This window comes from Mixophyes fleayi, chromosome 2 (assembly GCF_038048845.1).
Source record: "Mixophyes fleayi isolate aMixFle1 chromosome 2, aMixFle1.hap1, whole genome shotgun sequence".
Taxonomy (NCBI): domain Eukaryota; kingdom Metazoa; phylum Chordata; class Amphibia; order Anura; family Limnodynastidae; genus Mixophyes; species Mixophyes fleayi.
The window spans coordinates 361,813,401-361,957,579 of NC_134403.1; the positions used below are offsets into that span (position 1 = coordinate 361,813,401).

The following is a 144,179-nucleotide window of genomic DNA, read 5'->3' on the forward strand; positions in this document are numbered from 1 at the left end:
ACTCATAATATTTCATGAATTAACTAGGGGGTTAGAATTTCTTCCTGTAATTAATCTCCTCTAAGCAGCCAGCCAGCCTTAATACATGGAAGATCAAACATTGCATAATTCTTTCTCTAGCAAGTAAGGCATCCCTCAGAAGTAAATGGACACAGTGTTACAATAATAATTATCGCTGTAATAATAATGCCGAGTAGTTTTTAAGCCTTCCATAAGCTATTGTGATATCAGTGAACACCTCATCTGGTACATTCTACGTCTCATTCACCTATGGTTGCCCTCACAGGTATCATGTTATAGGCTGGTCACTGCTGTGTAGCTTGATCTTTCTGTTGTTTCAGAGTGTATAGTGTTTCCCTATTCTTAGGGCAGATTATATGTTCCTTTATTTAGAATCTGTTACACATTAACAGCTCAATCGCAACCGTTTAAGTGTTCACAGTTGATGGAATTTTCTCTCTTAAAGGACATCTGTACCCTCTTGATTGTAAACACAGACAAAGTCCGTTGGGCTGGTGACGCACAGCGTTTGGTGCCAGCGGTGAGACTGAACATATGAACGCTGAGAGTAACACCAATATTCTGCGAGTACACTATGGGCAGCACTGATTGCCCTTAACCATATTTGTGTCACAGGGATTCCGCGTTCACAGGGCCTACGATGTGCAAGCAAAACACTGACTTTGACTCCCATAGATTGTAAGCTTATTACCTCTCTGTCTGATTGTTTTACCCAGTATTGTCTATTACTGTGTTTGTTTCCAATTGTCAAGTGCTATGGAATTTGCTTGCACTATACGACTCATTGCTGATCATGATGATGCTGATGAAGATAAGTGCACAATATACTTAAATGTCATTAGCCTTAATCTATGTAAAGAATGCAAAACTCCTCTCTTTCCAAGTGTTTTCTGAACTCCCTTACTATTTGTCTCCAAGTCTCTTATGTTTTCTGAAATCAGTGCAGGCTCCTGTGTTGTGAGGTTCTGTTGTAATGAGAAGACGGGACACGAAGCATCAACTAATCGTTATAGAAATCTTAAAACAACTGGTGGCAACTGTAACTATCTTTCATCGTTCATCTTTACTTAACCTCCTCCCACTTATGGTTTTGAGGTAGCTGTCACTTTCATGTTGCACGGTCACTCTTGTAGTCATCCTTCAGCTTGGAATTACTCTGTGTAACACAGTGTTTTTCTTTAGTATCGTGGTCACTAATGGAGGCAGTACCAGGACATTTGTTCCCCATGTTCGGCGGCAGCTGCTGGAAACAGTACCAAGATACTTGTTCCCAATATTCAGCAGCAGCAGCTGGACGCAGTACCACGACACTTGCTCCCCATGTTCGGCGGCAGCTGCTGAAGGCGGTACCAGGACACTTGATAGGCTCAACAGGTAAGTGAATAATTCTGCGCTCTTGTATCACTCAGATAGACAGACACAAAAAAATAAAAAGTACTAAAAAATACTTAAATACTTAAATTCGGATGTTTTGAAACACGCTGATTCTTCTTTTGATCTCCAAAGGTACCATGTATAAAAGAAAATATGGAGAATAATAGTGCAATTCTATATAACACAATGATCTCTTATAAAATAATCACAAATAAGAGTCCATCGAATAAAACAAATCATTTCTTCATTCTTCCAATTAAACTTCCACCAACCGACTATGTGTCCAGGTGCACATAGATGTTATTGTGCCAGTCACCACTCCACATGGTAAAGGCCCCCTATGAGGCCCTACTTACAAACTACTTTCTTTATAAATAGATTCTATTCTTTCATGATATCACAGCAAGTTGACCGTCAGACCACCAAACGATAAACAGCAAGAAGAAAGCATCTAAGGCGGTACGCATAAAACTTTAATGATATGTAAAAACACAGTACATAGGTACTCCTACCGGAACAAAGGGAACAGTGAGCATATAGGATAGATGTTAATCGCCGCGGAGTCAATGCTAGAATCCCTCAGAGATGATAGTCACGAACAGGCAGGAGTCCTTCCGATGGAGAAACAGACTTTTCCAACGCGTTTCTACCCTTCAATATGGATCTTTTTACAAGGTAGTGTGTCATCTCATTAGCGATCTCCATATAAAGTCACTGATGATCACATGATGATGTATCCATACTGAACATTATATGGTTTTAACTCCACCACATGAAGTGAAACAATATAAAATAATGATAAAAATCCATTGTTCGAAACACAAAAAAAAAAAAATATTACCAGGACACTTGTTCCCCATGTTCACAGGTAGCTGCTGAAAGCATTACCAGGACACTTGTTCCCCATGTTCAGCGGCAGCTGCTTTAAGCAGACATGAGACTCTTGTCACTTGTTCTCCATGTTCGGCGGGAGCTGCTGGAAGCAGTACCAGGACACTTGTTCCCCATTTTCGATGGCAGCTGCTGGAAGTAGACCCAGGACACTTGTCACTTGTTCCCCATGTTCGGTGGGAGCTGCTGGAAGCAGTACCAGGACACTTGTTCCCCATTTTCGATGGCAGCTGCTGGAAGCAGACCCAGGACACTTGTCACTTGTTCCCCATGTTCGGCAGGAGCTGCTGGAAGCATTACCAGAACACTTGTTCCCCATGTTCGGCAGCAGCTGCTGGAAGCAGACCCAGGACACTTGTTCCCCATGTTCGGCAGCAGCTGCTGGAAGCAGTACCAGGATACTTGTTCTCCATGTTCACTGGTAGCTGCTACCATCAAGGAGTCAATGCAGATCACCAAAGGAGGAACAGTGATTGCAACAACACTGTCCTTGGTGTGATGGCTCCTCTGAACTACCACGGTATTACCCACCGCCTTCACGCATTTTTAATTGTTTTGTATATGTGCAAAGATGATTAAGTAGGGGATAGGGCACAGGGCTGATCTAAAGTACAGCCATTACTAAGTACATGCCACAATGTGTAGTTTAAGGGGTTGATGCAGAGTAGGTCATATCTCCACCCATATGACAACTGTAAACATCTCGAGATGCCTCTACCTCAGCAGCACATGCGTCTGGCTTACAACAAGTCAAAGTCATCAAAAATTTGTACCTGTTATATAGTGTCAGGCGCCATCCCCGCTTCCTTCCTCCAGTGCAGGGATGGCCGCCTGATAGTCTCGGCCAGGGGCGCCTGGTTGCTAAGCAACAGGTGCGGCGTCCCCAGCCATCCTCAGCCTGCTGGGCACAGGTGCTCTGACGCGTCCCGTTGCTAGGCACCGCCCTCTCTGCGCTCCTATCACCTTCCTCTTGCCCCTATTTAAACCACACTCTGGCGCCATTAGGGTACCAGAGTATCAGTGTTCACTTAGTAGTTCCTGCCGATAAGCTTCCATTTGTGTTACCTACCTGTTGTGACCCGGCTTCCTTGACCTTTCTCCTTCTGCTGTTTCTTCCTGTTGTGACCCGGCTTGCTGACTATTCCTTCTCTGGTTGTCCTGTCCTGTTACCGCGTTTTGGCTCGTCCGACTACTCTCTGGATTTACCTTTGGCTCTGTGTGCTCTGTTTGGCTCTGATCCGGACCGTTTGACTCCTCTACTACTGCACCGGCAACTGTCCAGTGGGGCCGCGACCTGCGTGCCCTGCGCAGCTAAGTCCAAACCCCCTTGCGGGGGTCCCTTAGGCTCCGCACCCGCTGCTTCAGTGGCGTCAATACTGGTTAGTAGTTCCCATGTCTCCATACTCCAGCCAAGCCTGACACTGAGGCTGACATATAGTAGGCAATAGATACGCTCCTCACAACAGGCGTGTTTTTGCATAACCAATAACCACGCACAACCTCTCCATGCACAGGCGGGTGTAAGTGCCAGACTTGTGCAACTCTGCATAGGCCCACAAAGAAGCTCTTTATTAATTCATCTATATATATAGGCTCTGTTACAATTAATCCTGCCCTCATAGGCACTTATCTTGATTTTAAATACAAATTATCTATCTAGAACAAAAATAATCTACGTTTTCTTTTCCCATTTAATCTTTGTGTTTACGATAAAATAATGATTACTCTTAGCATAGTGATTGTTCAACTATTAACCATTTCCTCAGTCCTTATTCTCTTTGGTGTTTTAAAAATTGTGTTCCTCACATAAATATTCTTAAAATGATAGTTAATGACTGAAAGGCTTCACACAGCTTGCTTTCAAGGTCACTCATGTTTATATCACTCAAACACTTACATCCCACAGCACTTCCTTGCATTGGCCATGGTACTGTGGAGGAAGTTCTATTTTGGTTCCTTACTTGTGTTCTTGTATCTGTCATGCAACAAAACTCGATCCTAGCCCAACTTTTAGTCTTAAATATTTAATATACTCCTTTCTAACCTAATTATCTGAGCACCAAATCATCAAACTTTTAAAATATTCCAAAATGTCTCGGCTACAACACCTAAACAACAAAAAAAGATTAATATGCGCACCTCATTTGTGTGAGAAAAACAGACCTATTAAGAGAAATGAGAATTTCTGTTTGTGCCATAAATCTAAGTTATTGTTATGAAAAGTCCTCTGTGGGTATTTCACCATAAAGTTAACTATATAGGAGATGATAGCAGAAAGTGTTCAAACACTGTCACGTTGAGCTAACTGGGGGTAACATAACGTCTTGTAATAATTCTTGTAATAATAACAGAGCGATGAGGGCTTTTTATACAGCTAACTCCAGCATTTTGTGTCAACAGAATAAATGTGAACTAATAATGCATTTTTATTGCACTAGGCTCATGGCACCAGAATGTTTTATTTTGACTCTAAAATACAGTGTATACTATTAATCACTGTCAGAAAATAATGAATCACGGGAGACTGTTATCTAGTGGGTACCTGCAATAAGAGATTATGTAGGAATTAAGGCTACGGAGAGTAGAAGGTAGGGTTTGCCGCTAACATCCTATGACATGACTCAGGTAAAGTCAAAGACACTCTTCTTAATATATAAATCATGACACTCATGCACTCTGACAATGCAGTGGTATGGCCACAGCAGTTTTGTTAAACAAAACAACATTAATATAACTGTGCATATAATTGTAAATCTAATTGTCCTTTAAGTTGTGAAGGTGTTATCCAACGGTATAAAACCAGCACCTGATGAACCAATAGGCCTACTAGGCTGCAGCCTAGAGTGAATGGTTTTTGGGGGAACAAGCAGCTAGATCCTACCTGCTGTTGCACAGAAGGGCCTGGCTGCGGTTATCTCCGGCCCATGCGCACGAGGAATATACCACCCCGTGTGCACTTGAGCAGAGCCACTGAAAGGGGGGAGGGCGGGTATTAATTACCCGGCCCGGGCCCTCACTGCCCGTTTTTGTGGGCAGTGAGGGCTTTTCAGCTTTTGTTTTGTGAGAGGAGGGGCTCGGGGGGGGGGGGGGGGGGGACAGGGCTCCGCCCCTTCGTTGGTGGGTGGAGCATGGAAGCAAAAAAATTAATGAAAAAAAAACATATACTCACGCGATTGCGGCGCCTGCATGCCTCCTCCTTCCTCTCTGCTGTGTTTACCAAGAATGTCGGGCGTGGTGTCATCAAGTCACGCCCGACATTCAGTGAGGAGCGGCGCAAAGAGGACCCAGAGAGAAGCAAGAAGAGAGAAGACAGGATAAAATAAAAGAGAAGAGAAGAGATGAAAGAAGCTAATACAAAGGTAAGTAAAAGAACAGAGGCAAAGGGCAGAAAGCACAAAAGCACAGTGTGAGGAAAAACGGGGGGGAGAGAGGTACAGTATGATGAAAAAGGGAGAGAGAGAGGCACAATATGATGAAAAAGGGGGGAAGAGAGGCACAGTATGATGAAAAAAGGAGGGAGAGGCACAGTATGATGAAAAAGGGGGGGAGAGAAGCACAGTATGATGACAAAGGGGAGGGGGAGGCACAGTATGATGAAAGAGGGGGGGCACAGTATAATGAAAAAGGGGCAAGAGAGGCACAGTATGATGAAAAAGGGGGGAAGAGAGGCACAGTATGATAAAAAGGAGGGAGAGAGGCACAGTATGATGACAAAGGGGAGGGGGAGGCACAGTATGATGAAAAAGGGGGGGCACAGTATAATGAAAAAGGGGCAAGAGAGGCACAGTATGATGAAAAAGGGGGGAAGAGAGGCACAGTATGATAAAAAGGGGGGAGAGAGGCACAGTATGATGAAAAAGGGGGGGAACACAGTATGAGGAAAAAGGAGGGGAAGAAAGACACAGTATGATGAAAAAAAGGTGGCAGCAGAAAGGCACTGAGGGATGAAGGAGGGGGGCAGGATGGCACAGTGATGGAGAGGGAGGGCAGGATGGCAGAATAATGGAGAGGGGGGCAGGATGGCACAGTGTTGGAAAGGGGGGGCAGGATGGCACAGTGATGGAGAGGGAGGGCAGGATGGCACAGTGATGGGGGGCAGCATGGCACAGTGATGAAAGAGAGGGGAGGCAGGATGGCACAGTGATAAAGGAGAGGGGAGGCAGGAGGACACAGTGTGATGAAGTCAGGGGGGGAGCTGCATGACACAGTGTGATGATGGGGGCCAGGTGAAGGGGGGAAAAGCAGCATGGAAGGCACAGTGTGATCATAAGGGGGTACAACATGGGGAAGGGGCACAGTAATGTGTGTGTGATGGCACAGGGTGCTTGTGCCGGTGTGTGTGTGTGTGTGTGTGTGTGTGTGTGTGTGTGTGATGGCACAGGGGGCTTGTCGCAATGTAATGTGAGGTAGGTGGTGGCTAATTAATGGGTGCAATTTTGTTTGTGGGGGTGATGGTGGGGCAATTTAATAGTGGGGACTATTAATTTAAGATGGGTTGGTTTGGGGGCTACTGAATGTGGGGGTGAGTTTGAGGAGAATGAGGTCTCTTTATTAAATGTGATTATGAATTATTTAATGGCAGTGATGGTTGCGGGAAATAGGTATATTTATGAAATGTAAATACTATTAATTTATTGCTGGGGCTGTTTGGAGGAAGGGAAATAGGTTTATTTATTAAATGTGAATACGATTATTTTAATGTTGGGGCTGGAGGAAGGCCTAATTATTAATTATGGGTGCTATTGATTTAACGCCGGGGCAGGCTGTAATTTTCTAAATGTACCCATTTTTTTTCTCCAAATAGGGCCCCCAACATTCCAGGATCCAGACAAGCCACAACTAAAGAAACCTGCAGCCACAGATGGTGAAAGTGACAAGAACAGGTAGGAGAGAGCAGGACAGTCTGTGAAATGTTGTGATTCTAGTGGGCCAATCACAATTTTTGGTGACCTTTCAATGGTCTACACAACAATGCAGGGTTTTTTCTGTAGGAGGGTGGTCTGGCCACACCCAATGATGCACAGCCACACCCCCAATTGTATGAACACACCCACTAGCAAATATTTTTTACATTCTCAACTATAAGGGTGGTCCCATGAAGTTGTTGTACCGGGGTCCTGAATTCCTTTTGGCAGCCCTATGGCTTGGAAGGGGAGGAGCCTCTTGCATCACATGAGCTGTGCGGAGTATGGGATCCACTGGGTGGAATGTCATATCCTCACTAGTCGCCTTTCCAGTGCGTCTTTGAAGTGGTGATTGCAACAAAGGGCTACTGAAGATACGCTAACAAGTTTGCCTGGGTGCTGGAAGGAGAAGGAATAAGAGGGGCAGATATGCAATTAGATTTATTCTGAATAGAGAGAGGATATATGGAGCAGATCATATTTAAGGACATTTAAAATTAGTACGAATGTTGCTCTTACATAATGAAAAAAAATGAATATCATATCACAATCAATATGTTACCAGCTGGACTGATCTAGGGCACAATACAGGCATTGCAAAGTCCCCTGTTGGTGGGGGGAATGGGGTGAAGGAAAATGAATTTTAAATTAACGACAAGTCTATTTTTGCCTATCGCATATTTGCCTGGCATGGAAGGCAAAGGGGGTGCTATGACCATATTAGTCTAGGGAGGCCAGAACCCTTAATCAGGCCTTGCATAAAACAAAATATCTGTGTAAAACACATACTTGATGGCAACCACCACCAGTATGGACCAAGCTTAATAAGTAACCACACACTAGGGACCGAATCATAGAGGTAACCTTGCTCTGAGAAACATTACTTGATCATCACAGGTAGCAGTCATGAATTACGACCACAACTACAAACCAGCACTCTAGAACTCATATTTACATTCTAATACCATATGACATGCCCATGTCATCAGAACAGCTTACTATACAGGCCATAAAAGCTGGCAGTGGTGCCCACAAAGCTAGAGCATGCCTAATGACTGCAAACCAAGCAGCATAGTTTCCGATAACGTAAAACCTGCCATGCATCTCACCACCAACTCTAGCATACATATAAAAACAACAAAGAAAGGAAATATCTCAGACTAAACCAGTTGGACTACTTTATCTCTCTTTTGTGCAACCTGTGACATTAACCTCCATAACAATCCCTTACAAAAAGAACAATCACCAAACATACCATGCCACAGGTCTGCAGGAACCCAGCTATGTATCAGTATGCAAATCAAAAAGGTTCAACCTCATCTATTAGGACGCAGATGGAGAGGCAGCTAAAATAAAAAATACACTCCTTTAATAAAACAAATAAACTAAGTCATAGGCAAAACTGAATTATACAGCAGAAACCAAACATATCATGTATGTGCACCATTTAATAATTGTTAGATGTCAGCACATCTACTCCAGGTTTCCCTTGACCTTGCAGATATAATGCTCTATTCATTTAACCTCTGTCTGTTTGTAGTTTATGATACTCATGGAAGCCTCTCAGGGAGTCTGTTCTGAATATATTAAATCACTGCATGACAGGAATATAAAAGTACAGTGGCGACAAATGTAAACTGCACTCTAGAGATATCTTCAGACACCTCAGTATGGAAAGTCAGAATATAAACAGATTAATTCAGATCCGCTATCTGAAAAGGAGGTAGAGGCTGATTTACTGTAATAGCAGTATACTATAGCAAGCAGATAGCTATTTACCTCTAGCGTAACTTAAAAAGTGAATGTCATGGTGCATAAATTTTAATCTTAAATGCATAGGCATGACTTTGCAGATCTTATTTTTGCCAGGCAACAACGATGAATGGGATGTCTGAGAACACAGAATTGCATTCCCTGATACCTAGGCATCATAAAAAGACTGCTCTTCTAGTCACTGAACAGCCCAGATTGGGGGGTAAATATATCAAACTGAGAGTTTTCTGGCGGGTTTGAAAAACCAATCAGATTCTAGCTATCATTTATTTAGTACATTCTACAAAATAATAGCTAGAATCTGATTGGTTGCTATAGGCAACATCTCCACTTTTCGCCGGAAAACTCTCAGCTTGATACATTTACCCCTGGATGTCCTTTGCTCACTGGGAAGCATGGTAGCCCTTTGGGCACTGTACATCATAGATTGGCAGGTTCTCTAGGCACTGAATAGCAATAATTGGTTAAACTCTGAGTAGTGGGCAGCATGGTACACTTTTGGGCACTGTCCAGCATGGATTGGCAAGTCCTCTAGGCAATGAGCAGCAAAGACGGCTTGAAGTCGGTATACTGGGAAGCATGGTAGACTTTTGGGCACTGTCCAGCATGGATTGGCAAGTGCTCTAGGCACTGAGCAGCAAGTAAGGCTTGAAGTCAGAGCACTAGGAAGCATGGTAGAATTTTGGGCACTGTCCTGCATGGATTGGCAGGTTCTCTAGGCACTGAGCAGCAATAACAGCTTTGAAGTCGGAGCACTGGAAAGAATGGTCGAATTTTGGGCACTGTCCAGCATGGATTGGCAAGTCCTCTAGGCACTGAGCAGCAAAGACGACTTCAAGTCGGAGCACTGGGAAGCATGATAGTTTTTTGAGCACTGTCCAGCATGGATTGGCATGTCCTCTAGGCACTGAGCAGCAAAGACGGCTTGTAGTCGGAGCACTGGGAAGCATGGTAGACTTTTGGGCACTGTCCAGCATGGATTGGCATGTCCTCTAGGCACTGAGCAACAAAGACGGCTTGAATTTGGAGCACTGGGAAGCATAATAGTTTTTTGAGTACTGTCCAGCATGGTTTGACAAGTCCTCTAGGCACTGAGCAGCAAGACGACTTGAAGTCGGAGCACTGGAAAGCATGATAGTCTTTTGAGCACTGTCCAGCATGAATTGGCAAGTCCTCTAGGAACTGAGCAGCAAGTCGGAGCACTAGGAAGCATTATAGACCTCTGGGCACTGTCCAGCATGAATTGGCATGTCCTCTAGGCACTGAGCAGCAAAGACGGCTTGTAGTCGGAGCACTGGGAAGCACAGTGATTCTTTGCTCAGCATGTATTGGAAAGTTCTTTAGGCAATGAAGGATCTTCCAATCCATACTGCCCAAAGAATCACCATTCGACCTAGACTGTTTAAACTCTGGTTTCTGGGCTGTATGGAATAAGCTGATATGGTGCTGTTGCTGGGATAAATGGGAGCAGGGTCCCATAGTCCTGGTGGATAAAACAAAGGGGCATTCCTAAGGTTGGGGTTCATTTTCCTGCCTCTGGTGCTATGGGATACTGCTGGAATCTGTACAATGTGGTTGGGGTCTGTGCTCTTTCACTGGTCATAGATGCTATTAAACTAGAATGCAGAAAGTAACCTACAACATATTTTATTTTGCTTTTATTATTATATATTGATTAACACAAACACTTTATATATGCTGCATAAACCATAGACCAGTACATAGAATTACATTATTTTATAAATGTTGGTTTATAGCCTTAAATAATTTTGAATTAGTAAAGGCATTTCACTGGTGTCAGCTCTTCATATATTTAATGAGGAACATCTCAAAATACATATTATATGCAACAATCTGAAATATAGGTGCATCAATTCTTACAACAGAAGATTCAGATATGCCTCAAAACATCACTGCAAGCCATAAATTCTTTCTTTATTTTAAAATAAACCCTATGCCTTCTAAACAACAGCTGCATTTTAATGTAAATGCCTTCAGTGTTTTTCTGAAAGTATATAACTGGAATATGGCATTAAATTAAGTGACTGCAGTATATGTCAAAAATGTACCTTGGAACTCCATCTAACTTAATAATCTTCCCAAAATTCCATTTAAAGGTAAAGTAACACTTAAAGTAAGATATAACTCCTGTACATTTTTAATAACTGTTATTCATTCTGAGAAATTTAAACCTGCTTCCCAATTTGAAAATGAAGACACTTTAGCTCAGCTTGTGACTGATTTACAGAATTATTTTACGATATTCAAAAAATACACAAATCAATTTGTCGATCCACCAGTTAATACAACAATCGTACTGCAAGGGCCTGTTCAGCTATTTTTCTGCACCCCAAAGTCATCTATTTGACAAATGTGAACTAAAGTTAGGACAGGAATATCAGTTTTTGCTGTTTAAATTTACACTTACTTTGATTTTACATTTCATAGACCCAAATTTGATTATATTAAAAGAACAATTTTTCCAGCACGGGGCTAGATTTACTAAACTGCGGGTTTGAAAAAGTGGTGATGTTGCCTATAGAATCCGATGGAGTTTGTATGTTCTCCCCGTGTTTGCGTGGGTTTCCTCTGGATGCTCCGGTTTCCTCCCACACTCCAAAAACATACTAGTAGGTTAATTGACTGCTATTAAATTGACCTTAGTCTCTGTTCGTCTGTGTATGTTAGGGAATTTAGACTGTAAGCTCCAATGGGGCAGAGAATGATGTGAATGAGTTCTCTGTACAGCGCTGCGGAATTAGTGGCGCTATATAAATAGCTAATAATTATATCAAATTCAAATTTAACCAAACAATCTTGAGCAGTTTCCAAAGAAGAAAGACCAGCTCTAAGTAAAGTTTTCCCACACACATTGTAGCATACCTGTACATAAACCACTACAACACAAAGTTGTCTCTCGCAGCTCTTCTGTACTTTCGGTTGACCTGATTTCCTCTATAAGAAAATTAAATCTACAGAAGAATGTGCAGCCTGTAAAAAGTCCATCTATATCTCCTCCAGAAAGCTCAGTAGAGCTCTACTGTTGACCAGGTTGAGTAGCTACGGTTTGGATGACAGCGTTGAAGGGATTCCTCAGTATAGCATGCCCCCACTATTGAGCAGACGGGACCTCATGAGGCAATACTTGCTGGAGGTTTTGATATATTCATTTTCATTATAATATGAGGTTTTGAGAATGAGTATTACGCTAATGGTTCTGGGAGAATTAGGGACAGGACAGAGTCAGACAGACTTTGAAGAGAGAGTCTTTAAGACGTGCAACTCTATCTTTTTTTAGTAGTGTTATTTTTGGAAGAAGGCATCTCTCCTCAGATTGTAGCAAAACTTTAATGGGGTATTGAGAACAACAAAATTTGTGCAGGGAGTTTGAGTGAATGATATAGTTTGTAGGCTGTACATTGATCTGTTCACTTCATTTTCTTGAAGAGGAATTCAGCTCTACTTAGAGTACAGCAGATCTGTGAGGACATAATGAGAGACAACTTTTGGCTTGTTCCCAGGTGCTGGCTACCATATTCTTTTTCCCAATGGCGTCTTCCCCTTCAAGAGAATGTGCCAAGACTGCTTTTTTCACACAGCCAGCCATAAAGAAATCCAGAAATGATTATCATATAAGTATATACAGATCACATATCGGCTTACTCCTTCAAACGCATTTCATCTGGAGCGACTTCGTCAGGAGGGGCCTCCTCACGAAGTCGCTACAGACGAAACGCGTAGAGGGATTGGATGTGGATCAATGTGTGTGTGAACTGCTCTGTGTTTGAAGGAGTAAGTCGATGTGTAATCTTCATATGCTTTTATGATTATCATTTTTGGTACGTGTAATACTTGTTTTATGAATAAATATTTTTATCTTCGATAATACACTATGGAAGCACCCCCATCTGTTTAATGTTTTAGTAAATTAATAATAATAATAATAATAATAATAATAATAATAATAATAACCCTTGGGTGCTCCCCTGTTGGTCTGGGCACCGGTGAATTCCCCTGTTTGCTTCTTTACCCAGTCTAGCATGGGCATATAATATACCATCCCTCTATGCTATCTTGCCTGGTGCATTCCAATCAATGTATTCTGTATCAGAACATAAGAGCAATACAAGTAAATCCATCTTAGTAGTCACTATTGCAAGCTGCAACAACACTAAAATAGTACTTATGAGATGACAGAGTTTCCTCTTAAGATGCTTAATGATAGCAGGAGAACTCATTTACATAGAGATTCAAAACAACTGTTTTATTATGTTTTTGTTCTCGGCCCCTGGTTAGTTTGATTTTCCTATCACATACAGTGTAGGAAAGTAAATGAATCCTCTGCTCTGGCACTTACTGCCAGTTTCTTCACCAGTAAAGCTTACAAAATGCAAAGCCTTAAGGTTAGGTTTCCTTCCTTACTGAGTTTCCAAAGATCTAAGGATCAACAAATCTGCAGGAGAACTTATATAATTAATGGCAATTTGCACTAAAAGGCAATGTCAACATGTTCCTGCACTCCCTAGAATAACACTGCTCTTGAATATCACGTAATGCCATCTACATGAAATTTTATAACTACATTAACATTTTACAGGTTGAAACTTTAAATCCAGTGGTACTTAAATATTTTAGAGAACAGGCAACTAAATGCTGGTGACCTTCAAAAACCTGAATTCGTTGCCTTTTTAAAGTTTGTTCTAAAAAATAGAACAAAGGACTAAAGAAACATATAGACCAATTATAACACCTGGATTTGGTGTATGTATTCTATTTAACCACAATTTTGTTTCACTTGTTTATCAACTTAGGAGTTGGGGCTCACACAGGAAATAGAGAGAAAGATTATACAACTATAAGTTAATTACACATGGAAGAAACAACTGTAACCAATAGCAACTATATCAGATAAATACTTGAAATTAATGCAAAAGTGATCACCACGCTTCAAACAACCCACAACAGCAGCCCAGTTTCGTTTATCCCTCAACCGCAATCTTAAATTCAGTCTGTTCTTCAACTGGGCCGAGCTGTAGAAAGACATTCCCTGGCCAAGCTACTTTTTCGAAATTGGTCCTGGTGCAGTTGTTGGGACGACCACAAAGAGTATCACAGTGCCAGGCCAAGCTGTTAATTCTCACATAGTTCGCTATAAGGACTCACTCTCTATTAGCCACTATTAAGGTCAATGGAAACATTAACAGGCAAAGTTGTAGAAAGAGACTCCGGGCAAAGCTGTAGCTGTTACAGTGCCGTTCCTATGGAGAGCCAATGTGGGTACATCAGCATGTATCATGTGTCCTGCCAAGCTGTTGGCTATGAAATCCCTCATGATAGCTGGTCTTGAAATTCAGATTCATCATAATTACCATCATCATCAATTTATTTATATAGCGACCACTAATTCCGCAGCGCTGTACAGAGAACTCACTCACATCAGTCACTGCCCCATTGGAGCTCACAGTCTAAATTTCCTAACATACACACACAGAGACTGAGAGACTAAGGGCAACTTAATAGCAGCCAATTAACCTATTAATATGTTTTTGGAGTGTAGGAGGAAACTAGAGCACCCAGAGGAAACCCACGGAAACATGGGGAGAACATATAAACTCCACACAGATGGTCAGGAATCAAACTCATGACCCCAGCGCTGTGAGGCAGAAGTGCTAACCACTAAGCCACCATGCTGCCCATAAGGTTTGACTCCTAATTCAGGTCGATTGGATGCAATTGACGTGTTCTTCCACCGTGTTTACTTAACTTATTGTGTCTTGTAACTTTATTGATACTTGTGTAACTAATAGTGTGTTAACCCTTTCAGTATTACTGTGGTCTATAATTTCACTACCATAGTCATGCCCCTCCCACTTCCCATAATGTCCAGGAAAGTATTCTATGAACAAGTGGTGCAACCATGGAGCAGCATACAAAGAGTTAAGCGAGTGTGACAAGAGTTATACCTTCTGAATTTTGAATTAGGCAGCAAAAAAAAAAAACCTGAAAAGAAACTATTAAATAGCGGACTGGAGAAAAATGTTGAAACAATGCAATCCTTTGAATGGCTTCGCTGGCATTGACTTATGAAGAGCGCATTGATGTAGGGTGTGAGAGGAGCCAAAAAGCCTCATCAATTTCACATGCATCAAATCCGCTCTGGAGAAAATCCATTGCAGGAGTACTACAGCTCAATTTCGAAATGAAAACATAGTCTGCTGTACAGCAATACTGAGAGTGCTGAACAAGCGGCATTGTGTACAGTAAGTTGTGATTAAATGAAAGGTTGAGAGTGGAGACCTTGGAACTAGGATTTGCTTAGTCTATAAATTGTACCGTAGCTGCAAGAGTAACGTGCAGGTGTTATATAGCTGAGCATTTATTGTTTCTGCTGTGTCTTTGTTTCCTACCTCGTATCCACCTCCGGTTCTTGTACATATATTTTATTGACATTTATATAGAAAAAAGTAACAAACATTATTTATTACTGATACATTCTTTTATTATCGTCATAGCTATATATATATATATATGAAATGCCACCGGAGGTGTGAAGGTGTGAGTCAGGCCCCTTCTGACATAAGCATCATGGCTACAGGTGCGTGGTGGGGTCATTGGCGGGATCTGAGTGTTTAAAAGTCTGTGACTCCATCTCCGGGTTCCCAACATGAACATGGATACAACTGGTCACAGGATTTATTGATTACATGAATGGAGAAGCAATTGAACATCACATAACTTATACATATGTATATATCTACGTATCCCACAACCTTACCTTACTTTACCTTCCAACAATATCTAATTACTGATAATTAGATTGAGTATATGGAGGCCCGGGGGTCAGTAAGCAGCCATCATGAGCTGCTCCTAAGCCGCTATATATCTGCTCAAGAGGTTAACCACAACATCAGCCACCTTCATCCCACGTTCTTGGGGAGGACCTTCACCATACCACCAGCATCTCTTACCAACCAAAGGGTAACCCACATAAACCAGGATCCTCCAGGACTCCGACTCATAATGCAGTGACATATAACTCCACATGAGCTAACTTTACCCTACCCTAGGCTAGTCCAAATGGGCAGTCTCTATACAACTATCGTCTGATTGCTCCAGTCTGCTTATACTTAAACCCTGATCCTTGATGTTCCAGAGCTTTCATTGGAGTGGAGTCTACAGTGAAGCAGAGCTGCAGTAGAGACTCCCCGACTCTCCGACCAGCCCCTGAAGAGACGTAGCTCCCGAGCCGAGAGCTGCTCTCCAGCCTGTGAGACGAAGAGGTGATTACTACAGCGGTGTGTTATAATAAAACATGTTACATGACTAGAAACTAACTTTCTGGAAATATAAAGTTTGTAGGATTGTATTTACGTAAAACTACCCATTTGTTTGTTCAATTTCAAGATGCCCTTCACACGTTTATTTCATCTCTGGTAATAGTACACCGCTACATCTGCTGTGTCAGCTTCACTCTTGTTAAACCAGTATTTTGCATTCCCTACTGTAAAATATAAGGATATCAGAAGTCACCAAGGCATTTTGTGACAATATACAGGACAGAGAACAGGGCAGAAATACAGGGCACACTTATATTTCAAGGTAGGGGTGTATTCATTCTTAGAATACTTAAGAAGTTGCTGACAAAGAGACTAAACATTTACCGTAGGTATTATTATTATGGTTTTATGAAATTACATTTTGATATACTTTGTATTTACTTATGTATCTGCCTTTATTAAATAAATTAAGTTATTGCCGAGCTACACTGTATGAGAGATTTTTCTCAGGTGACAGCTTGGGTATGGGGGTATGGTGGGGAGCAAGGTGGGGATTACACGTCTCATGATCATCATTAGGTATAGTGTTGGACTGGGACATGAAGGGTCCTCTATGGGACTGCAGTGGTCAGGGTAGGGCTGGCAAATTTTAGCCCAGGGGGCAAGACTCGACTCGTGAAAAAATGGGTAGCCCAGTGATCTAGCCCAAGGTAGGTCTCTATGAGACTGGTCCAGTGGGCAGATGCTCCCCTACCCCCCAGCCTAGCCTGCCCCTGGCAGTGGTAAGGGCATATTATGCAAAGCTTGGCTCACACACGTAATCCCTCTCTCATACACACTGACTCAAGCTACCTTACCTACATTGCACTGGTGTCAGAGTCCAAGGAAGGCCCCTGCAATGGGAAGATCTAGCTGCCCTGTCTGACGTTGAGCCTTACCGAGACTGAGTGAGTGTGTGCTGTGTCCTGATAGTTATACTAAGTGCCAGTGCGGTGTAGTCTGTAACTGTGGCGCTGGTGACAGGAGTGGTCAGAGGTTGGGGGCCCCTGGCAAAGGCCACACTCCCCACAGTAAGGGGCAGAGCAATGAATTAAACAAAACACAGGTACGTTCAGGGGCTATGGAATTGCAATCAGTTCCAGTAAGAAAACTCCTAATTGAGCTGCTGTATATCGTAAGTACTGCACATTTGGTAAAATCCAAAATGAATAATATAAATAAATTAGTGCTAAAGGAGAACTTACAGATATAAAAAAAAATATTCAATACTATTACTTTTCACAGTGTCGGAAACAGCATAGTATCATTGAACTATGTATGTAATATTTATTTTCTCTAAAAAAACAAAAATAAAAAGGTCTACAGTCATAGCCAAAAGTTTTGAGAATGACACAAATATTATTTTTCACTAAGTCTGCTGCCTCAGTTTTTATGATGGCAATTTGCATATACTCCAGAATGTCATGAAGAGTGATCAGATGATTTGCAATTAATTTCAAAGTCCCTCTTCGCCATGAACTTTATCCCAAAAACAACGTTTCCACTGCATTTCAGCCCTGCCACAAAAGGACCAGCTGACATCAAGTCAGTGATTCTCTCATTATCACAGGTGAGATGTCATGCTGATTGAGTTAGAATAACAGACTAGAAGCTTTAAAAGGAGGGTGGTGCTTTAAATCATTGTTCTTCCTCTGTTAACCATGGTTATCTGCAAGGAAATGCATGCATTCATCATTGTTTTGCACAAAAAGGGCTTCACAGGCAAGGATTTTGCTGCTAGTGAGATTTCACCTAAATCATCAAGAACTTCAAGGAGAGAGGTTGAATAGTTGTGAAGAAGGCTTCAGGGTGCCCAAAAACAACCAGCAAGCGCCAGGACCATCTCCTAAAGTTGATTCAGCTGCGGGATCGGGGCACTACCGGTGCAGAGCTTGCTCAGGAATGGCAGCAGGCAGGTGTGAGTGCATCTGCATGCACAGTGAGGTGAAGACTTTTGGAGGATGGCCTGGTGTCAAGAAGGCCAGCAAAGAAGCCACTTCTCTCCAGGAAAAACATCAGGGACAGACTGATATTCTGCAAAAGGTACAGGGATTGGACTGCTAAGGACTGGGGTAAAGTCATTTTCTCTGATAAATCCCCTTTCAGATTGTTTGGGGCATCTGGAAAAACGCTTGTCCAGAGAAGGAAAGGTGAGCGCTACCATCAGTCCTGTGTCATGCCAACAGTAAAGCATCCTGAGACCATTCATGTGTGGGGTTACTTCTCAGCCAAGGGAGCAATTTTGCCTAAGAACACAGCCATCAATAAAGAATGGTACTAAACATCCTCCAAGAGCAACTTCATCCAACCATCCAACACAGTTGGATGGTTGTTAACAAATACTATGCCTTTTCCAGCATGATGGAGCTCCTTGCCATAAGGCAAAAGGGATAACTAAGTGTCTCGCGGATCAAAACATCAAAATTTTGGGACCAAGGCCAGGAAACTCCCCAGACCTTAATCCCATTGAGAACTTGTGGTCAATCCTCAAGAGGCAGGTGGACAAACAAAAACACATTCCGACAAATTGCAGGCATTGATTAGGCAATAATAGGCGGCCACCAGTCAGTATGTGACCCAGAAGTTGATTGACAGCATGCCAGGGCGAATTGCAGAGGTCTTCAAAAAAAAAAAAGGGTCAACACTGCAAATATTGATTGTTTGCATAAACTTAATGTAATTGCCAATAAAAGCCTTTGAAACTCATGAAATGCTTATAATTTTACTTCAGTATACCATAGCAACATCTGACAAAAAGGTCTAAAAACGCTGAAGCAGCAAACTTTGTGAAAACCAATACTTGTGTCATTCTCAAAATTTTTGGCCATGACTGTTCATATTTCATTTACATCTATAAGAAATATATATAATTTAATATACACTATATTGACAATATATCTTTCAAGTAAAAGCAAATATTCCAGATGATATAACGATATAAATCTTAATGACTTAGGGCCTGATTCATTAAGGATCTTGAATGAAGAGGATTCTTATTTCAGTCTCCTGGACAAAACCATGTTACAATGCAAGGGGTGCAAATGAGTGTTCTGTTTTTCACATGTTAAATACTGACTGTTTTTTCATGTAACACACAAATATCAACTTTAAATTTCAGTGTACAAATAAGCTATCAAGTATTTGTGTGTTACATGAAAAAACAGTCAGTATTTAACTTATGTGAAAAACAGAACACTCATTTGCACCCCTTCCATTGTAACATGGTTTTGTCCAGGAGACTGAAATAAGGATCATGTTCATTTAAGATCCTTAATGAAGCAGGCCCTTAGTGATCAGTTAATGGCAATATAAACAGACTTACCAGTATAAATATGTACATTGTCAAAATACTCAAAACTCCGTATTGATATCTGCCATAGTACAGCATTAACATGCATACTTCAGGAACTCAATTCCTGTTGTATATAGGTCTCAAATATAAGCCACATTTCATGTTAGTGGCAAAGCAATTACATATGTTTGAGACTCGTATACAATTAATTGAAATATATATATATATATATATATATATATATACATACATTTTTAAATTGTATATTTTTATAGATGTGTATGAAATATGTAGATGTTTTTGAGGTTTTTTTATTACAATATAAATAGAACATTGTTCACTAAGATAGTTCCTCTGCTGTTTCTGACATTGTGGAAAGTAATAGTGTTTAGCAGAACAAAAGATAAGTAATTATGCTGTGTGAATCTTTAAATAAAGTAATTACTATCAGGTATTCCCTCATCTCACCTCATTGTAACACCTGCAGGACACATTCAATCATTTAAACATAATGAGCCTGATTCATTAAGGAAAGTAAGTAAAAAAAACTAGTAAGTTTTCTCCTGGACAAAACCATGGTACAATGCAAGGGGTGCAAATTAGTTCATTATTTGGCACATAAGTTAAGTACTGCCTGTTTTTCATGTAGCACACAAATACTTGAGTTTTATGTGTACACTCAAATTTAAGGTTGATCTAGGACATGCCCCAGCTCAACTATAAATCTGTATCAACATTTGAAAATTACATCCCCCTCCAATGCAACATGGCTACTCATTTTTTTGGCTTTGCTTTCCTTAATGAATCAGGCTCAATCTGTCTGCTGCCAGAAGCCTTTCAGATACACAAACACACAGACACACACACACTTACTCATACTTGCCAACTTTTTGCAAGTGTATTGTGGGAGAGGGACGTGACTGGAGGGCGGGAGGGGACGGGGCGCTACAAACGCGTCATTTTGGCCACACCCCCACGACAAAAACACCATTTTGTCGTGGGCAGTGGAGCCAAAATGACGCGATTCACGGTGAAACGCGTCATTTAGGCTAGGCAGTTGCGGGAGATTTGCCTGCTCTCCCTGGAGTCCGTGAGACCGACCCGAATTTCGGGAGTCTCCTGCCCATTCCGAGAGAGTTGGCAAGTATGCACACTTACTTACACACACAGACACACATTCACTTACACACATTAACCTCTACCTGTCTCCAGCTTCTTTCTTCTGTGGCTTGGGACGGTGTGGGTAGGGGGCGTGTCTATGCTCTGACTGGCTGAGTGACTGAAGTCAATCAGCCCACTGGAGCACAGCATTGGTTGCTGAGAGGTTCGTGCCTAAACAGAATCTCCTCAGTACTAGAGGCATGTTGCTCCTCCACTTGGCACAGGCCCTCAGTGCACGATTAGCCCTGCCCCCTCCATAAAGGGAGCGGGGCCATCTGGCGTGGAGGCCCACCGGGGAATTCCTCGATACCCTGTTGGGCCAGTCTAACCCTGATTAGGTATATTGTGGATGGTGTAACCTCTGGCTACAGTAAATAAGATGGAGCAGTAGGGAATGAAGATGTCCTGCTAGAAAAGCAGCTGTAATTTATCTTGTTATCTTTGTCTCTCTATGTCAGGGGTTAGCAAACTTTTTCTTTCAGTGCGCTAAGTAAAATCTAGTCCATCCCAGGTGTGCCAGTTGTGCAATAAACTATAATACCATGCTTTAATCCAGTGTTGGCTAACCTGTGACACTCCAGGTGTTGCGAAACTACAAGTCCCAGCATGCTTTGCCAATATATAGCAGCTTATTGCTGGAAGGGTATGCTGGGACTTGTAGTTTTACAACACCTGGAGTGGTTAGCCAACACTGCTCTAATCTCTTATGTGACTTTTATGCGTGGCTGGGCCAAAGCATTCAGCATTAATATAAATACTTGAGTAGTCGTATCAGCGGCAGAAGCTATATACCAACTTCTGCAACAAGATGCAGGACTCCAGGTAGCTGGAATGCCAGAAGAAAAGCTCAGGCTCATATGGCTGTAAGTAGCAGGGCAGTATTGCTTATAATCAGTGGTGGGATTCAAATAAATTAACAACCAGTTCTCTGCCCTAATGATCATTTTGAGTATACAAAAAGATATACCGAAAGATAGTTTAATATTTCATGCATTTAATACTCTTCACACTGTACCATGCTGCTTTTACCACTTCACACTGTGCCATGCTGCTTTTACCCCATACTTGCCAACTCTCCCGGAACGTCCGGGAGACTCCCGCATTTTGCGTGAGTCTCCCGGACTCCCGAGAGAGTGTGGCAATCTTCCTGATCTGCCCAGAAGTGGGCAGAATACGGTTCAAACTCCGCGATTCACCGGGAATTTTCGACGCGATTTTCGGGGCCCCGCCCCCTACACGCCTCTCTCCTACTAGCAGCTCCTGGAAAAAAAAATGAAATGTTGGCAAGTATGTTTTACCCCCCTTCATCACACTGTGCCATGCTGCTTTTACCCCCCTTCACACTGTGCCATACTGCTTTTACCCCCCTTCACACTGTGCCATGCTGCTTTTACCCCCCTTCAAACGGTGCCATGCTGCTTTTACCCCCCTTCACACTGTGCCATGCTGCTTTTGCCCCGTCACACTGTGCCATGCTGCTTTTACCCCCCTTCACACTGTGCCATGCTGATTTTACCCCCCTTCACACTGTGCCATGCTGCTTTTACCCCCCTTCATCACACTGTGCCATGCTGCTTTTACCCTCCTTCACACTGTGCCATGCTGCTTTTACCCCCCTTCATCACACTGTGCCATGCTGCTTTTACCCCCTTCACACTGTGCCATGCTGCTTTTACCCCCCTTCATCACACTGTGCCATGCTGCTTTTACCCACCATCACGCTGTGCCATGCTGCTTTTGCCCCGTCACACTGTGCCATGCTGCTTTTACCCCCTTCACACTGTGCCATGCTGCTTTTACCCCCCTTCATCACACTGTGCCATGCTGCTTTTACCCCCCTTCACACTGTGCCATGCTGCTTTTGCCCCGTTACACTGTGCCATGCTGCTTTTACCCCCGTCACACTGCGCCATGCTGCTTTTAACCCCCTTAACACTGTGCCATGCTGCTTTTACCCCCCTTCACCACACTGTGCCATGCTGCTTTTACCCCCCTTCACACTGTGCCATGCTGCTTTTACCCTCCTTAACACTGTGCCATGCTGCTTTTACCCCCCTTCACCACACTGTGCCATGCTGCTTTTACCCCCCTTCACACTGTGCCATGCTACTTTTACCCCCCTTCACACGGTGCCATTGTGGTGGTCGAGTACTGATGGGATTTCCTTCCCTTACCTTGTCTTCCAGACACGAGTCAGGTTCTTTTCTGTTCGGATATCCGGTGGTCAGGAGATAAATACTTCAATGAAAGGGACAAGGATTGGTCAAATAACTTGGGTTTATTAAGAATGTGGTAAGGATAATTTTGGTAAGACACCGCGCCACTGACCCCTTCAGCTCAATGGTAATGGCAAAATAATTGTTTGATCAACATAGAGCACAATAGCATTTAACATATAATATACACTTGGTGAGTATAAGGCACAATAGCGATAACATCTTCAATATCAATAAATCAATTTTTAGGTAAATCACTTAACATTAACATTCATCTAAAACATTTAGTGCACCAATATTATCCCTGGTAACGTTACCATATTTTACACTCAGTCCTGGGCTGACTTGTGCACAGGAATTTTGTAGTACATTAAATCTGTCAGCATGGAGGAAAGCAAGTGGAGGAATCTGTGACAAAGGTGATTTGCAGACCTAATGTACTTTCAACTAGAGTTCCTTCATATGATCGACTTTCAGCAGTAATACCTCTTATCTCTCTCAGCCTGTTCCTGAGGTAGTGAGCAGCTACATGGAAAGATTCAACTCAAAATTCTTATCTCTCGGTCTGTCTTCTTGTCACTCATAAACCTCATCTCTCTCCCTCAGAAGTCAGTGGCGCACACAGGGGGGGTTTCTGAGTCTCTAGAAACCCCCCCTGCGCTAAGTGGCCACTGTCCTATACAGCAGCCGCGGCGCTGTCAAAGAAGCGTCCGCGGCGGTGCTGTATTGTATACAGCACCGCCGCAGACGCTTCTTAGACAGCGCCGTGGCTGCTGTTTAGGACAGCGCTGGCGAAACTGAGCTGCTGCTTTTATCCCCTTCACACTGTGCCATGCTGCTTTTACCCCCCTTCATCACACTGTGCCATGCTGCTTTTACCCCCCTTTACACTGTGCCATGCTGCTTTTGCCCCGTCCCACTGTGCCATGCTGTTTTACCCCCCGTCACACTGTGCCATGCTGCTTTTACCTCCCTTCACACTGTGCCATGCTGCTATTGCCCCCCCTTCCCACTGTGCCATGTTACTTTTACCCCCCTTCACACTGTGCCATGCTTATTTTACTCCCCCTTCACACTGTGCCATGCTACTTTTACCCCCCTTCACACTGTGCCATGCTGTTTTTACCCCCCCTCACACTGTGCCATGCTGCTTTTACCCCCCCCCCTCACACTGTGCCACGCTTATTTTATTTTACTCCCTTATTTTATTTTACTCCCATTTCACATTTTACCATGCTGTTTTTACCCCCTTCAAACTGTGCCATGCTGCTTTTACCCCCCTCACACTGTGCCATGCTGCTTTTACCCCCCTCACACCGTGCCATGCTGCTTTTACCCCCCTCACACCGTGCCATGCTGCTTTTACCCCCTCACACTGTGCCATGCTGCTTTTGCTCCTCCTTGCTTCCGTTCCTTCACTTACCTTTTCTATCGGCTTCTTACTTTTCTTTTCTTCTCTTCTTGTCTTCTGTCTTCTTGCTTGTTGGCTCCTCTCTGCGCCGCTCCTAACTGATTGTCGGGCGTGATGACGTCACACCTGACATTCAGCGCGAAGAGAGTAGGGAGGAGGAGGGCCGACGCCGCGAACAGACGAGTATTTTTTTTTTTTTAAAGTACCCTGGTCCACCCACCAAATAAGAGGGTGGAGTCTGGAGCAACCAGTTCGCCAAACTCACCTTAAAATTAGGTATCGGTTCTGGCGAACCGGCTGAATTCCACCACTGCGTATAATGACTTGTAGGATAAGTACTAGGAAGACATGAAGCAATTATTATGCACAACCCAAATATAGATGAGTCAGTTATTAGTTACGATGATGGTGTATGACAGTGTAGGATTCTTTATTGACTTATTTAATAAATTCCTCCACTCAGTTTCCTATAACGATGGTCATGGTGACGGTCACTGGCGACATCAGTTACTGGAGTTACGTGACATGAACTCGCTGCTGTCACCAAGCAGGAACCCCCAAATGAGGTAATTACGCTGCAAAGCAATACAAACAAACCTGGAGGAGGGCGGTTATGAGCGACATCCCCCCCTCGAGGTTCTCATGGTACATGCGCAAACACATCCCTTTGACGTTAGGCTGGCGGACCATTGGAAACAGATCCGCGTGCCACGCCTGCCACACGTGCCGAGGGTTGCCGACCCCTTGCTTTATGGTATAGATGAGGTATGTCCTATGTATGCTCTTGTTATCAAAATAAGACTATATTTTCTACTTATCTATAAATATTTTTGTATTGGCCTCATGTCTATATTCATTAAAATGTTTTGCTAACCCTTCAAATTTGGTCTTTTTCTTTGTCCAACAATGTAGGTTTTCTAACCATGGACTTTTTTTGCTAGAAGGAATTGTTGTTTGGTCAGTTTGTCGGAGTTATGTCAGCTCTGAGTGGTTTTCAGTAATGGTCAATGTGGAAGGAGTTATGGTTTACAGATTAAAACGTGAAGGTGGCGTATAGTCAGGACAATGAATTCAAGAGAGAATATAAAGTGAATCTGTAGCCAATATACAACTACAGCTTAAACAGATATCAGAACAGACAGTATACAACTAAATATGTGTTAGTCTTACAGCCATGTAGTTTTCCTAAATTCACCATTAAACGTTTCTTCATGAAGTTATCCATCTTCTGGGCAGCTATAAATATTGATCAGTATTAATGAGAGTGAACATCCCAAGAACCATCTGGAGCATTCTCGCTGTGCTCCTAAGAAACATCTTCAAGTTGTTGGAAGTCTTGTTCCATAAATGATCACATGCGATTAGCATCATACATAGGCAAATCGAGGGGGTTTCCTAGTGCCTGGAAACCCCCCTACAAGCCTGGTTCACTGTATAATTGAGGTGGCTGGACCCTGCTCCCGCTTCACATGGCTCTGCTTGAAAAGGGAGAGCTGCGTGCACCTTACAGTAGTGCACACAGCATTGGCCATGTATATTATGGGGATAGGAAGAGTTGGAGAGCAGCCAAGCACTGTCTAAAATTATAGCGACGCCCTCCATCATTCTGGTCACGCCCACTGGCGGCGTGGTGTGCAAACCCCCCTCTACAAATCCTGCGTTTGCCCCTTATCAAAATTATTTTTAAAATGAGCATTAGCAAAGTACAGCTCATATTGGTAGCAATACAAAGCAGATCACATTCTGGTGGCCAGTATGCAAAACAGGCCCCTTTCCAGAGATCCCTTCCTGGTGACTACTATATGATACAGATTTCATACTATTATGCAATACCTAGTTTTTCAGGTGGCTAGTGTATAATACAGACCTTTTATTCATTTTATTCTGCTAGCTACCATAGAATGCAGAGCCCAATGTTGGTAATTTGCAATACAATGTGCATTATATTAAAATACAATGCTACCCACTTCCTGGTGTCTAATACACATACAGAGCATATACTCTGGTGACTAGTTTACAATACAGACCCCTTGCTGATTGGTAGTGTGCAATACAGTAATTTACTAACAACAGTACATTTTATTTTGTGTTCACTGTATTTTATTATTTGTAAATTAACCTATTTGTCAAACAAGCACAGACATATATGCAAGTTTCCACTGATTTTGGGAACTGCCAGTGGGCATGGCTATAATTTTAGATAGCGCTTGGCTGCTCTCCAACTCTTCCTATCCCCATAATATACCTGGTCAATGCTGCGTGGACTACTGTTAGGTGCACGCAGCTCTCCCTTTTCAAGCAGAGCCGTGTGAAGTGGGGGCAGGGCTTAGCCACCTCAATTATACAGTGCCCCAGGCTTGGAGGGGGTTTCCAGGCATTAGGAAACCCCACCTCGGTTTGCCTATGGTGATGTAGTTAAGATAAAGGTGGAAAATAGAATAGAATATCAGAATGCCATTAAATAGCACATGTTATGAGAATAGGTTATAAAAAATATAGAATGAGAGGATAATATGTGTTTGCGGAGGAAAACTCAGGAGAGAGCATTTAATTCAGTGCTCTCTATGTAGACCGCTTGACTTGGCTTCCAGCTCCTGGTGTCACCATGCATTATGCCCTCTCCCAGACTGGCTTTCTCTGTACCTCATACTTCATAGCTCTCCTGCTGTGAGGACTGGAGGAAACCAGCCAATGAGAGCATCGCACATGAAAATTGCGCTATATTAAATGCTTTGTCATGGATGAACATAGTCCCAAAGCAATCACATTTCTTGCATTGACGGTAGCGCTTAAAACCACTGCTGCTGCGATGGGCCTGTACTCCAGCAGTGTCAATGATTATGATACTGCTGGCTTATGCATATATACCTGCTCACATGGGAGTAGAGCTTGAAAACAAACTCAATTTTCTGGCCAAGAAAATACATGTTAAAATATTGTATCATTTCATGCACAGTTGTGCTATATTAACAGGTCACATTTGAAGTAATATGATGTAATTACACCATGGCTATGCAATAAATGCTCTAGGTTATTTTAAGGTTTATAAAGGAAAATCTTTTTCTATGAAAGTATATTCCCGAATGAAGTGTGGATGTGTCATTACATGTTCCACAAATAGACTTTACCCTAAGGACAATGTCTGGATTCTGCAAATGACACTGTTATACTGTTAGGACTTCATACTGCTAAATAATATGTGCTATAGTCTTCAATACTCTCTCTACTGGGCACTTCAGAAATGAGATAGTAATTGCACATTAAACATTGATGGTAGGCATTGCATTGTAGATATTCTTTTCATTGCCTTGCAGTGGTAAAGTACTGTACAATAAAAAGTGTTGTATTCATTAAAACCATTACAGCAACTCTGTGCTAAGGTGCAAGTATTAAGTGTTTCTCAATTATTGGTCGTATCAATGTTTTGGCTTAACTTATTCTGCAAAGGCCCCTACATCTCAACATTTCAAATGAAACAAGTGGGATGTACTAACGTTTGACAACACCAAATTAGTTTGGAAAGAACCTGACATGACTACTGTGTGCTGTACAGCATGGGATAGCCTATTAATCATGGACAGCGGTGGAACAAGTACTTCCACTGTCCTTCTATAGCTATCACCATCTCAGGATGGCGATAGCAGACTGTGAAAAAAATGCTTTATTAGTTATATAAAGCATTGATTCATTAATGTAATATATATATATATTTTTCTATTTTTTATTTTTTTATGGAAAGTGGACCTGAAAGGCAAAATTCAGGCATCCAGTTCCATTGCGTGAATCGGCAAGGTGATTCATACATGCACGTCATAGGTTCCCCCACTGGCCTGGCAAAGCAGTAAGTTGAGCCTTAACGCCGCCAACCTGTATTGTCGAGGAGCTGAGAATAGCTCGGTTGTCCCAGGAAAAATGTATTAATGAATATGAGAGAGAGAGATTTTATATCACTGCGATATGTGGCGATAGAAAATTTTTCATAACGCAGCTATTTGAATCATTAGGGGGAAGAGGGTCTGTCTATTGCTTCCTGTCTATCACCATCCCCTTCCTCACATCATGACTCTGCCCCTAACAAATGCAGTCCTACCTTAACTAACATAATCCCACAAGTGGACGGGTCACTGGCTCCTACAAGATCAACACACCCATCTCTTGAAATACTCTGTGCTGCTGGAAGCATTACAATGATCTGATCGGTTATAGGTTCTAACTCCACCCACTTTAATACTGACACATGATCGAGCAGGAGATGAAGATTGGTCACAAAAAGGTTCTGTGCCCAAGCCGAGCGCACGCTCATCACGGGGCAATCAGGACTAATACAGGGCCCGTAAGCTTTTCTATGGGCATGGTCACCATAGCTAACGATTGCCCTGCTCATGTCCTATATCTCTTATGGTGCTCCTCAAGTTAGAGATTTTTTTTCAGTGAATTATTAAGGATCTCTGTAGATGCAGTGACAAACTTATAATAATAATATAACAATACATGAACAAGTATAACAAGATCAACATATTCAAGACTATTCACTTTAAGGAAGCAAGACTAAGTATATGACTTTTTAAAAATGTACAGTTACCACCAACTCAATGACGGATCTCCCTCTGCTGCCAGGGGTGCAGGCGCTACAAGACCAAAATGTAAAGGGTGAGCAGCAATTCCTGTCCAGCAGGGACTGATGTGAGTGAGTTCTCTGTACAGCGCTGCGGAATTAGTGGCGCTATATAAATAAATGGTGCTGATGATGATGATGTACAATGAAGCCCTGCTTGTGGGTATCACTGTGCCTGTGTGAAGGCTCGGGGTCATATCGGTGGCCTTTGGAGGGTGGAGTGCCATCATCGGACCCTCTGCCAGATTTTGCTATGGAAGCCAATAACGCTGGGTTCCACCCATGCACCAACCTATTATATAGTTGCCGACTACACAGTGGATTCAGCCATATTGTGGACTGAACCAATATTTACCCTATAAATTAACTAGGAAGCAGAGCAGGCTTAAGATCCTATGGGGCTCTAGGACAGATGCTGGTTTAGGGCCCTAAGCTCGTTTGCAATACATTTCGGTAACAATCGCATTTATTTAGACAAACCGGCACAGACGGCGAATCTTGAATTTGCTGCACATGCGCCGTACTCGTACATGCTCTGGAGCGCCCCCTGTCTGCTAGAGAGCCATTGCTGAGCCTCCTCTATCTATCTCATGGTAGACAGACAGAGCTGCTCCATTATGGCCAGTTCAGTGGATCTTTTTTGGAGGTGTGTGTGCCTTCCTAAGTGAAATATGTGACAATGGGGCCATCCCCCCACAGACTATGATAGTCATACCCAGATACTGACATAGCCATCAGACTCCCAGTAAATCCACTCCAAGCTTTCTTTCAATGTGTTCGGCTGAGGTCCTTGGATGTTTGTGGTTTGTTGAAAATTGTGAATGAATTCCATTAATAGAAACACTGAATTAGCTCCTGAATGACTATGGAGGGGAGTGGGGGGGGGGGGGGGGGGGTGAAATGGATAATTCTATGGTAGGAGGGAGGGGGGTATACTAAGGGGGACACGTGGGTAGTGGAGAGGATTACATGTGGATAATAAGGATAAAAGTGTGTGGCAATAATGTGCTAATCACCAGATAGATATAAGTTGTTATTAATTCCCAATTATATCTCCCTGGAAGAAAATAAATCACCCTATAAATGTAATATATCTACTTACTTACCCACCCCTTATATTGCTCATCATTATAGACACAATCATCTTAAAATCCTAGCACAATTCTTGGATCCTCAAAGAAGTCCTAATTAACATACGAAAACAAATCTAGTTTTAATTAAAACATAGTAACAATTAGGTTTGGAAGAAGTCAGCTCACAAATAAAATAACGCTGTAAAACGACAGGTATCACCATCAGCACCTGCAACAGGCACCTGTGAGTTACTAGAGCTACAGATATCACCAGGAGATACCTGACTGCTTTCCAGCTATCATTTATTTAGTACAGTGGCTGGCAGTGATCTAAGTGGGAATTTAGAAGCGCTAGCATGGAAATTCAAAGAAAAGATCCGGGGGCCTGGGGGCTAATCAGGCCCAGAGTGAGGAACATTTACCAAAGGGGCTTTGTCCTAAAATGTTCTATTTCACTCTTTGGGCTAGATTTACTAAGCTGCGGGTTTGAGAAAGTGGGGATGTTGCGTATAGCAACCAATCAGATTCTAGCTGTCATTTTGTAGAAAGCACTAGATAAATTAAAGCTAGAACCTGATTGGTTGCTATAGGCAACATCCCCACTCTTTCAAACCCGCAGCTTAGTAAATCTAGCTCTTTGTGTGCTTTTTGCACCACATTGCAAGATCCGAGCTGCAGCAGCCGCACTTCATGAAATGTCGCAGCCTTAATACAGAAAACGTTTTGGGATGACAGCTGTAGGAGGCTGCTGTATAAAAGTCTCTGAAGGTGACTGCCACTCAACGAGACAGATTTGTGATGTCTTTGTGTACTCTCACCTCATTTAGTGCTCGACTTGTCATTTTCTGTTAATATATCTCATTATGAGACAAGTTAAAATGACATTTAGTTGTGCTCTATTCATTCATTTAACAACATTCATTAATATACCTAACTAATTCCAAATCACTGTAACAGAGAAAATATTATCTTCAAATTGTATTTTTGAAGCATTGATTACAGGGTATTATTCTATCATTTTTTCTTCTCGCACAAAATATTTTTTTAAAAAAAATCACTTTTTAAGAAAATACTTTTTAGGAAATGGGAAACTTTAAACTTTTATATATCAAAAGAAGTTAACCCTGCACAGTAAAGAAAAAATAAATAAAAGTAAAAACCAAAACATCCAGTAATGGGGCTGTTGTCAGGTATGAGGGAGACCTAGGGCTAGATTTACTAAACTGCGGGTTTGAAAAAGTACATTCTACAAAATGACAGCTAGAATCTGATTGGTTGCTATAGGCAACATCTCCACTTTTTCAAACCCGCAGTTTAGTAAATATACCCCCAATGCTCTCAGTCACCCTATCCTGTACACAAGCATGACAAAAAATATTAACGTTTAATTAAAACAAAGTAAAAGTAATAGGAAACAGCTGTTTATGATTGTTGGAGATTGTTGGACTGTTTGCGCTTGTGAGTAAACAGTCCGTGGTGGTGGTTGCTGCCTGACGGAGGGTTCCGGGGTTCTAGTCCTGCGTGGTTAGATCTGTTGGAGGTTTTCGTGGCTCAATGCTTGTGTGGGTGTTGTGGGCTTGGAACAACTGGGTAGAGGGTTCTGGGGTGTGTGCTCACCTGTTCAGATACCTGATAGATATACAGAATGCTGGTGAACCTCTTTTTGGAGTATCATTTGGGTTCTGTTGGGGGTGTGCAAGTTTAGTTGGGTGTTGCTTGTAGGGTTCTTTGGGGAGAACATGGCTGTTGCTGATCTGTGGAGAGAAGAGGGGGAGAAGGGGATAACCTTTGTTGATGTCTGTGATAAATGGTATTTATTATCCTTGTTTTAGGGATGAATGGATCTGTTTATGATTGTTACCTGGAGATTTTTTTTAACACAACAGTGTCAAGCTGAAGACGTACTAGAAATTTTGACCTTTCCAATGCGACCACAAGTCAAAAATTGTATATGTCCTGTCACCCAGTTAATGCAGAGTTCGCAACCTTTTTGTATCGCCTATTGTGAAAATTATTATATTTATCACATCATCATCATTTATTTATATAGCGCCACTGATTCCGCAGCGCTGTACAGAGAACTCACTCACATCAGTCCCTGCCCCATTGGAGCTTACAGTCTAAATTCCATAACACACACACACATACACAGGTCAATTTGATATCAGCTAATTAACCTACTATTATGTTTTTGGAGAGTGGGAGGAAACTGGAGCACCAGGAGGAAACCCACGCAAGCATGGGGAGAACATACAAACTCTAGACATGGTCGGGGATCGAACTTATGACCCCAGTACTGTGAGGCAGAAGTGCTAACCACTGAGCCACCGTTATGCCCCTGAACCTGCTAAAGTTTGTACATTTCTCTAAGCACCCCAAATATATATACATGCTTTGAATTTTGATTTGAATATATTTTATTCATTACTGAATTAGTTTGAATTTAATTTATCTTGTGGAAGTACCCTTTAATCTATCTGATGGTATGTGTATGCGCTACAAACACTGCATTTTCAACCTAGCTTATTCTAATCCTGTCCACTTCAAAACTGGTTACACATAGACATAAAGAATACAGTTCTGACCCTAGTCAAATTAACTTATAAAAAGGAACATAAAGAGCTGTAGGAGTTTTTTAGAGGAAGGGGGCATTTAGGGAATAGTCATCACAACATGGTAATATTTGACCTAAGCTCAATAAAACTTTTTTTGTAAGGGAGATTCTAAAAAAATAATTTTAGAATCCAAAGCTTAATCAGCTCAGAGAAGCACTGAAGCTTGAAGAATGGGAAAGCAATTTCTTAAATAAAAGCACTGAGACTAAATGGGGAAGGTTAAAATTATTTTAAATACTGATGTTAGTTCATACTGTATGACACCATCATTTCTAGGAATTAAATGCAACCAGTGCGGTTATATAAGAAATTATTGTAGGTGATAAGGGTGAAAAAGAGCATTTAAAATGCTGGAACTAGAATGGACTGAGAATGCAAAGAATGTAAGTAACGGAATCAAGTCAGCAAAGACTACAGCTGAAAAAGGGATTACAAGATGGCAAATATAATATCATAATGTTTTTCAAGTATATAAAGAGCAATAAAAGTAAGAGTTACAATACTGAGCCACTAAATGAGAGAGAGAGAGAGAGAGAGAGAGAGAGAGTGAGTATGCATCAAAATTTAAGGAAGATAAAGGAGCTGGACCAGATTGTATCCATCCCTGTGTTATGGCAATATTAGACAAGGTAATAACTCCCTAGAACCACGCCCCGAGGTCTTAGAGCAGTCAGCTTTCCAAGGAACGCAATGGGTCTCAGTCATTAAGGAGAGCAAAACAAAAAAAAGGAGTAACTTTGCACCTGGGCAAAACCATGTTGCATTGGAGGGCGGGGGGTAAATTTAAAATGTGGGGACAGATTTATAGTTGGGGTAGGGCATGTCCTAGATCAACTTTAAAATTCAGTCTAAAAATAAAGTTATCAAGCGTTTGTGTGCCACATGAAAAAACAGCCAGTATTTAACTTATGTGCAAAATAATAAACTAATTTGCACCCCTTGCATTGTAACATGGTTTGTCCCAGAGAACATTTACTCATTTTTATTTTGCTCTACCTTTCTTAATGACTCAGGATCTATATGTTCCAAATGACTCTGTTGTCCAAAGGTTTTAACTCGCGGTAGTACAGGCTTATTAAGTCAATATATCGCTGAAGATGGAGGTCGGGGTATGGAAGGAGGCAATAGATGGTAAGAGAGAACAGGTAACAGTCAGCAGGGTGGAGGAGCAGCAAGATTCAGTCCAATACAAATCCAAAAGTCCAGGTGGGCAGAGATCAATATCAGAGTCTGTAGTCAAGCTGAGGGAAGGGCTGGCTGGGATCAATAGAAATACCGATAATACAGGCCGAGGTCAGGGCAAGAAGAGGTTAATAGCAAATCTAGAAAACAAGCAGAGGTCAGGATCAGGAAAAAGCAACGAAAGTCATAAAATGGTCCGTATCAAAACAGAAGGTCTATTCAGAAAGAGCATCCACAGCCCACTAGCACAAGACTGAACTATCGCCAGTAGAAAATGAGACACTGGTAGGCAGCTACTACCGCCCAGCAACCGGCTAGACGCCGGAAGCCGAAATAGAAGTTGCTTGTTGCCATTACTGATTCCTATTGGTTAAGAGTAGCGACATCCACCACTACTACTATTAACAGTGTTCAGTAACTGATTGAACACTATTTATTATTCTCTCCAAACCAGGACAATGCCACAATATTGATGGAAAGCAGCTGGGATAGAAATATTGATTCTGGAGGATGTGATTCTGAAGCATATCGTATAAAATGATTTGATAATACAGTGTCATCGTTGTTTCACAAATGTCTGGTCATTGCTAACAATCTTGTAAATAAGATGCAAGTACTGGATCTAATGGTAACAGTATGTACATGGGTAGAGAGCTGGTTAAAGAATGGAGACAATAGGCACTTATAAACTAAAAATATTTAGTCTAGGCTGAAATTATTAATGGGGCACCAGTGGGACCAGTATTGGGTCCTGTCCTTGTTTTTAATGTAGATAAATATAAGGTTATTCACCTAGGCCATGGTAATAAGCAGTGCTGGCGCTGCCACTAGGTGACCTATGCTGATCTAGGGCGCCAAGGTTTAGGGGCACCTAAACATGTGAAGCTGCAGGCTGCTGCCCATCTCAATCGGTGATGGACTGAGAGTGTGGGAGTAGGGCTATGATGCCACTGCCCTGTGCCACACTCCCAGTCTTACACAGAGGAGCAGAAGATGCCCTTCAGCACCTCACTCCCCCACTAACAAGGTAACATCATAGCTGCCTACTCTCCCGGAATGTCCAGGAGGCTCCCGAATTTCTAGAAGATCCCCTGAACTCCCGAGAGAGCAGAGAAACCTCCCACATTTGCCCAATTCTCTAGTGAAGTGGGTGGGGGGTGAGAGTTAACGACGAGATTCACAGTAAATCGTGTCATCCTGGCCCCTCTGTTATAGGCTGAAAATTGCAGTGTTGAGAAGCAGGGGGTGGGGGGACGTTATTTAATGACGTTATTCACGCACACCCTCCCTCTCCCGACTCAGCAACGGGATCTCCCCTCCAGGATCTCCAAGATCGAAGATGTTGGCAAATATAGGTAACACGGGGGAAGGGTTGTTGAGTGGGGGTGCCCAGAGCGCTTCCACTAGCCCTAGTGATAACAAATTAAGCTTGTAATTCTCCTTGAGATAAACTGAGATGGGAAAGGACTTAGAAACACTAGTTGACAGAAAGCTGAGTGCACAGTGCCAGGCAGTGGCTGCAAAGGCAAATAAATACTGTGATGAATAAAATGGAATTTGGACACCTGACTGTAAGAAGAAAATAGGAAAACTCAAGAGGGTTTAGAGGTCGACAACGTCATAAATAAATGTCATTGAAGAGTCAAATTATAAAAAGGAGTCTAAAAAGCAAAGCTTGTGTACTCGGTATTGACCTTGAATATATTTACATGTACAGTATTTGTTAGGTCCTCTATAAGGCACATTTTTTGCAAACATTTTTGTAATCTTTTCATACCAAGGACTATACAGAAGGCAAGGGATCGTCAGTTGCGAATGGAAGAAAGTAGGTTTCGTTATCAACATATGAAGTGGCACTATACTATAAGGACGGACAAGCTGTGGAATTCCTTAATACATAAGGTGATGATGGAAAATTCAGAATATATAAATGGATTTTCTTGAAATAAATGGTGTCTGTAACTATAATTTGAGAGTACATTATGGGGTGGATGATCCATGGCGTTTAACCGAATACCATTTATCGGGACAGGGAGGAATATATTTTCCCCTATGAGGTTAAATTGGCAGCGGTCACATTGGGGGTTTGATCTACGATTAGAATTACTCAAATGTTGAATTTCCAGCCTCACTATGTACTTATGCAGCATAGCAGCTTGAGGTTCTATTCTATAAGAGCTCTTAACCATGATCTCTTCAAATACCAATCATAAAGCAGACCTTTATCACAAAAATGAATGTTACAAATGACAGTATTATTTTTAATTATATATATTTAGTCAATTCACTGGAGATCATTTGCGAAAGATGGTGCGAAAGATACATAAGGAGCTGCCCATGGATGCAATTATATGATAAGCAGAGAGCACAGCAAAGCTGTGAGGTATTCAGCGGAAGCAAAAATGCATATTTCTACCAGATGATATGCAAACATGACTAAAAAGCTTGGAAGAAAGATACATTGATGGCATCAAATGAATGTTGCAGCAAGACATGGATAAACTAGCAAACTAAAGTTATCTGAAAGTAGACATCCCAACCAAAAACAATTCAAACCGTGGCATTCTGAAATGGGGGGTGTGGTCAGCAGCACGAAGGCGCCTAAAGAAGCTGGTAGGTGTTATGGCTGACAGGGAGTCAGCCGAGGTCAGAGGGTAATAGCAGACAGCAGAGTGAAGTCCAGGCAAGGTGCGGGGGACAGCAGCAGGCAACGTATCCAGAGAACAAACCAAGGTCAGAGGTCCCAGGCAATCCAACGGGGTCCAGAAACAAGCCAGGGGTCATACACGGGAAATCAGGTCTAGCAAAACAGCAGAGGAGCGGAAACAGGAACAGGGAGCCTAGCTACACTGAGGGCTAGATTTACTAAGCTGCGGGTTTGAAAAAGTGGGGATGTTGCCTATAGCAACCAATCAGATTTTAGCTATCATTTTGTAGAAGGTACTAAATAAATGATAACTAGAATCTGATTGGTTGCTATAGGCAACATCCCCACTTTTTCAAACCCGCAGCTTAGTAAATCTAGCCCTGAGAGCTATAACTGGCAGTGAGGCTCTGTCCTCACTGCCTTAAGTAGTGAGGGGAACTAATAGGAGCAGAGTACCAGCAAGCCCCCTCCCTAATCCAAGGTCACAACCCATGTAAAGACATAATATTCAATTCTACACATTATGACTTCATTTAGTAAATAACCATACAATACTATGTATGTGTTGTGGTACTGCAGATAATGCTAGGTTTAAATGTAATTTCTTCTGCACGCATGCGCCCGGCTGAAAGACAGCTGGCTGGGCGCTGCGGCAGGGGAGCCAGAGCGTCCCAGTTATTGCCCAGGCAACCGGGACGTGGAGGGCGGAAGTGACGTCCCGGTCGTCATGGAGACGGCTGGGACGCCTGACGCAACTGGAAGCGAGCCGTGGTGGCCCGTCGGAGAGCCACGGCTTGTAACAGTAGGGAGATCACTTGGGGACCCAAGTCTTAAAAACAGGTTTACCTCGCTTGTAAGGAGGGGGGCATCTTGCTGGGGACCCAGAACAGGAGGGGAGGAGTTCCCAGGCTTCCCCGGCGTTTGGGAAGAGGGTTTGTGGAAGAGCCGCGTGGGCTAGAGTTATAGCCTGGGGGTAGAGCCCCTATTAGGAAAGCCCCATATACAGATGCCCCGGCGAGAAGATGACGGGCAGCAGATACCGCACAGACACAATGAATGAAAGCTCCTGAGAGGGCCAGAGCCAGAGGGGCATCCCCATCTTCAGGGGTACCCCTGAAAAAGCGCACCGGGAGCGAGGTGGAGAGGGAAATGTTCTCAAAGGCAAGCCACCAGATTGGGGTGAGTGTGTGACAGTTGCCACAGGAGAATATTTCGAAGAAAAGGGGGGGGGAGCCCCATTAATTAAAAGTATCAGCACCCTGGAAAAGGGTTCATAGCCGGATGCCATTTGTGACTTAGAAATATTGAGACCTTTAGCAGGGGGATGTATTGATGTACGACAGCACGGTTGGACCCTGCAGTTAGGGGAGTGCTATGAGAGTCTGTAAGTGTTCCCTGAAAAGTAGCTGCCAGCCAGAGTGATGGAGGAGGTCCTTGTGTATTTGGGATTACAGTCTGTACAGAAGCAGGTAGTGTGGCCCCTTGGAAAGTACCCCCATAACGTGAGCGGGGGTGGCGGAATGAAGGCAGCTTAGGTAAAAGTTGTAGAGGAGGGTTCCTGGTCTAGTGGATATATTCCCTGGATATTGAGATGAGAGAAGAGTGCAAGAACCTCTGATCCAGGCCAACTCCCAGTCTGTATTAACTCTGACTGTTTGCTGTGGAACAACTCCACCCACAACACTGGGCATGTGACCTGCCAGTATTGTTTTATGTCTACTAAGTCGTATCACTTGCACCAGCTACAGGTCTACGGTGTTTACAATCAGGAGCAACTGTAAAAATGTATTTTATGCCCAGTAGACATTAATAACATCCTGTATATCATGGAGAGAAAAAGCAAGCAAAAAATAACCTTTTTTCAATTTTTTTTTAATGTCTGTAATGACCATATTATTAACAGGTGACAATAATCGAATAGATTTTTTTTCTGTTGGTTTTTTTGTGACTTGATATTCCACATATATATTTGAGCAGAACGGTTCTAGACCTGTATTCATCCGTAGACGTATCTTTATATCCGCTCCTTGCTGAATTTAGACGTCCAATGTACGTGCGTTTAAAAAAAAAAGTCATTTTTTTCCTTTGTTAATGAATAAGGCTCATCCTTTCCGGCTCACTAGAACATAAATGACCGTCCCTATCGTTGTTTATTCCATTTACATCTTCTGATCTTTTCAATTGCTACCTTGTTTAAGAATATCTCAACAGATCTAAGCTTTATGGCCACATGGCATTCTTTCATTGTCATAGCATTGAGGCAGATGATTCATAACAATATTATTTATTGTGGAAACATCAGCTTGGGAGTTTCAGTCAGTGTTTCCAGAGCCTTTTAAAAATACGTTCGAGTTTACACAATAACATTTCTGTAACAACTGACAAAGGCATACTCTGCCCTGCAACAGTCCCGATGCTAACGTGAACATGCAATTTCCCACTTTGACGCTAGGTGTCTCTTTAGACTTTTAGTTAAAATGAACTAACACTAAACGGTTGCAAACTGCAGGACTCTTATTGGCTCCCTGGGATAGTGATGCCACTAAGAAGTCCCTTTTAAGAGAAAAAGCTTAGTACATTAAACAGCTCTGTCTGCACGTCCCTCGGTGTAAAAGGAAGTGGAGACCTAAGGACTGTCATCTCAAAGAAATCATGAGCGAGGTAAGTCTCTACTTGTCTTATAGCAAAGATTATCTGCATCCTCCTAAAATGCAATAACTGTTACTGAAGTCAGCAGCACTGAACATCTGCAGAAGCTGTAGTATATAGTCTGGTGTCAGAAACTAATTGTACAGGCAATTACCTATGTTCAAGTGGCTTAATATAAGTAAATTAAAGAAGGATCTTATAGTTTATATCTACAGTGTAAAGTCAGCACAGCTAGGTCAATTCAAGTTATTGAGTACATATATATATATATATATATATATATATATATATATATATAAATATATGGTAGTTTTGTACATGGTGGAAGGAGATGTATTCCCATAATAGAGAGTTTTACGTTAATTATTGAAGCTAGTAGTTGTAACAGCGATTGCCAGGGCCGTAACTAGGGCTGTGCGATAGGGGCGACCGCCCAGGGCGCAACGCTGAAGGGGGGCGCAATTTAGGAATATTTTAGGTTAATTTGGTTAAAATTGAGGGCTAGGGGGGCGGCATTTGTCTTTCTCGCCCAGGGCACTAGAATTCTAAGTTACGGCTCTGGCGATTGCAGTCAGTTGTACAAACCGCGTTGTCTCTTATGGAGCTATATAGGTTTATTGTAAATAAGCACGCTCTCAGTTTCTGGGACTTGTTGAAAATCTCATCTGCATTTATAGAATGTCCTTAGAACCTAGTGGTATCTTTGCAGTTCTTCTCTCTGTTTCTGAATTGAGTTGCAGGGCTGGTTTACCATTCTGTAGCACAGTATGTCAAGAAACACCACTAACCACAAGGCTTAAATGTTTTATAATTATTGATATGTAATTTACAGGTAACAAGTCTATCGATGTATGCAATGCGGAGTTCAGCATATGTATATTTAATCATTCCACAGGGGCTAGTGAAAATGAATTACTTTCTGTTCTGCTGCGAATACACCCCTGGGGTCAGGCTGTATACATACATTAAAACATATTATCCAATAAGACATATTACTTACGTGACAACTATTCACGGTTTTATCAAACTTGCGGGAAACAAAATGCTCATTACTAAAGAAAATAAATGTTGCTTTAACCTTAGGGACCAAAATTATAGGTCAGTAACTCTTAATAAAAAAAAAAACAGACCATAAAAAAACAGACCATAAAACTATGAAGTATATAAAACAACAAAACAGATCGTTAAAATCTAATCATAATTTAAAGCGTGTGTTGTTGAATTGATAATATACATCTCAACATGTGTAAAAATATCATTGGTATAATTGGGCTATTGTACTTTACACAGTTACATGTAAAAAATTATAATAGTGCAAAGAATGGGGAGATATTATCACTGAGGCTACAAAAGATTCCAAAAGATTTTTTTTACACTCCTGTGAAAAGTGGATAATAGGGAGATATATAAGATGTTATATATTTCTCGGGATACAACTGAGACGGATATTTATATACAACTACATTTTCATTCAGATGCTTTCATGAATTTGAAGCTTCTCTCTCCCAATAGTTCATAGCACTCGCATACAGTAAGGATTTCCTATACAAATCATGTTTTGAATCTAGAAATTGCTGTATTCAAATCAATGCCAGCTATTTGCATACATTTCAATTAATGTCTGAGTTCTTCTGAACTCTTGAATGCAATTTACATAACATTTTCCATACCGACGCTATCAATCAACGAAGCAGAAAGCACTTGCCCCTTTCCCAATTGTGCGTTTTATTTTCCCACTAAACAACAACAATATGACAGAATGATGTATGGACACTTCAAACACCCAAATGAAAGTTTTAGAGGTATTTACGGCATCCTAATTAACACTCCCTAGTAGTTTGCGCTGAGCTCTGCATTAACAAAACCATTTTTGCTTTAACACTGACGTGTCAATATTTACCAACCGTTCACTGGTTTGATTGATTTAAGATACCCGGGAACTTATACCAAATACAACAATTCTTAGATACTTCTTTCAAGTTATTGCCGATTAACAGTAGTCAAAATGTTTTGCCACCTAAAAATATTGAATTCATTTTTGGTGTATAATGCCGTAAACATTACAGTGCCACACAAAAAGTTGGACTTAGGTAACTCAGTGAACTTGTCCTCAAGATATATCCTTTCTATATTACTAAAAGCAGAAATGTATTAAGTGTGGAATTATAGTTCTATGCAAACAGACTTCTGTAACAACCAATCATGGAATTGCTGAGGAATGGTAAAATATATTGTAGGTCATTTATTTATAAAGGCCAAAACGGCAACTCCTCAGTACAAATACAGCTTTTCATCAAGGGTGTGCCTCAATTGGTGGGGGTGCCTAGGCTTGTGAAGCAAGATCGCTATGTTTGCAGGGGAGCAGAAGATAGCACAGGTAGAGGGGAGGATTTGGGAGAAGTGATGGCAGAAGTACAAAAATGAGACTTAATTTTGCTGAGCAAGATTATTTTAATGCTGGTCTGGCCGAGATAGATAAAGTAACTGGCAGCGCATAAGTCAGAATAGTGAAGTGGATACATTATAAATACAAAAGGCAGCTGGAATTCATCACATATCTACATAGAACGGTGGTGGGCAACAGGCGCCAAACCTGCGTCCACCCCCCAGTCGGCCTCTCCAGATCTTATTTTTCGATTTAGCAGAGAATAACGCAGATCGGGGGCCGCCGACTTCCGCATCACGTGACGCTGCATAACGGAGGAGGAGAGAACGCCGTGTGCTCTTACTCCTTCCTCCGCGCGGCCCTTTGTCTTCCAGAGTTGCCCATCACTGACATAGTAGAATATACTATAATCTGATTGGTTGTTATGGGCAACACTTCCCCTTTCTTTTTAGAAGGTTTAGTAAATCATCTCCTTAAACTGTTTTTATTATGTGTCATTTTTGTGTGTGAAGCTTTTCGTTGCGCTGCTCAGAGTACCCCTAAAATTTTTTTTTCCTCCGTTTGGATAACGAAAACAAGATGCTGTTTGTACTTGCTAAACTGGTGAGCAAGGGTTTTGAGAAGTCTTTTATTAAGTTAAAGTTTATTTTAAAATTGTGTGGGATATTATCATGACTAATTTGGTATTATTATTATTATTATTATTATTATTATTATTATTATTACTATTATTCCTGTGCCTTATGCTTCGACCACTGCATTGACACAACTGTCCCTCCAGATGCCCCAGTCTTGTTAACTACCCCAACCCCCATAGGCCAGGCCAAGGCTTGCACTAGGGCTGATTGATGATTTGGGTCGAGTCATTAAGGAGAGCAAAGCAAAAAAAGGAGTAACTATCAAGTATTTGTTGCTACAAGAAGAAGCAGCCAGTATTTTGCTTGCGTGCAAAATAATAAAGTAATTTTCACACCTTGCATTGTAACATGGTTTGTCCTGGAGCAAATTTGCTCCTTTTTTTGCTTTGAGTGCCGGAATGAAGCAGGCCCTCGGAATACTGCGCAATTTAAAATTATTGATTTTTATTTTAAACCGAATTCAGCTCCTTTTGTGAAAGCAAAATGTGCATGCGTTGTACAGAGACCCCCTGAAAATGTGCCCTCGTCACCCATCTCATTACAATAATCTCTCTCCATAAAATGAAGCCTTGTTTCTGCCCTGCTCCCCAAATGAGGTGCACCTGAATGCCTACTCTGCAATTCACCAAGAGCGTCTTCACCCCACCCAACTACTGCCCCCCATACCCTCCACTCCACCAAACTCCTGCCCCCCCATTCCCTTTACTCCACCCAACTCCTGCCCCTCCATTCCCTTCACTCCACGCAACTCCGCCCCCCCATTCCTTCGCTCCACCCTACTCCCGCCCCCTCATTTCCTTCACTCCACCCAACTCCTGCCCCCATTCCCTTCACTTCACCCAACTCCTGCCCCCATGTCCTTCACTGCACCCAACTCCTGCCCCCCATGTCCTTCACTGCACCCAACTCCTGCTCCCATGTCCTTCACTCCACCCAACTGTTGCTCCCATGTCCTTCACTTCACCCAACTCCGACCCCCCATGCCCTTCACTTCACCCAACTCCTGCCCCCCATGTCCTTCACTTCACCCAACTCCTGCCCCCCATGTCCTTCACTTCACCCAACTCCTGCCCCATGTCCTTCACTTCACCCAATTACTGTCCCCCATTTCCCTTCACTCCACCCAACTCCTGCACCCCATGCCCTTCAATCCTCCCAACTCCTGCCCCCATGTCCTTCACTCCACCCAACTCCTGCCCTCCATGTCCTTCACTTCACCAACTCCTGCCTCCCATGTCCTTCACTTCACCCAACTCCTGCCCCATGTCCTTCTCTCCACCCATTTCCTGCCCCCCCATTCCCTTCACTCCACCCAACTCCTGCCCCCCATGTCTTTCACTTCACCCAACTCCTGCCTCCCCATGCCCTTCACTTCACCCAACTCCTGCCCCCCATGTCCTTTACTCCACCCAACTACTGCCCCCCATGTACTTCACTTCATCCAACTCGTGCCCCCCATGTCCTTCACTCCACCCAACTTCTGCCCCCATGCACTTCACTTCACCCAACTCCTGCCCCCCATGTCCTTCACTCCACCCAACTCCTGCCCCCCATGCCCTTCACTTCACCCAATTCTTGCCCCCCATGCCCTTCACTTCACTCAACTTCACCCCCCATGCCTCTACAAACTTTTGCCCAAACACAAAGGTGGCCATCTTGCTCTGTAAACCTGTGTGCATATTTTGTTGTAGATCATCTGTTTTGCATGTAAATGACCTCCATTGTGCGTCAGGATGAGTTTAATCTAGTAATGCTACAACGTCTTGAATAATGTACATGTAGACTACCAAATATTAATAGTTTCACAGGCCATCTCCACTTCTAGCAATGTGAGAGGAAGAACTTACAATGTATCTTATCCTCACTTAAATACACTGTGCTACCTTGCACATTGCTGAATAGTTTATTGACAGTGCACCTATAACAATTGTTCATATATATTGTAAATAATTATCTACTGTTTTACGGTAACGTGGAATGTCTGTGATACTACTGAATTTTGGGGAGTCTCCTGGACTACCAGAAGAGCAAGACTTCGTTCCTTATCGCGCCCACTTTACTATTGAAGTGGGTGGATACGGGGTGTGATCGCTGATACAGGCGCTAAAACAGATAAAGATATCATATAAATACCAAAGCAGTGTATCTAGCTGCCGTACAGGGATATTGTTACTTCCCCAAATATTCAAAACAAAAATTAAATTTAATTAAAACAGAGCTTGGAAAACCTGGTTCCTAGAGCACAGATAGCGATAAAGGAACAATGATTTTAACAGGCAGATTTCACTTGTAAATAGGAATTAGTTATATATCAGTACATTAAATACACACTTATTGACCTAAGAACACCAATAAAACATACAAGAAATGATTAGATATCATATCACATTTATAAAGCAGATTCCCTCAATCAGGCTGGTGTCTTGTTATCGGATATTTGCAAGTTGTGTGAAACAGAGATAGCTCTTATAAAGATTTATAAATATTGTAGGACATTCTAATCACCTGGAAAGTTCAAAACAATTATTTTGTTCGGCAGTAAGTTATCCCAACCTTAGGAGGACAATTACCCACATTGTGGACTGTTGCAAAGTCCTCTCCTTTTTATTCTTTAGGGAATATTCGCCGTGTAGAAGAGTCCTCTTGTTAAAATGCAATCGGAATCATTGGCCTCCTGTTTCCAAATGTTGTTTAACAGGAATCCAGACTTAGCAGACACTAATCCCGCAGATCACAAATTAATAGTTTATCCATCACCCTCTGCACAGACACCGATAAGCTCGATATTCAGGAGACAAAGTCACTGCTGACGCGTTTCGTTCACTGTAATAGCAGTACCATGGGGCTTTACGAAAAGAAATTCAAGATATTATATTAAACTTAATCACATTTTCCGTGCACTTACCAATTATGGCAACAACTTATGTTCAAAAATAAAATGTTCAAGATAATCCTGTATTTAATGAATACTTTTTGACAGATATAATTATACTGGTTTATTACATGCAAAAATCAGTAGTAAAGTTCTTATACCAATTATATATTTAGCTATCATATTTTGTGCACCTAACTGGCACACACTTAATCTACCCAAGGAGTATGTTAATTCCATTTATTTCTAGTCAGTTCCATCTTTTTCTAACAAAAATACTATTCAGATAAGAAACAAAATCAAGTGCCAAATCATGACACTTGTCCCAAATAATGGCCATAGAGTACAAGGAATGGCCGCGTATGGGCCTCCACATATTAGTTCTTCCTCAAATTTGCCCATATACAACGTTGCAAAGCTAGGGCCAAACATAGTTCCCATTGATGTCCACAACACCTATACATAAAATGTGCCACATCCTGTTTAACAAAAGATTGTACTGCATCAATTCCAGCTAGTTGTGGGCTATACGTATATAGAGCTTCAACGTCCAGAGTCAAGAAGCTGTAGAAAGAACTCCAGTGTATCTTGGCCACTTAATCTACAATGCACATGGTGTCTTGGACATTGGATCTCAGACTTACAATGTGACCTTATAGAATCTAATCAACAAAAGAAGAAAAGTTAAAAGTTATTGACCCAGTCCCAGAGATAACGGGGCTATCAGACAGTGATTTATGGGTTTTGAGGAAAGTGTTAAAAGTTGGGAGTGACAGCAGGGCCGGTGCTAGGGTCCACGGCGCCCTAGGCATTTTTTAAAAAGCGGCGCCCCCCCCCCCCCCCGCAAAAATCGCCGCCCTCCTCCCTCCTCTCCTTACCTTGTCTCACCACCGACGCCTCTCTGCTCCGTCTCCTCCCCTCCACTCACTGACACTAGTAAGTGGAGGGGAGGAGACGGAGCAGAGAGGCGGCAGTGGTGACAAAATAGCCTCTTCCCCCCCCCTCCCCGTCCATCTGAATGCTGTGCGGCGGCCGTGACAGGTATGGTCAACGGTCGCCGCACAGTTTTAAAGTATTTTAAAATTCTGTGGCGCCCTCCAGAGCCCGGCGCCCTAGGCAAGTGCCTAACCTTGCCTAATGGGAGCGCCGGGCCTGAGTGACAGGAGTGACAGTGATATCCTTCCTTGCATATTACCTTATCCAATAACACCAGCCTGGTTTGTGCTTTTTGAATGTGATACATTTAATAGTTACTTGTAATGTTCTGTCTGTGTTCTTGGGTCAATAAATGTGCTATTAATGAAGTTTAGCCAATTTCTATTTTTAAGTGAACTCTGTGCCTGTTAAAATCATTGCACTTTGAAAAAAAGCTGCATCTTAGAGAAAATCTGCTCAGCTCCAAAGACTTCAGTGGTTCAAATCAGGACACAAGCTTACATATTGTATGAAATCTTTTACCAACTCTCTAATAGCTTCACATTTTAGTAGTAAATGGTGATAATTATAAATGTCTTTGCTGTGCAGTGAGATTTCTGCACTAATAAATCCAAAGAGAGAGATGGAAAATTGTGTAAATGTAGTTGCATCAAATTCTGTATCTATTGCAATCTAAGTCTTTTAATTAGTAAAACACCTAGACCCATCTAAAAGGCACCCCCCCCCCACTCACTTCTTACCTTGTGTGGAGTGACAACAGGTGGCATCTTCTCTATTTCTGAATGTGGCACTGGGTTGTGACATCATTGCCCTCAGTCGCAATCCTTGCCCACTTCCAAAATGGAGGAGCAGCAGCCTAACGGGTTGGTTAGTAGCTGTCGGCTGCTGCCTCTCTGAATCAGCTGCCGACACTCTGTGTGGGGTCGCCACAGTGAAAATAAAGACACTGAATAATTGGCATTATGCCACTGATTGATTTTTTAGGTGCCCACAAAACCCTGGTGCCATAGGCAATCACCTAGGTTCAATAATCTACGCCTTCGCTTGCTTCTATGTACTGGTGAGACTGCTGCCGAAAGGAGTGGTTGGAGTTCCTGTCCTGGTTTTAAGAATTTGGTAGAGGTTACTTTGCACAACGTGGTGATATTTGTGCATTTCCTTGCCGTGTTGGTTGTTTGTGGAATTGAGGTGTGTCTATCTGGAGTACAGAGGGGGTTCTTTGATCTGGCTAAAGAGACGAAAGATGGTGGAGGAGGGAGATAGGGAATAGAGGGGGTGTTTACATTTTGTGATGTCGCTCCCGTCCCTTGGTACACTAATGGTACTTCGTAGGAGGGGGTATCTAATATGAGATAAAGGAGGTTAGTAGTTTAGGATATTTATAGGACTGTGAATAGGTTGGGAGATTGCTCTTAGAAGAGCGGTGGGTGTTAGCTTTTTTTGTGTTTATAGATTAAATGTTTGTAGATAATTTGGGGTCTATAGCACTTTCCTATAAGTGGGGTGTTTATAGCAATCGGAGGTCACTACAGTGTAGCAGTGTTTAAAGCTTAGTTTTGGTTACTTGGGGAAAAATGTATTATAGTTTCTGTCCAGTAGGGGGTGGTGTTGTGGTGGTAAGTACCGGAGCAGGTATGAATGTAGATAGCTAGCTCTTAGAAGGGTCTTTGTGTTTGTATATGGAAGAGCAGAAGCGGTGGGTTAAGTTTGGGGTGAGTCTTCTTGCAGCAGTTTTCAGGAAACGAGTACCCAGGGAGTGGACGTTGGTCTGGCTTCCCGGTGTTCTGAGGGTGCTGGAAAGTGGTAACCAACGCGTTTCTTCCTGGTTATAGGACTTTGTCAGGTTTACCTAGTGGTAGCGCAGGCCCTGTTTGTAAAGTTACAAAGAATCAAGAGTAGGAAATTGTTATGATAACAAAGTGTAAATGTGCAGTTACCTACAGCAATTAATATGCAATTAGTCTTTATTAATCTAATGCATGATAGACAATATGTGTCATTTATGCAGGATAAGCAGACAAGCTGTACATTCATTGTGTTCCTATAGCTGAGTGAGCACAATGCTAATTTTCTGGTTTGGTAGACACCACTTGTGTATGGCAAAAAGGTAAAAATGTCACTGCAAGTCCCGGCCGCCTCCTATCGCTGTTGGACCGCAGTTATCATTTACTGCTCAGATTAGTTCCATTTATGTCACATGATGAGAGTAAGGGGACATCAGGACGTTCTTTATAGATGTGTCATTATCCAACATTTATATGTTTTTATTACAATGGTAGTTGTGCACCTAAAATAGCGCTTTCCACATAAGATGCCCCTGAGAGGCACAGAAGGAGCCCCATGGACACTGTAGTCCGACACACAATCTCCGCCGCTCTGGAGGAACAAGTATTGTAAAATGTTGGTTTTGCGATATAAAGTAAGACCCTCAGGCTTTAGCCTATGGACAGTAATAGGCAGCTATATTTCCTGGATGACTGCATAGGTTATATTATCCCAATGGGACCAGTTTTCCACCAGTTGGTGAGATAAATTCACAGCTTTATATGAGCTGTCCCTTAGTTTTATTTCAGTTGCAGTTACTTCTGGTTTCCTCAGAAACTGCAGGTTGTATATCTCAGTGTAATTATATCATCAGACAAGGTTGTTGTCTTTATTGTCCTGTTATACAACACAGCGCGGCTGCCCTCTGGTCCGTTGAATACTATTGTATTGGAAGCACCGTTAGGTCTTATCTCAGGAGTGCTGTGCAGTGTTAGGGGTGCTGTGCAGTGTTAGAAGGGGTGCTGTGCAGTCTAACAAGGAGTGCTCTGCAGTGTTAGAAGGAGTGCTCTGCAATGTTAGAAGGAGTGCTGTGCAATGTTAGAAGGAGTGCTGTGCAGTATCAGAAGGAGTGCTGTGCAGTGTTAGAAGGAGTGCTGTGCAGTGTAACAAGGAGTGCTGTGCAGAGTTAGAAGGAGTGCTGTGCAGAGTTAGAAGGTGTGCTGTGCAGTGTTAGAAGGAGTGCTGTGCAGTGTTAGAAGGGGTGCTGTGCAGAGTTAGAAGGAGTGTTGTGCAGTGTTAGAAGGAGTTTTGTGCAGTGTTAGAAGGGGTGCTGTGCAGAGTTAGAAGGAGTGCTGTGCAGTGTTAGAAGGGGTGCTGTGCAGAGTTAGGAGGAGTGCTGTGCAGAGTTAGAAGGGGTGCTGTACATTGTTAGAAGGAGTGCTGTGCAGCATTGGAAGTAGTGCTGTGCAGTGTTAGAAGGAGTGCTGTGCAGCGTTAGAAGGAGTGCTGTGCAGCGTTAGAAGGAGTGCTTTGCAGCGTTAGAAGGAGTGCTGTGCAGCGTTAGAAGTAGTGCTGTGCAATGTTAGAAGGAGTGCTGTGCAGTATCAGAAGGAGTGCTGTGCAGTGTTAGAAGGAGTGCTGTGCAGTGTTAGAAGGAGTGCTGTGCAATGTTAGCAGGAGTGCTATGCAGTATTAGAAGGAGTGCTGTGCAGTATTAAAAGGAGTGCTGTCCAGTTTGAGAAGGAGTGCTGTGCAGTGTTAGAATGCATATTAATGTAGACAGTAGGAGAATGTAGTGAAATGTGTGGGGTTTATGGTCTGTCAGGATATGCCTTCTTTAGACTGATTACATTCCCAGTCTCCTTCTTGCCCTGATTTCATCAACAGCCAAGAGTGGGGTTGGAACTTGGTATAGCACCCATGAGGGGGCAGAGCTCAGCAGCACCCATGAGGGGGCAGAGCTCAGAGCAGCACCTATGAGGGGACAAAGCTCAGAGCAGCACCCACGAGGGGGCAGAGCTCAGAGCAGCACCCACAAGGGAGCAGAGCTCAGAGGAGCACCCATGAGGGAGCAGAGCTCAGAGCAGCACCCACAAGGGAGCAGAGCTCAGAGAAGCACCCATGAGAGAGCAGAGCTCAGAGCAGCACCCACGAGGGGGCAGAGCTCAGAGCAGCACCTATGAGAGGGCAGAGATCAGAGCAGCAACGCAGCACCCAGGAAGTTACTCCTTTGCAGAGCAGGTGCTGTCTGGGTGGGTATCTAGTAAGACAGTTTGCCCCTATGATAAAAAAATGCACATGTCTATCTCATATTTGGGTTTTGTTCCATTTCATATGCATTCAGCAATGTCTCCTCTGTTACATTTCAGGTATATTACTATAGATAGCTGAAAAGCACATTATGGATAAATTCAAGTACAAGCTATAACAATGTGCCAAGAGAGCAATCAGCATTAAAGACACAAGAGTCGGGTAAAAACTATAGTCGGCAGCGTGAAACATGGGAATGTCATGTATGCAAGAAACTTTGTCACCTAACGTAATGGTCAACTGGCAAGTGTCACAAAACTTACCTGCCCCACACTCCTGTGCTGCTGATTCCCTCTGCCTCTGTGTAGAGGTCAGCACCCTGGTCACATGATCGTGGCTGGGAGGCGACATATTCAAACCATATAAAGTTCACTCTGACATTGCAGTTGTGTCAGAGCAACAGGTATTCATACTCACACTGACCCCCTCTTATGCTGTATTGTTGCAGACCTTGGCTTTCCTTGTGATTCCTCCTTGGATAGTGTTTCTGCCTGTTAACCCCTCATGTACCAGTCCTTGCTTGTTTTGACCACTCTCTCTCGGATCTTGTTCTGCACTACTGCCTGTGTACCAGATCTGGCTTGTTATTGGACTTCCCTTCTGCATACTGATTTTGTACCTTGCTACCGCCAGTGTACCAGTCCTCGGCTAGCTGACCTGCTTTAGGACTTCCGTTTGTCTTTGCTGTGTTACTCCTAGTGGCTGAACAGAGGGCCGCGACCTGCATGTTCCTGACTGCAAAGTCCATTCTGCCTTGCAGCGTTTTTTGGTGAAGACCAGGGGACCCGTTAGACTCTGCGTCTCTGTTTGACCACCGCTAAACCAGGCCAACACGTTTATCCACCATCCCAGGACTCTCTTCCTGAGACAATCGGTACACCAAGTTTGTAAAGCTAGAATTAATCAGCAGGGGAAGCAAAATAATCAACAAAAAAACAATAGTGTTGTAAAAGGAGAAGATAATACTTCTGTTATAAGACTGCCTTTAATACCATTGTTTGAGCATCAGAGCATGCCATAGGACTAATAAAAGTTTCTTCTTAAACCTTGACCAAATTAAGACAAAAATAATTACTGTAGCAATTGGACAATATACAGTATGAAGGAAAATGAGAAGCTGCCCCTGTATCCCTACACTGCAAAGAAAGATACCAGTAAAGAATATACTATATGTAGCTTGTCTTTAGAGCAACCTGTTGTCAGTGAAGAAAGCCACAAACCAAGACAATATTGTGACCTTCAACGATAACAGCTCCATCATCACAAATGGAAGTCACACTTCTGCAGATGGAAAAATCCCTGAAGAATTCTACCAGCTAAAGTGCAAAAAGGCCAGAAAAGAGCAACACATGATCTCTATCCAAATGTGGAGTTGACCTCTAGGATGTTGGACCCCCGAGGCAAAGGAAGTAAGCTAAAAAGCAGCTCGTTAATGGTATCAGGATTGATCAGTGCAGCCAGATGATGAAATGGACTAACTGCTTGAAAGGGGAAATAACAAGGAAAGCTTTCCCAAAATCCAGCAGTAGCAGAACTAAACATCCTCTGGAGTTGATTCACGTGGGACAGTGTGGACCAGAGAACATTGGGAACCCAGAAAGAAAGAAGTATTTTCTTATGTTCATCAAAGATCATTCAAGACATGCAATGCAAGGATGACGTACAGAAGATAATTGAAGTATATCTTGTTCATGTAAGCACCAACGATAGTACATGTAAATACTGAGACCGAATACACAAGTGGTAAGATACTAGCCATCTTGAAAAAAACATAATTGTGTTCCAGACTACAGCAATATAAAAAAGAATAGACATGTATAGCAGAGAGAATGTGTGCTCTCTCTGAAAGCAGGCTAAGTATGCTGTTTGACAGAGATACACTATATGGACAAAAGTATCCCGACCATTGACCATTACACCAACAGGGACTGTAATGACATTGTATTCAAATACATATACTTTAATATGGAGTTGGTCTTCCTTTTGCAGTGATAACAGCTTCTACTCTTCTTGGAAGGTTTTCCACAAGATGTTGGGAGTGTTTCTGTGGGAATTTGTGCCCATTCTTTCTGTAGAGTATTTATGAGGTCAGGCACTGATGTTGGATGAGAAGATCTGGCTCGCAATCTCCGTTCCAAAGGTGTTCGATGGGGTTGAGGTCAGGGCTCTGTGCAGGCCAATTAATCTTCCACACCAAACTCATGAAACCATGTCATTGTAGTTCATGTTTTGTTCACTGAGGCACAGTCATGTCGGAAAAGAAACTGTTGACACAAAGTTGGAAGCATAGCATTGTCCAAAATAACTTGGTATGCTGAAGCATTAAGTTTGTCCTTAACTGGAGATAAGGGGCCTAGCCCAAACCGTGAAAAACAGCCCCATACCAGTATCTTTCCTCCACCAAACTTCACAATTGGCATAATGCAGTCAGGCAGGTAACGTTCTCCTGGCATCCACCAATCCCAGATTCGACTCATCTGACTGCCAAACAGAGAAGCGTGATTCATCACTCCACAGAACACATTTCCACTGCTCCACAGTGTCTGTGTGCTTTACATCACTCCATCCGACGCTTGGCATTGGTGTAGGTGATGTGAGGCTTGCATGCAGCTGTTTGGCCATTGAAACCCATTCCATTAAGTTCTGGCCGCACAGTTTCTGTGCTTACATTAATGCCAGTGGAAGTTCGGAACTCTTCAGCTATGAAATCAGCAGAGCGTTGACGACCTTTACGCACCATGAGCCATAGCTCTCGTTGACCCCGCTCTGTGATTTACGTGGTCTTCCGCTAGTGGCTGAGTTGCTGTTGTTCCTAACCGCTTCCACTTTCTAATAATATCACTTACAGTTGACCAGTTGTGAAATTTCATCCCAGCAGGGATAAAATTTCACGAACCTTATTGCAATGGTGGCATCGTATCACAGTACTACGCTTGGAGTCGCTGAGCTCTTCAGAACCACCTATTTTGTATCACAAATGTTTGCAAATGGAGATTGCATGGCTAGGTGCTTGTTGTTATACACCTCTGGCAACGGGTCTGATTGAAACACCTCAATTCTATAATTAACAAGTGTCAAATACTTTTGTCCATATAGTGTATGTCATGAGAGGCTGTTGTCACCAACACTGTTTATCCAGCAAGGCTACAGAGAAAATCACATTCGAATAGTAGAACAACAGGAAGTCCGAGCCACAGCATATGGTAAAATTCGGAACAAGGCCTATTTATGTGTTCAAAAAGAAAAAGGAGTGAGTTTATACAAAGTAAGACATCCTGGTAGACCACAGCAAGAGCCACAAAGGACACAAACAAGATAACAATTAGCAGAAGCAATGTCATTAAAGAAGACTCCGTCACTTAAATTTCATGAAATTTCACAAGCAGTTCAGCCTGAGCAACAAGCTCAAATAGGAACACAGGGAAGTGACATTTAGATCAAACTATGAGATGCAGCTAACAAACAAGGAGTGACAGTAGTACCACCTCCAGTTTCAGTTGCAAGACCCACAAGACGGGATAACAGCATTCCAGCCAAACCCTTCTTTGTACATAGCTGGAAAAGCACCACAAATTGTGCAAGAGTTGAAAGAGACTCAAAAACTACCTATTCATGAAAAACATAAGCAGATACAATTCAATTTCTCAACCAGCTACAGACTTGTGAACTCACAAATTTAACGGAACATTATTTCTTTCTAGACCCTTAGGGGATTGGGACCTTTCTCCTTCACATATCCCAGGTTCCCCTTTGCTGCCTACATTGGGAAGCGCAAGTCTCCCATATTTTTGTTGTTATCAATAAAAGTTAGCCTGTGTAGCATACATAATAAGTGGTCAGTCTATAACTAGCTAAGAAGTTGAATACATTAAATATGTTTAAAATTTTTGGATGCTTCACATATATTCACTGTAGTTCACTGTTATTTTTGCTGGCAGTTGTGTTTTTCAAACCTTTTATGTTGTGCATTAAACACATTCGTCTCGCCCTGTGAATGTTCTAATGTTCTGCTTGTCTACAGGTTGTTCAACCCTGTGTATGTACTAATACTCTTAAGCTGGGTACACACTTCTGAAAATTACTTTAGATGCAATTTCTGTAACGATTTTACCAAGTCCCGATGATCATGCAGGTTCATGTGTACACACCTACACGATAAACATTAACGTTTGTTCCATAAATTCACCCAGATCTGCAGCCTGTGGTTTTATTACAACACATCAACTCCCCAAAATCTCCCCACCTGCGGACTCTCAGACATTCACGTGTTTGTCTCGACATTTACTTGCTGAATCCTGACAATTCTCTTTAAAGATCATCATCATCATTTATTTATATAGCGCCGCTGATTCCGCAGCGCTGTACAGAGAACTCACTCACATCAGTCCCTGCTCCATTGGAGCTTACAGTCTAAATTCCCTAACATACACACACAGACAGACAGACAGAGACTAGGGTCAATTTTGATAGCAATCAATTAACCTACCAGTATGTTTTTGGAGTGTGGGAGGAAACCGTAGCACCCGGAGGAAACCCACGCAAACACGGGGAGAAAATACAAGCTCCACACAGATAAGGCCATGGTCGGAAATTGAACTTATGACCCCAGCGCTGTGAGGCAGAAGTGCTAACCACTTAGCCACTGTTCATCCACTCAAGGTTCATTGGGGCTTTTGGAGTTAGCCTCAGTCCACCCCCCACCTCCCTCTCCTTCACCCTCATTATTCCTTTCTACACGGGTATATACCTAAATCGCCCACACATTCACATACTTCTTAAAGGCCATTATAATTCTTTATCTGCTGTATTGAAAATGTCTACTGCACCTTGGTCTATTACGATCTTATTTTTTTATTTTTTTATGCTTACCTAAGGCCTGTTACTTTTCGTATTGATGTATTTGATAATTAAAATAAAGTATTTAAAGAAATAAATACAAATACACTAAACTCATACATTGAGAGGGATTCTCCTAAAACCCTTTCTACAAACTGTACACTTGCTCACAACACATCAAAGAACAGAAGGACAGGTACAATTCTTAATATATATCCTTATTCTGCTCATATTGTCAGCCCAAATACTTTATTATTTATACTTTTTCTTGTAGAATAGGCCAGTTCAGAGATTTATAAAGGATGAGAAATCTTTGGTATATCTACATTAATTTGTATCTCAGTTTGCCTGTATATTGCATTACAGTAGACACCCATCTGACTTTACGGGCTGACTGCATTTAGTTAATAGGTTGGACGTGTCGCGACAAGAAGACAACGGGTGTTTTGTAGGATTCTCATTAACTTTTTATTTTTTTCAACCATATGGGTAAACAAGCCTCAGCGTGTAATCAATATGATGTTTTTAATGTTGGATAATAAAATATTGAAAATGAATTGCTATAAAAACTGTTGTGATTTTCTAACATAAAAGAGAACCATAAAACTTAGACGTGAAAGAATTAGTTATTTTCTTAAAAGGTTCTGGCTGCCCAATTGACTTCCTCACTGTAATAATAGCTCCTAAAACTGACAAAACATTAAAGACTTCTGAAACGTCAACATTCTCTATGCTGTTCTTGAAGCTACACAATCTATAGTCTTAGCAAGCTGTAGCTCTCCAAGTTCTGTGGAACTACAGGTCCAAGCATGTCTTCTGAGCCAGAAGTTGGCGGAACATACTCGGTCTATTGTAGTTCCACAACAGCCTGACAACCAGAAGCTATCCTGAGTCTGGTCTGTAGGATTAACTGTTGACAGTGACATATATGTTCATGTATATCCATACAATAAAGGAGGGTACGGAGTACTGAGAAGTTCCTGGCTGCAGACTTTTCTCAGGGACTCTAATGCACCTATATATAAACATGTCAAAATAATTCTCTGTCCTCTGAATGATATATAGAGTCCTACTTGTGGCTACTTAGATTCAACAAAAACGTAATAGCTCTAGATGAATGGAAGATGACGACATACAAGCACTGCGCTGTTTTTCTAAGGCTTCATACATACGGGTGTCATTTTAGAAACAGTCTTTGATGCTGATAGTGCATGAATTTTGTCATTACCTGCAGTGTTCAGATGCATTAACTGTGGCTAAAATACAATGGAGTTCCATGGCAACGCTCATGGTCATATTTGTTGACACGTGATCAGTCTGTACGTACCTCCAGAGTCTGCCCTACTAGCTCTTTACTGAATCGGAGAAGAGGCTATTTATTAGGACTATGGGGTTTATTTATTAAGACTCCTATATTCTACAGCATTTTGATCGCTGCTTATCACCGCAATCAAAAATATTTTTGGGGAATATTTAAGAGCGATGCTCCCTGGCAAGAGCCGGCACTGGAGCTGGAAGCCTGGACTTGGGCATCCAGTTCCAGATTCTCTAAAGATAAATTAATACTAGAAACAAAGTTGTAAAAAAATGCAATAAACTTTGTTTTTTTATTCCATTGCTGCCCCCGGCTAACGCCATCCTGAGATGGCAAACAGAGGACATCGGTGGTACTTGTTCTGACACTGTTGACACTATTCTTAGTAAATATGTTTCCCCGTCGTATGCGTTGACCACCGTTGGCTTTGGTGAATAGGGAGAAGCCCTACATTATCGAAGGCCTTAGGGCTTAACTCCCCTTAATAAATAGGACTTTGCAGTGTTATCTGCAGTAATAGCTTCACTTTTTATGCAGCCATATTCCTCCTCATTAACTGCACTCCCAACCCCGATTCCACCCTTAAAGTCATAGGCAGTAGTAATTGTCATTTGTGTTTGGACATGGGCGTGAGGTCCATTTCTGAGCATGCGCAGAGCTTTGTCATGCAAGGTACGGCACACAAACTGACTTACATGAATCAGGCCAGTAGTCCACAACTCCATTGAAATGAATGTTCCATTGAAATGAATGGTCCATTGGAACGAATGGGCTATTGACGTAAATGGAACAAATACTGCTGGTATGACAATTCATGTAAGCCTCTACAATGCACTCCCACAAAATTGAATGGACATTTTCAAGAGTGGTCAATGGGTATGGACTCATAGTATAGATTGAGTTTTGTTTTATATGCTTTGTACTTGCATTACAAATATGGTGGTTAAGATGTAGAACTCCTTATCATGTGAGATGGCGAACGGTAATTAATTAGAATATTTTACAAACGGATTGTATGCCTTTCTTACAAGAAATGGTTATTATAATTAGTAGAGGACATTACATCTGCTGCACACTTTGCAAATCCCTACACTAGCCCCCTTTGTCCTCGAGAAACAAATTCAAATGACTCACCCTTACCTACAAAGACAGCAACACTACCCCTGCATATATCTCAAATCTCATATTAAAATACTCTTCCTCCCGCCCTCTTAGATCTACCTCTGACCTGGGCCTTGTCTCCTCTCTGGTAACCACCTCTCACTCCATCTACAAGACTTCTCCCGTGCTGCTCCCCACTTATGAAATTCCCTACCGCGCTCAATCAGACTTTACCACAGCCTTCAAATCTTTAGACGCTCTTTGAAAACCCATCTCTTCTTTTAGAGGTGACCTTATCCTCGATAACACTATTCACACAAATACACCCTCACAACTATCCCTCACTCGCTCCTCTTGTTACAGCTGTGCCCTCTTCCACTTAGAATGTAAGCTCTCTAATGAGCAGGGTCCTTCATACCCTTTGTTTTCATGTCTGCAATTATTTTGTCTGCCTTGTATGTCCCTGTTTTATACATGTCCTGTTTTTCCTATTGTACCGCGCTGCGGAGCACTGTGGCGCCTTACAAATCTACGATAATAATAATAGTAATAATGATGAAACCCTTCATTCTAGGAAGAGAGCGATAGCACCGGCAGCTGTACAATGGGCCTTTCATTACAACTGTAAAACTTAACAACTTTTGTGTAGAATTGTGTCTGTGTGTAAACAAATCAAACTTTTTTATTTCAAGAAACGACAGAATAGTGTGTTCCAGCTCGCCTTAATTATTCAAAAGTACAATGATACCAAATTGCCTAACAGCATGGATTTCGGCGAGATCTATCACAACTGGAGAAACGTCGTCTAAAAGAAAGACAACTTCATATTAAAATTACAAGTACACTCTCCTGCTGTTAGTAAATTGTCGTTCTCACAGGCAGACACAGACCATATAACAGAATGTGACAGATATAAAACAGCGAGGTCCTGAATGCTAAACAATGGCTGCTTGCAGACCGTGGTTGCTAACGTTTTAAAATAGTTTCCAGTTCCTCTGCCGCTGAGCTCTGCATCTAGGCACTTATTGCGTGGCGCTCTCTCCCATCATTCGTGCCATTTCCTCAGTTACATTAGAACGTGTGTTTCAGGGCAGTTTAAAAACTCCTCTACAGTAAATATCAAAGTATAAAGCCCAGAAAATAAGAATGGTCGAAAAGAATTGCATCTGAGAGGAAGAAAGTAACCCTTTACTATGCAATAATTCAATATTAAAAATAGGGACCAAAGTTAGCAAATAGGGACAGCTGGCAACTATAAGAGAAATAAGTAGCCGATCCTACAGTTTATCGTAAAGCTGCACTACCACCTAGGAAAGTAGTTCCCCAAGGTAGCCCCGCCTACTAGCCGCGGCCGCATGGACTGCCCCACGTGGCCATTTTTTACTGGGGCTCTTCCAGTTCTGTATTAAAGAATCAATAAATCAATAATGCTCACCATCTTTAAATGCCAGAGGAGGGGTGGGGGGTTCAGACGGACTAATCTAGTGGTTCCAAAAATGTGCGCCTAGGCTCCCTGGGGTGCCTTGAAGATGTCACAGATGTGCCTTGGCCAGGTACTTGGTAATTATTTTGGCTTAGGGGTGCCTTCAAAAATTTTTGGAGACCTTAATTGAAAAAGATTGGAATCCACTGGATCGTTTGTGATTGGTTCTCCTGCTCACTTGCTTAAAAAGCAAAATCGTTTTTTGTCCCTGGCTATAAGAGAAACGGATGAGTTCCAGGACAAATGGCAGCACGGAGCAGCCCTCAGGGCTCCGCCTGGGGGAAGGGGCTACCTAGAAAATAGTCTCATAGGTGGTAATAAAGCTTTAATGAAGTTTATAGCCTGTGTTATCTTGATGGAGCGTTCAGATACTGGCTGCTGGGTGTTCAGTGCATTTACTGTTATTTAGATTATTGTCGTTATTGTGTCCTCAACCAATATTCATGGGGATGTATTCAAAAAATATATAACTATTTAAGTGCTTCTAATAAGATAAATTACAGTTATTTTTAATGTTGCACAGAATAAATGGCAGGGGAAATGACACTCACATCATGTATGTTTTAATGATTGACGATTGTTTTAATGATTTTCTCTAGAAGTGAGGGGCTATCAATGAAACTTTTTGACCTCAGTGGCTATTTAGTGGAGGGTGTATTATACAAAATAAGTGTATAATCAGAGAGTTCTGATGTCATTCCTTTCTTGGCAAACTAGAAATGGTGCGGTCTACTACTAACACTGTTAAACAATTATCATGAGACATCTTCATGTTCTCACTCAGGAAATTGTGACAATGTGACACTGAGGGGGGATTTCAATTGGCTGCGTTACTCGTGTATTGCGGCCCGCTCTCTATTACTGATAGTACTGTAATTTTAACAGAGATTTCTTCTTGCGTTACTTTCACGAGTAAAGCGGCCAATTGAATTCCCCCTGATAGGCATGTCTGCGTTTATCTGACGTCCCGGCAGACCCAAATTTGTTAAGGTCCAGACTTAGGGCGACTGGTTTGCAAGGTCGGCCCTCTGCTCCCTTTGCACATTTGTTGTTTGTTTCTTTTTTGTTTTATATATTAATAATGTATTATCTGTGTATTGTAAACGCTTGGACATGGTTAGAGAGAGCTGAATGATGTACCTTTTATTTTATACAGACCCATACGCAGGCCCGGCGCTCCCATTAGGCAAGGTTAGGCACTTGCCTAGGGCGCCGGGCTCTGGAGGGCGCCACAGAATGGTAAATGACTTTAAAACTGTGCGGCGACCGCTGACCATACCTGTCACGGCCGCCGCACAGCATTCAGATACACGGGGAGGGGGGAAGAGGCTATTGCTCACCACCGCCGCCTCTCTGCTCCGTCTCCTCCCCTCCACTCACTTGTGTCAGTGAGTGGAGGGGAGGAGACGGAGCAGAGAGGCGGCGGTGGTGAGACAAGGTAAAGAAAGACGGAGTGAGGGTGGAGGAGGGAGGAGGGCGCCGATTTTTGCGGGGGGGGGGGTGCCGATTTTGTAAAAATGCCTAGGGCGCCATGGACCCTAGCACCGGCCCTGCCCATACGGTAATGGTAGGGTACATGGACAATTAGGATGATGGAGGAGGTGAAAGAGTGACTCAGAAATTGTAACCCTAGGGGGTATATTTACTAATCTGCGGGTTTGAAAAAGTGGAGATGTTGCCTATAGCAGCCAATCAGATTCTAGCTTTCATTTATTTATTACTTTCTACAAAATGACAGCTAGAATCTGATTGGTTGCTATTAGGCAACATCTCCACTTTGCACTCAATTTCTCCATTCCCAATGCTAGGTCTATATCTTTTTATTATTGTCTAATATGTATTATAGCAATGTCATCTACAAGTAAACAGAGTACGTTGTAAAATGTTTTTAATACAGTTCTAGACCAGTTTATGGCATTAACCTTATCTTGCCACGAAGCAATAAATAAAAGTAATCTTGTATACGTGTTTTCTTTTTCAAAGATGTTTTCAAACTGCGTTAAATCACCCTATTAAACATTAATATGCCTCTAAGCCGTACACAAATGAAGCTTCCTCCTACACAGAAACAAACCTGTTTATCCTTTTATAATGTTACCCCCATGGACATCTCCTGCTTCTGCAGTGCTGTTAATTGGTAGCATCTCTTCTTACAGCTAGAAACAGCCACTAGGAGAATGCACAGACTCCCACTCCCCGTACAGCAGTCTGAGGATTCCTTCTGCAGATCTAATATATAAACTGCCAATCACACAATGCAGGCATCCCACAGTGCTATAAAAAGTACATGTTTCCTTTTGCAATAACAAAGATTATTTTTTTTAATCAGCGTAGGGTGTGTGTCCTATTCAGGCCCCTCCTGTATGGGAGTGGCTTCTGCAAAGTTAATACTGAGTACAGATGCTCAAACATTTCCCTGACCGATATGTTGACATTTTAAAATTTGATGGAATTTGTTCTTTTTTGTTTTACAATGCGTGAACCAACTTAAACATCTGAGCTTAAATCGATACATGTTAACACAGGAATGTTTGCAGTTCAAAAAATTTATTGTTTAAAATCATTACCTAAATAGTCTTTTAAAAATAAAAATATTTTAAAACACTCATTTTAACGTGAACCGCCAATGTGAATCATGGATGATTGCCCATTGTACCGTGAATGTTTGCGCCCATCATATCAGTCAAATTCGATCGAATTTTGAAATTGTTCCAAATTTTTGAGCATCCCTAGTTCTGAGTAGTTTGATCCTGTTATATGTATATGGAGTCAGAAGGAGAACCAGTGTGTTTTGGGACTGTGGGAGGAGAAGCATGCAGCATACAAACTGCGCACAGATGGCAACTTAATTTACTTAACTGAATCGGGGGGGGGGCTGGTAAATTTTAGCCCGGGGGGCAAGACTTAACTCAGCAGCAGCCTCAGGAACATTTTAAAGGAAAATAAATACAGGTGGTAGCTGTCTGTTCAAATGAACAAGGAATTTTCTTGTAATCACTTGGAGTATTAGGCTTTCAAGCATATACTATACTTGCCAACCTTTAGGTTCTGTCCCCCCGTTTATCCCCGAGGGGAGATCCTGTTACTGTAATGCGGGGGAGTGGGGGAAATGCGTCATCATTAGGCCTCGCCCCCCGCTGCTCAAACCCCCCGATACGTGGGAGAATACAGCCGGGAGTGGGGCTAGGATGATGCAATCTGCTGTGAATCGCATCGTTAGGCCGAGCCCCTATCCACTTCTCGAGAGAAGTCAGCGGATGTGGAAAGTAACACTGCTCTCGGCAGTCCAGGAGAGTCTCTCAACATTCCCGGAGAGTAGACAACTATGGTATATACTAATAAGTGATCAATAGGGGATCCAGAGTGAATACTACATACTTGCCAACTCTCCCTGAAATAGGGGTGATCTCCCTCACTCCCTGAAGAGTCTGGCATTCTCCCTGATGCTGAGCCAGTACAAGACGTGGTTGGCTTCACCATCTGTGGCATGATGACAGAAATTGTGTCCTATGTCCATGTATTGATGCCTATGGATGTGGCCATTTTCATGCAGACCAAGATTTAATCAAAGACTGAGAGGTAAGACAACATGACTTCAGTAATGGAGACAGAAATGTAAAAGACACTTCAGTCTCTAGAGATTCATTAGCTGCTTTTCTTTAACGATTAGTTGCCTACTCTCCCGGAATGTCCGGGAGACTCACGCATTTCTGGGAGACCTCCCGGGAGAACAGGGCAACCGCCCGGTTCTCGCCCTCACAATAGATAAGAGGTGGGGGGATGGGGTGGGGGCCGGAGCTTAATGATGCAAATATTGTGTCATCTTAGCCCATAAATCAATCGTCAAGCCCAACCCCCGCACACCCACCTCCCCCAGGATCTTCCTGAAGCCAACGAGAAAAAGGTGTCAAGTATGGGATAATATAGCATGAAGAATGTTTCTATAGGGTGTTCAGAAACAAAAATTATTTGGAATGCAGGCCCGAGGTAGCTGTAATTGAAATGAACTTGTGAGCTCTTTCCACGCAAATATTTTAACAACACTTTTTGCATGATAAAGATTGTGTGAGACCAATTCTTCATACTTCCGCTTACTAGGAACTAGTGATATCACCGAGTCATGCATTCTCATTGGTTCAGGCCAGGCCCGCCCCCACTGCCTGCAGGTGACGGATATAAATCCTGGGATCATTGCATACGGGACAAAGCTGCTACCGTAATAAGGCCAAGGAAACAAAACTGTGTAATTAAAGTAACTTCTAATGCAATTATAGCTTTATCAATCTGTCATTTCGATGGTTCATCCATCATCACTGTTTATTACTGCAGTGGGCCGGTAAGATGTTTTTCTTACAATGATTGGTCATGTTATGTTACTTTATAATCTTCATCAATCAAACCCTCATTCTGTTTTCCATACTACTGCTTCTTCTAATGATTCATGAAGATTAATTTAACAACCTTTTTTTTGTTTTTAATCTAGAGACAAAGTTCTGGAGCAACAAGTGCAAAGGACAAGAAATCATCTGGGAATGGTAAGATTTTGCTTTGTTTGCTGCCAGCTATTTTGTTGCTTGATAACAGAAAGATCTGTATTGCAGCCTTCAGCACATGGTGTTTAATAAACTGTCAGGTTATAAAGGGATGTGCCGTATATCTGTCGCAGGATCTTCCCTCGGTGGCGCACTGAAGGTTAAGGCCGGGGTTGGGGCATTTGCACATACCCCAGGCTGCAGACAACCCCTAGTGACTGAAATCAAAACTATTCTCAAAATCTGGTTGTGTTAAGGACAAAGTAGTGACAGCTGCCTTGTCTATGTAAATGGAAGCAGGGGTAAACACTCTAAAAGTACTCTAAACTGCATTCACGAAGCTGCAGGAACGCAGGTCCGCAACACAATTTACATTTTGTGAGGTCATGAGATTATTATACAATCAACGATGCAAGTTGCACTTACTTACAACTATCCCAAATTAACAGAGATTATATTGGGTTTCCATGGGAATTTTTTGGGAGCCTCAGGGGCAAGCTGTTGCCCACCAGTGGCATAGCTAGTGGTCATGTGATGTTTGAAGGTATGGGGGAGGGGAGTGATTCAATTAGGATCCCTAGTTGCATTGTTGTTGCCTCACATGATTTATGTCGTGGAAATTGTAGGCAATTACGGTACTGATCTGGTGAAAAAATATGTTTAAGTCCTCTCATTTATGCTTGCACCCCAAGGAGGTGTGAGCAAAGATTTGTGAATTAAGCATATTTTATCACGCAATCAGTACTGCAAAAATAACGTGCAACGCAACTACTTATTAGATCATCCCCATTGTATCCTATGTCTTTATAGAGTGATAAAAATGTATTATGCTTAAGTGGTCAGGTCATGTTGGGGTTGTAGTGTCCTATGTCTGTATACAGTGTAATAGAATTCTATTATGATCATGTCCAGTGGTCAGGTCATGTTGGTGGTGTAGTGTCCTATGTCTGTATAGAGTGTAATAGAATTGTATTATGATCATGTCCAGTGGTCAGGTCATGTTGGTGGTGTAGTGTGCTATGTCTGTATAGAGTGTAATAGAATTGTATTATGATCATGTCCAGTGATCAGGTCATGTTGGGGGTGTAGTGTCCTATGTCTGTATAGAGTGTAATAGAATTGTATTATGATCATGTCCAGTGATCAGGTCATGTTGGGGGTGTAGTGTCCTATGTCTGTATAGTGTAATAGAATTGTATTATGATCATGTCCAGTGGTCAGGTCATGTTGGTGGTGTAGTGTCCTATGTCTGTATAGAGTGTAATAGAATTGTATTATGATCATGTCCAGTGGTCAGGTCATTTTGGAGGTGTAGTGTCCTATGTCTGTATACAGTGTAATAGAATTGTATTATGATCATGTCCAGTGGTCAAGTCATGTTGGGGGTGTAGTGTCCTATGTCTGTATACAGTGTAATAGAATTGTATTATGATCATGTCCAGTGGTCAGGTCATGTTGGGGGTGTAGTGTCCTATGTCTGTATAGAGTGTAATAGAATTGTATTATGATCATGTCCAGTGGTCAGGTCATGTTGGGGGTGTAGTGTCCTATGTCTGTATAGAGTGTAATAGAATTGTATTATGATCATGTCCAGTGGTCAAGTCATGTTGGGGGTGTAGTGTCCTATGTCTGTATACAGTGTAATAGAATTGTATTATGATCATGTCCAGTGGTCAGGTCATGTTGGGGGTGTAGTGTCCTATGTCTGTATAGAGTGTAATAGAATTGTATTATGATCATGTCCAGTGGTCAGGTCATGTTGGGGGTGTAGTGTCCTATGTCTGTATAGAGTGTAATAGAATTGTATTATGATCATGTCCAGTGGTCAGGTCATGTTGGAGATGTAGTGTCCTATGTCTGTACAGTGTAATAGAATTGTATTATGATCATGTCCAGTGGTCAGGTCATGTTGGGGGTGTAGTGTCCTATGTCTGTATACAGTGTAATAGAATTGTATTATGATCATGTCCAGTGGTCAGGTTATCTTGGGGGTGTAGTGTCCTATGTCTGTATAGAGTGTAATAGAATTGTATTATGATCATGTCCAGTGGTCAGGTCATGTTGGGGTGTAATGTCCTATGTCTGTATAGAGTGTAATAGAATTGTATTATGATCATGTCCAGTGGTCAGGTCATCTTGGGGGTGTAGTGTCCTATGTCTGTATAGAGTGTAATAGAATTGTATTATGATCATGTCCAGTGGTCAGGTCATGTTGGAGGTGCAGTGTCCTATGTCTGTATAGAGTGTAATAGAATTGTATTATGATCATGTCCAGTAGTCAGGTCATGTTGGGGGTGTAGTGTCCTATGTCTGTATACAGTGTAATAGAATTGTATTATGATCATGTCCAGTAGTCAGGTCATCTTGGGGGTGTAGTTTCCTATTTCTGTATAGATAGAGTGTAATATAATTTTTATTACGATTGTGTCCAGTGGTCACAAAAATGTACATTGTACACATTGTAAAAGAGGTCCCCTCCTGTCATTACTGTGTTGTAAGAGGAGGTTATACAAATTTTAATACAGAATAGTGCTAATGTCACTAGTTGGGTTTTGGAATAGTTGGTGATCTCCTGGACTCCAGATGGAGCAATCACCGAGAAGCTGGGCTAGACGGAGAAGCTGTGGGCAGGACCCGCATAATGATGGCTTTGTATCATCACACTCTGGTAAGCAGACCGCCGTAACGGAGCTCCACCTCTCCTGGAGAGGAGGACTGAAAAGTTGGCAGATATACATTTTAATAAGAGCAGACCTTGGAGGAAAGTAGACCTGGAGGATAGAAATAGGGAGTGTTTATACACCCTATTAACATTCTGCACCTAGGGCAATCATAAAGTGCATGAAACATGATTCTGCCTCAAAATAACTGGCTAACATTAGGCTCTACCATGGGGGAGTTAGGTTTGGTGGGTACTGCAGAAATCATACATTTCAAAGTGGATTTCATAGTGGATTGTTTATATTACTCTAGTAACATAAGTGTAGACCAGTAAAAGGCACTATGACCTGCAAGGCATGCTTGGATGTACAGTTCAAAAACAACTAGAGAGTCACAGTCGGCTTAAGTCAGATGTATAATGAGTAATAAGATGGCATTTAACTGAGATAATTTACATTAGCACAACTGTTTTGCAAAATATTTACTGTGTTCCACATTTGGTCACAAAATGTTGTGCATTTTGCTGGCAGAATTTGCCTTAAGTGTTTCCAGACATAGCCCAACCGCACCACACAACAAAATGAACTGGCCATCACTGTACCAGTTCTATTTGTAGATTATAAATAGGTATACTGTGAATTTGCAAAAAAAAAAAAAATGCGGAACATCATCCTACAGTAGCTTCTTCCCCCCCTATTCACACTTTAGTAGGTGTCACCACTTCCCTTACACAGATTGAGCTGGAGCACCACATGAAGGGAAGACAATCTATCAGTGTGCAAACTAGAAGCATCCCAGGCATTCCGTGTTCTAGAACAGGAAGTGCTTACTGAATGCAGCACCTAATTGGATGGCCACGCCTCCTGACCAATCAGATGCTACATTCACTACACACCTCCAGCCCTGGCAGATTGAATTTCTTGCACAGGCTCCCAGCCACTCGGAGAGCCCCTATTCTGGATGTTAAACTCCACACCCCTGCAACTGCAATCAGGTAACAGTGTGGATGCCACAGGGACGACAAAGAGGATAGCCCCTTTAAACATTCTCAATCGTCTTTTACACTTTTATACATCATATGAATGAGGCTACCTGCCTGGTATAACACACAACTACAGAAATTCTTTGCAGTTAGATCATCTCACCAGCAGTGTCTTTAGAGCGTTTTTATTGTAAAACAATATGAAGGTCATATAGGATATGTACAGCCCTTTAAAACATATAATTGCTGAATCAGACAAGCTGCCAAGAGTTGGATCAACCAGGGAAGACAGAGAGCTCGACCTGGCTCCGTTCCCAGGTAGCTGTTGCAGGAATCGATGCAAGACAATGCTGCTGCTGGAGTTAGTAATCTTGTGGAGTCGATAGTTAAATAATTATGGATTTGGCAGGGTTGGAGGAGATACACTGGTTCTATGGGGTACGTGTTCGGAGAGTAAAGCACAGACCTGCTGGGCACAATTAATATTTCTCCTATGGTTCTTTTCAGCCAGCATGATTCCTAATGATGAAACATTTTATTGTGCCATTATGTACACATGAAAACTGATATTTGTAATGGTTTTCAGCATCTGGTTATGGTTCAGAGTAAGAGTGAAAAACTTAATTAGAAATGTCTTTATAAGAGTTTTATTTATTTCTATATAGGAAGTATCATCTTTTACTTAAATATTTTGCAGGCCATTAAATGGATCCAATTTTAAATTAGTTACAGATCCTCAAAGAGTTAAAAAAAAACCTAACATTTGAAGTCCTCACTTTGTTCTGCTGGGATTGTGCTTTGTACTTTTTTTGCAGGTCTTTGTCTATGTTTCAGAGGTCAGGATGCCTAACCTTCGTTCCTGAGCATTTTCATATTGCTCACTTGGATAATTCTCTATTACAGGGATAGTTCTGGGGACGACCATTCCCAAGGACACATCTTATGTACCCAGTATTGTCCACGGATATTAGAGATAGTTGGCAACTGTGTACTGGTATCTTACTGTAAATATAGTTAGTCACATCTATATTTGGTTAATGTTTTAAATCTCCAATAAAATCCTTCATTTTATATTTATTTTACTATGCAGTAGAAAACAACAGGCTACCTGGAAACCGCAGTATATTGATTCTCTCTGATCTCAGACATATAGTGCATTGTGCAGAACATCTAGAACTTGCAGGCAATCAGTAGCTGGCTGAGAAGGGCCCACTGGTCTGTTTGCTTCTTGTTGTATATTTCTCAAGAGCTTATTGATTGGAATTGGAATTTCTTGTATTTAATGGCAAATTCCACCCTATAACATTTTCTTTTTCCCATGATAAGATGGAATTATGATCACTTGGTTTGCACAGTTTCGGCTCACATAGGAACGTTGGCTGTAAATTTTGCACACGCAAGGCCTGAATTATTAAGGCAAACACGACAGATGTAAATTGCGTTTTTAATTCAACAAGGATAGGATCTGAAGAACTGTCTTTGTTGAATAGGGGTCTAGGTCCGCTCTGCTCTGACAGGCAATACACTGCAAGATACGTCCAATACATATGTGGAATATTCAGTCCTAGCAGAATGCACACAAAAAAATTAAGTATTCAATTGATTTCACCTGTTAATAATATAGGGCCTGATTCATTAAGGAACTTAGGCAAAAATTTGAATAAGTTTTCTTACTTAAGTTTTCTGGACAAAACCATGTTGGAATGCAAGGGGTGTAAATGAGTTGATTATTTTGCACATAAGGAAAATACTGACTGTTTTTTCATGCAGCACACAAATATCAACTTTAAATTTCTGTGTACAAATTAGCTATCAAGTATTTGTGTGCTACATGAAAATACAGCCAGTATTTAACTTATGTGCAAAACTATAAACTAATTTGCATCCCTTGCATTGCACCATGGTTTTGTCCAGAAAACTTAAGTAAGAAAACTTACTCAGATTCTTGCCTAAATTCCTTAATGAATCAGGCCCATAGTCATTAATGATATAACATGAAAGCAAAAGTTTTTTTTTTCATTTCCCCCCCATAAAATACATTTTTTTAGGATGTTATTAATGTGTACTGTACATAAAATGCATTTTTTCAGTTGCTCTTAATTGCAAACACATGTTCTAGCTGTATACCCAGCTGTCATCACTCAGCACTTACACCTGTCCTGTAGCTGGTGTAAGTGATACAACAGAAAAACACGTACCAGAGAGATGCCCAATGCTTGAGTTGACCGCTGCTGCGTGCCCTAGAGCTTGGCACGCGCAGGGGCGGGCTGGCCCGGGGGGCAGGGGGGCAACGTCCCCTCGGGCCGGGGGGTCAGACGGCTATTAGGGTCGGGGGTAGGCCGGCCGGCCTATGTTCAAATGCAAAAAACATAGTTTTCCCTATGACGCGGCCGCATCCCCTGTCATATGATGCGGCCGCCTGTGTGTCCCCCGGCCATCCCTCTCCCAGCCCGCGCCTGGGCACGCCCTTACTGTACATTGCCTGTGGGCATACGCCCAGTCAGCACATATCGACATTTATGTTCCTTAATGAATCAGGCCCACAATATTTAAAAGAAAAAGATTACAAAATAAGTTTGTGAACTTGTTTTTTTTATTGTGGCAGCTGTGTTATTATTAATGTACGCCTGTCAAACGCAAATGTTTAAATAATCAGCAATAGTTATCATATTAAGTGGAGAGGATACATTTACTGTGTAATAGTCCATTTAACTCATAGTGAACTGATAAGTATTTGAAATATTTGAATTTGTGTGCACAGAAAATAATGTGAACACAGATAGATTTCAGGTGAACCTGAAAATTATATATTTTTTTCATAAACAAGGAGTTGTATTTGTAAATTAAGCCCTGTCCTTTTTTTTTTGTTTGTTAGATACACTCTCTTGTGGAGTATAGCTAATGGTACCTTTAAAATATTACACACCTATCGCCATCATCATCATCACCATTTATTTATATAGCGCCACTGATTCCGCAGCGCTGTACAGAGAACTCACTCACATCAGTCCCTGCTCCATATGAGCTTACAGTCTAAATTCCCTAACACACACACAGACAGAGAGAGAGAGAGAGAGAGAGAGACTATGGTCAATTTTTTGATAGCAGCCAATTAACCTACTAGTATGTTTTTTGAGTGTGGGAGGAAACTGGAGCACCCGGAGGAAACCCACGCAAACACGGGGAGAACATACAAACTCCCATGTCATATCAGTGTATTCCACAGTACAAATAGCTTTTCACACTATGGACTTCGCAACCGGTGATCTGGGCAGGTTGTAATATCTCCTGGAACTATACATTGTACCGAGATTCAGTAGTTAAATATCAGAATATCAGCTTCAGTGTTTTTATGGCCTGATATAAATTCAAATACTGTAGATCTTTTCCCTCTACAGTTTTCCTTTTGTGTATCGAGTTACTTATACAAGCAGTGTTTGTTTAATGCTCGTGTATTGAATGTGGAGATATATTTTATACTTCCATGTAAAACTATTCAAATGCCAATGAACAGCTGTTAGGAAAGTGAGAACTGGATGCATTATATTTGTTTATAGGAGCATTGTGGGTCATGGACATCTGTACTGTAAATTCTTCACTAAATCCCACATACTAAAGTATAAGTAAACAGTACTTTGTGACAGTATACACTGTGTAGACTGAAAACAGAAATAAGTAAATTAATTTGGATTTATATATATTACTTTGCAAAGTTTTCTTGCAGATGGATATTTAGATATATAAAGTAAATATAGAGACTCAAAGATCTTCAATCAAATGTGAGGTTTAATTCACTGAAGTGTCAAGCTGTGTGAGCTAAAATGTCGGTCAGCTAATGACCTTTCCTGACCCTGAAGAAGGTCACCAGCTGACCGACACAGCTTGACACTTTTGTGAATTAAACCTCACTTTTGATTAAAGACCTTTGAGTGTCTTTAGTTACTTTTTCTTATTTACAACTTTTTTGGGATTCTGCAAAAGACCTCTTCCTTACGTGAGTGCCTCTGATTACTAAGGGAACAGTTAGCCGTGCAAATTTAGATTAAGGATATATTTAATTACTGCCCATGGGTGATGGCCATTTTTTATGGGGATATTTCAGGTTTGTTTTTTTCTTCAATTCAAAGACATAAGATAAAGAAAGAAGATAGAAGAAAAGAAGATTGTAATTCCTATTTGGAGTACGACAGATCAGGAAAGAAGAGAATAAAATGTAACAGAATGTGTGCCTCTGCTAGGAAAAATGATTTGTCTTGAGGTCCATCTTATCGTCAGCAAACTGAAGGTATAATCAGTTCCTACTGGTGTCAATCCACCACTAGACGCTCGCCTACTGTGAGTGCCAAATGCACAATTATTGTAGTGGTTGCGTGGCCAACACCAGGCTCCTTCACCAGACTTGAATTATAGGCTTATGTTTCATCTGTAGATCACGGTATTACAGCAGATAATAGGCATTGTGCAGGATCTTATAGGACGAGTGGTGTTTATTGCTCAATAGTAGCTATTAAAAGAGCTGCTACACATCACTGGGAGGTAGTGATAATACACATCCAGATGGAATACAAGAATGAACCCCCCAACATATAGAGCTAAAACAGTTCCCACCCCTGTCATAAATTCAAATAAGCACTTGAAATACTAGAACAATCCTATTAGATGATTCGAGCAGGGTGAGAGTGGTAGGCTGCACTGAGTCAACCAATCAGGACTAGATTTGACTTGGTCAATGGATAAGGACATTATGTTCATGTGGTGGGTAGTCATGAGGACAGACCTCATCATAACAATGTTACACATGGTTACAGTCAGGCGCTAGCTCTGGGCATAGGGAACAATGGGAATTAAACTGGGAATTATACACAATTTACAATAATCTGTGGTTCCCAAATAACGTCATGATTGATCATTGTAACGGTTTCCACAGGGTGAGTATACTTAGGCAGGGGGATTACCTGGAAGGCACTCAATCAGAGGAATGCGGTTATCAAGGTGACGCCTTCCCCCTACCTGGGCTCAAACTTTATGCTTAATTATCATGAGACTTTCTGTCTTACAGTGTTACACAAACATGCTGTGGTCACCCATACTCAGTACCTTAATACACTTTCTGACTTTACACTTACATACACCAGGCACATTGGGCCGATAATAGAAGTACATTTATAGAATAAGTTATTTTTTCACAGTTTAGTGTGGGGGGAGGTGGATGCAGCACATACTATTTTATCTTATATTCAATAAAGTGCTGGATAAAGTTTTTGGTGCCTCATTTATTTATTTAAATTTGAAAAAAAAATGTGTGAGTGTTTTTACAGTTTTAGTATAAGGGGTGGGGGTCTTAGGGACCACTGGGGTAGCCAAGGTCACAATCTTTTACCTGAACCCCCACAGCCCATTGTGGTCAGAAAGAGCCAGAACACATATCATCTCAGGGCTGTTAGCCTTTGGGAGGGGGGCTTATCTGTTTTTGCAATCATAGCAGGGGGTCCCCATTCTAATGGTTTCCCTTATATAGTAGGAATCAGTCCAGACTGGGAATAGTTGACGGGAGACACTGTCCATTTTTAAATGTTGTACTTTTATTGCATGGCGCTGTACATGCAGAATGCCAGAACAGAAATGGAACTTGACGACTCTGCCAAACTGTCTGTCTGCCACATTGTTTTACACTTTGTGAGAATGTTTCTGACAATGCTCATTTATATTTCATAAACCTACTTTCAGTAGGCAACGTCCAGGAGAGGGGCGTGACTAATGGGCGGGATTGGGCGGGGCGCATCAAATCGTGTAATTTTGGCCCCACCCCTATGAGTAAAATGACGTTTTGTCATGGGGGGCTGGGCCAAAATGAAGCGATTCTCGGTGAATCGCATCATTTTAACAAGGGAATTCCGGGATGCGGGAGAAATGCCAGCTCTCGCAGGAGACCGGGAGACTTACCCGAATTTCAGGAGTCTCCCGGACTTTCCGGGAGAGTTGGCAAGGATGATATATTTCAACCAGAACGTTTCGCTGCGGGAAGTGTAAAATACATGTATGTGCTTTATTTACCATTTTTTGTGAAGTTGCAGAACTCTAGTGATGGATATTAAATAGCATTCTCCGTAATAAAATCATCACATATACCATGTTTTTTTATGCCATTTTCGACGGCGATAGGGGTTTTTTCCTAGTTTTGTCAGGGTTACTGCCGGGGATAACACTGCTAAAGCCTATTTAAGTATCTCTGTATACTTGTGCTGTTATTGGCATTTCAGGATTGAGATAACAAATGAAATCATTACAAAAATGTTTTATTATTTAAATAAAAGTACATTTTTTTAGTGTGAAAACAGTTTTTTAATATATCTATTTTTTGTTTAAATAATAAAATTGTAATCTGGGCTTTCAGTTCACTGCATCTATGTCTGACATTGGTTGGCAGCAGTGTTACAGTATAACTCTCATGGCAAAGCTCCACTAGCCCCCAAGTCATAATCATACGTCCGTGTCCCAAATGCCAAAGTAAATCTTGCAGGTCGCGGAAAACAAGGCGTATTCCTTGCTTGGAGTTTATTCTGCTCCACTGTTGCAGAAGAGAAAATAATTCTGTTTAATGCTACTTGAGCCACAAAAGCCTCCCAGTATCCTGGAAAAAGCTGCCTATTACCCAACCTTCATTCATGCCCAGTACCATAGTGTAATATATGCATTAGCGCAACTTATGGTCATACACTCAACAGAGACATCAGGGAGACATTTGTGACATACAAGCAAAAAGAAGGGTGTGGCCAAGCAAATATGGGTGTGGTTTGTTGGTTGTGGGCATTGGAATGTATGAAAAAGTATTTGAAAGGGCTACAAGTCGCATACACTACAGCCCCATGGTCACATGACATGGTGATGTCATGGTGTCACATGACTTGGTGATCTCATGGTGAAAGATTCATCATCATCATCAGCAGCTATTTATATAGCGCCACATCAGTTGAGGGCAGGGAAATGACAGGAGGCAATTAAGTGTCAGAATGGTTTTCTGTTGCACTCCTTTTTCACTCTATAAACAAAAAGCAAAAAAACACTCTGATCTTGGTGCTGTATCTGATTTTATAGGGACTTTTTTATTTAAAGTAATAAAGAAACAATGTTTAAAAAAAATGGTCCGCTCACCCGCCCTCTCAAATCCTCATCGAACCCCAGTGCTAGACAGCCTGAGCTGGTTTCCGCTATAATATTCTGAATGATCGCACGGTGGCTCAGTGGTTAGCACTTCTGCCTCACAGCACTGGGGTCATGAGTTTGATTCCCGACCATGGCCTTATCTGTGTGGAGTTTGTATGTTCTCCCCGTAGGTTTCCTCTGGGTGCTCCGGTTTCCTCCCACACTCGAAAAACATACTGGTAGGCTAATTGGCTGCTATTAAATTGACCCTAGTCTCTCTCTGTCTGTGTGTGTGTATGTTAGGGAATTTAGACTGTAAGCTCCTATGGGACAGGGACTGATGTGAATGAGTTCTCTGTACAGCGCTGCGGAATTAGTGGTGCTATATAAATAACTGATGATGATCAGATTACTGTCACAACTCTTCAGCCCACTGGATAGCCCATAACAACAGCTAATTTAAATAAATCCTAATACATTATAGAAGAAGGCGGTACAAGACAGTGAGGGATGGGCCCAGTTTATTGCTGAATTTTCCTCAAGAATGCTGTGTATGGTACATTAGGCTGTACAAGTAATGTCAGTTTTTTATAAACTGCTTAACAAGTAGGTATTAAAGCTGAACGTCTGAAACATTTGCGAGCACTTTATGTGCACACTAACACATAAAATGTGTCGGAAGTGGTACTCTAGCAAACCAAGGAATTTCTAACTCAAATATAGAAGGAATCACATTAATCATGCAGAATAAACACGGCTTTTTCCATTTGAACTCTCTGCAAACACAAAGTGTTTGGACTGTCTTCAGCCCCAGATCTGGCTTGGTGATTCCATTACAGCTCTGACATAACTAGCACTGACATCAAATATCAGGGTCTCCAGAGTCCGCTGCTTCTTCTTGAGGCAGTCTCTGACTTGACCCCCTGTGGAAGAGGCAATTCGCCAGCCATTAAACTGAGAGCTTTGCTGAATGTCATTGTTTGCCTTAGAAACGTCTCCTCTATAGTCTTGTCTTCAGCGGAAAACTAAACATATAATAAAATAGACCTATCTGTGACACAGATATTGGTAACTGTATGTTATTTATGTTTCAATATGTTTTGTGAACTGAAAATGTGTAAAATGTCAGATAAAGGTAGCGGTACTGTGGAAAATTGCTAGTTTGCAAAACTGAATATAATAAGGTAACTAAACAAAGGCACATTGGTGTTTTGAAATCAGAAAATTAGGCATTGTCTGGTGCTGGGTGACCCTGGTGTGGCTGGTGGGATGTGATGTATATAGTACAGACAGCATTACTTATATATAATACAGAGATATACCTCCCAACTATAGGATTTTTCTATTTGGCTGGGAGCGGATTGCGAAGTGTTGCGCCCCCCCCCCCCCCTGTCCATTCTAGTCACCAAAAAACACCCCTTTAATGATGCACAGGTATGCGTGACATTGAAAGGGCGCTCTTCAGTGACACAGATCTATCAAATGTCCTGGAACAGCGGCAAAAGATCTGATCCATGGGGCAGTCTCTTCTAATCGGCACTGTCCCACATAAATCAGGATAGATAGGAAGTATACAGAGACATATATTTGGGATGTATACAGACAGCATTCCGGCTACTTATACATAATAAAACATTCATGCCCATTTTTAAGAATTCTCCCCCAGGAGACCCGGAGGAGAAGTCATGTGACATGGGGTAGGAGGAGGGCATAGTGACATTTTGCGTCACCATAGCCCCACCCCCACTATAAAAAGCCGAAATTCACTGCATTAATTACTCTATTAAGCCCCGCCCCCTCCATTCATTGCCGTGAATTTTGCCAAATTTTAGGAGTCTTGCCTACACTTCCGGACTCCCCGAAATTCGGGAGCCTCCCGGGAATTCCGGGAGAGTAGGCAGGTATATAATAAAATAAATGAAATGAAACTGAAAAGGAATCAATTGTATTATGGGCCCCCATCCATCTGTTTAAACTGAATGGACAGGGGCGTAATTAAGCAATTAGCGTATTATATGCAGCGCTCTGTGCATTACAGCCTCATCTTCTTTTAATACCTTCCTTCTGCATCACGAAACGTTTGCTAATATTGTCGGCAAAACATGTGACGGACTCTTTGGGACATCTGCTGTAGAAGGAGAGGAGAGACAATGAACTGAAGTTTGCATCATCGGTATTTAGAAGTCTAGCAATGTACGGCTGTGTATGTAGCTCTGTAAGACCAAAGGGGCTATTTATGAAGCTGCGATGAGCCAAAGAGACGGAGAAAACAGCTGTCTGGACGGCTTTCCCAGCTGTTCTCTCAATTCCTCAGGAGAAATCAGAGATTCCATTATTTTATCCTGATAACTGCAGTCCCCATAGACCTCGATGGGGTCTGCCATCTGACCGAATTTAAAAAGCCTTAAAAAATGAACATAATCTCAAAACAGTCCATCGCCCCCAGAGAAGCCGGTCTGGATCCCTCGCGAGGTCCCGTTACTATACCCATTGTGGGCCTTAGTCACACATGTACAATAGCTCCAGAGGGTCACTTCCTCCTTGTGCTGACAGTGCCAGGCTGCCAGTGAAAGGGTTCTTGCTCTCGTTTTTGTAGGGGGAATTTCTCCAGGGTTTGTCATTGAGCTCTGGCATGGTAGATAGCAGTATTAGTACATTTAGATACAGAATGAGAGTTACTTCTGCCCACCAGCCACCACTGGTAAATAGACCCCTAAGGCTCTGTACACAAGAATCATTTTAATCTTCAATTTCCTCTGTTCTGTTTTTGATACAAAAAGTAGTTTCTCACAGAGACGAAGTTAGATACTTACAGAGAAGAAGTTAGATACTCATAGAGAAGTTAGATACTTATAGAAAATAAGTTAAATACTCACAGAGAAGAAGTTAGATGCTCATAGAGAAGAAGTTCGATACAGAGAAGAAGTTAGATACTCACAGAGAAGAAGTTAGATACTCGTAGAGAAGTTAGATACTCATAGAAAAGAAGTTACTCACAGAGAAGAAGTTAGATACTCGCAAAGAAGAAGTTAGATACTCATAGAAAAGAAGTTACTCACAGAAAAGAAGTTAGATACTCGCAAAGAAGAAGTTAGATACTCATAGAGAAGAAGTTAGATACTCGCAGAGAAGTTAGATACTCGCAGAGAAGAAGTTAGATACTCACAGAGAAGAAGTTAGATACTCGCAAAGAAGAAGTTAGATACTCGCAGAGAAGTTAGATACTCGCAGAGAAGAAGTTAGATACTCACAGAGAAGAAGTTAGATACTCGCAGAGAAGTTAGATACTCGCAGAGAAGAAGTTAGATACTCACAGAGAAGAAGTTAGATACTCATAGAAAAGAAGTTAGATACAGAGAAGAAGTTAGATACTCGCAGAGAAGAAGTTAGATACTCGCAAAGAAGAAGTTAGATACTCGCAGAGAAGAAGTTAGATACTCACAGAGAAGAAGTTAGAAGCTCACAGAGATGAAGTTAGATACTTACAGAGAAGAAGTTAGATACTCATAGAGAAGTTAGATACTTATAGAAAATAAGTTAAATACTCACACAGAAGAAGTTAGATGCTCATAGAGAAGAAGTTCGATACAGAGAAGAAGTTAGATACTCATAGAGAAGAAGTTAGATACTCAGAATAGAAGTTACTCACAGAGAAGTTAGATACTTGCAGAGAAGAAGTTAGATACTCGCAAAGAAGTTAGATACTCATAGAGAAGAAGTTAGATACTCACAGAGACGTTAGATACTCACAGAGAAGTTAGATACTTGCAGAGAAGAAGTTAGATACTCACAGAGAAGAAGTTAGATACTCGCAGAGAAGAAGTTAGATACTCGCAAAGAAGAAGTTAGATAATCATAGAGAAGAAGTTAGATACTCACAGAGAAGAAGTTAGATACTCGCAGAGAAGAAGTTGGGTACTCACAGAGAAGAAGTTAGATACTCCCACAGAAGTTAGATACTCGCAGAGAAGAAGTTAGATACTCACAGAGAAGGTAGATACTCATAGAAAAGAAGTTAGATACTCACAGAGAAGAAGTTAGATACTCGCAGAGAAGAAGTTAGATACTCGCAAAGAAGAAGTTGGATACTCATAGAGAAGAAGTTAGATACTCACAAAGAAGAAGTTAGATACTCGCAGAGAAGTTAGATACTCACAGAGAAGAAATTAGATACTCATAGAAAAGAAGTTAGATACTCACAGAGAAGTTAGATACTCGCAGAGAAGAAGTTAGATACTCACAGAGAAGTTGGATACTCATAGAGAAGAAGTTAGATACTCACAGAGAAGAAGTTGGATACTCATAGAGAAGAAGTTAGATACTCACAGAGAAGAAGTTGGATACTCATAGAGAAGAAGTTAGATACTCACAGAGAAGTTAGATACTCACAGAGAAGAAGTTGGATACTCATAGAGAAGAACTTAGATACTTGCAGAGAAGTTAGATACTTATAGAGAAGAAGTTAGTTACACACAGAGATTAGTGATCTGTGTAATTAGGCACCAACACAGTGCACACAGCCATCTTACCAGAATGGTTGATCTGAGAAAGGATATGTACTATACTATACTTCTCCATCTAATACATTTGTTCTTTTATAATTGGAGAACAAGCTGCTGTTAAAGCTTTGCCAGTTTTATAACAATCATCTCCCTACATCCAGCAGGGTTGTGCAGGTGACTTACCTGGCTCCTTTCTCAAGCCCTCGCTCTTATGGAAATGTTTATAGTTGCCTGTAGCAATTCCCAATTCAACACTTACACTGTTAAATATTTACATAGAGAGCGCTATGAGATGGAGTTTTTGAGCCTAATGCAAAATGTTTATGTGGAGATGTAAATCTTGTAATACAGAAATGACACATGGAGCTGTAATAATACCCAGACAAGTTTCTGCAGGTTCTACAATAAGCTGAGAAACACAGAGTTATATTCAACTTCGCTGCTGCGTTACCGCTGCTGGCGCCGCACTGCGCTCATCTCTTCTGGTACCGCTTGTGTGGTTCCATCAGACAGCAATGTTGTCAGTGAACCTCCTGTGGGGACTTCCCATTAAAGCGCAGGGATTGTTTGCAGGAAGGGTCATTGACAACACTGCTGTTATTTGGGAACATCTTGGTAACAGAGAATACCCAGATACTAACCGGGGTCCGGCCACAGCAGTATAATTCCGCACTGAATCCAAGTATAAGTCGTACTTATCAACTTGATAAGTCACCTTCCTTCCGGGAAATCCCAGACAGGAGATGAATTCGCGTTATTTTGCTGTGGAGGGCGGGGCCAAAAATGACACAATTTGTGGGGCCACTCCCTCCACAGCAAATGTGTCATTTTGTCGCGGAGCAGGGACAAAACGACGCAAATTGCTTCACTATGAAGTGGGCAAGATGTGAGAGAATCGCCTGCTCTGCTGGGAGACCTACCCGAAATTCCAGAGTCCGGAGACAGGAGAGTCAGCAAGCATGGTATAAGTTTGTATTTTATCCTCTTTCGGGTGTCTTTTAACATTTCACATAACAGTTGTTTATTCAGGGGTATATGTATCACTAAAGGTCAGTGAATAGATCCAGTATTGGTTCTGGTTATTTAGACTGTGGCATGTTCAGGGTACCCCAATTAATTTGTGAAATCACAAAGAATGTATGTAAAGTTCATCATAAAAAAAAAACAAAGCATCACATGAAAGCAGAGTTCACTAAACTCTTTCACCCAGTACTGCCTGCTACAGATAGCAAATCATTGTGCAGCGTTTTGGGTCATGTGATAATAGTGATATTTATTCAACAAAACTACCTAAAATCTACAGTGAGTTATTGAACCTTAAAAGCTGGAGTATAGTACATACTTGCCAACTCTCCCGGAATGTACGGGAGACGCCCGCATTTTGCGAGAGTCTCACGGAGAGTGTGGCAATCTCCCGGATCTGCCCACTTCACTAGGAAGTGCCCACACGGGGGGGGGGGGGGGGGTTTCTGGAGACTCAGAAACCCCCCCTGCATACGCCACTGTAAGGGGCGCCCCTTTATGAGTATGTTTGTCAGACTCACATGATGTCCCTGAGGAAAGTACTATACTGAAACGTTGGAATGGATTAAATACACCCTTTTCATACAAACTACAATTTGTCTTAACTCCTTGAGTGCCGCCTCACCTAGAATCTGTTTATTGTACTACCCATACAATTGAAGTACCGAGGAAGGCAACAGGGTAATGTACACATGTTATTTAAGAGTGTCAAGCACCTGGATACTATATATATATATATATATATATATATTTTGTGGCAAGCCAACTCATGGAAAATGCATTCTCCCATTCTTCCTGTATGGTTGTTGCCGTTTCCCTAGATGTGCGGACAAAGATCAAATACATGTTACAATTGGGGGATCCTATCTTTGGCTCATCCTCTGTTACTTGATAGCCTCATAGCCGGCTAATCTCTTTGTCGGCTGAGCTATCGCCGGCTATTACACAGCGGTAGCCTTTCATAGATGCCGTATATGCTGCTAATAGGGCATCTATGATAGGGCAGATAGGGCATCTAAGATAGGGCATTTATGAGTTTAATAAATAGAGCCCTTCCTGACACATGGCAGAGTATATACATTTCAGTCCAGGCTTAGTGGTAACTCACTAACAACCTGAATGCAGAATTTGCCTAATTCTCATCTTCCACCGCATCCACCTTTGTAATTCTGCATTTGATTAGAAAAGCGACATTTTCAAAGCTGTTCTGCAAATTCTTCACTTTTTTCATATTTGTCTGCAAAAGTTTGCATTTTTCATCAGCTTAAGTGCTCCCCGTCCTACCCCAACCACACCAGACGGCAGACTGAAGGGACGGTCATCCTCCTAACCCTACTCATCGGCTGTGAAGTCTGCGATATGCAAATCTACAAACACAGTATGGATGGTACTTTGTGGAATGGTGGGACTCAGAAATAGAACTTCGCACCTCGGTGAAACTACTTGTCCCAACACAGACACCTTAAAAAACATTAAAACGTAGGAATAGATATAGGTTTCTGTTAGTGCAGGAGCACTTTCACTCCATCTTCTGTGCGTTTCCATAGAAACCATGCTTTACCCGGTGGTCCAGGAGGATACAGGAAGTGGGGTAGTAGCGCAAATCCTGTTCGATTTGTGCTACTGAGCATGCCCAGGGCTCCGTAACCGGAAGTTCGGCTTTCTGCATCGCGCGCAGGGTCGTATTAAAGAAATGGAGGCCCATGGGCTAAGGAGCTCTCCATTCACCCGCGAGCCCCCTGCCCCCCGCCCCCAGAATGCTTACCTGCCTCTGCTCCTCTGTCACTCCCTGTAGTGCTTCCGCGGCGCGCAGTAATCTCCTTACTGAGGAGATCTCGTGAGAGAGACACTTACGAGATCTCCTCAGTAAGGAGATTACTGCGTGACTTGGAAGCACTACAATGAGAGCAGGCAGCTAACAGCATAACATTTGCTGTTGGATACCTGCCATTTCTAAGCTGATAGTCGGAGTCGGGGGCACCCCCAACCCGATGAATGCCGACAGGCCCCCTAGATGCCCGAGGTTCTGAGCTCTAGCCTATGTAGACCTCAGACAGTCAAAACTATAGAAGCTGCGTGACACAAATAATATAAAGACCGCAAAGTGTCCTAAAGAGTGACCGGAGGCTCCATCTGTCCCTACAGAAAGAACAGTGGAGTCTGCCACAACATAAACTGCACGACTGTGAAATGTATAGCAAACCTGACTGCATCTGTATATCTATACGTATGAGGGCACCTACAAGCACATTACAAGACTGCATCTGTGTATCTATATGTATGAGGGCACCTACAAGCACATTACAAGACTGCATCTGTGTATCTATATGTATGAGGGCACCTACAAGCACATTACAAGACTGCATCTGTGTATCTATATGTATGAGGGCACCTACAAGCACATTACAAGACTGCATCTGTGTATCTATATGTATGAGTGCACCTACAGGCACATTACAAGACTACATCTGTATATCTATATGTATGAGGGCACCTACAAGCACATTACAAGACTGCATCTACATACCAGCATACATACAGTGTGTACTGCATAGAATCTGTTTTGCCTGATTGCTGCAACTGTTGTTACTGCTGAATACTGCTGTAGTACAAGCAACTGTGAGTCTGATAAGGGATAATAAGGCATATCGCCAAATATTATTAAATACTGATTACGTGGGATCATGGGAGATGTGTATAGATGACAAGTTATCATTGCACACTTGGAACAATGTGTTTGAGTCCCGATGGAAGGTTTCTAGATGCACTAATAGTGGTGACATTAACCTTTTCAGGGTGTGCAAGTGTCTGCCAGATTCCTCGTCTATGTAATCAAAAGTCAGAATATATGTGGTCCCAAACTCCTGGGAATAAGTTTACAATTTGCTCAACAGACTGACAGGTAGAGAATTGCGACTAGATTCCCTCACTGCACCGCTAACATCTCCATGTTGATTGGTCTCTCTTACTCCCTTTCTCGACCCGATATTTTCAACATTTAAACAAATTGTTTGCAAAAAAAAAAACCTCTGGGCCAAATCTAAAGTTCCAAATGTTGTTATCTTCATTTTCTCGGTTCATTTAAAGATTTAATTTTACTTACTCAATAACTGAATGGCAATGATGTTTCACTGTAATTTAGCAGAATAAATGACCATAGGCATCAGGAAATGACTTCATTTATAAATAAAACAACACAAGTACAAATAGTTTGTTCGCCAAGTTAATTGCAAGGAACAAATCAATATATTATGCCGCACAGAAGGAATTGTTTCATTAAAATATATATATTTATTTCTTTTAAGAGCCGACTTTCGTTCTCATTATGACAGTCTTTAATAATCATCAGGCGTTGTTACTCTCCCATTTATCATGTGTCTGGAAGAAAACATTGCTGTTCTATTACAAGTTGAAAAAAAGATTAATCAACCAATTTTAGGTTCCGGGCGCTGCAGTAAGATTTTTTAAATCTCATATAAACAACCTTCTTCTCTGGCGCGTGAACTCATTTTTCACTTTGATATCAGAATATAACATTAGTGAAGAAAAGGTCATCGGGAGGAAGAAATATATATACTTTAAGTTTGAAGTGATAACTGCTGCTTGTTGTAATGATAATTTGTAGATCCATCAGAACAGGCTGGTTCTGCCTGATAGTTCTTAATGTCCTACATGATCTCACAAACCTTCAGCCCTTTGTAATATTATTAATAAAGAATCCGTATCGCTTGTTTTATGTTGTAAGAATGACATCATTAATGCATAAATCCCACATAGCAGATTTTATTTCTTTCAATCGCAAGTTAAGTTCCTTTTACGCGTTCAGCATTTTTCTTAGCTATCCTCCTACAAATCATTATCTCCTTTTTAAATGCTCTCTGGTGGGCAAGAAAAAATTAACTTCCAGATACAGCTCTCAGCATGTCATGTGATAGCAGAGCGGGGGGAGAAGGCGGATGTCACAGTGCAGACAGAGCTCATAGGGATGTTCCAAAGACACTGCACGCTTCATCAGGTGCCATGTGACTGTGGTTGCCATGGGAACCAGCATAATAAATCACAACTAGCTGCCTGAAGAAAAAAACAAGAGAAAATAGTAAATTCTTCTTATAGCCTGCAATAGTAAATTCTTATTTAACATTTACTGATTTTAAATGTCATTAGCTATAAGTCTATTACTCGTTTAAGCGGCTTATTTAAATATTTTTCCGGTGTGAGCAGCTTGGAAATGTAACTAGCACTTCTCAAATTGTTGGTACATGTTGTAAAGGCAGCTCCCCAGAAATGGGATACATGTTACAGTCGGTCAATACATGGCCAAAAAGTAATTGCCAATTTAATCTGTGACTCATTTATCAACATTTACCTAGGACAAGCCTGTCTTTTCCTTGTCTATGATACTCATCAATCATTAGCCTTTGTTTTCACATTGCCTTTGTGTGTTAACATCAGTCATTTATGAATGATGTGAGGGTGATCCAGTGTTCTCCAATAGAGGTATAAATATTTGAGTATTTTTCTCCAACTAACCTGTCAGGATAATTTCTTGCATCATCCGTCAATCCGTTGAGTCCATTATTGCTATGATTCTTCCTTCCTCACATACGATGGGCCTTAAGATTCTCTCATTTCGTCTTATTTCTCTATCTTGCAATGATTCGAGAAAGCACAATGTATATGGAGAAACTTTCAGGAGATATTGTTGAAACAGTGCTAGGATATAAGAGGCTGGAGAAATGGCAACTTTATAAATGTAGATATAGAAAGGCTGAAAGTAAATTGAACGCTTCAGTCTGAGTGTGACTTTCCTCTGCAACATTCTAGAAAAGTCGTGTAATTGAGTATTTCCTTATCCCTCCATCCAACAAAGGATTCCTTTCCATGCCACTTACAAAGCGACTGAAAGGGTGCAGTCATAGGAAACTTGCAGCAACCTCATTGGCCTTGTCTGTGAGAGAATCCGCTAATATGTACAGAGTAAATCTGTTACCTAGGAGACTGCAAGCCAACCACTCAGACATATTGCAGAGTGATACTAGAACTCTCTCACCCAGGGGTGTAATATGCTATAGCTGACCTTCCTAGCAACATTTTGTGAGAAGTTGGAGATACATTTCCATTCCCCATAGGCCTCTGCTCTAACCTTCTGAGCTTGCACTTGCCAGTACGTGCTCGGTGAAGCTCAAAGGGGGTTGTGACAATGACTATCACTTGATCCCCTACTCACACATCCTATTTTTTTAGAAATAACAGAAGGGCAGAGAGAAGGTAATGGGCACGTTAGTAAAATCTTTTCCGTAGGTGGTAATGTATATTTGATTAAAAAGTGATGTTATTTACAGAATTTTTATCCACTTTTGTGAGTCTGGGCTTATGTCCTGGGAAAATGGGCAAATCACATAAAAATACGAAAACCTGCTTTAGGCATGTTTTAGTCATTTTCTGTGTGCATTTGTTGTATTCAGCTTTAACCTAAAGGGGGCAGCATCTCCTGCTCCGCGGACTGTGTGTGTGTGACCTCTATGCCCAGTGCCATACATGGGGAGTGTATCAAAGACATGGGGGAGCAGCAGGCAGCCTCACAAGTGGCTGACTGCTGCTCCTCCATGTCACCGGTCAATGTCCCGCAGGAACATTGTAATCACCGAATGAATGGCATTATGTCACTCATTTAGTGTTTTAGGTGCCCAGTATTTGATTACGCTAGGACGACCACCTGGATCTGTCTAATGATTATGCTGAGGACTGTAAATAATATATATAAAAAATAGGGACTTTAGAGCCTTGGACTATCCTAGGAAATTAGGTACAGTTGTCGGCAAAGTATTTATCGGGCTGACTTCCATTCAGTGCTTGTGTCCTATTATAGAGAAAGATAAAAGACGGGATGTATCGCAGGGTGGATTTAAAACTACCATCAATCAAATGCAGGATTCAAATACAAACCCCATTGTTTATTCATCTTAATTAAAATTGCATTTGATGTCTGGCAGTTTTGAACCATGCATAGGGATTACCGCACACATGTTCACAGTTTTTAACGGTTTTAAAATACGCAAACCTACCAAACTAATATTATTCATGAAGTCCATATTATATTCATGTTCCAGTTCCTAGAACAAACTGTATGTGATTTCTTCGAGCAATCAGCTGGTTTGCAAACTGGACATCACGCAACAACCGTCCAGTTTTGACTATCATGTATCATTAAGATGCACCTTCTGGGAGCTGTACCATCAATGCCTCCCATAGACCTGGTGCAAGTTGACGTATTGATGATGACTGTGACCTCTGTTGTGTGTATTCTTCTGTATGCTACTTAAAGCTGTTAAACATATTTTAGCGATCAATGTAAATCAGGCACCTTTGCCTGTGATTTGACCAACAAGAACAACGTCTACAAATAAGTCATCTGCTTATATACATAGCACCATTTGTATGGATCCCAGACCGCAAAACCGACATTGATGTCAATTTCTGTTGATAACATGACCATAAGTCCCACCCCGCAAGCTCGATGCCTAGGTGTGATCCTTGATTCACAACTGTCATTTATTCCCCACATCAACTCTATGGGGTATATTTACTAAACTGCGGGTTTGAAAAAGTGGAGATGTTGCCTATAGCAACCAATCAGATTCTAGCTGTCATTTTGTAGAATGCACTAAATAAATGAAAGCTAGAATTTGATTGGTTGCTATAGGCAACATCTCCACTTTTCCAAACCTGCAGTTTAGTAAATCTAGCCCTATATCTAAATCATGTTACATACACCTAAAGAACATTTCCAGAATACGCACATATCTCACACAAGACACCGCAAAAACATTAATTCATGCGCTCAACATCTCCCACATCAACTACTGCAATTCCCTCCTTACTGGTCTTCCCAAAGTCAGACTTGAACCCCTACAATCTATTTTACATGCAGCACCTAGATTGATTTTCCTTACTAACCGTTTTTCCTCTGCTGAGTCACTCTGTCAGTCTATACATTGGCTGCCTGTATTTCAACGAATCCAATATAAAATTCTTCTACTAACATTCAAGGCCATCAACAAAATTGCACCGACATACATTTCCTCACTGGTCTCGAAATATCTCCCCACTTGACACCTCCGTTCTGCACAAGATCTACGTCTCTCTTCCACTCTCATCACATCCTCGCATTCTCGGTTACAGGACTTTTTCCGGGCTGCACCCACTTTGTGGAATTCCCTCCCACGCACAGTAAGACTTTCCTATAGTCTTCAAACCTTCAAGCGTTCACTGAAAACCTATCTCTTCAGACAAGGTTATGATATTCCTCAACCACGATCTTAATTTCCCTAGATTACCCTATTACCACCCTCTATTATTATTATTATTATTATTAATATTTATTTCTAAGGCGCCACAAGGCATCCGCAGCGCCGTACAGAGACAAACAAAATTACAATACAATGGGAGACAGCACAGTAAACACAGCAACTTAGTAAGCTCAATGCACAGCTAGAGAGGGCGGGGAAGGGGGAGGGAGGATCCGCAAACGACGGGGCCCAAGAAGGAGGGCGCGGAAGACAGGGAGACCCCCAGGGGGGAGGAGGGAGCGAGAGTGGACGTGGGGTGGAGGACCCTCGAGGAGGAAGAATCTACCCTCTACACAGCTAACACAGGACAACAACCCTCTGACCAACATTGCTGTGTGACTGATCACACAGCTCACTCAATACTTTTACCTTTTTAGCTGGTCCATTGTGCAATATGATGTAGCACATACCCTTGTGTTTCTAACTCCCATTGTCCTATAGATTGTAAGCTTGTGAGCTGGGTTCTCTTACCTCTCTGTCTGTATGAATTACGCAGTATTGTCTTATTAATGTTTGTTCCCAATTGTAAAGCGCTACGGAATTTGCATAAATAAATAAATGATGATGATGTGTGTATTTCACTTTTATAAGATGCAATTTGAAAACCGAACAAAAAACACATTTTAAAGTGCAGTTTTGAAAACAAAAACTACGCTAACAGCCACTGTTTCGCTTATGTTCATTCTATGTGCTGCCTACATTTGAAGCCCATCTATAACTACAGAGCTGGGAATATATTGACCGAAATCTCTACTTAGTCTCCTGTCATTAAAATGGTCCAATTAACAAGATGGCCCAATTTAATCTGTGACGTCCACTCTGGAGAGTTTGCCGAAAATAAAGTTATTTTTATTTTCAATCATTCTACAAACGCAGGATTTGCAGAGGGGGGTTTCCCCACCACGCCGCCAGTGGGCGTGAACAGCATGCATGGGGGCATGGCTATAATATTAGACAGTGCTTGGCTGCTCTCAAACTCTTCCTATCCCCTATAATATACATGGGCAATGCTGCGTGCACTCTCTCCCTTTTCAAGCAGAGCCGTGTGAAGTGGAGGCAGGGTCCAGCCACCTCAATTATACAGTGCCCCAGGCTTGGAGGGGGGTTTCCAGGTACTAGGATCCCCCCTCGGTGTGCCTATGCTCTTATACAGTGATTGGTAACCGGTGGCCCCCAGCTCCTTCCTGCTTTATTGTCAGACAAGTTTGTTATAGCCGTAACACTTGTTTTAAATACCTGCTGATACGTTATTACAGATAGGTGTCTGTTCTTTGATTAAATGTATTGTTTTACCTTATTACTGATATTATGGGTAATGTGCGGCCCTTTTGAAAGAAGGCGGCCCCTGAGGTGTATCGGGTTGGCCATCACTGCTCTCGTATAAATTAGGCCAATGAAAGATAATGTCTGATTGGTTACAGGATACTAATTCAGTTTGTACCATATTACTAGTTGTGTCCTGTTTATAGGAAAATGAGAAGGCTGTAAATAAAACTCCCCCTTTAAACATCTGAAGAATTGCGCTGCTGCCTGTTGGTGTCTGAAGACAAATCCTCTCACACAGCCCGAATGACCTCCGCACCGCTTTTGTTATATTACTTGCCCGCAGCGCTTCTAGATTGGCTGAGAAAATGATTCCCGGGTCACTTTGATTCATAGTAGTTGACATTATAGTGTCATTAATCCTGAGTTCTGCCTTTGGATTTCTGCACATTAAATACATTATTTTTCTTTTAATACTGAACTGCAAATAGGACATATTTCCTCCCATGCAATACAAGAGCAGAATTATGGCTATCACAGGGGCTGCGGTGGCTATGCGGCCTGGAGTTGAGGGGGATTGGCGACACAGGTCCAACTTCTATCCCGGCTCTCCCTCCGTTCTTCTGAGCATGAGAGGTGAAGCTCCGTTTGGGCTCTCTGTTCCAGCAGGCACCCTATGCATGCTCAGAAGATTGGTTCTAAGCTCCACCCATTTTGTGGGCTAAGCCTGTATGCAGCCTATAAATTTACTAGGAACCTGGGAGATCACGGCCTGATTAATAATAACCGAGAGAATTGATAAGGTACATGCTCAGAAATATTACTGTATTTCAGCCAACTATTGGCTGCCTCCACAGTTTTACCATAAAGACCACTAAACCAAAAACATAAATACAAACCAGCTACTAATAATATTCACATATAAATCATACTTGCCAGCATTGACGAAAGGGAAGGCAATCTCATTACTATAGCCCCGCCCCTGCTGTGCAATACGGTCATTTGTGGTATCACACAGCGGGGGTGGGGCTATGATGATGGGATATGCTTCCTCAAGCCCTGCCTCTGCCCACTTCGATAGTGAAGTGGGTGGACTCTGGGAGAATGGCTCGCTCTTCCAAGGAGACTCCCGACATTCTGGAACAGTAGGCAAGTATGAAACAAATATGTAAAATTTTTAAGAGACTCTCACAACCGAAGATATTGGAGCAAAATTTGCTGTTTTGGCCATTGAATAGTACTGCAGTCAGCTCCCCTCAGAAATGGTTGACAGCAGAGATCAATATCTTATAGCCATATAACATTTAATGCTAATGCTAAACATTTAAGCCATATAATATTTAAATTCTCCTGGGCTGCCCGCTTCCACTGGAACGACCTTCCATGCTCTATTCGACTATCCCCTAATCTGTGCTCCTTCAAACGGGTATTTAAAACTCATCTGTCCCTCAAAGCCTACCAGCCATCCACCTAACCTCCTCTCCATGCTTAATCTCTGCACCTCTCTCTTCTCTTGCCCGTTACTCGCTCCTCTTGCTTTGGATCCCCTTCACTGACTCCCTATTGTGCCTGATGTCTGTTTGTCCTCCCCGTTAGGATGTAAGCTCATACAAGCAGGGCCCTCTTTCTTCTTGTTTCTATACCTATTCTTCGTCTCCAACTTCACTGTACTAACTATGCTTGGAGTTATGGTATTGTTTGTTTATTGTTCTGTACTGTTTTACACTGTATGGTCCACTGTTTGTATTCTGTAATCTTGTGGTCAGATGTATGTGGACACTCAAACATCACATCCATATGTCCTTACTGAGCATCTCATTCCAAAAAGCCATGGGCATTACTATGGAGCTGGTCCCCCCTTTGCTGGGATTCACATCCATTCAGCCACAAGAGCATTTTTGAGATTGAGCTTGAAGTTGGCATTCCAATTCATCCCAAAGATGGAGTTGAGTTCCGAGTTCTGTTCAGATCCGTCAAGTTCTCCCACCTTCCATTTTTGACGGATCTCACTTTGTGCACGGGTGCATTGTCATGCTGACACAGGAAAGGGCCTTCCCTTCAACGTTAGACGTACACAATACTTTAGAATGTCCTTGTATACTGCAGCATTAATATTTCTCTTGGGCACAACGGTGGCTCAGTGGTTATGACTTCTGCCTCACAGCGCTAGGGTCTTGAGTTCGATTCCTGACTCGGGCCTTATCTGTCTTCAGTTTGTATTTTCTCCCCGTGTTTGCGTGGGTTTCCTCCTGGTGCTCCAGTTGCCTCCCACACTCCAAAAACATACTGGTAGTTTAATTGACTGCTGACAAAATTAGCCCTAGTCTGTGCCTGTGTTAAGGAATTTAGACTGTAAGCTCCAATGGGGCAGGCAGTGATGTAAATGACAGATATATTTCCTGTACAGTGTTTGCTGTGTAATTAGTGGCACTATATATATATATATATATATATATATATATATATATATAAATGATGAATTCTCTTCACTGAAACTAAGAGGTCCAGGCCAGACAATGAATGACAGCCCCAGATCATTATCCTCCTCCAGCAAACTTTACAGTATGCATTCGGGTAGGAAGAGTTCTCCTAGTATCCGCCAAACCCAGATTCACCCGTCAGACTGCCAGATGGTAAAGCCTGTGGGTAGTTATACATGTAGAAAAAGGTTTGTGTTAAGTAGTCATTTGGGTTTGTTAAAAGCCAACACGCATATTGTACTGAAATGCAACAATTATTACAAATTGAAAGGATAGCAAAAAATATGGTCTAAATAGCCAGATGTAAATTTGTTACAACTAGTTGTCCTGACAAAAGACCATTTTTATCTATTTTAAAAGACATTGCCCATTACTAAGAGAACAGATGTGTTGTTGAGGCTGCCTCTAGGGAATGATAACATTTAACTTGAATTTCAATAAAATGTTTTTGAATTTTAGAAGGCAAAGGATTCATCTGCTAAGAAAAGCATTGAAGCTGGGAAAGTGTGCTGTTAAGAAAAAGCAGAGCCCAAATAGGGAATAGTGAAAATATTTTAAATAAATATTGTTGCGAATACATTCAGTATTTTCCAAACAAATCTCTAGCAATAAAACACTACTAATGTGTTTAAATAAGAAAGTATTGAAGGTAAGATGGAAACAAAAGGACATTTGAATTGTTAAGACTAGAAGAGATTGAAAATTCATTATAGAAACATAGAATTTGACAGCAGATAAGAAACACTTCATAGGCAAACCGGGGGGGGTTCCTAGTGCCTGGAAACCCCCTCCAAGCCTGGGAGACTGTATAATTGAGGTGGCTGGACCCTGGCCCCGCTTCACCTGGCTCTGCTCGAAAAGAGAGAGCTGCGTGCACCTAACAGTAGTGCATGCAGCATTGCCCATGTATATTATGGGGATAGGAAGAGTTGGAGAGCAGCCAAGCACTCTCTAAAATTATAGCCACACCCCCATGCATGCTGGTCAAGCCCACTGGCGGCGTGGTATGGAAACCCCCCTCTGCAAATCCTGCGTTTGCCCCTGCACTTGGCCCATCTAGTCTGCCCATTATTTAACATATGCTAACCTCAAACCCTATTTGATTGTTAGTTCTTTGTAAGGATATCCTTATGTCTATCCCAAGCATGTTCAAATTGCTCTACTGTATTAGCCTCTACCACCTCTGATGGGAGGCTATTCCACTTATCCACTACCCTTTATGTGATGTAGATTTTCTTCAAATTTCCTCTGAGTCTACTTCCCCCCAGTGTCAGTGCATGTCCTCCTGTTCTAATACTTCTCTTCCTTTGAAGAATGTTTTCTTCCTGTACCTTGTTGAAACCCTTAATATATTTGAAATTGCCTTTCATGTCCCCCCTTTCCCTTCTTTATAGAAATGATAGAAATTATAGATATGTTTAGCAATACTTGCCCACTCCCAGGGGAGCAGGCCATTCATCCTAGTGAAGTAGGTAGGAGGGGAGCCTCCATCGCATCATTTTGGTCTCGGCGGCAAAAAGACACTTTGCGTCATTGCATTTTGGGGGTCGGTGCCCCGTCCCCATCCATCCTCACACTTTGCCTCCACTCGGGGATCTCCAGGAGGCCGAAGAATGAAAAGTTGGTAAGTATGATTTAAAAAAAAAATTCTCATCTGTTTTCACATAGGCAGAAAAAATGGCAAGAAATAGTTTGTGTAGCAGAAGATTTTGTACACCATTAAATGTTCCTTGTCTAACTAAGAAGAAGGTGCAGTATAGAACATGAAAAGCACCTGGTACAGATGGCATCCACCCATGTGTGCTAAAGGAACTAAGTTCAGTAATTGATAGACAAATATTTACTACATTTGTGGCCTGCCTCATAACCAAGAAAGTGCTACAAGATTGGAGGAAAGCAGATGTAACAATATTTCAAAAGGGAACAATATCATAACCAGGAAATTATAGACTTCTAATTGTGCCTTCAGCTGTGGGTAAATTATTTCAAGCGATTAATAAATAAACGTTGAGATGGGAATCGTAGATCTGGGGCTGGGGAGTACATACATGGTTGGAGAAATGGTTGTAGGATAGACAACGTGAAGTTATGGAAACGGAACATAATCACACTGGAGTAAAGTTATTAGTGATGTGTACCATGAGGACCAGTATTGGGCCCTTTTAATCTCTATATTCAGGACTTGGTGATGGCCTAGAATCCATATTTGCTGATGACAGAAAGCTGTGAAGGGTTTTAACATAGAGCAGCATAGTTACTAGCTACAAAAGACAAAACATCAAACTGCACTGTGCCTTGGTAGACCGAATTTATGTAGAAAAGTTTACAGTTATGCACCCAGGTCCTGGTAATAACTGGGTTACATAAACATTAGCTGGAATACAATTGGGGAAAACTGAGCTAAAAAAAATTAATTGGGAATGCGGGCAAATACAATTTTGGGATGCATAAAAAGGGGGATAAAGATAGAATTAGCATTAAGTCATCTTGTATTTGGCGAATAGTGTTTGGTCACCTCACCAAAAGAAAGACATTGAAGAACTGAAAAGGGTTCAGAGGTGGGCAACCTCATTATCATTTATTTATTTATATAGTGGCACTAATTCCGCAGCGCTGTACAGAGAACTCACTCACATCAGTCCCTGCCCCATTGTAGCTTACAATCTAAATCCCCTAACACACACACACAGAGCGAGAGAGACTAAGAGCAATTTAATAGCAGCCAATTAACCTACCAGTATTTTTTGAAGAGTGTGGGAGGAAACCGGAGCACCCGGAGGAAACCCACACAAAAACAGGGAGAACATGCAAACTCCACACAGATAAGGCCATGGTTGGAAATTGAACTCATGACCCCAGTGCTGTGAGGCAGAAGTGCTAAAGAGGACAAGAGGACGTCAGTTGCAAATGGAAGAGAGAAGGTTTCACCATCAGCATAGAAAGAGGTTATTTCCAGTTAAGGTGGTTAGTTTGGAATTCAGGTGGTATATATAGTTTAAATTACTAGAGGACATTATGGGGTGATCGATCCAGGGTTTGTTGCCATTTTTCGGGACAGGAAGTGATATTTTCCACCTGTGAGGCTAAAGCAGCAACTGTATGAAGTGTTGAACTTGATGAAATTGTATTTTTTTCAACCTTACAAACTATGTAAGTTCTGGGATGTTAAAGCCGCTCATTCTAAGCACTAAATTTCCCCTCATGTGAAAGATATGGCAGCATATTCATCCCCGTCACTGCAGTAATAGCGGTTTGCAAGGAAAAAGTTTCTTGATTTTACCCTGGAACTGGCAAAACATTTTCTTGCCTGGAACATAAATCTACGTCCTTATTTTTCAATGGCTGATTTACACTGAGATGTTGAGCAAGTGAGAGTCTCGCCGAATTTAACAAAGCCGTTCAGAAAAGCTTTTCACCATCACCCCCCGAGGGAAGGAAGATTGAGCGCTCATATTTCCTTGTGCTGTCATTGTTCATATCCACTCCGACGGCAAAAGAGTAAACTGAATAATTTGCTGGAAGCAGGTTTGTAACTAATAACCCTGGGATGAAATTTGTCAGATTTAGGTTCACGAGATCTCAAGGAAAAGACTTTGTAGAATGTTATGAAGCAAAATAAAGAACATGAGGATAGAGACTTTCATTTCTCTCCAAGTGAAGTGCCTCCTACCTCAGTGATGCCTCTAGTTCTCATTGTGCCTCGTACACTTGATAGCACTAATTCCTAGTAACCTAAAGGAGTCAGCTATCCATAAAACGTTTACCCAGCGGGAACAGTATGCTATCATCATTTATTTACATAGCGCCACCAATTCCACAGCGCTGTACAGAGAATATTTGCCATTCACATCAGTCTCCGCACCATTGGAGCTTACAGTCTAGATTCCCTACCACACACACACTAGGGTTAATTTTGTCAGCAGCAAATTACTACTATGTTTTTGGAGTATGCAAAGAATCCCACGCAAACAGGGGGAAAACAAACAAACTACACACAGATAAGGCCATGGTTGGGAATAGAACTCATGTAACCAGCGCGGTGAGGCAGAAATGCTGACCATTGTGCCACCATGCTACCCACAGTTTTGTTGCGACGGACAAACAATGGGAAGTATTAAGTCATACTTGCCAAGATCCAAGAGGGGTGGTTCATAGGACCACGTTGAAGCGATTTGTATGAAATCACTTCATAATGTAACCCGTCCTGGAGGGTGGCCTGCTCTCTTGGGATTCCGGGAGTCTCCCAGACATTCCAGGAATCACCCAGACATTCCGGGAGAGTAGGTAATATGATCAAAGTGGATTTTATGGATTACATTGAGCACATTTCACGTCACTTCGAAGTCCGGGTTTTCTAATTCAGAATGTTCTTGTCACTTTATTAAAATCTTAACAACTTTGCTTAATCAGCTCATAAAATTAACAGTTAATGGTATTAATAACGTACCTGATCTTGTGATTTTATTTTATTCTAAAACCATTGTCTCTATATAATTATTTGTTTTTTTATACTTCGCTGCTTGCAAGAATAATGTTAATAGTTTTACTTTTATTTGAAACTTTTTGCTTGTTTTGTTTGGTGATTGTATCTGTAAATGTTCTGTACCGTCACCTCCAATTCACTGACATTTTCCCTCAGACGCTCTTTTTATGTTCTGCTTCATATTGTAATTTTAGTGCTCTGCGAAGCTCTTCAGCCTCAAACCATTTCCTATATAAAATGTTACTGTCTCGTAGTGTTTGACTCATATTAATCTTTCATGTGCTAATCAGCGTTTCCAGCCCTGTGTTTAATAGAGATCAATTATCAAAAGCATATTTATACGACTTCAGGGTTACCCATACTTTGAATAGTTCGCTTGCGGGAGATCCCAGAGTAGGAACGTGTTGGAAAGGGGCGGGATGCAACGAATGGCCAAAATCACGCGATTCACCTATTTTCCCGGGAGACCGGAATATTTGGGAAGTGGGCCAGCATGGGGTTACCATAATTTTGCATTCGAGAAGAGGACAAATTGCGCCGCGCAAATCACAAGGAAGCAAACTTTTTATGGGATCCCCACTTTGAAACTTTGAAAGACCACGCCCATTTTAATACAACCCCTCCCACCTTACCGCCTTTGCCATAGCGTACTGTAGCCCAATACACCATACAGGAGGTAACCCCAAATATTATCGAAGATCTTTCTTTCACTTGTAATGTATAGTTGTGAGATTTCTGCCATCTCTCCTCTCTTTCTCTGCACAAACCACCATCTATATATTACTTTCAATATGTGATGTGCCCGTATTTGAGATATAGTTTAATACTTTTATTGATATTCTCTCGGACTTATATAAATATTAGTTTGTATGGTAATATTGCAATAGTAAGCACCAAGCAACAGAACATTGTCCCTTAGTGTGTACTGTACTTTAATGTATACTGTACTTTAGTGTATATTATACTTTAGTGTATACTGTACTTTAGTGTACACTGTGCTTTATTTCTCTGTGCTTTAATGCATTGTTAGTATTTTGTCCAATGTACTGGGTCTTACCGTTATATGACTGCAAACAAGCGGGTAAATGGCCGTTTGAGGGTTGAAGGTTAAGGGGCAATAATATTTGATCGCTAGTGGGGGCAATCATTATTTATGATTTGGCAACACTTACTGTTTCATGATAGGTGCATCATTTATATCGCACACATGTGGCACTAAAAGTACCAGCACGCACATGTGCGCAAATGCATGCTGGCACTTGTAGCGTCATATGATAAGTGTTGCACCTTCATAAATAATTATTACCCCCCTGCTAGCAATCAAATGTTATTGCCCTTTAATATAATTATATATTAATAATGTCCCTATAATATGAAAAACAGTAATTTTGCCCTCATAATACAATGAACAATAATAATGGCCCCATAAGTAAATTATAAATTAAATTTTACCTCATAACCATTAAATAATGATTGCTACAATCATTCCTAAGTCTATGGTGTCTCCTCTTATGTTATGAATGGCAGATAGCTCAAACAGAATGCTGCAATCTTGCCTCTCACAGCCGCCTCTACTGTTTTGGCTGTTTTGCTAGCGTTTTTTTCGATGGTTTGTATGTAGTCAAGGTTAAAACTTGGGATGGTGATGTAGAAAGCTTTGCCGAATGAAACATCAGTTTTCGGGCAATTTATAGTGGTTTTGCCGTTAATACATCAGGTGGTTTAAAACCAACCTGTAAAAACGGCTCAAAACTTAGGTTTAACAAAACCGCAGTTTAATACATTTATGAAAAAAATTCTACAGTACATAAATTTGTAGAAACCTGCTGGAAGGGCACTGTCTGGGTACATAGATCAGAGTCACAGCACCTATTGGTTATCAATGTTCCTCTCCTGCATGTCACCAGCAGTACAGTGTGCGGGAATGGAACAACCGGTCCCCAGTCAGAATGTTCGTTATGTTTCAGGACGTGAGTGAGGATCGCGTTGGAAGTAGTGACCTGTCCATTTGTGCCCCTGTATCTATTAATCGCCGCAGTTTGTTTTTAAAATTCAGTTTTGTCGGACGTGGCCCCTTGTTAAAAAGGTTTCTCCATGCTTTGTATGGCTGTGTCCATTGATAAATAGGGAGAAGCCATATCTGAATCATTAAGAAAAGCAAAGCACAACTTTGCTCCTGGACAAACGCAAGGGGTGCAAATTTGTTTATTATTTTGCCCATAAGGAAAAAAAACTGGCTGTTTTTTCATGCAGCACACAAATACTTTATTTTACACTGAAATTTAGGACATGCCCCAGCCCAACTATAAATCTGTCCCCGCATTTTATATTTACCTCCCCCTCCAATGCAACATGGTTTTGTCCAGGTGCAAATTTACTCCTTTTTTATGCTTTCCTCTTCTTAATGACTTAGGCCCATATTGAGCATCATTTACGAACTGCAAAAGGTCTGAGAAGTTGGCAATTATTCTTCACAGTCTGTAAGTGTTCCCTGCAGGTCCTGGACCTGTGTAAATGTGGGGAGATGATAGAATCTGAATAGCTTGCAGTGTGCTGTAGCCGTCACCTCTGGTGGCTGTGGATAATCAGATGATCCTTCTTAGGAGAAACATACACCCCAAGCCCTAGAACTCCAAAATACTATACTAGAGATGAGGGAAAATGCAAAATGACATAGAAGAGACACAATAAGTATTCTCCACAATAAACTCAAAATGCTAAACTCCATTGTTGCACAAGCCTCATAATTTGCAGCTTCAGTTCTTAGGTGTAGTGTAGAGGTGAGAGACTGCAAGCCCACTATTCCTAATCATTCATTATGGCCTTCAGTGGGGCTCTCAATGCATACTTGCCAACTCTCCCGGAATGTCCGGAAGTTTACCGAAATCCGGGTCGGTCCCCCGAACTCCCGGAAGAGCAGGCAAGTCTCCCGCATCCAGCAAATACCTGGCCAAAATAACGCGATTCGCAGTGAATCACGTCATTTTGGCCCCGCTCCCCGCTTCAAAATGTCCGTGATCTCCCGGACTTCAGTGCCTAAAAGTAAGTAAGTATGGCTCAATGTCTACACAAACTCTACCACTTTCTTCCTGCCAAAAAGGCCATTTTCCACTTCAAAGACTTCGAGACTTTTGAACCAATGATTCATTTTCCATCTGATACCTTTTAACATTATGTATATAGAGTAAATATATAAAGTAAAAGTTAACAATTTTGTAAGGTCAAAACCAACTTGTAGCACCTGCTGTCTGGGTCAATATTGCTATTATCATCTGTGGAGAACTAAAAAGCAATAACAAAAGTGATAGCTGAAGTTATGACCCGTTCTTCATTAAAGTTTATATGCGCAATATGTTAATATTAATGTTCAATAACACATACAAGGCATGCTGTTCTGCAGAGAAAACCAACTGTATGCCCATTTTTGCTTTCGTGTGATTGGTAGTTGTCATACTGGAACAGTTCCCCCGGTGTGGAAATAATTGTGAATATTAATAAAAAAAAATCCTTGACTTTACCAAGAAATCTCATGTTCACAAAACATTATTCAGACATGACATCATGCAGCATAAACAGCTATTTGGTACTTGTTGTTTTCAAAATAAGTCATTTCTAGCTACAGAGTTATCCTGGTGCATTGTACCTCACACCCTGGACCTCTCTCATCCTATGTAGCTCAGCCGTATGGGTTCCATGTCCCTGTTCGGGAGACTCTGCTCTGCTGATACCTCAGCTCTCATGAACCTTGTACGGTTTCCAGTACAAAAGGATCTGTGAATGGTTATTAGCTAGAACAGGCCTGGCCAATTTGTGGCTCTCCAGGTGTTTGTGAAACTACAAGTCCCAGCATACCCTGCAAGCTATTGGCTGGCTATCTGCTGGCAAAGCATTCTGTGGCTTGTAGTGTCACAACACCTGCAGAGCTACAGGTTGGCCAGACCTGAGCTAGAAGAGGATTGGACAAGAGAGTTTTGCATCTAACCAACCAGCAGTCATCCACCCTCCAATCGGCTTCCAGAGAGTAATTCTGTACAGAGCTTTTTGTATTTCAGTTCCTCCAGGCTGAGAGCCGAGAGGATCATAGTAGATGAGGCTCCGGTGGGAGTGAATATCTCCTGGACCACAGGGCTCTCAGTCATTGATACAATGTGGGTCAGCTAATTATATTTGGGGGAAAAATAATTTTTTCTTCAGGTTTTAGAAAGCATATCCATATCTATTCCTCCTGTGATATCCAGACAATAAATAACATTCTGTATTTCTTATCTCTCGACAGATGACCAGAAGAAAGTCGAGGAGGATTTCGACATTGACATGGACGCCCCAGAGACAGAGCGAGCAGCTGTAGCGATACAGTCTCAGTTCAGAAAATTCCAAAAGAAGAAGCAGGGGTCAGACGACTCGTAGTACCTACCTCTCACCACCGGGGGAATAAAAACTTTATCTGAAACAAAAAAAAAAAAAATAGAATGATTTATCAGGAAATTAGGGATATCTAGGATGCATGTACAAAGGTTCTAACTATTTATAGTCTATTAGACATAAATCACTGGGCAGTCCACTGCGGTATGTTTCTCAAAACCAATCCATACTGTAACCTTCTATTTTATGTGATATTATAATAAATAATGCTGAGATGACAAGTGGAAACTTTTCTCTGAGATTTTTTTTCCCTTAGGACTTCTAAAGAACTACACGCACCAGTTTAACTTCTCGTAGCATAAACGTTAATGCACCTACTTTTTAAGGGACCACTTTTCCGAAAAAGCAAAATGCACATTATCATCATCATCTATTTATATAGCGCCACTAATTCCGCAGCGCTGTAGAGAGAACTCACTCACGTCAGTCCCTGCCCCATTGGGGCTTACAATCTAAATTCTCTAACACACACACAGACAGACAGACAGACTAAGGTCAATTTGTTAGCAGCCAATTAACCTACCAGTATGAGTGTGGGAGGAAACCAGAGCACCTGGAGGAAACCCACGCAAACACGGGGAGAACATACAAACTCCACAAAGATAAGACCATGGTTGTGAATTGAACTCATGACTCCAGTGCTGTGAGGCAGAAGTGCTAACCACTACGCTACCGTAGAGATGCCAGACGTGGGCGGGGCTAGCACAGTGTGGCTCCCAAACCCCATGACATTTATTTAGAAGCTGTGAAACAGCTATAATGAAATGCAACAAAGCCCACCTGACCAGTATACACAGCCACATCTGATGACCAGTATACTATCCTTGGTGTCCACAATACAGTGCAGGGCATAAGATCTGACCAGATACAGCTAATTTGCTGATCATAATACAGAGGCTCATAGCTGACACTGAGAGATCCTAATGTCTACTAATGTTCTAGCAGCTTCGTCTCCTGTGCCTGCAGGAATCCTTTCTCCTGCTCTCCGCTGCCATCTCACAAATCAAACTAATGAGCAGCCACTAATGGAAATGTCACTGGCTGCTTTATACTTAGCGGGCTCCTGACGTTCTCTGACGGAAATGCTATTTGGTTGCTGGATTTCAATAAGTAAAAATCAGCTTATTATGGATCTGCTTGTCCTCCACCAATCTTAGGAATACAACACATGTTAATAGCAGGAAAAAAAATTGTGTTGCTATCTTAAAGCTGCGATCCCATGAAAAGAAATCAGCTGTGTTTTTTTTTAACATAAATCACTGTGGCGGGAGTATAAAAAAAAAGTTGGGCAAAATTATTTACCATTTATCCTCTTGGTTTTTTCCTTCAGGCTGCTGTTAATGATTTATGATTCTGGACTACCATGGCAACCACAGTCCCATGACACTAGATGTAGCGAGCAGAGAGACTTTGGAAAGCCCCCATGAGCCTCTGTCTCCTTCTATTCTCTCTGCAATCACATGACATGCTGAGAGCTATGAACCTGTGTCTGAGTAGCAGACTGACTGTGTCTGTGTCTGGTAGCCGCTTTTGTTTTCCAACTAGATAGCTTTTGAAAGGAGATAATGATTGGAAGGAGGATAGCTATGAAAAATGACATGTTTTCTTAAAAAAGTACTTAATTTGCTAATTAAAGAAAAAAATAAAATGAATCTATGGGGGATTGCTGCTTTAGGAGAGGAACAGAAATGTTATTTCCTGGGAGAGTTAACAATGGCTGCTGATATGGGTTAAACTTAATATAACTAAGGAGAACTCCCTTTCAAACTTGATGAAACATCACTGGTCATGTCCTTATACATACCAATATGTAGAGAGCATTTTACCCAAGAGCTGTAAGCCACTCAGACTCACCTCTCCTGTTCAGCAATAAGTATAATAAACATATTAGCTTTCACCAAGGGGATGGGACAGATTGGAAGTGGAATAAAGCACACCTTATATTTCCGGAATTTAGTAAGACATAGGTTGTTTTTATTGTTGATTTGTAAGGTGCGAAAACAGAACAAGCATAAAAAATGGACATACAGGGCAGACAAAGTAAATACAGATATGGAAACAAACATAGTGAAGGCTTTGCTCACGAGAGTCCTTACAATCTAATAGGTTGTGGTGTATATATCAATCCAATCCTTGGTGTTTATGCCTTGCTTGAAGTTTATAATAATTTATGTACAAGAATCTTAGAACTGCCGACGTTAAATTGCCCCCAAACACAGTAAAAGGATTGAAAGATTACAGAGCAGTTAGAACTTATTGTATTTGCCGGTGGCATAAGTCCAATATCTATTTCTGTCCTCGTTTTAACTTGCAGAGGCTGAAGCTGGGCAGCAGAGTTGAAATGAGTTTTTCTTGTAAAACCTGTGGAATATAATGTTACATTTAGCTGAGCTTGTAGCTATGGAGAATTCTAATGGAATGATAAAGCGTGTATCTAATTTTGGGGCTTAAAATCTTTTTCTAATAAGGTTTGAACACTTGCTGATGTGTTCTGACACACAACGACAGAACGAAGGTAAATGCAGACTTTATCTGCCATGCATTAATAATAAGATTCCCGCAGACCTGGTTTTCAGACAAGTCATAAGAGTAGGAGCGTTTCTGCAGTAAATTATTTTCAGGACCGGTTCCCTTGTGGTTCTAGACGTTAAGGGTTTAAAGAAATACACAATTTTGGTTATTTTTTTTAATGCATTTACAATATCAAGGTAAAAAGGGTACTGATAAAAGAAAAATCAGCTCTTTGTTGAAAGAAACTGGACAAGGCAGACATTGCATTAGAATAACCCTGGTTACAGAGAATGCAGGATACATGGTATGATACTCACGAAGAGGTTCAGAGAAGGGTTGTATTTAACCATAAGGAAATGAAGCACATAATTATAGCAGCATTGTCTAGGAAACATGATGGCATGCCTACTCTCCGGTAATGTCCAGGAATGTCCAATCTCCAGTAGTTCTCACAGGAGAGCAGAACATTCTCCTGCATCCTGCCAACGACCTGATCCTGGGTCCTGGAGAACGTGATTGGCTGAAAACTGCATCATCCAAAATGATGTGATTATCTGCGCCAGTAATTCATAAATTGTACAAAGCTGCGATTTCTTTGATAGTCCAACCACCTAGTGCTGTCAACATCCTGGACCCTCAACTGCTCCCGGGAAAATCAATCTGCGCCTTGCTTGGTGGGTTTGCGGATACACCTGAAAAGGTGCATGATGGGAAGAGTGAAATGTTGCATTAAATCCAATCTACTAATACCTTAGCCATACTTGCCAACTCTCCCTGAATGTCAAGGAGACTCCCTGAAATAGGGGTGATCTCCCTCACTCCCTGAAGAGTCTGGCATTCTCCCTGATGCTGAGCCAGTACAAGACATGGTTGGCTTCGCCATCTGTGGCGTGATGACACAGTTCAGAAATTATGTCCTATGTCCATGTATTGATGCCTATGGAGGTGGCCATGTTCATGGAGACCAAGATTTAATCAAAGACTGACAGGTAAGACAACATGACTTCAGTAATGGAGACAGAAATGTAAAAGACACTGACGTCTCTAGAGATTCATTAGCTGCTTTTCTTTAATGCATAGTTGCCTACTCTCCCAGAATGTACGGGAGACCCCCGCATTTCTGGGAAACCTCCCGGGAGAGCAGAGCAACCTCCCGGTTCACACCCCGCAATAGATAAGTGGAGGGGGCGGGGCTTAATGATGCAAATATTGTGTCATCAATATTGTGTCATTTTAGCAATTTGTCAAGCCCTGCCCCCGCACACCCACCTCCCCCGGGATCTCCCTGAAGCCAGCGAGGAACTTGGTAAGTTGGCAAGTATGACTTTAGCACAAACCCATGTATTAAAGGTTTCTGTTCTTCTACCTGAAACACTGTTCAGTTTACTTTTACATTAAGAATGGACAATGGGACTCTCTTTAATATAGGTATTATTTTTGTGTGTAAAGGTTTGTCATTGGTCAAAGTGCAGTTGGGAGATGCAAAATACTATTATACTAAGTATTGGACAAGACCCCATTTCTGATTATTCCGGGGTGGTGGGGAACTATCTAGTACTTCTGCGGGGAGAAAAGAAGATCTCACAACCTCACATGTGCTCTTTCCACCTCTTTATTTCATTTAAATAATCTCATTATAAATAAATCTCATGTTTGCATGTTGCAGCACTCAAGAAGAAATGCCTCTACTGTAGTTTGCCCAACTTCCCTCGTTCTAAGCTGCAAAGCTTTGCAGTCCTGCAGATACTGACATCGTGGCCCACTAACCCTTGTGCTTCTCCAGGAAAGCGAAATGTAGAAATGTCATGTTAGAAAAGATTTCAGTTTTGTAAAGCATCCTTAGATTATATAAATAAATGTAATGAACAATGATACATTGTCTATAAAATAGATTGCAACTTTCTCAAAAAATTAATTCACAAAATAGTTAGAAAATACCAATCAGCACATCTGTCTAGTGATACAGATAGAAGCAGATGTCTGATTGGTTGATATGGGTAACTCACTTCTGCACTTATTTTAAAAAATAGTCCCCAATATCTTCAACTGATAAGATTTTAAATTTCCCATCGCCTACTCGCATAGGAGGCAGCCACTTTGAGGGTGGAATCAATATTCATGAGAAAGCAGGATAATACATCCCAAACAGTGGCAGAACTACTGCAATGCAACCCACGCAGTTGCTATTGTACCAGGGTGGCCCAACGACACTGGTGCGTCCGCTACGGAGTCCCCAATCTGCTTTTATGAATATGCATGGTGGCCAGCACAAGTGTAATGAAGACCCCAGTACTGAAAGGCCAAACAGGAACCCAGTGCGCATGCACCAATTTAGGCAAGGCTGTCCCCTCATCCCAGCATCCAGGACTTTGGTGTCCCAACTGATTAGGTGGTATGTCCAGCTCACAACTAGTAGATACCTTGAGGTATGTCTCCCGAACAGTGAGGACATGCAAGGGTGTTTTCAGGGGAGGGGGTTTTGGGTGGCTGAGTGATTCAGAAGCATCATCATCATTTATTTATATAGCGTCACCAATTCCTCATCGCTGTATGGAGAATATTATGTCATTCACCTCAGTCCCTGTCCTAACCACACAGACTATGGTTAATTTTGTCAGAAGCTGATTAACCTACCAGTATGTTTTTGGAGTGTGGGAGGAACCCAGAGCACCCGGAGGAAACCCACGCAAACACGGGGAGAACATAGAAGCGCCACACAGATATGGCCATGGTTGGGAATCAAACTCATGACCCCAGCGATGTGAGGCAGAAGTGCTAACCACTAAGCCACCATGCTGCCTATAGCATCCTAGCAATACTGCCAAGGGATGTGGCCACGTGCTCACTTTCGAAAATCTGAATTTTGGGAGGTATGCAGCCTATCAATTTACTAGAAAGTGTGCTATTGCTATTTAATGCTACAATAAGGATCATTTACAGCTGCCTCCACTGTGTGTAAGGGACAAATGGACATTAAAGGTGAAGTCCATTTAATTATTGTTTGTCACATCTGTACCTCCTCCTGATCTGTAGAACAGTAGTGCTCCGAGTCTGCTGCTAACCATCCCTAAAACGTGGCTCACTTCTGACTTCTGACCACTTGCAAAGGAAAGGAAAAATGAAGAAGAAATATATATTTCAACTGCCGTCTTTTAAATCTGAGATTAATATTATATTATCTATTGTATCCAATACAAAGCTGTGTGCTCTTAGTTCTATTTTGTTCTCTTACACTCGCAGTATTCTAAAGATTCTAATTTATATAGCATAAAGGGATATTTTTAAATACTTTTATACCTAGTCTTTCTGGTTTCCTAGCCTCAGTTTTAGTTGTGTCTTTATATCATCAGACAGTGTAGTTTATTGTTGCTGCACTTGCATATGACACCAATCTGCTGCGCTCTCTGTACTGGACAGAGTCGTAACCAGGGAGCAGCTTTGAGTCCCATCGCGGTGCCACAAAAATAAACAGCTCTGCATGTTGTTATAAATACATGTCTAAATGGAAGAACGCTAGAAAAAAAATGTTATGTATTTTCTAAAGGTTGCAGGTGGGTGTGTACAAGCCAAGTTTTCTGAAGACAGGACGGGTTTCTAACTAGTCACCTGGAAGAGCTACTTATAGGCTCATGAAGAGTGAAGACACCTCAGTAATATTAGAACTGTGTACTTCACACATTAAGTCTCATTTACAAACCAGAGATTATACATACATGCAGCGCGTTTCTCCATTTGTCCACCTTGCACACACACACACACACACAGAGGCACACTTGCCTTCTGGGAAAAGCAAATTTTTCTGTTTATTTGGGCACCAGATGGTGTGTCCAACTAAGGGCACATGGTGGAAAATGTCACTGTTACCTACTATTACATTTGAGCCAACAGGCTCCTTAATTACACATTTCTAATTTTCTACTCTAATACTTTCTAATGCTTATGTATTACATAAGTCCATGCTTGGCTACTTCTCATATCTCACATCTGGGAAACGAGGAAAGTGGTATGAAAAGAGCAGATTGTTACGCTATTTGTGCTACCTAGTGGAAGCAAGCCGTAAGTAGACATCAGTGATAGAACTAGCGCCTCTGCAGGAAGTGTGTCCGGAACGGGTCCATGAGGTTAGGCGTACATAGCAGTGCCGTTCCACCGCCCAAGGATCAAACTCTACCAAGTTGAACATGCGTAAGACCAGCACATATGCAGTAAAGCCGCAAAGGTGAAAAATTTTAATTCCCTAGGTCTTTCTTCACATAAATCTCTGAAACGCGTAGTGTCTATCTCACTAGATGGACTAATCTGAAAGTATAGTTTATATTAACTATAGCTCTTTATTTATGGGACCACAGCAACCATTGAATGATCCAAATATGACATTCATTCAGATGAATGCTTAAAAAGCCTGACATTTCTGCAAAGTTTTAATTGTAGGGTCCTGAAATGCTCCCCAAAAATAATATTAAAGATCATATGTCTAATAGTATTTCTATATTCAGATCTTTATTGAGGTGCAAAGTTTGAGAAAAATTCCCTGTGATACTCAATTCTCATCAGATGCAGAATTCAATAAACTGTAAAACAAAATTAAAAACAAACTATTCTCTGATAGTGTAATTAAGAAGAGACTGAACAGTGCAATAACTTTTTAAGGAGCTCTGCTAAACGCACTCACTTTGTATTTGTAATCAAAGTGAGATAAAAATGTAATAGGATGACATTGTTTATCAACAAGGTACAATATAAATAATAGTTATGTATATTGTTCATTTACCATTAACTCCTTGTTATTATGTCACACAATTGGATGGAGAATGAAATTATATTCACGCTTTCAGAGACACGGGAAGAACTGTACAGAAACGAATGTAATCAATCTATTTCTAGCCTCTACCAATGAATGGTCTGTGAATTACTGCAACTGTCATACAGCAAATATTCTAGGATTATGGAAACAACAGATCAGGCTCCGAGCTGAGTGTCTATGTTCTTAGGTTACACCTTAGATAGAAGGTATCAGATTTGCAGGTTTGAAATAAGCCACTAAACTGACCTTCAACCTGAAAGCTAGATTGGATGCTCATTAATTGTATAATTTTACATTTTTATTGTCTTCTGGCTCAAATCTCAGACTTAATGTATTCACCTCAATCTTTATAACTGTGGATACAATGAATACAAAGCAATAGGCTGCTAATTTCCCTCACAAATCCACTATTATTTGCAAAGTATTATTCAAACATAGCTATATTTATTGTCACGTAGGTGACAAAAACATTGTGGACCAAACGATATGATTTGCGTGTTCGGCGCATCCTGCACAACCAGCTGGGGGACACTGCAGACCATGGGTATAGAGGGCGCTGTGGAGTCCAGACACTAAAAAGACTTGTCTGTTCTCTCCCACCCCTCTATGCTCCCATTCCGTCGGAAATCTTCAGTTAATTTACTAACCAAGCCGCAAGAGAGGGCAAAACTCATACAACGAACTGTCAGAACCACAAAAAGAGTGGGTGTGCAGTGTCCCCAACTGTGTTTAGAGAAAGAGATTTTACGGTGAATACAAAAATTTTGTTTTCTCTAGCACAACCAGTTGAGGGATCACTGCAGACCATAGGGACGTTCCAAAACTGCCCTATGAGTGGGGATGCTGCAAGTGAGACGCACATAACACTTTATGGCCAAAACTTGCATCCTTAGAGGCAAATACATGAAATCTGTAAAATTTTGTGAACATGTGGACGAAAGACCATGTAGCAGCCCGACAAACCTGCTCAACTGAAGCCCCATGCCGCGCTGCCCAAGAAGCACTGACCGACCTAGTGGAATGTGTTGTAAAGCCTCCTGGAACCTGTGGAACATAAGCCTGGTGAATAGTATCGTTATCCACCTAGAAATTGTCTGTTTGGTGGCTGGCCAGCCACGCTTCCGGACATTATACAACACCAGAAGACTGTCAGTCTTCCTAACAGAGACCAATCTATCCACGTAGATCCGCAAGTCTATAAATATTAACATCGCTTTTTAAAACTTTCACATTTTTTTTTTGTAGGTGAAGTGGGTGTTGGAATAGTGGTAATCGTATTAACGATTACCACCGGTAGTACCAGCACTGATGATTAGAGGTAATCATACTTGGGTAAAGTTTGCCCACAAGCAGTGGTGCTTTTCATGCACAACTCTTTTTATTAAAATGTGGCACATAGCCTCACCCGTCTGAAGAAGCGGAGAACATTTTTTATATATTACCACAAAAATATTTAAAATCAATCAAATAGTCAGTGACAAAAGGGTATAATTTTCCATTCATGCACCTAACTTATTAGGAATATCGTTCTCAGTCTATCATAAGACGCTTGAACCATCTGTTCAGAATAACCTCTCTGAAGAAACCTGTTAAAACTCATGTGCCTTAAATTCATATTCCTGTCACCTAGAGTAGCACCTCCTAAATCTCAGATTGGAATGTTGTGTAATAACTATAAAGGATCTAGGGGCAATAATTCGCCATCAAAATATTATTCTCACTTTTTTTACAATAAATATCAGTCTTTATAGCAATAAAACCGTCACTATATATAAGCTACTATTATAAGCCACTCGTGACGGCTCACTCTGGGTCTGAGTCCTTTCTCCTGGCTGTTGCCAAGCATCTGGGATGTCATCTTGTGTCAGGCTAACTGTCCCTTCAGTCTCAGCAAGTTGCCTTGCAGCCGGGACCCTCCTCCACCAAACTATACAGTTGGTAAAATGCAGTCAGACAGGTAACGTTCCCTGGCATCCACCAAACCCAGACTCACCCATCGGACTGCTAAACAGAGAAGTGTGATTCAACACTCCACAGAATACATTTCCCCTGCTCCACAGTCCAGTGTCGTTGTGCTTTACACCACTCCATCCAATGCTTGGCATTTGTCTTGGTGATGTGAGGCTTGCATGCAGCCGCTCGGCCACGGAAACCCATTCCATTAAACTCCTGCTGCACAATTTTAGTGCTTACATTAATGCCAGTGAAAGTACGGAACTCTTCAGCTATGGAATCAGTAGAACGTTGGCGACTTTTGCACACCATGCGCCTTAGCAATAATTGGCCCATGGCCGTGGGGTGGTTCGCCCCCAGGGGAACATTGTGGCTTGGCCTCCCTTGAAAGTACATGGGGTACAGAAAATAAGAAGGGAGTCAAATAAAGCGGGGACACAGGGAGAATCCCCCCGCAGAGGGTGGCGTGGTTGCTCAATACAGCAATCCACAGACTGCGAAGATGAATAAAACAAAACAATGCAAAACAAAGAGACATCATCATCATCATTTATTTATATCATTCATATCAGTCCCTACCCCATTGGAGCTTACAGTCTAAATTCCCTAATATAGACACACACTCACACACAGACAGAGAGAGAGAGAGAGACTAGGGTCAATTTTGATAGCAGCCAATTAACCTACCAGTATGTTTTTGGAGTGTGGGAGGAAACCGGAGTACCTGGAGGAAACCCACGCAAACACAGGGAGAACATACAAACTCCACATAGATAAGGCCATGGTCGGGAATTGAACTCATGACCCCAGTGCTGTGAGGCAGAAGTACTAACCATTTCAGTGCATATTATAATAATGTAGTGCTTCAAATAAACATTAACAGGGGGATCACTAGTTGTCCCAGGGGGAGTCAAGCAGGGCTAAGGGCGAAGAATTGAAAAAGGACAGAGAGGTCTCTCTAGTTGTACCCGCCCCTTCCGTGACATACACATGCCACTTGAACCACTTCATGATAGTGGCCAAAGCAGAAGTAGAGTAGGGAATGTCTATAGTCTCCATTTGAAAGCTAGACTGGAACTTTGAAATCATTCAAGTCAGGGTAGAGGGAGCAATTGTCTTCCAACTTTGGGTTATAGCGGCCCTGGTCACTACCAAAATATGACCAAGAAGGTAGAGATCATGTTTAGGGACTGATGTAGGATGTTATAGCGTATTCTTGACCTGTATTGCTTGAAGCCTGCTCTGTTGCTGTTAATACTTTCTCTGCTTTATTACTTGTTGTCTGACCCTGCTTGTTCCTGGATGTTCCTTCTCTGCTGCCCATATCGATCCTTGGCTTTGTTTTTGGACCTTCCTTGCTCGCTGCCACCCCTGACCTTCTGGCTTGTCCTTGGTATTCCTGTTTGCTGCCTGCCCATGACATCGGTACTGGTTATACTGTGTTTATCATCTGGTGTACTACTAATCCAAGCCTCCATTCTCCCTCACTGCCTTCCTTCTAAGATAAACTCTTACTACTCTGAGTACAAGACCTGAGGGCATCTGAATACCTGTGAGAATATTGCTCTCTATGGGAAAAGCTGTTTGCTATAGGTGAAGACCTTGCATTGCCTTGTTCTAAGAGTTTATCTGGTCTCCAGTGGAAGCTGTAGCAATGATTAACGGAAATTAATGGTCGAAAGTCGATCTTTCCATATAGTAAATTATGTTCAAATCCTCTGGACCCCTTCCAAACCAAAATTAGATCTTCAAAAAACCTACAATCTAAAACTATATGATCTCTATTTGGATCTCTAAAAATGTGTTGTGACTCTCTTAAAGACATTCTCTTAAGATGGTGCAAATGTTGCCCCCATGGCTACACCACATTTCTGCAGGCGATATTGACCATTAAACATAAAGTAATTATATGTAAGTAATAAAACAATACACTAAGAAAGTCTACATACATTGTGTTTTGATCATTATTATAAAAAAGTGTTATATTGCTATAATATCATATCTTTTCATATCACCTCTAGATTAACTGCAAAAAAATTGCTGTATCCTTTCTTTATTTATCCCTTATCTCCATTGTAAGGTAAATCACAGATTAAAGGTATATATATATATATATATATATATATATATATATATATATATATATATATATATATAAAGATATAGATAGATAGATAGATAGATAGATATGCAAAATATTGGTGTATCTACAATCAAATAGTCATGTGCTTGTTATGTTAGTATTCCATATGGTAAACCATGTTTACGTATTATATTAAGTTTTAATTTATATATTAGTTTGGGATCCATCTCTATAGGCTGGTAAGTCTCTGTATGTCTAAAAGTCTTGGTATCCACAGTAACCAAATTGCCGCCTTTATCAGTATTTCTTAATACTGGATGCTCTATTTTGGTTAATTTGTAATAAACCTGATTTCCATTGGACTAAAATTGTATTTGTATTTCGGTTTTCTTATTTGTTCATTTAAGTCAATCAAGTTCCACCACTGTATGAAAAGTATCTATCCATATACCTATAGCATTACCTGGATAGACAGTACAACTCCTTTATAAATCTGGATGTTGTCTACTTTTTCCTAATTTTCTAGTATAGTACTTTCTTCTAAAATGTTATTTAGACTGGCAATTAATATGACCTTTAAAGTCCAGTGTAGATTTCTTAATATACATATATTTATCTTCAGGAACATATATCTATTAGGAACATATTTCGAAAATTTCAGGGGAAAGTTAGTAATCATCCTTTGGTTTTGCCAATGTCTTTCGCCTCTAAGGTGTATATTTACTAAACTGCAGGTTTGAAAAAGTGGAGATGTTGCCTATAGCAACCAATCAGATTCTAGTTGTCATTTTGTAGAATGTACAAAACAAATGATAACTAGAATCTGATTAGTTGCTATAGGCAACATCTCCATTTTTTCAAACCTGTATTCTAGTAAATATACCCCCAAATCTCATGTTTTCAAAGCGCCAAAAAACTTGGGGTTTATCTGAATCGCACTTTAGTAAATATACCCCTTAGTGTGGACACTACTGGCTGATTGACGTGCCGGGTTGCTGAAGAAGATGGGAGAAGTGATTCTTGGAACTTTGTTATTGTTTTTTGGGATTTTTCACATAGATGTAGGACCAGTTCCATTCACTGGTTAATATATAAGTGCACCATCTATTTTTTTCTCTCTAAATATATAAAATTGCAAATTATAATGAACTTGGTCTGAAATTTTGCTTCCCACATGCCAAAACAAACATTAAGCAAGTCAGCAAAATATTAAACAGATCAGGGATATCCAAGTGCTGAGGAAAACATTTACCTAAAACTTAATTATGTCATTAAATTAATAACCAGAAAATGATGTAGCAGGATGCCAGGCTTGCTGCACCTCTCCTGCTGAACTAATAATCTAGTCTGGGTGTTTTACAGTTTGCCTGAGGCAACTGGATACATAACATCTTGGGATTTGTATTTGCCGTCATGGTTTTATAAGTTACTTTTTCAACATACAGCACCTGATAGAAAACACTGAAAGGTTATTTCCATTTTTAATTAATATCTGTTAGACTAGTTCATATGGTCCTATCGCTGATTGGCCGCAAGTCAATGCCCCCTTTGAAGAAACCTGGCCCTAGGATTTTTTGTTTGGAGACCCCTTGACCTGCTTTGTGTGGGCCTGTCATTGTGAGCCCAGAAGGGGAATAGTCACTATGATGCCAGACTTAGCACCGGCCAGTCGTAAAGGACTATGGGACCAGTAGTCAGTGCCTGTTGACCATACACTGTTTGGTTTTGTCATTACTTGTTAGCTGACTCGCAATTTGCATTCGCTGCCATCATGTATTCATTAACTGTGACCTGTTGCCAAAATTTAAATTGTTGTCCGTGTCTTTATTAACTTATGGATTTGAGTGGTAAGTCTTAAATGGCGAGAGAGGTTTTGTGCAATGACAAAGAGGCATCAACAGTATTAAGGTTAATGGGTAGAGAGACACCGTCCCTTTCTAAGTACAGAATAGCCGCACCAGTACTCTTAGTTTTGCGGAGTGAGATTTCACTTTGTGGAGCGTAAGTAAAGGATGAAGATATGTATCTTTAGGGGTCCTCCCTGCAGTGCGGAGGGGCGCTCAGCCATTTCTCCTTCGTCCTATACTTTTAATGGGATGAATTTCCGTTGGGAGGAGAGGGAATTTCTGGATGCACTTTGCTTAATGTAAAAATGCTTTAAACAAACAAAACTGACACATACAATAAAGACAGTTCTGGGGTCACCTAACTGTGATGATTAATTTAAGCCATATATGTGGATAAACCAAGCAGTACTTTAGGAGTAAAGCAGAAAAGGAGTTTTAAAAGTGGTAGGCATGGGCGGGCTGGCAAAGTGGCCAGGTGGGCAATTGCCTCTCATGCCATAGGCAAACCGAGGGGGAGGAGGGGGGGGGGGTTCCTAGTGCCTGGAAACCCCCCTCCAAGCCTGGGGCACTGTATAATTGAGGTGGCTGGACCCTGCTCCCGCTTCACACAGCTCTGCTTGAAAAGGGAGAGCTGTGTGCACCTAACAGTAGTGCACGCAGCATTGCCCATGTATATTATGGGGATAGTAAGAGTTGGAGAGCAGCCAAGCACTGTCTAATATAGCCACGCCCCCATGCATGCTGGTCACGCCCACTGGCGGTGTGGTGTGGAATTTCCCCTCTACAAATCCTGCCTTTGCCCCTGCATGCCGGGCCCATCATCATTACTGAATGGGTTGCTGAACACATAACTGCCTCCTGGTTTCCACTGTCTTCTGTTTCTAACTTACTGACTGCTGAAAATGTCACATTTCTACTGACGTTTAATAACATTAAAATGATATAAAGTTATACTGATGAAATTAGTACACGTCACTGTTTTGCCTATACTTCCCCTTTAACCCTAAATTCTTTCTGGAAACACAAGTCTTTAAAGTTGTTTAAAAAGTTACTTAGACCAGTGTTGCAGGAGACCAAATCCCTCCCCTTATTGATAAAACAAAGGAGAAGCAGAACGAGCAATTTTGGAAGGAATCTTAATGACCCACAGCAATCATTACACGCCCTTTACTTTACTTAAAGGACAGAGACATTGAAAAATCTAAACATAATAGTTTGGTAACAATGCTTGATCCATATTTAGAGACAAAGTGCTCTTCTTTCTCTCCTACACATTGGTGTCTGTGATGATTAGATTCATCTATAATGAGAACCTCCCAGACGCTGTCATCCATCACCTCTGTTCAGTATGATTTAACTGTTGACATTATAAACTGTATTTTGCTTAGACAAACATTGAAAATGAAACTAGTAATGTTTCGTTCAGTAAAGAACTCTCCTAGCACTATAGTGTTGGCATCAGTGTCGCTTCCCAGAGTCCGCAGACATAGATTCTATATCCCATTATTTTTTTCTGCCGATGCTCTTAACCATGATTAGGAGCTACTGCCGTAACTTTTTGAAACACTTTTAATGCTATTATTGTGGTTTGCCTGGTGGAGTTCTCCCACACAACCCTATTGTTAGTTACAGACAACCAAGCCTATGTTATAGCATGTTAGCATATGCTGTTATAATAAAATCTAGAAATTAACAAAAAGATAAAACTAAATATTGTATTTTTGGAGTACTTCGGAAACCCAAATTTGGGTCCTATAAAGTGCATCTTATAATCCAAATGTATCTAGAAAATTCTAGATAGCTCCTATTATAGCAGTGCAGCTCCCTTCCCCGACTATAGTCCACCCCTTTCTTCTAAAGTAGCTGCTCACTTCATACTATGGGTACTCAGACCTGGTACTCAGAAAAATGCAGCACTACAGAGGAGAGAAACAATGGAGTAGAAACAATGGATAGAGAGAAAGACCGAGTCACAGAAAGAAAAGGGGGAGAGGGGAGAAAATAAACCAAAAGGGGGAACCAATGTTAGAACGAAGAGGGGGAGTGGGAGAGAGAGGGACGGATGTAACAAAGCAATGAGGAAGGCAAGTCAGATGCTTGGTTGTATAGGGAGAGGAATCTGTAGCAGAAAGGAAGAAGTAATAATACCACTGTATAGGTCATTGGTACAGACTCATCTAGAATACGGTGTTCAGTTCTGGAGGCCATATCTCCAGAAGGATATAAATACATTACAGACTGTACAAAGAAAGGCAACTAAAAAGGTGCATGGTCTACAGCACAAAACTTACCTGGAAAGATTAAAAGATCTTAATATGTATAGTTTGAAGCAGAGAAGGGAAAGGGGGGACATGATAGAAACTTTCAAATATATGAAGGGTTATAATAAGGTACAGGAGGGAAACAGGAAACATTCTACAAAGGAAGAGAATAGGAACTGAGGGCTGTATTTAAGCTTGAGGGATATTAAAAGCTAAGGCTGCATTGGACTGTATTGGTACTCTGGGGGTTAATATATTTTGTTGGGGGAAGGACGCCCATATGAGTCATGAGGAGGGGTTTTGGAAGTTATATCAGTGATGGGCGGAGAAGAATCAGTCCCTTGTGCAGCTGGACGCTGCCCACCCTCCCTCCCTGTTGAATGGGGTTTTGATGGTGTTATACAGTACCGGTATAGTTTGGTGTTAGTGGTTGTGTGGAGTGGCAGTGCCGGAAATCGCAGTACATTCGATGGCCAGTAGTAAGGGCACATTATGGTATCGGGCACACTTAACCCACCTTTATTCAAATGGAATGGGCTATTAGTCTCGGTCCAAGTACTTCCTGATCGGGTTGGCTTGTGGTTGCTTCCATTAGCCTACAAAAGGGGAGGGTTCTGTAGGGCCCGGGGCAGTGGCCCCATTGAGGTAGATATGTGCACATTGGGGTGTGTGGTTGTCCCCCCTGTTTGCGGATGTTCCATGGAAAAGGCTGGGGCATCCTGGTGTCACGGTTACAAACAGGAGTACAGCTAGGAGTCACGAATATGGTGAAAACACTCTGTTTATTTGCAGAAAAGTATAAATAGCAGGTAATCGAGAGCAGTAGTAAATACCAGGTGCAAGCTGATGCAGGAAATGATACGAATGTTCAGAAACCAGCAGGTAAGCAGCTAATGCAGGAAAGCAGGAAGTATGAACAGGTTCCAAGCAGGCATGAACCAGAGGAGCAAGGCAGGAGGAAGAATCCACAGGTTGCAACAAGGATATGACATCACAGGATAGGACAACAATAACCAGCCATGTATGCTGGGAGTGACAGGTTTAAGAAGGGACACACCCAGGTGCAAGGAATAATTACAGGGCAGGTTAACCCCTGATACAAACAAGTAGGGCACAATAGCAGCACCTCTGGTGAATGAAGGTACTGCTGCAACACACAAAATGAACAAATAATAAAGTACAAAAGTCCAGGAGGCAGGAGCTGCCAGGCAAAGCAGTAAGCTGTAAGCAGATCGTTACACCTGGTTGGCCTAGCAGAAGTCGACTCTGACTGCTCTCTTTCTCCACCACCATACCTTGCAATAAATTTCCTTTGCTTTCGCCATATTTAAGTTGTCTGTGTTTTATTTATGGTTATAGTTAAAAGGTAAGAGTATAAGGTAAGGAAAGGTTATCATCCGTTAAACATTTTAGTATTAGAACATGAGGACATGCACTGACACTGGGGAAGGAGGTTCAGAGAAAATTTGAGGAAAAACTACTTCACAGAAAGGGTAGAGGATAAGTGGAATGACCTCCCATCAGAGGTGGTAGAGGCTAATACAGTAGAAACATTTAAACATGCTTGGGATAGACATAAGGATATCCTTATATAGAAATAGGAATGAAATTGGACTTGATGTTACCATAGGTTAAAAAATGGACAGACTAGGTGGTTCTTATCTGCTGTCAAATTCTATGTCTCTATGATGGAGGGAGAGAGAGATAGGGAGGAGGGAGGAAGAGAGATTCCTACCAAGGCACATTGATTTGTGGAGCAAAATGGTGGCATTCGTGGAGAAGATGAAGTTTGCACAGTTTGGGGGAGGAGTTAGGCAGAGCTTACGCTTTCCTAGCAAAATACGGAGAAAGCAATCTCACAAATGTGGAGCGAGATAATTACATTTAGATAAAGGAGTGGAAAGGACACATTTTTAGGGATGTTTCTTGCTGTGCCGAGGAGCGCACGATCATTTCCACTTCCCACAGGGCTGGAATTTTCCACCAGCTGAGAGAGCTGATGGCCTTGAGGTTCCACCTTACACTTTGAATGTGACCTCTCTAAGATGTCCTCTGAGCGATGCAATTAAAATCTTCACAGACACGAGGGCTCTCAGGGCACACTTTGAAACAACAGAAATTTTTTACGAGAAAGATTAAATAACCGCAGCAGTAAATGAAGCAGCTCTTCTTCGCAGATGATAGAATCTCACAATAATTTAAACAGACTTCCACCTCCAGGGAGGAGAAATGGGTAATTTGAAAACTCATAATCATGACACGGCCGATCAGGCTGGTAACTGTGATGGCATGTAGATGGAGCCGGCTCTCCTCGCTGTACCGGCTTTCTCTTCCGCAAGTCATTACATCTTCTTGCTGTGCTGTTTTAAAATACTTTATTTTGATCATCTGCCACAGCGAGGTTAAAAGCAAGGCCTTTTATGATTTCTTTATTGATTAGATATATAAATGAGAGGAGAGATATAACAATCTCCACTGATTAGACTTTTGGAGGCTAAAATACAATCAAACATGAGTTTGTCAATCTAATTACAGGAACAGATATTTCTAGGACACAAAACACGTCTTCCATCAGATTAATGTGTGAGGAAGGTGTGCCAGAATTTCTCATAAATGAATATATAACAAACAATACCATAAAGCATGCAGAGGTACAACTAGATGTTTACACAAACTAGCCTTCGGTATAGTAAATATTATAACCTAAAAGGGCCAAAGTCACAAATACGGTGCTGATAAATGCCACATTTTTTTAATAAAAAAATGTTTTAAGGCATGTTCAACTAAAAGCATTTAGGACCTCTATAGTGGAAGTGATCTTAAAACTGGGAAAGACTAAAGTTACATTCACATGTAACTCTAAAATAAAGTGAAGATAATATTAAGTAGATGTCAGGATTCACAATCCTTATGACCTATTTAGCACATGTCCATCTGTCTGGTCACCAATGTAATGTTCGTTTTGTTGATACCAATAAATATTGTCCAGTGCGATTATTGTGGTTCCAACGCTCAAAGAGATTTAAAGCAACAGATCGTAGGATTTACAGCAAGCTATGTTGACGTATAAAAGGTATAACAATAAATAGGAAAGCATAAACTGAATACATTACTGGGCCAGCGTTTCTCCCTGGGCCCAGGTCTATGTTCATCTTTGTAGTCTGTAGTCAGGAACATAGGGACCTAACACAGGCCCAGGGAGCTTATATGCAGTTTGAATTAACGTAATCAGTGATGATGTCACGAATATACACAGATAACACTAAGAGATGTTTTCATTGGTCCAGGGTTAACGATGTTCCAGTAGACTGCTGGTCATAGGCCAGTTCATTTGATCTCTTCTCCAAGGGTGGGGGCAACTCACTCCATCTATTGCCTACGCGTCTTCCCGACAAATAACCAGTTTAAGTACTTTTGAGTATTAATCTCATATTGCTCATAACATTTGACCGCTAGATGCGATCGCTACTCTGTCAAAACTGGGTATATGCTGGTGAAATAGGCTTTAATATGAGATGAAGTTTTAGAGGACCTGAACCTTAAATACCTTTACTATAATATTATCTATGTATAAATAACCTATAATACATTTTACTAATAAATAAATGTGCATTGATGTCTACTATTTACAAGTGTAAGTACGAATGTGAATGTGTGTGTTATTAATCCGTGCGATTGCATCATTACACGTAGCGTACGAATCGCAATTGCACAGTAAAACAATATCAGTTTAGCTTACATCATCTAATTATTTAACTTCCACACCAACTAACAGTTTCGCACGTAGTTTTTCGTATATATCCCGTTGCTAGCCAACGGGAAGCTTCCTTTCCTCAGCATGTCGGCGGTCAGGTACATTTGACCGCCGAATTCAGCAGCCACCTATCAGGACCCACTTTGGGGTATATCTGGCACCTGCTTTCTGCAGTCTGTGCCAGAGTATTGGTTTGACCAGCTCCAGCGTCCTGTATCCTGTTTCTACTGTTCTTGGTTCCTGACTTTTTGGCTTTGTTCCTGACTATCCTCTGTCCTGCATTTTGGCCCTGCTTGATTCCTGGATTCTGACCTTCGGCTTCCTCCTGGCCACTCTCTTGGATCACACCTGTGTACTGCACCATTGTTTGGCTTCCGACCCGGACTGTACGACTACTGCTCTCTTCCGCTGCACTGATAGCTATCTGGGAGATCCGCAACCTGGCACCCCACGCAGCCAAGCCCATACCTCCTTGCGGGGGTCCCTGGTGAATACCGGGGGTGCATTAGACTCCGCGCCTCCCAGATTAGTCGCGCCAATATCGATCAGTGGCATTCTCTAGTCATTAACGTGATACCTGAAACTTCCTTTTAGCTTGAATTTGGTCCTTATGGCGTTGCTGATGACCGTACCTGTAAAATCCATCCGTTTTTATTTTCCTTATAAGTAATTACCCCTGGCTTGGGCACAATATCGGTGCATCTGAGCACAGGTAATCATATTCCGGCCCATTTATAGAGTTTAGAATATAAATCCTGGCGCAAAGTATGATAGATAAAGTACAAGTTGAAAAAAGGGAAATATGTTTTATATATTAAGGCATATGTTCAATCACAAAGTGCATATAATAAAATAAAACATAAAATCACGCAAAAACAGTATTAATTAGCACATAAATAAAATCAGTGCACTGATGAAAAACCACCAGGGGCGGGCTGGGCCGGGGGGCAGGGGGCATCGCCCCCCCGGGCCGCTTAGAGTGACCGCTGTTCGGGCTGGCCACTCCCCCTCCCCCCCCCCTGTGGATGCAATATTACCTCAATATTGCATCCACGGTCACGCGATGCGGCCGCGTCGGCGCACAGGTGGCCGCATCACATGAAACGCGATGCGGCCGCATCATCAATGACGCGGCTGCATCGCGTATCATGTGATGCAACCGCCTGTGCGCCCCCCGGGCTGAAATTTGCCAGCCCGCGCCTGAAAACCACATTCATGGATATGAAATTTATGGCCACATCAACAGGTATATATAGGTTTACTAGTAAGTATCTGCAACCGTCCTTTAACATACACGCTCTTGGTATAAGTGGGCATGCATAAAAATAGGGCAATAAAGTCAATTACACGTGAATCGAAGTGTATTATAAGAAAATATGAAGCCGGGAATTGAGTCTCTCCATATGCACACATATTCTAAACTGTTATTTACAATAGGGGGAGGGACACCCCCCGCTTTTTCTCTGAGCTACATCGTAAATAACTATTTCCCAGCAGCGCATATTGGCATTTTGGCATTGGCATTTTTGTTATGTCCATTTACCCGGTTGTTGGTTGACCATGTAGTAGATCACTTTTCTCTGGACATGTTATTATTTGGTTCACTGTTCACGTTAAAATTAATATTTTCAATTTGTGTTTTAAATACTGTTTACATAATATTTTTAATTAATAAAAATGTATTTTGAGATTATTATTTTTTTTTAAACGAATTGCATACACCAGTGTGTTCAAAATTCCCCATTCGAGTTGCAGTCTGTGGTTGAGGTTCACCGTTCTCTAAAAATCCTGCCAAAATATTTCAAATTTAATGTGCAAATTAGCTAGAATCCTGCCAAACAGGCTCAAACATGGTCGAACCATTTCGGACATTATTGATGGTTGATGGTTGATGGACATTTCTAGATGGTTCTAAATTGCAAGATATTTTGACCAATTTTCTAAATTTAGAACCAATCCGTCGAACCGATTCCAGAACTGAAACACAGCATCTCTACGACTCTTATTAGACTGCTGGGAACTCCAAGGTCAGCGTCAGGATTTTCATTTGAGAGATGTCAGATAGAGGAAATGAATAATAACATCAATCACTCTTGACCAGTGGAGTAACCCACAAATTAGGCACTTTCTGAAACCATTACCAGATAAGCAGCTAATCTAACATCCACTTAAAAATTTGTAAATGCTCTACACAGGTTCTGAGCAGAGTTGTGCAAAAATTTAGAATCTGTTTCAAACTGAATCAAACTACAATGTTTCGACAACCCCAATTCAAGCTTTCAGTTAAAAACGTGTGGCTCGTATTTGCCCTGAAATTATAAAATTATTTTAACCTTTTTTAAACTCAAACTGTGAACACTAATCTGTTCTCATTTCCATATTCAATGGTCTCCATTGGCACTCGAGGTTTGCAATAAAAAAAAAAACACAATTATTCAAACTTAACTGGAACGTGATTTGACCCAGTTGGCATATATACTATATCATATTATTGTATACCCTCTGCATCAATCCATATCCTATATCACTCTCACATTACCCTACATTTCTATCCCTCTCCTCCAAGAAACTGTGTGTCCACATATTTTTGTACTTAGTAAGTGACCTTTAAAATCATAAATTAATCTCCCCTTATTGGCAACTGAGAACTACTAATCAGTCTCGCTGATGTCTGAATCCCTCTTTCTCAATAAGAGCAGTTACACTTCAATATGAAGAAGGTCAATTATTCATCCCAGCTCCACACTCACAGCCGGCAGCTGAAGTGAGAGGCATCGCTCTGTACAGCAGTAATGTCTCTCAGGAGGATATAGTCAAAACACTGCATATGAATGGTTATCCGCTGGGTCAGACATCCCTAATCAATAGCAGAAGCTGCCATTAAATAACACATACTTGCCAACATTTTTTTTTCCTTTTCCGGGAGATGCCGGCTGGGACGTGGGCGTGCAGGGGGCGGGGCTGCGAAATCGCGTCATTTTGGCCCCGCCCCCGTGACGGAATGACGCAAATCGCGTCATTTTACAGTGGGGGCGGGGCTAAACGCCGCGATTCCGGGTGAATCGCGGCGTTTAAACTAAATTTTTCCCCCTTCCTATCAGGGAGATTGCCACACTCGTCCGGGAGACTCTTGCAAAATGCGGGAGTCTCCCGGACAATCCGGGAGAGTTGGCAAGTATGAAATAACAGGATCAGGGGCTGATGCCAGGGAAGTGGTACAATTCTTGTATCAATGTGTAGTGTGTGGCAGCAATTTTCCTTGTGTGACACTTCATTCAGGATGGTGCAACACTGTTTATAGTTTGGAGAGATAAGAGAGGCCCTCGATATATGCTCAGCAACTGATTCTATATATATATAGAAAAAAAACAGTCAGTATTTAACTTATGTGCAAAGCAGAAAACTAGTTTGCACCCCTTGCATTGTGACATGGTTTTGTCCAGGAGACTGAAATAAGATACCTCTTCATTTAAGATCCTTAATGAATCAGGCCCCAACTCCTAATTTGTAGCGTTATACTGGGGGCTGATGTGTGCTAGGAGAACACTATAATCTAAAATATATCATTAATATTAGCATAGCTCATAACATTTTAAAATCAATAAATAAAACATGATTTAAAATAATTATTCATGACATTTGCAAAATCAAACTTTTTATTTTCTATCAACTATTTATAAAGTATTTGGGGGAAAATGCGTCCTTGGCATAGGTGGTAAGTACACCCCGGAGATAACAGAGCCATCGCTTTTTTTAATCCAGTATTAGGATAAAATACAGTATATTTTTTTTCCAGCAGACCATCAGCACTGCAAAACACCAATTAAAGTGGATTTATCACCATGACTTATTAATCTCTACAAATTACAAAGCTAGACGACAGTTATACGAGTATATGTCCCCAAGCATTGCCACTAGCAGTACATGTTGCCTTGTATTGTTATTTTTGTTTACTTGAAAATGTTATTACAATGTTTGTGCAGGAACTATGTAACCAGGTTGCTATGTTCAAGGTAACATTGGTAGCTTAGGAATATGTTGTGATCAACACAGAATATCATAAAACAAAGTTAAGAGAGTAAAATCTAAAAGTCATGCATATGTATGAATTATGGCTGGGATAATCAGAGTTCAGAGCCAAATATTAAATATTGAAAAAAGAGAAGAAAGAGTCGCTGATTTGAACTGGTGCATTCTTAAAGTCCCAAAATTCGAACAAAAATACACAGTATTTTTCACGAATACACAGATTAGGGGCCAGGTTCATCAAGGGACGTATCTGCCGTAAAACCACTCTGCACACGCCCAGAACCAGGAGATATACGTCCGTGAACGTAGCCCTGTCAAAGGACACTTACTACAGCCTACGATTTTGGGGAGTGAACGGGGTGGTGAAGGGATGTTTTAGTCAATTTACTGTAGGGTGTGCCAAACTCAAGTGCACCCAGCCACGTCCGAATCCAGCTCTGGCCATTTCAAAATTACCTGTTTTTCTGATGTATGTCTTGCTTCACCTAAAGGGCTAGTGCAGTGGATCCCAAATGTTCTCAGTTGGAGGCACCCTTAGGGTCTCCATAACTTTTACAAGGTCCCCCTAAACCAAGATAAATACCAAGTGGTCTCCCGCCCTGCTTACCATTGGCCCTGTGAAATCGCTATGGCACTCCAGGGAGCCACGGCGCACAGTTTGGGAGCCACTGGGTTAGTCTGTGTCATGATCACTAGTGATGACAGTCTCATATGCATGCTATAACATGTGTTTGCAATCACGAGCAACTGTAAAAATGTATTTTATGCTCAGTAGATATTAACATTCTAATAAATGTATTTCATGGTGGGAAAAAATATTACATTTTTTTTTTTACCTGTTTTATCACTAATGCCTATGTTATTTACAGGTGACATTAATTCAATATTTGTTTCTCTGTGCAATCTTTTGCAAATTTATGATCCACATAGGTATTGGATGTATCCTGTAGTGTATTGTGTAGTAGAGCACAGCAGACCCGCACCCGAATTCAACAGCGCACGTATCTAGAGATCTGTTTCTTGATTAATTCGGGAGTACGCAGAGCCCAAATACATTGTGCGCTCACAATGCTAGCCTTGTTGAATCAGGCCCTTAGTGTCATCCAGACTCAAGAACCTAACTTTAAGCAATAAGTGTACAGACTGTGCACTCCATTTATGTTACATTTATATATGGGATAATGTATTATATATATGATTATACAGTCCCTACTGTTACTTATATGGCTATTAGAAGTCTTTGAGGAGTTCTTTGACCTTTATAGATGTCCTGTAAATCTGTGGGGTACTTTGCATCAATGTAGTTCATTGTGGTTAGACCACACTTGGGGTCTATCTAAGTGTAGTGTTATTGTATGTGTATAACTCAGCTTTACTAATATATGCCAGCACCTATATTACAGTGTATTTTATTATTATTATTATTATTATTATTATTATAGTTATTAATTTTTATTTATAAGGCGCCACAAAGTGTCCGCAGCGCCGTACAGGAACAAACTGGACAGTACAGGGTAAACATTACAGTACAATAAACAATTAGCGCTATTACTCATATAGTTCAGCGCACAGCTAATAAAGAAGAGTGGGGGAAAGTCAGCACAGTAGGGAACCTGTGCCCAAGAGTGTGGGCACAGCTAACAGGTTAAGAACTACTGCATAGAAAAACAGGGGTGGAGTCAGTGGAAGTGGTGGGGAGTCAAGAAGGAAGTGGGCAGAGTAGCTGTGGAGCAGAGTTAAAAGTGGTGGAAACCGAAGGAGAGAGGACCCTGCTCAGAGGAGCTTACAATCTAAGGGAGGGGCAGACAGACAGACGACACGAGAAAAGTGAGAGGGGACCGGAGTCAAAGGGAATGAGAAGGAGAAAGCGGGAGAGAGGGAGAAGAAGCCGACGGGTAATCAGGCAGATGACTGAAAGGCTTATGAGAAGAGGTGGGTTTTTAATGTCCGTTTGAAACTGCTTAGAGTGGGGGAGGTTCTGATAGTGCAAGGGAGATCGTTCCAGTGGAGGGGGTAGCAAAGGAGAAGTCTTGAATACATGAGTGAGATGAGGGGATCAGAGGGGAGGAGAGGCCACGATTGTTGGCCGATCGCAATGGGCGGGAGGGATTGTGAATAGAGAGGAGGTTGGAGATGTAGGGAGCAATGGAGTTGGCAACGGCCCTGTAAGTAAGGGTGAGGGGCTTGAAGAATATTTCTATAGGGAATAGGGAGCCAGTGAAGAACATAGTAGAGAGGGGAGACAGATGGGAAGCAGCAAGAAAGGAATCTAAGTCTAGTAGCGGCATTGAGTATAGAATGAAGAAGAGTGAGATGAGAGTGGGGGAGGCCAGTGAGGAGAAGGTTGCAGTAGTCCAACTGAGAGATTATCAGGGAGTGGATGAGGGATTTGATGGTGTACTGGGAGAGAAAGGGCCGAATGCAAGCAATGTTGTTTAACTGGAAGTGGCAGGATTTGGAAAGAGAATTGATGTGGGAGGCAAAGGAGAGAGCGGAGTCAAGGATGAGACCCAGGCAGCGAAGTTGGGCAACAGATGAGATAGTGGTAGTTGTCAAAAGTGACGGAGAGGTCAGAGGGGGATGAGGATCTAGATGGAGGGTAGACAATAAGTTCGGTTTTAGCTATGTTGAGTTTTAGAAATCTGGAGGACATCCAGGAGGAGATGGCAGAGAGGCAGGTGGACACCCTAGAGAGGAGGGATGAGAAAAGGTCAGGAGATGAGAAGTAGAGTTGGGTGTCGTCGGCATAAAGGTGGTACTGGACGCCGAAGGAGCTAATGAGTTCACCCAGGGAGGAGGTGTATAGTGAAAAGAGTAAAGGACCAAGAACAGAGCCCTATGGGACCCCAACTGGAAGGGAGTAAGGGGGGGAGGGAAACAGAGAAAGAGCGGTTGGCAAGGTAGGAGGTAAACCAGGAGAGGACGGTGCCGGATAGACCAATAAAATGGAGTGAGTGAAGCAGGAGGAAGTGGTCAACAGTATTGAATGCTGGTGAAAGGTCCAGGAGGATAAGAAGGGAGTAATGGCCCTTGGCTTTAGCTGCAAGGAGATCGTTGGTAACCTTAGACAGGGCAGTTTCAGTGGAGTGAAGGGGGCGGAAGTCAGATTGGAGAGGATCAAGGAGGGAGTGTTCGGAAAGGTAAGTGGTGAGGTGGTTGCAGACAACCCTCTCAAGTATTTTGGAGGCAAAGGGGAGGAGAGAAATGGGGCGGTAGTTGGGGAGTGAAGTGGGTTCAAGAGGAGTAGTTTTTTTAGAATGGGCGAGATAAGAGCATGTTTAAAGGAAGATGGGAAAGCCAGAGGAGAGGGACAAATTAAAAAGGTGAGCGAGGTCGGCGCAAACAGTGAGGGAGAGAGACTGAAGGAGGTGAGAGGGGATAGGATCCAGGGAGCAGGTTCAGAGGGGAAGAGGATGTCCCGTGGTGAGGCAAAAGGAGGAGTTGGTGGCTGGTGGGGAGGGAATGAGCGGAGGGGGTGATGGGGAGTGAGTGGGGGAGGAGATTTCAAGCTTGATGGCCTCAATTGTAGAGGAGAAAAAGGAGGCAAATTCCGTGGCAGTAAAGCAGGATGGAAGGGGAGGAGTGGGGGGCATAGGAAAGTGTTGAAGGTGGTGAAGAGGCGGCGGGGATTGGAGAACTGAGAAGAGATTAGAGATTTAAAGAAGTATTGCTTCTTTAAATCAGTGTAGTACAATACTACAGTCTCTTATCTACCTTAGTGTAGTGTTATGTTATGTGTATAGCACATTTCTCATACCTACAAAATATCTGATAGCTAAGTGGCATTCAACCAATAACAAACACTTCCACCATGCAGGCTGTTTGTGGTTGGTGGAGCGGCAAAAGCTCGTCTGGGTCAATTCAGTGCAACGTAATTCTCAAACAACTTGAAGGAGAGTTTGATTATGATGACTGTCACTTCTTTTCTCTGGACAGTTCCATACACCAGCATTTATATTACAATGCAGAACAGTGTAGTTTAATGCATATGATGCATTTTCCATACCTATTGGGCCTGATTCATTAAGGAAAGTAAGTAAAAAAAGGAGTAAGTTTTCTCCTGGACAACCAAGTTACAATGCAAGGGGTGCAAATTAGTTTATTATTTTGCACATAGGTTAAATACTTATTATTATTTGGGCAATCATTATTTATTGATTAAGGGGCAAAATGAAATAAATATTAATGTCACGCACCGGACTCCCGCTGCCTCCCCGGGAGCCGGCGGGTGTACCCGCTAACGACAGAGGCCATCCCCACCAAGACCCGCTATTTCTTTCACTTACCTGGTCCATGCTGCTGCAACTCTCCAGCGCTGTCTCTCCCCTTCTTCCGTTCAGCGCTCAGTGGTTCTGCGCATGCGCAGAACCGTCTAACTGCTTTATGTGTTCTCACTGCCCTCTATTGGTTGGTCAATTGGAACTGCACTATATATACTTCCTCTGACCAGAACTCAATGCTGGTTCTTTCAGTCAATCCCTGACTTTAAGATTGGAAACAGCTCCTGTGTCTTTGCTATTCCCTCAAGCTTCCAAGCTACGTCTCTCCGGGGAACTCACCTCCAGGTGACTACGCTGCTGCATTCCGGTAAAGCACTTCCAAGTGGCGACACTATCTTTTCCTGTTAACCAGCTCCCTAGTGACTACTCCGCTGAACGTCTCAGTTATATTCTCTCTCTCGAGTACCACGCTGCCAACCTCCCGCCTAAACACCGCTATCAAGTGACAGCGCAGCTTCTACCTGATTCTACGCTCCGTCTGCTGTGTTCGCTGAGAACTTCTCCAGGGGACCGCGACCTGCAAGTGGAAGCCGCAAAAGCCCATATTCCCTTGCGGGAATCTCTGGTGAACACCTTTCACTTGTTAGACTCCGCGCCCCTCGCTGAAGTAACGTCAATCTCAGCTGAACTATCAGGATCCAGTTGAAGTCTCTCTGGTAACGTGACACTAAGAACCAGCCATGTCAGATCCTGATAGAGAACCTTCCGCCAAGGACATGCTTCAACACCTGGTTGGAAGAGTGGAGCATCAGGATGCAGTTCAGATGCAACTTCTGCAAGGTTTGCAAACTCTTGCATCCCGTTTAGACGCCTTACAGGAGACCCCGCCTCAGCCGGCTGCTCAACCACAAGCAGTCGAAGTCCCTGCTGCAGCCGCTTCCTCTCTGCGTTTGCCTACACCCTCCAAATTTGATGGTGATCCTACCTCTTGCCGAGGCTTTTTAAATCAGTGCTCCATTCAATTTGAGTTATTACCTCAGAATTTTCCTACTCCCAGGTCAAAAGTCGCTTATATGGTCTCCCTCCTATCCGGGAAAGCCCTGGCATGGGCCTCGCCTCTTTGGGAACGTAATGACAATCTTCTCAATGATGTTTCCGCCTTCACTTCGGCATTCAGGAGGATTTTTGATGAGCCGGGACGAGTGACGTCCGCTGCTACTAGCATCCTAAGACTACGTCAAAATTCCCGTTCTGTGGCTCAATACGTTATTGAGTTTCAGACCCTAGCTTCCGAGCTCCAGTGGAACGATGAGGCTCTTGTTGCTGCCTTCTGGCAAGGGCTGTCAGATAAAATCAAGGATGCCCTCTCTTCTCAAGAATTGCCACCCACCTTGGATGCCCTAATTTCTCTCTGCAACCGGGTAGATCTTCGGCTTCGGGAAAGATCGTCCGAGAAAGACCTTCCTAGACGGTCTACCTTTCGTCTAGCTCCTCGTTTTCAACCACCTACGTCTACGGATGAGCCTATGCAATTGGGGCGCTCCCGTTTATCTCCGGATGAAAGAGAGAGAAGAATGAAGAATAAACTATGCCTATATTGTGGAGATCCTGGTCACCTCCTGGCTTCATGTACCCGGCGTTCGGGAAACGACAAACCCTAGCCTGCACTGGAGAGGTCAGTCTAGGGACTCTTACTTCCTCTCCAACTTCTTTTCCAGACCTAACGTGTTCTTTCCCTGTCACCTTACATTTGCTTTCAGGGCCCCAGTCGTCCAAGGCCTTGTTGGATTCTGGAGCAGCCGGGAACTTTATGTCACAATCTCTGGTTACTAGGCTAGCGCTGCCCACTGTTCCGCTGAAAAAGCCCTTGGCTACTACGGGCATTGACGGTTCCCGTCTCCCTAATGGAAGTATTCTTAAACGAACAAGACCCATCTCCATGCAAGTTGGGGCTCTCCACTGGGAAAAGATTTCCTTTCTCGTTCTTCCACTAACCATCAGCCCAATCATCCTAGGTCTACCATGGCTTCATCTACATTCACCCCATCTGGATTGGCCTTCATCACAAATCATTGCGTGGGGTCCTGCCTGCCCTCGCCAATGCCTAACACCAGTCAAACCTCTCGGCTTCACACAGATTCCTTCAGAACCCTCCACAGTTATGTTACCGCACCAGTATTCTTCCTTTTCGGATGTCTTCTCTAAAGCCTCCTCTGAGCGTCTACCACCCCATCGAGCTTGGGATTGCCCCATCGATCTCATTCCAGGGAAAACTCCTCCACGAGGTCGAGTCTATCCGCTCTCACTGCCCGAGACAGAGGCTACTACACTCTACATCAAGGAAAATCTGCAACGGGGTTTCATCAGACCTTCCTCCTCACCCGCCGGGGCCGGGTTTTTCTTTGTGAAAAAAAAAGATGGAGCTCTCCGTCCGTGTATCGACTACAGAGGCCTGAATTCCATCACTATTAAAAACCGCTACCCCATTCCATTAATCACCGAACTCTTCGATCGCATTAAAGGTGCGAGAATCTTCACTAAACTCGATCTACGCGGAGCTTACAACCTGATCCGGATTCGCTCTGGGGATGAGTGGAAGACGGCTTTTAACACACGGGACGGCCATTACGAATATCTAGTGATGCCGTTTGGCTTATGTAACGCCCCAGCCGTCGTCCAGGGGTTTGTGAATGAAATCTTTCGCGATCTGCTATATTCCAATGTCGTAGTATATCTGGATGACATCTTAATCTTCTCCAAAGATCTTCCCAATCATCGTTTACATGTGGCTGAAGTTCTTTCCAGATTACGTACCAACCATTTGTTCTGCAAATTGGAGAAATGCATATTTGAGGTTCCTAAGTTGCCTTTCCTGGGCTATTTGGTTTCTGGCTCCGGTCTACAAATGGACCCGGGGAAAGTTCATGCTATAATCAACTGGCCCCAACCAACTACACTCAAATCCATTCAACGTTTTTTGGGTTTCTCCAATTATTACAGGCGCTTTATTGCTGGTTACTCATCTGTGGTGGCACCTCTGACAGCTCTCACCCGAAAAGGGGCAAACCCGCAAAATTGGACCGCAGAAGCATTGGAAGCGTTCCAATTTCTCAAAAGAGCCTTTTCATCGGCACCTATCCTCCAGCAACCCGATGTCTCTCTTCCTTTTTTCCTAGAGGTGGATGCATCTTCCACCGGTGTAGGAGCAGTTCTTTCGCAAAAAAATATTCAAGGCAAGTTCCATCCCTGCGCTTTCTTCTCCCGCAAGTTCCTGCCAGCAGAGAGTAATTACGCCATTGGGGATAAAGAACTCCTGGCCATGAAGTTGGCTCTAACTGAGTGGCGTTATCTTCTAGAGGGGGCTCGTCACCCAGTTACGATCTTCACGGATCATAAGAATCTACTCTATCTCCAGTCAGCCCAATGCCTGAATCCACGTCAGGCCCGCTGGTCCCTCTTTTTTACCCGCTTTGATCTGCGGGTCACCTTCAAACCCGGTATCAAAAATAGGAAAGCGGATGCATTATCCCAGGCTTTCCCAGAAAATTCGGGATCAGACACCTTGCTGGAACGTCCCATCCTGGACTCCAAATGCATTAAATTATTCTCAACTTCCTCAAACCCCATTCCCCCCCAGGGAAAAACATTTGTTCCTCCTCATCTACGAAAGAGCCTTCTTCACTGGTGTCATTCTTCACGATTTTCAGGTCATCTTGGCTCTCGTAAAACATTCGAACTACTCTCTCGACAGTACTGGTGGCCCAAATTCCACTCCGAGGTTAAAGATTTCGTGGCTGCTTGCCCTATCTGTGCCCAAAACAAAATTCCTCGCCAGGTTCCACAAGGGTTACTTCAACCTCTTCCACTACCTACCAAGCCCTGGACCCATCTTAGCATGGACTTCATCACTGACCTACCTCCAGCTAATAAATTTAATACCATCTGGGTTATTGTGGACCGTTTCTCGAAAATGGCACACTTCGTTCCACTCATCGGCCTTCCATCCTCAGCATGTCTAGCTCAACATTTCATTAAGGAAATCTTCCGACTACATGGCTGCCCTGCTGAAATTGTCTCGGATCGTGGGGTACAATTTGTCTCAAAATTCTGGAGATCCCTTTGTCATCTTCTGGGTATCCGTTTGAAATTCTCCTCCGCATATCATCCCCAGACCAACGGCCAGACAGAAAGGGTCAATCAGGATCTGGAGACGTTTCTCAGGATATTTTCTTCAGCCAACCAGAGTAATTGGGTGGATTTGCTACCCTGGGCAGAGTTCGTACATAACAATTCCTTTCACGAATCCACATCAACCACTCCGTTCTCCGTGGTATTTGGAGGCCATCCGCGTATGCCAGAGTTTTCTGCCCTCCCTCCCACCCAAGTTCCAGCAGTTAACACTCTTCGACAGGACTTTCTATCCATCTGGTCTCGAGTTCGAAAGGCCCTTCAGAAATCCTCTACTCGCTACAAGCTGGCAGCAGATAAAAAACGCAGAGCTATTCCTCTTTTGAAGGTTGGCGACAAGGTGTGGTTATCTACAAAGAACATCCGTCTTAAAGTGCCCTGCATGAAACTTGCTCCTCGCTACATTGGTCCTTACAGGATCATTCAAGTAATCAGTCCCGTGTGTTTTAAGCTACGGCTACCACCCACTCTACGTATTGCCAATGCCTTTCATATCTCCTTATTGAGACCACTCATCATTAATCGGTTCTCGGTTCCTGTCACATCTACCACTCCCCTTTCTCTCCAACAAACTGATGAATTCGAGATCAGCCATATTCTGGATTCCAAAAATTCTAGAGGAACAATCAAGTATTTAGTGGATTGGAAGGGGTACGGTCCCGAAGAACGCTCCTGGGTACGGGCTGCAGACATCCGTGCTCCTCTTCTGCTGAAAAAATTTCATTCCAAATTTCCGAAGAAACCAGGTCCTAGGTGTTCGGTGTCCACCTCTAAAGGGGGAGGTACTGTCACGCACCGGACTCCCGCTGCCTCCCCGGGAGCCGGCGGGTGTACCCGCTAACGACAGAGGCCATCCCCACCAAGACCCACTATTTCTTTCACTTACCTGGTCCATGCTGCTGCAACTCTCCAGCGCTGTCTCTCCCCTTCTTCCGTTCAGCGCTCAGTGGTTCTGCGCATGCGCAGAACCGTCTAACTGCTTTATGTGTTCTCACTGCCCTCTATTGGTTGGTCAATTGGAACTGCACTATATATACTTCCTCTGACCAGAACTCAATGCTGGTTCTTTCAGTCAATCCCTGACTTTAAGATTGGAAACAGCTCCTGTGTCTTTGCTATTCCCTCAAGCTTCCAAGCTACGTCTCTCCGGGGAACTCACCTCCAGGTGACTACGCTGCTGCATTCCGGTAAAGCACTTCCAAGTGGCGACACTATCTTTTCCTGTTAACCAGCTCCCTAGTGACTACTCCGCTGAACGTCTCAGTTATATTCTCTCTCTCGAGTACCACGCTGCCAACCTCCCGCCTAAACACCGCTATCAAGTGACAGCGCAGCTTCTACCTGATTCTACGCTCCGTCTGCTGTGTTCGCTGAGAACTTCTCCAGGGGACCGCGACCTGCAAGTGGAAGCCGCAAAAGCCCATATTCCCTTGCGGGAATCTCTGGTGAACACCTTTCACTTGTTAGACTCCGCGCCCCTCGCTGAAGTAACGTCAATCTCAGCTGAACTATCAGGATCCAGTTGAAGTCTCTCTGGTAACGTGACAATTAACTTATGAGGGGAAAAAAAATTCACTATATTAAGGGGATAAAATTATTTAATTATTATATTATTCGGACAATATGTAATGACAAATTGTGCAACATAAATAATTATATTCACCATTGACAATCAGTTAATAATATTATATATTCACATTTCCCACATTATATAATGCTATAATAGTTTAAAAAATATTTTAAAAAATTCCCTCATAAGACAATATTAAATTCGTTTTGTGGCGGTTTTGAAAACCCCAGCTTAGTAAATCCGGCTGTTTGTATGTTCATCATTGTTAAAATCGAGGTGGCGATTTGTAAAGTGGTGGTTTTGAAAAACGTAAATTCTGGCCGTTTTGAGGGCGGTTTGGTCTTTAGTAAATCTGGCAGTTTTAAAGCTGCCGGAAAAATAGACAAAATGCGGTGGTTTGAGCAAACCGCCCTTTAGTAAATATAGCCAAAGTACTTGATGGCTTTATGTCTACACTGAAATTTAAAGTTGATATAGGACATGCCCTACCCCAACTATAAATCTGTTAACGCATTTTAAATTTAGCTCCCCCTCCAATGCAACATGGTTTCACCAAGGTGCAAAGTTACTCATTTTTTTTGCTTTACTTTCCCTAATGAATCAGGCCCATTGTATCTAATAGTTTGTGTTATGTACAGTACTATGCTATAGATCTATAAAAGTATAACAGTATAACTTTTTTATGTAAAATAAACAACTTTAAAGTTTGTTCTTAATTGACTACAAATAAAAACCATTGGAGTTGAATGCAAATCTGGTGTTTTTGAAACATGGTCAATGATTATCAATCTAATATGAGATTGGGGTTGTAAAACCTACATTAACAGAGGCCTACTCTTTACTGCCTCCTCACCTTCTATTTCCTACTTTATTCTACATAACTTATGCCAAATGTTTTTGATGATTTAAATATGGATTCTACAGTTTCTACATTTCAGTTCTCTGCAGTCTCCGACCTGTATGTATTTTCTATATGCTTTACATTTTGTCATTTGACTACATTTGTATTTGAACTTTGAAAATAAAAAGTTAAAAAAAAGAATAAAGTCTATACATTAACTAGCAACATGATTTTTTTATCGCAGTTTAATAGCATTATTGCAGTGATGAAAAAAAACTGCTATAGTCGCAATTTGTATTTAAAAGTTCACCAAGGCAGTACTAGTCCAGAGCCTTAAGGGTTAAATTACCACTTTGTCAGGCCGGTCTCAGGCGACCTGATATAGGGAAGATTAGCACCAGCCAGCCAATGATATGCTGACATCTGTATTTCTACGAGCGCCACCATACACAAACAGTTTAGGCCTGCCAGGGCTTGCTGGTGGCAGTAGTGCACCAGCAAACAAATGCTAATATTTATATTTAACAATTGTCTTACCTCAAAAACGACTGCAAGATTGGATCACAAGGTGAAGTATTTTCGCTCTTCTTCTCCTACAGTATTTGACTTATCAGTTCAGCCACTGCGCCCATAATGCATTGGGTGACCATGACTAGAACCACTTTCTGGGGCAGGAGAAAGAGACGGAGTAGACTTCACTTTCCATTGTTGATGTAAGAATATGCACAAGATAAGAGCCCTTTTCAGTGTCTTATGCCCTTAGGCACAGGCCTACTGGGTTTTAGTTAGAGTTGGTCGCATTTGTGATCGGAACGTGACATACACAAAGAAAGCGTCCTTACTGGTGTGTGTTGAACTCAAAAGTGTGCAATTGTGTACAATTGTGTACACTTGCACATAATGATACCCCGTTTGTACACAATATAAAAATGTATTTAAGTGTCAGGTACACAAAGCAGAATATCAAACTGACTTATTAATAAATGCAAAAGTCGCGTTTTCCATATAAAATGTCATGAAACACAAACACCTCCACATCCGATATTTACCCCATCAAAAGTCCAACGGGAATCTTCTTTTCCTGAAGTAGTCACAATGGAAATGCAAAATAAATAATGCAAATAGACAGCCACTGCTTGATATAATATAGCCACAGTGCTATTGATTTAAATACTATAAGCTGGAGGGATCAATACACAAAGCGACAGAAGCAGCTACAGACGTTATCATAACATAGTTATGATATTGATCCGGTATCCAGTACCTGCAAGATGTACACCTCCTAAGAGGGGGTGCATCCACATTAAATTATGTCCATCTTATGTGAATATACCCATACTTTCCAACTTTCAAGATCACCCCCCCCCCCAGGAGATCTCCAAAGTTGGCTATGTCTTGTAGGATGGAGGGGGGAGGGGGGGGGGGCGTGGTCATGCAAATTGCATTATTAGGCACCACCCCGTGCTATACAATACCAATTTCAGCCTATTATAGCAGGGGGCGGGGCCATGATGAGATGATACAATTAGCCCCGCCCCACCCACTTCACCAACAACGCAGGCAGGATTCAGGAGGTTCATCTGCCTTCACAATCGAAAGTCTATGATATGTAAAAATCTAGATACAGAGGTGCTTTTTTTGCAGAGACACAGTACGGAAATGAGTATCTTAAACAAAAAAAAATATTGGTGTAGACCCAAGTCTAAATCCGGCTCTATTCAGTTCGCTTTTACACGATGCTAGTTTATATTTAAAGAGCATACAGTATGTATAAGAGTACATTATATTCTTACACTTTTAAATACCTAAGTTTTTACTTGTCGAACAGCCAGAACATTCATTACATCTGCAGTTTTTAATAGCTAAGTCTGGTAACTCTATTTAAAATATATAACTGATTAAATTTTAAAGAGCTCATTTTCATTTCCTGGCAACTGCTCTATTTTATCATGAAAAGGTCTCAGGCATTGTCTACTATCGGGAATTCCCGTTTCTGGAAGAAAATCTTATTTATCAGAAAAATATATTGCAATTTTTTATTAAAATCGCTCCTTCCAAGCTCCCTTTTTTATTGGAAAGTATTAAGTGACCATATTTCTCCCCAGCCAGATCCGTAGCCCTTAAGTTAACAAAAGCCTTGTAAATATTCTTATTCATTTTTGTTTTATGGATAATTATCCATATGTTGCCTGGTTTGAACACAAAATATTAGGGCTTCGGGATATTTCTGTCTGACCTCTTAGGATCTATATATGTGTGTATGTCCTCTCAGCATCTATAAATCTATGTCTGTCTTCTAAGCATCTATATATCTATGTCTGTCTTCTAATCATCTATATATCTATGTCTGTCTTCTAAGCAATTATATATCTATTTCTGTCCTCTCAGCATCTATATATCTATGTCTGTCTTCTAAGCATCTATATATCTATGTCTGTCTTCTAAGCATCTATATATCTATGTCTGTCTTCTAAGCATCTATATATCTATGTCTGTCTTCTAAGCATCTATATATCTATGTCTGTCTTCATAGCATCTATATATCTTTGTCTGTCTTCTAAGCATCTATATATCTATGTCTGTCTTCTAAGCATCTATATATCTATGTCTGTCTTCTAAGCATCTATATATCTATGTCTGTCTTCTAAGCATCTATATATCTATGTCTGTCTTCTAAGCATCTATATATCTATGTCTGTCTTCTAAGCATCTATATATCTATGTCTGTCTTCTAAGCATCTATATATCTATGTCTGTCTTCTACGCATCTATATATCTATGTCTGTCTTCTAAGCATCTATATATCTATGTCTGTCTTCTAAGCATCTATATATCTATGTCTGTCTTCTAAGCATCTATATATCTATGTCTGTCCTCTCAGCATCTATATATCTATGTCTGTCCTCTCAGCATCTATATATCTATGTCTGTCCTCTCAGCATCTATATATCTATGTCTGTCTTCTACGCATCTATATATCTATGTCTGTCTTCTAAGCATCTATATATCTATGTCTGTCTTCTACGCATCTATATATCTATGTCTGTCTTCTAAGCATCTATATATCTATGTCTGTCCTCTCAGCATCTATATATCTATGTCTGTCTTCTCAGCATCTATATATCTATGTCTGTCTTCTAAGCATCTATATATCTACGTCTGTCTTCTAAGCATCTATATATCTATGTCTGTCTTCTAAGCATCTATATATCTATGTCTGTCCTCTCAGCATCTATATATCTATGTCTGTCCTCTCAGCATCTATATATCTATGTCTGTCCTATCAGCATCAATATATCTAAGTCTATATCTATGTCTGTCCTCTCAGCATCTATATATCTATGTCTGCCCTATCAGTATCAATGTGTCTCTGTCCCTTTGTCTGTCCTCTCAGTATCTATTTGTCCCTGTCCCCATATCTGGCTATCCTCTCAGTATCTATATGTCTCTGTCCCCGTTTCTGGCTATCCCCTTAAGTATCTATATGTCTCTGTCCCCGTTTCTGGCTATCCCCTTAAGTATCTATATGTCTCTGTCCCAGAGTCTGGCTATCCTGTCAGTATCTATATGTCTCTGTCCCTGTGTCTGGCTATCCTCTCAGTATCTATATGTCTCTGTCCACATGTCTTGCTATCCTCTCAATATTCATAAGTCTCTGTCCCCGTGTCTGGCTATCCTCTCAGTATCTATATGTCTCTGTCTCTTTGCCTATCCTCTCAGTATCTATTTGTCTCTCTTCCCGGTGTCTGGCAATCCTCTCAGTATCTATATGTCTCTGTCCCCGTGTCTGGCTATCCTCTCAGTATCTTTATGTCCCTGTTCCTGTGTCTGGTTATCTTCTCAGTATCTTTGTGTCTCTGTCCCTTTGCCTATCCTCTCAGTATCCATATGTCCCTGTCCCTGTGTCTGGCAATCCTCTCAGTATCTATATGTCTCTGTACCCATGTCTGGCTATCCTCTCACTATCTATATGTCCCTGTTCCTGTGTCTGGTTATCTTCTCAGTATCTTTGTGTCTCTGTCCCTTTGCCTATCCTCTCAGTATCCATATGTCCCTGTCCCTGTGTCTGGCTATCCTCTCAGTATCTATATGTCCCTGTCCCCGTCTCTGGCTATCCTCTCACTATCTATATGTCCCTGTCCCCATGTCGGGCTATCCTCTCAGTATCTATATGTTCCTGTCCCCGTTTCTGGCTATCCTCTCAGTACCTATACGTCTCTGTCCCTTTGCCTATCCTCTCAGTACCCGTGTGTGTTTAGCTGTCCTGTATGTCTATGTGTCTATCAGTCTTCTCTGTATCTGTTTGTGTCTGTCTATATTATTTGGTTCTGTGTCATGTAGTATTATGTGCTTTGTCCTCTGTTGCTACAGTATTTTATATGTTACTCATAGTCAGATATTTGTAATTGTCATTGTGTGTTAGTAGATAAAGCTACATAACATTACTACAGTTTATCACTGGTGACACTTTCTCGCCAGTAAAACTGTTCTCTGTGCTGTAAATCCAATATTTTGTGTTGTGTTATTGTCATGGGGATGATGGGGGTTTGCTGCAATATGTTAAAATGACACAATAATCCGGTTAAGAATAGTGCTAATGTTACCAGGCCAATAAGTCGCTGCTATTCAAATTCACATACAGTGCTGAATTCGTGGATAGGCGTCTTAGGAGATGTTTCGGTCAGTCATCCATCTATTGTCTTATCTGGGTAATCAGGCAACACTCTGGTAATTGGAGGGAAGGGGTGTAATGAGCAGTAAAAGAAATGTGCATATTTTATACAATAATACACTCTATAGCATGTGTTTTACAGGAAAACACACAAAACCTCATCAGTCAAATGGAAATCATGAGTCATGAGTCCTTTATTTAAGTTCAATAACTTCCATTTATTTCAAGCAAAGCATACAGTATATTTTGATCATTATGTTAATTCAAAGTAAACATGTAAAATAAAATACAAGAGAACTGATGACAATATTCAACTTTGACAAAATAATGCAATAATAAGTACTTTAATATAATGCACTATTATCTTTTATTTATAAAGCACCATAAAGGGTTTGCAGCGCCATACAGAGAGTAAACAGTATATGACATAACAGGACAATACACAGTACAATACACAGCAGCGGGAAGCTGAACCAGCTGCAATGAGGCCTCTAGGCGGGATAGAACCTCTCAGTATAACTTGAGGAAAGAGACATGAGAAGTGGGGAGAGGGGGCAGAATAGGAGCAAATCAGCGCAATCTAAGCCTGTACGCAGGAGGATAGGCGCAGCTAAAAGGAACAGAGGCACTGATTAAGGAAAGTAATAGAAATTGGTGTTCAGCGCTCCCTATTGTGACTTATCAGTGGACGAGCAGCCACCTGGGAGTAGGGGGATGTTAGGGATAGCTCAACCCTAAGTTAGTAATAGGTTTTCAACAGTGACTCCCTGGGCGCTTGAAACAGAGGGTACAGTAAATGATAGCAAAAACAGATTTATTAGGGGCAGTAAAACGAATAACAGCCCTATAGTGTATTTACACTGACACAGTAATATAAAACCAGCACATAAACATTTTATATGCCATCCAAATAGGCTAGCAATATCCGTGTCAATTCCAGATAGATCCACATGGACCATAAATAGCACGGGTCTTTGATAGGGCTAATAATAGTCCACTTTCACGCCAAAGAAACGATTGCAGCCAGTACTGTGCCAAAAAAGGAAAGTGCACAAATCTCCTTATGGTCTGTCAGCCGACAGTAGGTTCCAGCGGAGAAAACTTAAAACGGACCTTTTAATAAGGGACTTACCCTTAATCGTTTAGGGCCAATAATGTCCTCTCAGGTCCTTGCTTGGTGCCAGGAAAGACCGATGCACTGAATATTCCCGATGCGCTGGAGAGCGATGTGACAACCCGGAAGTTGCTGACAGTCTCGTGGTCGGCAGAGTTGCGCATGCGCATGCGTGACCGGGTCCGTTTGCTATCCACAGCGGTGATAAGAGTCAGTTTGTGTGGCCCTAGACGAGCGAGAGTTGGTCGAACCAACGCGTTTCGCACTAGGCTTCTTCAGGGATCAATCTGATTAAGGAAAGGTGAGACACAGATGTGCTGCTGGTATAGGTAATGAAGGAAGTGGGCCCTACTCCTGAGAGCTTACAGTCTACATACTGCACATCTCATATATATGAAACAGTGGTCGTAGTGGACATTTAGAAGTGGCGGTATGAAAAATGTAATGGGATTATAAGTAAACGGAATAGGATAGTGTTACACTGAACTCAGTAGGAGAAGTGGCAGTATGACATACCACCGTACACCATATACACCCCACTTCCACGACTGTGTGTGTATATTATATATATATATATATATATTTATTGTAAGTGTCTGTAATGTGATAGTATTACAATGAAGACAGTAGGAGAAGTGGCGGTATGACATACTATAAACAACCGCCACTTCTACCACTGATATGTAATAAAATGTCCAAGATCAAAGGTCAGAGGCAAGTCCATAAAATTATAAGATATTGAATAGTTGTCCTGGTAAGATAAGAGGAATATGTCCTAAACAAAAAAAGTTCCCGAACAGTACAAGGGTAAAGTCCAAACATGTCATATCCAAGGTACAGTAATGTCGAAAAAATATCCCTACACAATCCAAGGGTATCGTCCAAGGCACAGTACAGTAAATACAGTGCAGAAGAGATTAATACCCTTTCTCATTTGGACATACAAAAATAGATATTTCTTCGCTTACTATAATGATGTACCATTCCATACACAATTATAATAATTATTATTACGATCATCAAAGGATGGTTCATTTGCATTTAACATAATTCATGTTTTAAAATGCCAAAATGAAATTGATCTTTTAGAAATGGGTTTACCAACAACATTCTAACAACTATGATCAATGAATTTTAATCCTACTAATGTACATATATGGAATGGCTGTAACTCCATTGATGTTTGAGCAACAGTTTAATTAAATAATATAATTACAGTGAAATATAGCACTGAGGTCACTGTCTATTGTAGCTAGGTCACCATTTGTTTTCTTGAAAATGATTTTCATGATATGATTCTTGTTGCCTCCCAGTTTTGTATAATAGTCAGATGTTATAGATTACTTGTAATATAAACGTCAGTTTAATGGCAATATAATTCAATAATCAGCTTTCACATGCCTTTCTTAGCAATGTTACTTGATAAATTGATAGTGATTTACTATTCATTACCCATTTGCACTGTTTTAGTGTTTAGACCTTGATGCTGTCGTGTGCATGTCGGAACTGGCCGAACGATTTTCCTGCGGCTGCCACTACAATTGTTGATTTCTATGTCTACTCAGTACCCAATAAAGATGAATTTGCATATAGTACATTGATCAGCAATGTGACAAAAATAAACGAAGGTCTTGACTACAAAAGCAGATATTTAGAATGTTGTCTGCAAGTTTGTTACAATGATAAAACTGTATCTAAATTTAGAGATGCTCAGGCTCGGTTTTCTGAAAACCGAGCCCACCCGAACTTAGAGGATCCGAGTAGGCTCGCGAGCCGACTCGGTATTTTCGCGTGTCCACGGATCTTATTCGAGGCAAAACGTCATTGTTGCGTTGTCGGATCTCACAAGTTTTGGATTCCATAAGTACCTCCCTCCCCAGGAGATCCAGCGCCATTGCTCAGTGCCATTGCTCACACAGAAACAGGGGTAGCAGTGTTCTTGTCACTCTCCAGTCTCCAGTGATATTGCTCAGTGCCATTGCTCACACAGAAACAGGGGTAGCAGTGTTCTTGTCACTCTCCAGTCTCCAGTGACATTGCTCAGTGCCATTGCTCACACAGAAACAGGGGTAGCAGTGTTCTTGTCACTCTCCAGTCTCCAGTGATATTGCTCAGTGCCATTGCTCACACAGAAACAGGAGGGATAGCAGTGTTCTTGTCACTCTCCATTCTCCAGTGACATTGCTCAGTGCCATTGCTCATACAGAAACAGGGGGGTAGCAGTGTTCTTGTCAATTGACAAAAATTGACTGGAAATGAATGATATTGAATGTCAATGAATGTTATTGACGTTAATAATAATGTAGGAACAAAAAAAGAGCCAAATTATGTGTTTTTAGAAAAAAAAAGTAGGGGTTTTAGGAAAAAAATAGGGATCTAAAACCAAAACACGCAAGGGTGTTTTTACCAAAACCAAAACAAGAAGATAATTCAGATCCAAAACCAAAACCAAAAGACTGGGGTCAGTGAACATCTCTATCTGAAATGCGCTTTCAGTTGTTTACGTTTTCGTCCATTTTATGGCCGTTTCGTAATTTACTTTAAATTATTCTGTTTTTAATGTGCTTTTTAATATGCATATTTCTATGGTTTTAAAAACAAAAAGACCTTGAATTGTTGCTGCGCAAGTTTCACACCGACAAAAAACTTTTAAACTTTTCAACATGAAATGTTGAAGAATGAAAAGGCGCAATCACACGTTTGATACATCGTTCAAGTAAACAACTCAGGCGTTTTATTTTTTTTTAACCATGATTGTATTTAAGTAAGTTTTCAAGGTTTTCTAACATTTTAAGGCTCCAGATGGATATATCATTTTCCTTCTTTCTTTTTTTTTAAACACTATACAAATTCTTCTCCAGGAGAGTGTGAAGTCAGGCAGTCCCTATTGTCCACACCTGAGTAATAAAACGTAACATTCATAGAGTGTTTTTTGTTTTGTTTTTTTAGAATGTTATTTTATAAAGGAAAATGTAGTAATGTTAGCAGAGATGCTCCGTATACAGAGGTATACTCCAAAAAATACAAAAAATAAACAGATCTCGTGGTCCACAATTATCTACCCTGTTTCTTCTGTTTTTTTCTGCTAATCGTATTTAATTCCATTGTTCCACCCAGTAACTCCCAAACTTATGCAATTCACACAGGCACGGCTGGTTCATTGTATCCTGACGCTAGTTTTAACCGCCAGGTCCTAACTACATATAGTACTTGTATTTTTGGCATTCCACCCTCACATTAACTATTTCCCACTGAGTAAGGTCCAGAAGTGACTACATGTAGAAACGCAGTCTTGTTAAAGTCTTTGGGTCTAGTTATTGATGCCCTTTCCACGCCACCTGCTGTTTCCCCCATGTTACTGCAAGCTGCCGGGTAGCTTCCACCAGAAAAGTACTATCAATGGTCTTTTAAAGTTAATAGGAAAGGCATATCGACAATCAGTGTAAATTCAGATTTTCTTTAGCAAGTGAGCATGCAGACTAGACATAGGGCAAATGGCCACTTTCAATTAGTTCATACTGTGAGCAGACAGTGTATCCTGTAACTGATGTCTTTTTGTCATTTCTAAGAATAGACCCATCTACATAAAATGTGAGATCAGTATTGTGCAAAGTTATTTAATGCAAATCTATCCCTGACATAGACGGTTGTGTTGTTTGCATGCACCCATATGACCCTCCCTCAGTAGGTAAGAGGGAAGCAGGATATAACACTGGACACCTGAGAGGAGAAGACAGTAAATGAATTTCACATTTGCTCAGTCAGCATAGGACATATTATGTGCCTTTGTTTTACACATCGGAGCAGCTACCACATGTGTATTGTAATAAAATCAGAGCAAGATGTAGTTTCTCTGCAGATGGACTTCAATAAACTGGAGGATTGGGCGGCCAAATGGAAGATGAGGTTTAACATAGATAAATGTAAGGTTATGCATTTAGGGATCAAAAACAAGCATGTAATCTATAAATTACATGGGATAATTTTAGGGGAATCTATAATGGAAAAGGATTTGGGAGTGCTCGTAGACAGGAGACTTAGCAATAGTGCTCAATGTTAAACAGCAGCTGCAAAGGCCAATAAAGTATTGGAATGAATAAAAAGCAGCATAGAAGTGTAATTTTTCCACTATAAATTCGTTGGAAAGACCTCGTCTTGAATATGCAGTACAAATCTGGGCACCACTCTATAAAACAGACATTTTGGAACTAGAAAGGGTTCAGGGAAGGGCAACAAACCTGATAAAGGGTATAGAGTCATTAAGTTATGAGGAAAGGTTAGCCAGTTTAGCCATGTTTACTTAAGAAAAGAGGCGTCTAAGAGGAGATATGATTACTATGTACAAATACATTAAGGGTCAATACAGAGAACTTTCATGAAAACTGTTTACCCCAAGGACTATACACAGGACACGCGGATACCCCCTAAGGTTAGGGGAGAGGAAGTTTCACAACCAGCAAAGGAAGGGGTTCTTTACAGTAAGGGCAGTCAAGATATGGAATCCACTGCCAGGGAAGGTGGGGGTGGCTTACATGCCCAACAATAAATAAATATAGGCTGACCTAAAAATGACACAAGGTATCCGACTGTGTTCAGCTAATTTCCGAAGACAAGAAATCCCGACACAGTGTTTTGCCGTCAGTTAAAATGACGACTGTCATATTAGTGGTTTTAAAATGGAAATTCTGGGTCTCGCGGCGTAACCCGTTAA

At 41.7% G+C, this 144,179-nt stretch overlaps 1 protein-coding gene across 1 annotated transcript; it reads left to right on the top strand.

Moving 5' to 3' along the window:
- The first annotated feature begins 39,034 nt into the window (after positions 1 to 39,034).
- On the top strand, positions 39,035 to 99,849 carry PCP4 (Purkinje cell protein 4). Its single transcript, XM_075198241.1, has 3 exons — positions 39,035 to 39,152; positions 63,265 to 63,316; positions 99,476 to 99,849. Exons 1-3 carry the CDS (start codon positions 39,144 to 39,146, stop codon positions 99,604 to 99,606), a joined length of 192 nt encoding a protein of 63 aa, XP_075054342.1. The 5' UTR covers positions 39,035 to 39,143; the 3' UTR covers positions 99,607 to 99,849.
- The last annotated feature ends 44,330 nt before the right edge of the window (positions 99,850 to 144,179 follow it).

Coding starts and splice junctions, on each gene's coding strand:
- PCP4 (XM_075198241.1), top strand. Junction 63,317..99,475: donor CAAGAAATCATCTGGGAATG/GTAAGATTTTGC, acceptor ATCTCTCGACAG/ATGACCAGAAGAAAGTCGAG.